A 144,179-nucleotide genomic window follows, 5' to 3' on the forward strand; every position below is an offset into this window, starting at 1 on the left:
GCACAACTCCTCGACGGTATGAGCAGGCTCGGATTGACTCAGATCGTTCACGACTCTACAAACTGCAGGACACAACTTTCACCTCCAGCAATCGCGTCATATACAACCATGTCACAGAACTCACACGGACTGATCACTCCATCGTACACTTCAGTATCTCCAGCCCTTGGACCGCTACCCCCAAGATACCGATACCAAAGGGGATGATGGACGGAGTGCTTGAGCAAATCAAACACTCACCCCAGTCAACTGATCTGGGTATAATCCATCATCATTCTTTAGCTCACTCCACCACCCCAGTTTAGACATGGGCATATGCAAATCAGTCTGACCCTGTGCCTCATGGGAACAGTCCAGCCCAAACAGCCAAGCCATGTCTTCCCTGGACCGGAAACAAGCATCCTGGGACCGGTTTCGTCCATCATTCTCTTAGGTATCGCTTTGTTCGCCCTGAGTTGGCAGGGTATGCCCAGACGTGGGTCCCTTGCTCACTCTACCACTGGATTCAAGATAGCCTGGCTGATGAGGATTATGAATCCGAAACCGGCCCAAGGAAGCTTGTTTCCAGTCCAGGGAAGACATGGCTTGGCAGTTCGGGCTGGACTGTTCCCAGGAGGCATAGGGTCTGATTGATTTGCATATGGCCATGTCTGAACTAGGGTGGTGGAGTGAGCTAAAGAATGATGATGGATTAAACCCAGATAAGTTGACTGGGGGTGAGTGTTTGATTTGCTCAAACGCTCCTTCCATAATCCCCTTGGGTATCACCCCCAAGATACCAACACCTTACACCGGAGGTGGAATAAAATCTCAGAGACCAGCTGGGCTAAAACACCCTCATCACCTCCAACCCTGCTACTGCCACCTACCTAGAACAGGTAGGTAAAAATGTCAATGCCTGGATCACCAATTGCGTAGACAGCATTCAGTAGTGACTCTTCTTTGTTCGAGTCAGTTCTACCCTGTCGTGCAAGGCGCTGACTTCGCCCTGGGCTGCAATAAATGTAGGTGGCGATTGATTCGCTTCAATTAGCAGTTCACCATCGGCTAAAGACCTCCTGATATTTTCTCTCTAGGCCACAACTCTAGTGCGGATGGCGATGGTTTCACCTATTTTTTAAATGGATCTATGAGGATGATCCCATCTTTTTCGAATTTTGGAACATTGGGTCTCTAAACCGAAACATGAGTAGGAGTTGCTACCCGGGAGCCTTGATCTACGAACACCTTGAAAAGGTTGTCTCCCCTCTGTCCTTTGTCCTGAGGAAGACCCGCCAGCTGAGGAACTAATTACCCTCCATGCTTTTAAGTCTGGTCGAAAAGTCAACGCCTACCCCTCCTAGTATGCCTGTACCACGCGTCCCCATTACCCTGCTCGAGCTACAGATGATATCTCTCTGTGCCGTTTGTAAATTAATTTAATTAATTATTTGAAAATTAATTTATGTTGGACAGGCTTAATGTGACTGGTTTTGTTATCAGTTACGTCTAGAACAACTTTATCGATGGATTTTTGATCCTTTTTTTACTTTCAATTTCCTTTCTTTTACTTTTATTCAATTCACACTTGATCACATTTTCCCTGCACTCCTCCTTTGGAGCAACCTCTCTTCCTTAACAATGAGCATGTTAGAGTGTCTACCATTTCTTGAAATGAATTTGTGAACAATAAATATATATTTTATAAAAACTAACAGATGCCAAGTATGTTTTTAGGCCTGATGCACATCAAAGATTTTTTTGCTTGGATGGAATAACCTTTAGCCGACTGTATGCATGCATTGTTATTTCTAAACTATAAATTTCCCCGTAAAATTGCTTGGTTTGTAAAAAGAAAGGTCCATGAGCAATTGTTTTCTGTACACTCGATACCCAGGTCCAAGGACACTGATTGGGTTACCCCATTACTTCATAATGGCTATTTCCGGTCATGGCTGACCCCCTGAGACCTGCTCATATGCCACACGGCCTGAGTTGGTCTCAGCCAACATTAAGGTATTTGGGGGGTGCTCTTCAGTCGTTTAAATCCAGTGTACATTTTCGGCGTTCCTTGAAATTACCTGTCATGGCCCAGGTACCTATGTCTTAGATGGTCATGTTGATAAATCGTCACATTTCTTTACTAATCTCCCAGTCAAAATTCCCGGCTCCTGGTTTAAACACTCGGATGCCCTGCTTAGGGAACTTGTGTGGGATGGCTGCCACCAGAGAGTGCCATTGGATATTCTCAGGCATCCCCCTGATAAAGGTGGCCTGGGGCCCCCTGATTTCGAGCTCTACTCTACAGCTCAATCAGGAGGAACTAGGTCATGTGAAACTGTCTGCCCATCAAGGTGCTTGGCTGGCGAAGCTCTTGTCCCAGAAAGTTGAGATTCCATGGCCAGGAGTGCTGTGGTCTGTAGCACTAAAGTATTGGAGAAGATGCTTACAAAGAACTTCAGGGACTCCACTGTATGCTCCGGCATTGCCATTGGTGGGACTCCCCCATAGAGATCTGCTCACCTTTTATACAGTCAAACAGATTACGGCATGGACGGACACAGATTTAATTACAATGGGCAACTTTTACAGTTGGGAACATTGATCCCACTGGAGGACCTAATACAATATGACCAACTCCCAGGTCTGTTCCTGACTTATGAAGCATTGACGCGATCATTTGGGGATTTGCGGTCCAGTGGTAGACAGGAACTCGAATCACATGCAATACTTCAGCTCCTGTTGATCTTGGGCACTGCACGGAACCTGGTGGGGGATTTGCTGGGACAAAACCTATAGGACAGAGAGTGTGGTAAGGTACTAGCATATCCCAAATGGGTATCAAGAAATAAGAGGCTCAAATTTACCCAATTTAATTATGTACATATGACCCATTTACCACCGCACAGGATTCAGGTCATTTATGGTGGGCGTAGCTCCTGTGTCCCAGATACACACGTCCAAATGCTGACTTTGGGCATATGACTTGGAACTGTCCCAGATTGAGGCCATTCTTGGAGGGAGTAGTACATGCAATGAACATGGCATTGGGTCGCAGACTTGTCTGCATATTAGACATAGGTCTTCGGGGACGATTCTTTAGACCGAAGGCGAAGAAAGTAGGACCAAGTTCCTAGATTTAGCACTGACCCTAGCAAACAACGTATAGGGCTAGCATGGAAATGGGGCCTAAGATAGAGGTGTGGGTAAAACATGTCACGTTCTTTGTTAGAGCTGAGAAGAGGGCCCTCATTCAGGAAGTTGCTAGGGACATAGGTATGCACCCCATATCGGGATTGTGATCAGAGGTGCTCGGGAATTGGAAAAGCTCAGCTGAAGACACCGAAAGGCATGCAAACTATGGAGGGGGAGTGGCATAGAGGGAGAGGATCCTCTGCAACACACGACGGTTACAGAGGATATGAAACAGAGGAGACTTGGAGCTACTTACCAGGGAGACTGTCCTTGTACCTGGGGTGATAAAAACCACCCCTTCTAGGACCTTGGGGATCTCTCCCACGGACATTGATTCTACACCATGTGTCCCTGGGCACACACCCCTGCGAGGGACATCTCCTTATTGGGGGGGACTGTCAGGGAGACTGAGACATATGCTTTTGAGCCAGACCCCTATATTGACTAGTGGCAACACTTCAAAGACAGTTTGGTTACGTTTAAGTGGTTGTCCTGTGTTTATTTATAATGGCCACTAGAAATGTCCATCTGAAAGCTTTTGACAAGCACTGCGAGTTCAGGAAGAGACCTGCTCGGACTGCAGATACCCAGGGGTAGGACCTGGGAGCAGTAGAGGAAGGTGAAGCTGACTGTGAGGGCATGACGACTGAGCAAGAGGGGTATCTGGGTCGAGATGCAAAATCCATCCAGATAAGTGAACGGGACAATCCAGTAGGGAAGGTCAGGGTGGATATTATGGAATGATTACTTTATTTATAGGGGAATGTAACTTTAACCGCATTGTACACGTGTGCCCCGAATATCGACTCTTCACCAGTTGTTGCAATGTTAGGACCTTGTTGAACCTGATACTGCAAAGTGCGGAGATCATGTCACTGCGTTGTATACTATAAAATGCCACAAGATATGTTAAAAAAAATGAAAGTGTGTGTATGTCTGTGCAGAGGAAAAGCGTTACAGGGGCAGAAGAAAAAACAGTGTTTTCCTATTTTAACTCCTATAGGAAATGTTGCTCAAACCTACATCCAAAATTACTAGATGGATTTACGCCAGATACTTTTTCCTCAAATGTGATTGATAAAGATATTTTTTTTTACCCATTTTGAAAAGCACAATTAAAAAACATTATGCAAATTTCCACTAAATATAAAAAATAAATGAGTAAACAAATGGAGAAAAGTTATGCAGGCAGCCAAAGGGCATGCTAAGCAGGGGCTGGCACTCTGCACCCAACCCTCACTGCACATGGCTGACGCCACAGAGGTTTGTCTCTTATGGTGGTCTAGAGAAAGCACTGCCTCGACAGTTCAGGCCGAGGGTAGGGAGCCAACTCTGGAGCTATGCACCACGTTGGCCAGTATCTTTACCGTCACATTCTTGAAGAGACGTGTGTGAATGAAACTTTGCTTTACTTTTTGTAATCAAACCTATCCTGCCCCTTTGGCGGCTTTTCAGATTCCTTCTCTTTTGTCACCATTTTCACACTTCGAGTTTGATTCTTTGTCTCCTTGCCACCACACCCCCTCCCTCCCCCCCCCCCCCCGTGTCTGAGGCATCCAGACACTCCCATGTCCTGCCCCTCTTGACTAACGTGTCTGATGCCACCTGCTTAGTCAGTCCCTACACTAAATGTACATTTTGGAAATTTACTCCCAAATTTAGAGAACATTTCCGGGGCCAACACTGTAGCGTTCCATGCCATGGTTGGAATTTTCAAACAGCATGCCATAAACTTTGCTTTACATCCATAACAGGCCACCACAGGCTTTTATGATGGTCTGTCACGAAGGTGAAGCATCAAAATGGTGGCAGGCAGGTTAACCTAAATTGGCAGCCAATTCTTAATCTGCTTCAGCAGGTTCCTTTCCTGCATGCATGGCTACAATGGGGATGTAGATGCAGTTTCCAGCATCATATCTGCCATTTTGCCTCACACTCCCAATGAGATGAGGAACAGCGAAAAATAAAACCTTTTTTGGAGGGACAGGAGTGTTGTCCTATGACCGCTCATTTAAATAGGCTCAGTGCATAACTCACAAAGGCTCATGAGAGGTCTGATGCAAGATTATATGTAGATGGGCAAAATGTACAACAGACTGCAAAATCGGGCTGTGGTAAAATATTTGTGGTCATGTGATCTTAATGGACTAGGAGGTCCAGAGAGAATAGGCTCGGGGTGGTTCGGAGCCTACATGGTGCAGGAAAATTACTTTGGATAGCACGTCAGGAACACAATTTGGCCATGGGTAGAGCACAGCTTTGGTATAACGCAGAAGCAGTCTGTCCCACGATTTCTAAAAAGGAACCGGCCTGGAGCTATAGCCAGAGTAAATTTGCACAGCTACTGGGGAGCCAAGCAACAGGCTCATTAACTGCTGTGTTCCTGAGAATTAATGACCAGTACAAACTTAGAGCCTGTTTTGGATGATATTCAACCTGCCCTAGGTTGGAAGTTATACTTGCAATTCAGTCACGGGTTCTCTTGTTGCATGCCTTCACTAACAAATGGGCTGGCACAATTTCTTTAGGTTGCCAGGCATGCAGTATTGCAGAGGAGACCAAACATCACATACTCTTTCTGTGCTGGTTAAAGGAAGGCTAGGCATCGCTGGTTGCTACAGCTATGTAGAAACTTAGGCACACAGCACTGTGCAGAGGAATTCAGACTGCTGAAATACACACACATTTTAAGTCCTTTTTTAATATTTGTATTATGCCACATATTTGTTTTGATTAACATTTAAATTTGTATTTATTGTTGTATAATGTATGGGGCACAGGCACCAAACGACGTTATTTATAAATGTGGTTGTGGGGGTTCGACCCTGTGCTATTAGGATTTGTTTTACTGTATTAATGAAATGTTATTATGCATATGCACTTCAATGTTCTATTGACCAAATAAAGTTCTTTGAATTGAATGATTATAAATATATTACATAATTCACTAAACCAGAGTGCACCTCACATCCACTAGTTAAACCACAGCAAAAGGTATTTTGGATTGTTTATACTCGTAACCCCAGTGAAGACTTGGCACAAACCTCTCATAAGAAGCTATCTGAAACTTAACGGGGCCCAAGAGCAACACAACTCTTGATTTATCAAGCCACCCAAGGCCACCTGTACACTGCTGGCAGGAGTCAAAGAACATCATAAAAAAACACTAAAGAAAACCTCGAATTTAGGGACTTTATGGTTTTGTACTAAGATACTTTACCAATGTATGTTATGTAACTACAAAAAGCTTATACATTTCCTAGATTTAAAAAAACTGTTGCAGTGGTGTTATGGTTATACCTCAAAACTTCAAAAAATATCTGAGGCCAAGCCCTACTTATTCCACAATCAGAACACGGTGGGGTCTTCAGTGTTCAGCAGCATCGGAAATACTAAATATGGGCTTTAGCGAAGTCCTGCCAGTCGCACACAGGGTGTTCCCTACTGCTGTGCTCTGAGAAAGCTAAAAGGGCATACTTCTTCCTTGAGAGGCTGTTAGGTTTTGAGCAATCACTTGCCTGCTCAGTTCACTCAACTATGAAGGACGGAGGCTGAAGTTATAAGCGGACATACATGTATATTTTAACAAAAGTAATTCCAGAATAAATTGATAAATACGCAGCTTTACCAAGTATAAGCATCAGGGGTTAGAATAACATTTTAATGCTGGTGTTCGCATCACCGCACTAAAATGCAAGAGGCAGGCATTTCAGTTCTCTTGTGACTGTGCGCTTTTGAGGCACTACAGGAATAAGCAAAAGGAGCCCGGCTTCACTGTCCTGCAGCCTTCCCTAGTCAATGAATTTACTTGGCCGCTGTGGGCCCGGACTCGTTGCTATGGTGGCTACACCAGTAGTTTGACTGGTAATATATTGTTTCCACAGTAGCGTGCAAACAAATCTACTAACAGACACAGGCTCTCTGGGATGCCTCATCTGGATCCTCGGAGAGGGTTGATCAGTCACTCACAGTGACAGAATTAAGCATTTCTTTGCTCCTTACAGAAGTGCAGCGAGTCTGTCCAGCTTTGGTTTGGTCTAGCTGAGCCCTCCTGTTTTCTGATTAATAATTGGTTGAGGCGGCATCAGACAAGTGGCGCAGTTAACCCCTTAGTGACGTGGTGTGGTGGTCGGAGGAAGCGGTGCGTGGGGCACATTACAGTGCAGAATGTTTACCCTACAGCCTCCTGGGAATTACATTTTGTCACCCCAATTAAACCAACAACAATAGCACTGCCACATGTGCGCCATGAGAGGGCATCCCTCGGGTGCTCTGTCTATTCAGGGAAAGCGCCCTCAGTGCCGGCCTTCTCAGGCATGAAGTACGCATCATAGACTGGCACAATGCACTGAGTCCCGGCTATCCCAGGCCAAAGTAGTGGACGACCAGCTGCAGAAGAATAGAACGATCACAAAGGTGCTGATTGAGGCCCACAGCAGAAGAATAGAACGATCACAAAGGTGTTGATTGAGGCCCACAGCAGAAGAATGGAAGGATCACAAAGGTGCTGATTAAGGCCCACAGCAGAAGAATAGAAGGATCACAAAGGTACTGATTGAGGCCCACAGCAGAAGAATAGAAGGATCACAAAGGTGCAGATTAAGGCCCACAGCAGAAGATTAGAAGGATCACAAAGGTGCTGATTGAGGCCCACAGCAGAAGAATAAAAGGATGACAAAGGTGCTGATTGATGCCCACAGCAGAAGAATGGAAGGATCACAAAGGTGTTGATTAAGGCCCACAGCAGAAAAATGGAAGGATCACAAAGGTGCAGATTAAGGCCCACAGCAGAAGAATAGAAGGATCACAAAGGTGTTGATTGAGGCCCACAGCAGAAGAATAGAAGGATTACAAAGGTGCTGATTGAGGCCCACAGCAGAAGAATAGAAGGATCACAAAGGTGCTGATTGATGCCCACAGCAGAAGAATGGAAGGATCACAAAGGTGCCGATTTAGGCCCACCGCAGAAGAATAGAAGGATCACAAAGGTGCTAATTGAGGCCCACAGCAGAAGAATGGAAGGATCACAAAGGTGCAGATTAAGGTCCACTGCAGAAGAATAGAAGGATCACAAAGGTGCAGATTAAGGCCCACAGCAGAAAAATGGAAATCTCACAAAGGTGCCGATTAAGGCCCACTGCAGAAGAATGGAAGGATCACAAAGGTGCTGATTAAGGCCCACTGCAAATAAAGATTCATCATCAGCTGCAGGTCGTACCTAACGAGCTATAATCACTGCCCTGGTCTGCTGCTTGTAAAAAGTGGGCATTACAATTTGCATTTAATGATTGTAAATTATTTTAATTGCGACAAATGATCATCTGTGTGGCAGTTTCAAGCCCTATGCAGTTGTAAAAGTCAAGTCTTTTGACATCATGAAATACTGCTTGGATGCCGTCCCTGTATCTATTGTCTTAGAAAGGGGCAGTAGGTCAGTCACTTTACAATGAACCAGTTCTGCAGCAGTTTGGATCTTTTATAGCTTCTTATTGGCCAAAAGGGCCTTATTTCTGATATTTCGCTCTTTCCATAGACTTAAATGCTTGGTTTTATACGTGAGAAAGTGACACTCTTATTTGGCAGTTGAATGTCACCCATAAGTACACTGAAGCAATGGAAATGTCACACAAATGCAATCTGAAAATTTGGCAGCTATGAATACGTGCATCCATCTCAATGCTTATTGTATGCGTTTGTTTTTAAATTAAAAAAACTAAATACAAATCTCACACACAAATAATACCTTCTTCCACTAGGCCAATAAACTGTGCTCTGTGAAACCAATATATTGTCCTGGAATTAATCACTGTACATGACCGAGATGTCTAACGTAGCAACAGCGAACCACTGCACAATGTAGGACTTCTGAGTTATTGCTTACAATTCATGACTTCTGCCACTGTGTTCCGTTTCTGTGTATAGTACATACATCATCGATTAACTAGAAGATAAGGACAGACGCATAGGTACGCCGCCGGTTTCCTCAGATACAGTCACTGCGAGGCATATAATCTTCATACCTAGAGGACCAGAACATATCGTGTTCATCAGAGGAGGAGTCCCTCATTATTATTATTTTTTTAAAACAACTTGCCCTATTTGGAGCCAACCAAGGAGGCCTAAAGTAGCATTATTACGAGATTTGTTATGTACTTACGCAGTCTTTACGGATGAGCAGAAATCTGTCAAGATCTACTATACGTATTCATAAAACGTGCCTACCATGTCTTTGAATTATTGGCTGGGAACTGGATCATTGCAGAAGCTTCCTAAGTAGACATACTACCACTGAAAGTGGCTTTTGAATGTGTTTGATCCGAGAGCATATCCAGTATAGTCTTGATAAAGATGGTCGAAACAACATAACCATCGAAACGTGTCGAAGCCTGTCTTCCATTAATCCGTCAAATTGATGTTTCCCTAGATGCTGATTGTTTGTTTAGGATCAAGGTTCATCTGAACAATCTGTATAGACGGATATGGTCTGTGATGACAAAGATTAATGTTTTTTTTTTAACTCTCGTCATGTGCTTTTAATTCTTTTTTCATTATATGAATTTTGTGCAAACTTTATGATTATAGTCTGCAATGTTTTTTACTTTGTAAACAACTTTTTAATAAATTGAGTTGTTATATATTGAACCGTTTAAGTTTTTGTGCTGATATTTTGAGTTAGTTGGACCTAACAGTAATAATTGTGGCAGGTTGTTTGCTGGATGAGACTGTATTGGGTGAGTGGTGACGTCTGGGTTAATAGGTCTCTATTAGTATCACCAAAATACACACCTTGTGCTCTCATACATGTATGTATACAGTACCCATTATTGTCGTTGGATTACACTTATTCGGTCTCAGTTTTGACTGATTCATTATCATCTTTTCAAGGAAAAACGATCGCAAACCTGAAATCGTTACATACCTATGTCCAAACTAACACGACTTTTAGGTTAGTTTATCACATAACGTTAAAGTAAGATGCAGAAAACAAAAGCAATCTATAATCTAATGTGATACTGTATAGTTTCATGTCTGAAGAGACCTGTGTAAGATGCCAAATACTACTCTGCCCATAGCACCAAAATAGGTTTTAAAGTCCTTTCCATAGAGGATTTCCAAAAATTCAAGATAGGGTGCCACAAGCACAGAGTGACATGCTTCACCATTATTCCGGAGATTTAAAGATGTGATCAAGTCACAAGACATGCAGCTTCCCGCAAAGTGATCTTGGTGAATGAACTTTGAGCTTTTTTGATGGCCCCCATGAATGGGCATTGCATAAATTCAGAGTCTTGAGAGGCCACTCGGTTTGTGAACTGATATTTCTAGAGGGAAAGCCGTGCTGTGAAGCAACAGATAGTAAAAGCACAAAAAAGATGTTGGATCATGTACTTAAGCAAACAACAATAAAGGCAGGTAAGAGTAGAGGGGAAGGAGGAGCCAAGCCTGCATCCGAGATGGCCGCATAGTCGCTCGGCTCCGTGAATCCTCTCACCCCCCACATACATCCTGGTACTTATCCTGAGTTGAGTTGGCGTATTTAATTAGGCGAAGGAGAACCTTTACTCACCGTTTGCTCCTGGGGCTCCTACGTGCTGCAGATCCGGTGATATGTCCCCGACAGTTCTGCGGCCCACACGGCGTTGAGACCGGGGTGTCGAGTGCTGAGAGCAACCGGCCGGGACTGCAACAACAGCGGCCACTGGTGGAGGCGCGGGGCCGGCTGGAAGGCGTCGGAGGTCAGATGGGCCGGTGGTGAGGGCGACGACTCAGTCCACCCCGCGCAGTGCCTCGAGGAGAAGCGCAGCAAGGCGAGATCGAGGGGTGCTCATGATAACGGGCCCCCCTTTCTGGCTGCACGGCTGGACATAATCAGCGGCTCCCCGAGAATCGGCGAGCGGCTCCAGGGGAGCGACAGGGATTTTGTTTAGCCTTTTGGTGACTCTTCGCTGGGGGGCCGCCTTGACTCTCTGGGCCCGCGCCGGTGCTCCTGCTGCGCCCTGGTGTGGGGCCCGGTCCCGAAGCGAGGTCTAGAAGGACAGGGCCGGATCAGCTAAAATGGCGGCTGCCGCCTTCATGCGCGGACCACAACTGGATGGAAATGTGGCCGTGAGGGAGAGTCCTGGGGTCTGGCGGCATGAGAGAGAGCCCACATCCCAAGATATAATGGCTGCTCTAACGACTCTACAAGCGACCCTGATCTGTAACGCCCGGGACCTGGGGAAAAGAATAGCCGCCATTGTTGTCCCGTCGTTCCACACGGACACAGTTCGGTTTCAAGGTGGCGCCGACGTGTCTGCTGGTGTGTTGTTGAAGACTACCCCAGCTACACCAAATTTTGTTGGAACGCCGGAAGTCCCAGCTCCTACGATTGCCTTATATGGAACCGAAACACATGTGAGTGACTCGTTGGGGCACATCTCTGCTCGGCGGACGGGGAAACGAAGTCGATCTATGTCCTGGACTGCCGCGGCGGCGTCTCAGCGATTGCCGCATGGTGTGACTCTCTCTCCTTGGAATATGAGACTGTGTTCGTGCTCGAGGATGTATTTGGAGTTGATACTGACATCGATAGACTTCCGCCGTACGTACTCGGCTAGGTTTTGGTTGGTGAAGTCTCATGGTGCGATAACACGGCCCGGTCCGCCTGGATCGCTTGTACTCTCCACGCCGCTCTGTAAGCTGTCTGATAAGTGGGCGTATGTTGGTACTGCCGACAGAAAAGGCCTGGGGTGATACCGCCTGTGATCCGGTGGACTTATTGATGGCGGACGGTGACTTGGGGGACACTCGGTGGGGATTTATTGATGGTGCTATAGGTGATGGGTGTTTCCAAGGCGAATTGGTTTTGCTGTTAAGATGTTTTCTGTGGGTGGGGGGGGGGCCGGGTGGCGAGATCGAAGGCCCTTCTCCGCTTTTCTCTACTTTAATTCTTTCTTCTTTGCTTCTATATTTCGGGTCTCTACTTAGGGCGACAGGCACGCGGCTGGGGGGTGGTAGGCCATGGCCTTCTGCGGGCGTGCAAGGTGGGGGGGAGGGGGATGGGGACTATCCATTTGTCCGTTATTTGTTTCTATGGCCCTTTTGTTTTTCTTCCTTTTGATGCCGTCGTTTTCATGTTCCCTGCAGTCTTTTCGTTTTGAGGGGGGGACGCAGCTTCACCACGTAATGATTTGGTTTCACGTTTATCCTGAATCGTATACCTTACCCCTAATGCTTTAATTGTACTTGCATTATCTGCGGATCTTCTGACTCATGTTTGTCATCATGGAACTAGGTATGACTGTACGGCATTGATCCTTATTTTTCCTTATTGTAAAATGAACCTTCATTAATCCTGAAATTGGGCCAGTACGCTTGGATGCAAGTCATATCCTGTACAATTGTTAGATCACGGTTTTCGGGCCGCTATAAATTTTTACTCTGATTGCTGTATTTACAACTTGACTAGCGGCCAGCCGGGATGGTTGTAGGCCCATACTTGTATTTGCTTGACGTAATAATAAAGGTTAAAAAAAAAAAAAAAAAAAAAAAAAAAAAAAAAAAGAGTAGAGGGGAAACTGAGGAGCTGGAGTCATTTCTAGTGGTGGATGTGGAGGCTCCAGCATTAAAAGTAGTCGGGTAACACACACTCCTAGCAGTAGAGTATGAGGCAGGCGCTCTTCTATTGTGGTGACATACAAACCATATAAAAAAACTCAGACTAACAGGACCCATAAGCAGACGTACAACTATTACCTAAAGCTGGTGTCCACACGTTGCATCAGTCTCAAGGTGCACTACTATCGCTGTTATGAATCTCCAAAACATCACATGTTGGAGAAACATTTGTCATGGTTTACGTGAATGTAAAAAATAGCATCACCATGTTTCTAATGAAATATTGACGATTAAAACTCGGATGAGTATGGATTAAACTGATTTACATTGGACTGCTTTTCTCTATGTGCACACGTAGTGCATCTTGGGAGTGATGCACCCTATGGGCACCAGCTTTAGGTACATATTTAGCATGTCTTGGATAGAAAATGCACCAGGGTCGTACACTAAAAAACGTTGCCATTGAGCATTAGTAAAGTATTAACTATTTGAACTGATGGTGTGCTTTCTATCATTCATATATCAATAAGGACTGCTATTACTACATCTGTAACCATTTACAGGGTAAATACCAGGCTTGTTGACCCACAGAACAGTAATACACAGTCACGTCTTCAGGAAATCCACAATGAATTTGTGCAATACAAATTTACACGCAATGAACTTTCAGAAGAGACTGTGTATGTGGCGACCATCCCAAGATCGCAACTAAATTGAATTTCTGAATGAGTAGAAGGAGGTTCAAGCATCATTTGTGTATACCTATTCCAGGCAGCAGAAATCAGGAACCTGCACCATAGATTTAATCCGCTGTCAAACATCAATTTAGCGTATTTAACAGTCTGTCACATTCTTATTTTAAACTACGTTAATATTGCCCTTCATCTAAATAATGGGTAACAACAATTATTGTCGAAACAGTAAATTTCCTACTTAATTTACCATAGTTCCATCATCTAGTCCTTTGCACAGGAGTGACCATTAAATAGGTCATGATTTATCATTAAGTAATTGCCAATAACATGCAATTCTTGCTCTATGTGCTTTGGTTTCTTCACATTTAGCAGAGATGCTACTTGGATTGGAAGAGCCACTAATTAAGTGGAGTCAGTAGTGCAAGGCTCAACCTAAGATTTCGCTGGCAAAAGAAAAAGCTTGCATCTGGGAATATCTCACAAAGTTTCTGAATGCTCAGCTAACAAGTGTGCAATGAAAGAATATAAGTGAGGCAAAACAGCATAAAAAGGAGACAGAGAAAAAAAGTCGAGGAAGAAAAGTGTGCAAGAGAAGATTGTTAAAGATGTAAAGAAAACAAAAGATAAAACAAAGGCAAACCGAACTACAGCTAGGTAGACATAAATTAAATTTAAAAAAATGGGAAAAACGAAAGGTTGAGTACAGGCACTAAAAGTGATTAACATTTAAAATTGCATTTTTGTATATTGATAACTAAGGAGGACACACTTTCACCATCCCTTGATGCTGGAATGTATCAAATACAAAGTCCTTTCGATGAAACAGGAAGAACCATTACTTGGCTGCACTGGATTTGTTGTAAACCAGGAAGTCCGAGACATCGTGCCACACGTTGCTATCGTCATACAGGTATGTCATGGAGGACTGCAGCGAGGGCTGCAGCGTCTGTCGGTGGTGCTCAAAAAGCCACAGGACGATGCCCCATACAGCAGCCGAAAAGATGGGAAAGGGGTCATGCTTAGGCTCGGGGATGTAGCCCTTCTGCACTGCCAGCCGGGACAAACCAAACAAGATACGAGACAGCAGGTACATGTTTATCTGGAAGAGGAGAGACAGATGGATTATGCAAGAATGTGCAAGCACAATACAAACAAGAAAATAGGAAAGTTGTAAATCCATTCGGTATAACCCAAGTCAAAGGAGACACACAAAAAAGAGAACATCAAAGTTGTAAAAATGTATACAATGAAGAGGAGTAAAGGGGAAAAAAGTGGGGTTGGAAAAGAAGGGAGGGAGCGTGGAGCACGGCTACGGCGAGTGGAAGATGTTCAGATATCCCAGTTGGCTTGATACATTTTAAAGCATATATACAAAGTACCTGTGTGAACCCATCAGGCGTTTCCCCTGGTCCGTAAAGTTACAGAAACAACTAAGCAATATTTGATGTAAAGTTGCAGGTGCTCCCTAATGACTAGAAAGATGAGCACTGATAGTTGCAATGGAAGGTTGGCTTCCATGCATCCTGCTGAAATTTGAGACCATGTGTAGTATAACACATTTGCAAACATTGAGAACTGCTTTGAAAATTAAATAAACGCAAACTTTGTGTAATGTAATTGGTGCTCATATAAAGCGCTGCAAAGCCTTCTGCTTCAGTCCACGATGTATAAAACTGCAAAAAAGAAGAACACAATGTAACAAAACCTAATTGAAGAGAAATACAAGACCAACGTGTTAAAATCGAGAGCATCTGTGGCCACTTAAGAGATATTTACGCAGGAACTAAATGTGTCTCCTGGGTTATGTTTCCTAATGCCTTTGAAGTTGAATATATTCCATGCCAAGAGTACTAGTGCTATTGGGTCAATACTTCCATTTCTAAAAGGTATAAGAGACAGGTCTTACTACTCAAAGGAGATAGCCAAGGCTATGATATATGGGGGACATTGGGGTGTCGACCCACAGGCACACACAAGAATATCTGAACCTTCTACAAGACAAGGTCATGGGACTCTCTAAATGTGTCTCTAGTACACTTTTTTCATGCCACTACGGGTGGTTATGGGCCTGTTTTCAAAGCTGCGCCAAATGCAGGCTATCAGGTGCTCAGAAAGGGTGCAGAGGTTAAGCTGGTCCCCACAAAGGTGGACAATCAAAACAAGGACAACAAAGGGGAAAGAGTACTCAGCAGAAGAGTTATTGCTGACTTACTTGAATTTACACATGGATTTTCAGACGCCATACCCAATCTCTGTTAAGCAGTAGAGAGGGCATGCGGTCATTCTAGGTCACCATTTATGGGCCCTCTGAGCTGGCCAGGGACTTCCACATCGCCAAGTCAGCAACAGCATGGCAGGCCAGCAGAGCATCAGGCTTAGTAGTCTCAGCTTTCAGGAAGCTCAGGTCACTCCGGTTAAGATTCAGGAATCATTGTAGCAAGGTCCTGTTTAGTCTGTGTATAAGTAGGGCTTCAAAGTGCTGAGTGGGACCCCATCTTGTATTGACATCAGTTTAGACGCATTTTCACAGTTTAAAAAAAAAGATTCAAGTAGTCTGGTAATGCTAGGTGTTCCTTCTTCAAAGAGAGTGCTGAATAAAGCATGCAAACCCTGCTCTCGGGATGCACTGTTGATATTTATTTGATGCAGCACAAAAGGATGGCCTAAGGGGTGGATCCAATTGGAAAATTAGTTTCTTACCGGTCGGTGTAGTTTTGCAGCTTGAGTAATGTTTAGAATCACATGCTGTGCATTATTCCACCATCTAGTGGTTGGGTCTGGAATTTTTTTTTTTTTTAAACGTATGTCCTTCTCTTTTAAGGTCTTGCCTAGGCAGCAATTGCGCGGTCTCTTCAAGACATGCTGTATTCAGGTATGGACTTGAAGCTCCGCCCACATTTTCCATTGGTTTGAGACATTGTGCATTGTAAATGTTGCTTTCTGATTTATTAATAGGCTTATTAGTCCCTCCTTAGTACCTCCCTGTCTTCTGTTGTTAACTCCCATGAGGACTGGCCCTTTTACATGTGTCCTAACACAGGAGCTTTCATTAGCAGTTCAGATAACTATTTACTTATTAATATTCACAGCACTCATGGGAAGCCATTGCAGTGGCTGCTTCCTAAGACTTTACACTTGTATTTCTTGGTTTCATACTCATCAGCATTACAAGGGCATATGTCGTGCACTTCCGCCTCCCGTGTTATGTTTACTTTGTGGCCGGCTTGTTTACTTTGAATTGCTCAGGCATGATTCTCTGCACTATTTTTTTCAGATGCTACAGTGCGTGGCCGTCTCTACCGTGTTTTTTTTTTTTTCATTTGTCTCTCCCCACCCCTTGAACCGCCCCTCTGAGATCGCAGTTTATTTATTTATTTTTCATTAATAGATCCATGCAGTGATTTGCTAATAATTACAGTGGACGCCGAGGCTCGAACCCTGTTCCCCAGCTCTAAGGTCAGCAGATTTGGATGCTACGTCACCTCCTGGCTTAAAGACAATATGCTTTTTTTAGGGGGTTTATCTCTGTTTCCCTCACCAAGTCACCCTTCTACCATGCACCCACCTTCAACCCCTTCCTCCCTTTTGCTTCCGAGCTCCCCCTGAGGAAATTTGAAGTGTGGTCCCTTCATTACATAGAAGTGTACAACAAGTGCTTTCACTTTACATTTAAAGAGCCTTAGATCCATAGTCTCTCTTCCTGACTGAGCCCCTCCATGCCAGCCCTAACAACATCCACACATCACGCATTAGATGAGGTAAATTTTAGTTGATTTCTACCGAGCCCATGTTTTGGGAATTGCTTTTGTTCGGTTTTAACTGGGCCACACACTTTGAACGAAACCACTTTAAAGGACTTTAATATATTTTGCGATTGCAAAATGCAAGCCAAACATCATGACCCACAAGTTCTGTGAGTCTGGGCTTCCTTCCTGCCCCATGTGCCTGGTTCCTGCTCATACTCCTACAGGTGAATTAAAAAAAAGGATTTAAAGGCCAATGAAGGCCCCACTGTGAAAGCACCGGAAGATGAAATACCCTGCAGGAGAGCACGTTACTGTAACTTCAAATAGTGATCCTTAATACAAAAAAAATGAAGGGCAGGATGTCGGACTTAAAGATCTTTAAGTTCCTGGCCTCTTTGCAGAGACCGGTGGCAGGGAAAGATATTGTTTTACTCAGACACACATTTCTCAGGGGTATCTAAAAATGTGAATGCGTCTTCTAGCAGGCCTGGGCCAAATTTTGGCTACAGGCAGCAAGCACTGTTTTCTAGCCTGTTTCAGCTGTAAGAGCTTCTGCCAGCTTTTTGTTACAACAGCTAGCTTGTTAGATAGCATACGGGGTTAATGTACTCCCTGGCAAGATTTCTCAGTAGTTTGAAAGCCTATTGTGTCGCATAAAACTAGGGCTGCCTCCGCTTTTCATCCTTCTGATGGCGGGAAGCTAACCATAACAGAGATGGGAAATAACAATACATGTGATTTGGAGAGCTACTCGATGACTGCATTGATAATAGCAAGCTTTATTAAAAATGCAAGTAAATATTAGTGATACAGCACCTTTTGTTTCATCAGTCATGAGTAACAATGATTCGGTCTTCACCATCTGCTCCCACACATTTTCAAAGAGGAATAACCTGTAGTATGTTTAAGGGAGTAAGAGACTATTATTTAATTAACATGGGTGTAGCTGAGCATTACTTCAAGAGGAGCAACAATTTATACTATATTAATTCTGTGCCATCTGGGCTGCTGCTGAAGATTTAATGCCCATGCCAACACGTGAACTTGTGTGACATCCTTTCTCACACTTGAAAAAAAACATTGAGCACATTACCAACGCACTTTTATTACCATGTTACTTTAAATAATAAAATAAAAGGCATTTCTTTTCTGTCATACTTCTCCATATAGTCAAACTTTCATTTGGATAAATTAGTTTTAACTCGTAATGATTCAAGCTGATTGTATTTCTCAATCTTTCTTTCACACAAACCACTTAATATCATGAGCATACTACATAGATTTTTTTTGTTCTTAGTTGGAACTTGCCCTCTCTCGCATTTACAATCTGCCTTCTAAGAACGTGTACTAATTTTGCTGTCTAAAACCTAACATCTGATACATCTGTGTAATCCAGCACTAAGGACAAGACACACTATGCTGCTGGGCTAGTTTGCAAGAATTGCTATGAATAGTGTAGTTTTCATATAGTCTCTATGAGGCAATAGCTGCGTCTCTCCCAGCTGCTATAGCTTTGGAGAGGACGGTCCGTGCCTCCTCCGGACAGTACCTGCACAACCCTATCCCACACAGAGGGAGAATAACGGCCCAGGAGCCATACGGTGTTCACCGACTGTAGCCCCAAGCGGCAGATGAAAACAGCTTCTTGCCAAGCTGCTCCAGCTTCTTAGATTCCCTATCAAGAGGTGCGGAAGGGAAAGCAGAGGCTTGGGCAATCAAGCTCTCTGGAGTGGGGTGATGGGAGAGAAAGAGGGGGTCACCGAGAGCCGGGGTCAGGACACGTTCTTGTCCACAGGAGCCCCTGTTTTGGGCTTGGACTAAGTGCCCAAAAGAACGTCCGAAAATGCGTCTTTAAAAGGCAGCAAGGGCTCCGAAGAGGTTGCCACTGACTGAAGCACTTCTTTCAGGAGGTTAGTCCAGACAGCCACTTTAGGGAGTTCGAGGTGGAGGGGGTCGGCCGCCATACGCAACACCACTGCGTAACAGGCTCCCTCCTCCGTAGCCACAGTAGGAGGAGACAGCATGCTAAGGTCTGGTGAGGTGTCAAGACCACTGGCATCTCCCAAATCCTCTGCCCAGTCTGGATCATAATCACACTGTTGTGTTTCGTGGGGGTCCTCAGACCTCTCCCAGTCCTCCCCTTCCTCTGAAGTCTGGGAAACAGGCTGAAAATAAGGAGGACAGACAGTGGTAAAAAGGCCCAGTCTGAGTCAAGCGAACCCGATCCGGCGCCGTGTCTGGGCTGAAACTGGGGCCGATGTCGGCGGTGGCACCGGACGACGACGACGAAGGTGGTGCCGGAGGAGGGGTCAACACCAGTGGCGGTGATATGAGGTCAGCCTGTGTCGCCCGGGATCCTCTCCCGGATCCAGGAGGGTCCGGCGGCGTGGGGTTAAAGCCTCAGGAAGGCAGAACCCCCCAGTCAGGTGCGCGGGGTCCGGAGGTGCACCGGCGGGCCAGGCGGCCCAAAGAGTCGGGCCTTGGCAGCAAGAAATTCTTGCGCCTAAGCAGGCGTCGCCGACGGACCCTGAAAGGGTGGGTAGGCCATCGGCGACATCGCAGGCTCCGCCAGAGCCGCGAGGGTCGCACCACCTGCACCTTCAGCCGCGTAACAGGCGAGGGCAAGTCGACGAGCGACGACGCTTCTTCGACTTCTTGGAATGCTTCGCCTTACCTGACCACAAGTGCGAAGACTTCGATCAAGAGGAATGATGATGACCAGTCCGCAACCGGTTCCTCAACCTCCCACAGAACTGGGACCTCGAGCGGCGCGGAGCAGACTGCCGGACTTCCAGCAACTTTCGGGACCACTCCCGCATAGTCTTCGGGCCATGGCCCGGCAGTCGGGGCACGACTTGGAGTCGTGGTCGTGCCCCAAGCAGCAGAGACACACGCGGTGTGGGTCCGTCAACGACATCATGTGGTGACAGTCCTCACAGTTCCTAAAGCCGGGCATCCCTATGACATTAGGAGTCGATCGACTCGAAAGAATAGAGACAAAAGGCCTCAAAAAAGTCAGTCAAAAAGTGACTAGGGGTGCTTGCTGGTGCGGAAAAATAAAGAACTGACGCCAGCGTGTCAAAGTAGCTCCAGCGACGTCACCTTGTTGACGACGACTCACGCGGAGCCGCATGATGACGCCTACCGACGCACAGGGGTATTGCTGACAAAAACTTCCCGGATCCAGTCTGACCCCTTTGATGTATTTCTAAGGTAAAGAATCTATCACTAAGTTTTTCATAATATGTATATGCGGTCTGAGGTACGTGGGTAGTACTATTCATCCAGCCCATATTAAGATCTTACAAAACATGAGGGCTATACGTAATGCTGATAAGTCATATCCGGAAGCCCGCCATTTTGAGGCCCAGCATAATAAAGATGTGACAGGGCTCAACTACTTTGTTATTGACTGTATCCCACATAGTATCCGGGGTAGGGACAGAGAGAAAAAACTGAGACGCCTTGAATCTCACTATATTTTGGAGCTTAACACTAGAGCCCCAGCAGGGCTAAATCTGGAAGAGAATCTGAGCACCCATATCTAGAGGTTCGCAGTACCAATAATCATGTAAGAGAAGGTTATCTGATTCAAAGATGTAAAGAGACAGCTTACGTATGGATTTTATAGGTGTTATGTATTAATTGGATTTTTGCACTTTTTGAAGCACTGTTTAGGGGTTTATGTTTTATAAGAAGGGTGCTGCATTTTATACTTGGATGAAATAATGCCCACTTGGGCGCTAATTCTACGTAGGGCTGGGTAAACCATTGATGGGTTTGTAGATAACCAGCCCGCTAGTCCACAAGGTGAAAGATGGGCAATGGGGACAAAATTGTAAAATATACACCTGAATAATATGGTGTTGTATAAAAGCTGCATCTTAGAGACAGACAGCGTCTATTTATCCCACTGTGGCTATATAATTATGTAACTGCAGTTAAAATAAACATGTTTAAGTACCACTACAGTAGTACAACCAACACGTAACAGGTGGGTTAAAATGACCGTAGACATGCACTCAATAGTGTTTTCTACCAGGCAGTAAGAAGCGGTATTAATAAAGTTCTCGATACAAAGTAGTTAAAAACTTTACTTGCCTGTAATCAGACCGGACGCGTAAATTGAGCCAAGTCTGCACAATATGTAATTTGTGTCAACTATACCATGGATAACGCTGAAATTAGTTTTTAACATGTTTTATTAATACGTTTTACGAAAGTGTAAATATATTTCTACATTGAGGTAATTGGTTAACTATTCGAACTACGAGTCTGTCCTCACTGAAAATTCTTTTTGTAGTTTATGTCACGTTATTATTTGCATTGTGCACAGCGGTTAAATGTCCATTGCAAATGCGTAAAGTTTCGGTGAACAAGCATGCGGGTCAGGCGAAACGCATCCGAAGGGCTAAATTACTTTGGCCCAAAAAAAAAAAAGCGAAGGGCTGACTTAAAATAAATTACTTTCGCCAGCACTTGGGGTTGTCAACTCGTGGTGATTTGCTACATGGGAGAGGTGGAATATATATATATGACGTGAACAAGGGCTTTTGGCTCCAAACGCGTCGTGTGTGAGGTTGTTTTCCTATTGAATAAAACATCCTGCCTGATGTCCTGTGGGGTCCGAGTCTCCTTCTTCGCCGCCACCGCCACCGTGTGGGGTTGGAAGTTGCGAGAGCAGAACATTGTGGGTGGATATATATCTATATATATATATATAGATATATATACATACAAGCATCAGCATAGCAATTAGGTCTCGCCTTTGGAAGCAAATAGGTCTCGCCTTTCGGAAGCATTTAGCGGTGCAGCACATCATCCTGGGTTCTGTGCTGCCAGGGATTGAAGAGCTATACAATTACTACACACTAAAACATCATGGGCACAGGTCAAATTCAGAGCACCTACTCATGTATATTTACAGGAGTAGATTAAGTCAAACAAGTTCTAGCATACTTGTGATAAAAGGCACTGAACATACAAAAGCGATTGTTTTTGTTTGCCTTGTAAATTGCTGGAATGCAAAAGCCTTTTGATAAATATCTGCTGCGAATTAAAAAGCATGTCCACCCCAGGTCATCGGGCAGTCTAACTTGGCGTAGGAACAGAGCTGTATTAGCCTCACAATAATAAAGCATTACTCACTGGTTAGAGGCGGCAGACCCGAGAGCAGAGGACGGCCCGGGACCAGGGTTCGATTCCCGGCGCGGCAGGTTTCTGGACCAGGGTCAGCGGACTCGATAATTCTCTCGCCTCGGTGCCCACTCTGATCAGCGATCACACTCGGCAACTCTGGGCATTAGCTTGCCTCATCTTCACTAACGGCCCCACCAGACCGCCGGGGATGCCTGGTCTCACCCTGGAGATACCCATTAAGGGACCATCTCTCAGGGAAGCCAGGAAGGGTTTCGCAGCGGTCGAAGCGCCTTGGGACCCTACGGGTAAGTAGTGCGCTATATAAATGCCAATACATTTACATTTACATACATTTACATTACATAAAAATAAAATTATTTTTCCAGTCCTTTATAATATCGGTCTGTTTGTTTCTAGCACACCAAATGTGTGATGTCAAATTTAAACCTCATTAGGTAGATTTATTGCCTAAGAATGAGTAAGCCGAAGCAGAGATGAAGTGCATGTGGCCCAATGACCAGTAGGAAGTAATTTGTAGAAAAAAGAAGAATAAAATTAGTGTAATAGGGCGCATCGTTTTTCAGTCCCTGCTACTCCAAGTCCAACTTGTGCTTCACAACTCACTTAAAAAATACATTATACATAGAGATTTATTAGTTTAACCTTTTTGGTCACCTCCAAAATTTTATTTAGGAAGTTGTTTGTCAAAGAGACAAATATATTGAGAAGTTTTGAACATCCCTTTAAATCGACTTTGAAGTGGTCAATAGAAGGAACGTGTCCGTAATATTCACAGGAACCTTCCTAGGTATAAGGCCACTATAACCCACATGCATTAGTCTCCTCCAGGAAGCAGACAAACCGGGGAGGGCATGTAAGGATTACAGGGAGGGAGAAGGTAATTACGAGCAGTAGTGTTCCGGCCCAAAAATAAATGTTAAACAAAACACAAGCGCAACACAAAGGAAATGGCCTGAAGCGAAATTACCCATCTAAGAGGGTCAGTCGCCAAGGGCGTGACAAAAAACACCCAAAAGAGGGACAAATGGCACCGTTCACCACACAAAGTAAAGCAGTTCCAAAGGCACAGGAAGGACCCAATTAGAAGTGGTGGGCGTGGCCATACTCCTCGCATGGAGCACAGCAGCACATGCACGTGGACTCTAGGCTCGACCTAAAAAATGTTTATGTTTTGGTTCTGTTCAGGAATTATCTGCCCTGCAAACCTTTACCCATTCTGCAAACTTTACTTCCATATGCCTGCAGCCTTAATCTCCTTCTAATAACGCCCCTCCCCTTTTGAGTGGTATGTTTCAACAGACACAAAGAATATACAATTAATTCACGAAATTATTTCATCAGAAGTTTTGGAGAACATGGGTATTTCGGATTGGCTATCCCAGATAAATGTTCCGGAGCTGGCTGAAGAGGGTGCTATTTTTCCAGAGCTGTACAAGACAGGCGCCAATGTGCAAATGGTTATACACAAATCAAGCAGGCGAGAGAATTGGCACAACACTTTGCCCAGAATGGAAGGAGGGACTGGAAAGCAATTACCATTAATGGAAATGATATGCTTCACATTCTGCAATAGGTCTTGTGGAAATATAAGCTACTTTTTAGTGGTCTCATTATATAATGGGACATCGTCACCAGAAGCATCAGAAATCTTAATATGTGGCTACTCCTCAACACATTTCTCCATAACGATGCTAGACTGAAAGTGATTTTCTCAGTCATCTTCTCAAGACAAAACTTCGGAATGAGCACAGTTAAAATCCTAGAAACGAATCCAGCTGCAGAGCTAAAAAAAAAGGCAATAAATAGCAGCAAACCAAGTACCACAGTAGAAAAAATAAACAAGCATTTGCAATGCAATAGGGCTCATGTTTGCAAGTGTTAGACAGTTAAAGCTATTGGCACTGTAAATGACAGTGTCTTTACCTATATGTCTTAGTTTGGGGTGTATGTGAATTGGAGAGGAACTATGTGGGTTATATTGGAACTGTTCGTTGTGAAACTGTGTGGAGTGGAATTTTGTGGTGTGGAGTATATTTGTGTAGAGCAATTATGTGGCATGTTGAATAGATAGGGGTGAGGGCTGCACACAATGCTGCAATAAAATTCAAGCAGCTACTTGCCGCTTAGGATGAACATGCAACGAAAGCTCGACCTAAAAACTACGGAAAGCCAACATTTGTATAAAGACAAATATCGCGGAATGCAAGATGAGCTAAAATATGTGTTCTGTAAACAGAGACTCCACTGCAGTCATGGATTGCTGTATGAGTGTTCACAGTTTAGAAATCAATCCTGGTTTTCCATATAAAATTAGAACTCAAATAAAGTGCCCGTTTCATGCTCGGTCTGACTTCATTGAATCAAGATGGAGGGGGGGGGGAGCAGTAAGGGGCTTTTGGGGGTACCACAGGGAAGGATTGTGGGAACATGCAGCATTATTTAAATACAACAGAGTACTTCTTGTCTCCCTGTTTGGTAATCATAATGTTGATAATCTGACACTTATTTGTGATTATGTTGTCAGCTAGCCTAATATATCTGTAAAGAATCTTGCAGGCCCTTGCTGCTGAAACAATTTCTGTAGTGTTTCAGTTGAGACTTAAAAGTTCAGGGAATGGTGATCCGGGCAGTGGATATTCCGCCCCCTCTACTGGCCTGTAACGCATACATCTACTCCTGGGTTCCAAATCTTACACAACATTGACAACGTTGTTCGAAATACCATGAGTGTTGTTACACTTTTGAAGGCAGAAGGCTGATTGTTTATTTAAAATCAATTCCTGTGTGAATCATAGCAATTTTCCTTTTTTATAGCAAGTCCCCGGGGGAAGCATTGAAGATTTCAAACACTTGGTAGTAGGGCCGATTAATGCTCATTTCTTTGACATCTACCGAAGGAGAAGGCCATCAGGGATCGGGTCTTACACAGTCAAGGATTTGATTTTAAATAAACATTCAGCCTGCTGCCTTCAAATATTCAGATTAGATTTGCGGAAATAACACAGGGTCTTTGGTTCACAACATAGAAATCTCGTCCTGAAGATGGTCTAAAAGATGAGAACAAACAGACCGAAACGTCGCCAAGCTCACCTAATCCCATTTACAAATAAATTGTGTAACACTCATGGTATTTTGAACAAAGCTGTCCATGTTGTCTAAGATTTGGATTAAGTGTTGACTAAAGTGTCAATGAGAAATCGATTAGTGTATAGTGAAATTAGTTCAATTTTCTAATTTCACTTTTGATTACTTATATTTTTCTGAAAAAAGTATACACCCGCCTTGTTTTGAGTTCTATTCCGGTTGATAACATATGTTTAATTAAAATTGTTGGTTGGAAGTGACATTTTTGAACTTTATAAATATAGGAGAACATCAAAAACTAGAGGTAAAAATAATCCCTTGTTGGCACATTTACTCATTACAGTAATTCCTCCAAGCGTTTATTGGGTAGCTCAATTTTGTTATAATGATGAGAATTTGAGAGAGGCTGGACAGCAGAGTGACAGTGATAGGGAGATTAAATATGTAGCAGCTTTTGTAGAACGCCACAGTAGCGCGGGGCTCTAGAAAGTTGTGTCATATGCCATGGTAGACTGGATTTTCAGACACAAAGGCCGCGCTGTCGATCCTGTTTTTGGTCCGAGGAGGACCTGGTTTGGCAGTTCTGGCCGGAATGTTCCATTGAGGTACAGGGTCAAGACTGATTTGCAAATAGCTGGGTACAAACTGGGGTGGCGAGGTGAGCAAAAGAACAATGGATTAAACCCAGATCTATGTATTGGCGGTGAATGTTTGCATTGTTCAGCATTCAATCCATCATTTGTTCCTTTTGCTTTTATACAGTGCTGTGCATCGTTGGAGGAATCGCCCCATAATATGATGCAGTAACATGCTGTGCCATCAAAGAAAAACTGCACCCGTAGAGACAGCGTTTGAACAAATACAGCATGAACCAAGGGACAACATGCCCGGAGAATACAAAGCCGGGGCCGCGGGATCCGGGAGAGACATTCAGGATAAAGTGCTGTCACTGTGATGAAAAGCAGCGGCCCTGAAGCGGGCACCACACTTATCGCTGTGTGAAGTGTTCTTTGTTTTGAATTTTGTCATATCAACATTCCCAATGCGGACGGGTGACTATCAGAACAGGAGCCAAGGCAAGAAAATATATATATATATTTTTAAAAATGTAAAAAAAATAAAGTTCTCCCCAACAAAAGATAAATAAAAACATAAGGGAACTTTATGTAGCCTGTGCTCCTCAGCCAAGAAGGGAAGTGACGTATGGGCTCTGAGAACCAGTTAGGCGACTGCAAAGAAGAGCGACTCTGGAGTGAAACTATGATAAGCAGCAGGCAGGATTGAAGCCTTTTTTTTACTGAATACAACAGGTCTTGCAGAGAGCATGTGCATTGCCTAGGCTCCACCTAAAAAAAAAAAGTTTTAGATTTATGTATATAAATGTGGGGCGAGCGCTCACCAAACAGTACTTCGCTGAGCGGGATTTGAAATAATATGCAAGGCCTTCAGGTCAGATACTGAAACCCAGTGCATAAAAACAAAACTACCCAAAAAAGGAGGGTGATGACCTACGAATTTAACGCGGTCTCTAAAATTACTATAAGTTCAATTTGAGGTTCCCCAGCCTGGTAAGGATTTGAATTACATGAATGCAGAAGAAGTGCACTTCACTGGTCAGCTGTCTTGCAAGCAAATTGTAGTGGCAGCAGGTGACGGTGGGCATAATATCTGAGGCAGAAACCAGATTTTGTATGTCTTCTGAGAAAACAAAATTAACACAATGTTGAAAGTAAAATGCCAAGATTTACACACTAAAAATAGAATTTCTGCTGTACGAGCGACTCAGTGGTTTGTTTGTTTTTTGCAATTTTTTATATAGCACGGACTGGACTTGAAGGTACTGAAGCGCTTTGCTTGAGCATCACTTACATTACACAAGGACACATTTATTTTTGTTAGGAATGGAGAGATGAAAGAATCAGAATGTTGAGCTAATGCGGAGACTGGATCCTGCTACCCCAGCTCCAAAGTCAGCAGCTCTGGCCGTTATAGCACATGCTCTCCACAATTTATGGAGTTGTGCAGACAGCTACAAGTTTCACTTACCTGACTGTTGATCTGATTGTTCTCTCCAAACACTAACCAGCCACCTACACAGGCCGCCAGAAATGAGTGAATCTGTAGCCGCTCCCCCTGCAAATACTTCTGAAATGCAAGAAGTCCCTTGTAGGTGAAGACAAAATAAGCCAGGTTTCTAGAATGGGTATATGTGGCCAGAGCAATGGCTTTCAGTTTGTCTTGCAAACTAGAAAGAGAAAAAGACAAAAAAGGAAATTGCAGTGCATGCTTACACCATTCCACTTCAGAAACATAATTGTAAATACTAGGGAGGTATTCGAGAGGTAACCTAGTATTTGCACATCACATGGTACCTGTATATCAATGGGGTATTGCCATCTGTAGACAGTGTAGACTAATGACAGTAAATACTCTTGAAATGCTTATTTCTCTCTATTGAAAAAAGGCATTTAATTGAAAACATCACAATGCATATTCAGAAAATATAATATCATAACAAAAGGCATTACTGCTGAAAGTACATTTCATGTCTATGAAGTTGCCTCTACCTCACGACTTACGCCTTCATGCCCAATGTTATTTTTTAACGAGAACAGACTTCTGGGCTGTATATTTGTCCGATCAATACATAATGCCTAAGAAATATTTACATGGGAACTCCACTAGATAAAGCGACAAGGCACTGTTTTATGCACTCCGTGAATTAAGGGTAAGAAGGCAGCACTTTGGCTCCTTGCTAGTGTAACTTTTTTACAGGCTTATATTTTTGTGCATTATTCACAATGAACAGAATATTTATTTAACACTTGATTTTACATGTATACACTGATGTAGTGCTATTGCTTTTAAGGGAAAAGAGTACTTACCTTTTAAGCATCTGTTTGTGGAATGAAGTGCTGTAGATTTACATGCTGTGCATACTCCTGCCATCTAATGTTGGACATGGACGTGTACTACTTGTTTTTGTTCGAAGAGGTCTTCGAGTCATGAGGTATACTGACTCCACCCATCTCTGGTACTGCGCATGGCCATTGGACCCATTGTTAGATTGTTTTTTCTGCACGAAGGGGGAGGATGAAGATGAAGCATTGAGGTACAGAAGAGACCTTGCAAAGTAAAGGTAAAAAGATAACACCATCTGCAAAAGTCTCAGGCGACTGGGGAGGAGAGTGGGTACATGTGAATCTACAGCACTTCATGCCACAAACAGATGCTTACAGGGTACCATTTACCGTTTGTGACATGTGTAGCTGTAGATACACATGACCATGTAGGTTTGTAGATGTCAGCTAAAGGAATGCTACCAAGAAAAGCCATGGACTTCCCTTTCCCTAAGAAAGTGGAGTAGGGTTTGGGAGGAACAGGCAGGGGTCTTTTGGCTTTGGCATAATAAGTCTGTAAGCACCTGAAAAAACAGCGTATAACACCTGCTTTAGAAAGAGCATGGCCTTGTGTGGTTTGGAGAAAGACAAAAAGAGCAATTTTGTCTTACGGAAGGGTTTTGATTTGTCAGTTTGTTACTTTTTTGACATACTAAGTATGCAATGTGTGTTCCGCTATGGATTGTGGATGTGGAAACAATAAAAGTTCTATTGATTGGTTGTGATGAAAGCTAGAGACTACCTAAGGCAGATGCGCCTGGAAGAAAGGTTCTTCCAAGGTAAGAGTGCATTTCAACGACACAATGGAGGGAAGTTAGGGCTACAAGGAAAGCCACCTTTCAAGAAAGGAACCTGAATGGGTAAAAGTGAAGAGATTCAAAAGGAGGGCCCATTAGTCTAGTGAGTACTATGTTGAGGTTCCACACAAGAGCAGGAGGCATCCGTGGTGGGATAACCCAATTGAGGCACTCTATGAAACCCTTAATGTCTGGGATTCTGAAAAGTGAAGTGTGTTGTCAATTTTGTAGGTAAGCAGCCACAGCAGCTAAATAGTCTGACAGATGTATAGGCAAGGCTCGTCTTCTCTAGGTGAAGAAGGTAACAGACAATGTCCTGAACAGAGGCTGTGAGAGGGTCAATACGTCTCAGGAGATAGTCGGGTACAAATAGTTTGCACTTGGCCGCACAGCAGGATTTAGTTGTGGGCCTGTGTGCTTCCTTCAGAACGGTCCTGCGCTCTACAGGGAGGTTAAGGTAGCCAAATTCTAAGACCCTAGGAGCCAATCGCAAGACTGAGCTGTTGGGATTGGGATGTTGAGTACCTTGGGTTTGAGAAGGACGGTCCGGCCAGTAGAGGAGCTTCTCCTGAGGGACTAGAGTTTGAGCAGGGTGGTGAACCAGGGCTGGTGTGCCCAGGTTGGAGCTACTAGAATGAGAGTGAGGGATGTCTGCCTCAGTTTCCAAACCACAAATGAGAGGAGGAGTGGGAGAGGAGGAGAAGCATAAGCAAAGATTCCCTCACCAATTCATCCATTGTGCGTTGCCCATGGACCGTGGGTATGGGAGGCTGGAGGCAAAGCGCTGACATTTTGCGTTTTGCAGTGGGGAACAGGTCCATCTGCAGAAACCTCCAACAATGGGAGTAGGGCCTGGGAGTGGTGTTCCCGTTCGAGGACCTGTTGAAGCATCTTGCTGAGGTGGTATGCAAGTCATTGTTTATTCCCGGAATGTACTGAATGAGCAGATGTACCCTTTGATGCATTGCACGTCACCAAACGCTCTGGGCTAAAGCAGACAACAGGAGTGAGTGTGTGCCCCCCGCCCCTGCTTTTGAGGGTAAAACAGAGAAGTCATGTTGTCCGACTGGACCCCAACTAACTACTGCTGGATGAGGGGTAGGAACGCCCTGAGGACCAGCTGTACAAGTAGGAGCTATATGCGGTTGATGTGGAGACTCTGCTGGGCAGGTGTCCACACCTCTTGGATTTTGTGGCCCTGTAGGTGCGCCCCCTAGCCAGTGAGTGAGGCATCCATGGTGATGATCTCCTGTGGAACCGGAACGAGAAAGCCGTCCCTGCAATGGTTCATTTGCATTGCGCCACTGCAGCTAGCAAGGAGTTAGTTCCCAATCAACAATAGACCTTTCCAATGATACTCTGCTTGAGACGACTGCGCTGCTAGGCACCGCTGTAACGGACGCGTTTGTGTATTCTGGCATGAGAAACTATGCAGGATGCCATCATGCCAAGCATCCACACAACAGTCCTAATGGTTACCTGATGATCAGGGTAAAAAAAGAGTCAGCATCGTTTGGAATGCTTGCACCCCTGCTGAACTGGGATAAGAGTTTCCCTATGCATGAGTTGAGAATGGCCCGAGTAAGGATTAGTCGGTCAGTCAAATACTCTTAATTGTTTTTTTCATAACCATAAAAGAGTACATTGAACATAAAAATAAAATAGATACCATAGATAATAAAAACCAGTCACAATACAGTTAAAACGAGTCAAGAAGCAAAGTGGCAACATGCCAACGTTCAAGCATTCATAAATTTCAATAAGGCACACCACAGATGTCTACTAAATATTACTAATATAATTCAAGTTCAGTTAAGTACATTCAGTCTCAATAAAATCTATAAAAAAGGAGCAGTATATAATATATATATACATTTCATTAGACCCACCAGGTATTGCCAATAGTAGATAATCGTACGTGTTCAGAAAAGATGCACTTAAACCACAAAGTTAGGGATAAAGTGCATTGTGCAGACTAAGAAAATTAAGACTAACTTGTTCGAGCTGCCTTTTGATGTAACTGAGCCCCAGTATTTTATGCATATTGTCTAAGCTCAAGCGTAAAAGAAGAGGCCCCCTACTATATGGGTGAGATTCCTTAAGGTAGGGAAAAATCAATCAATGTAAAGAATTAAGGCAACCATACTAAAGTTGATGATAAACAAAATTATATAAACATTACTAAATGGAAAGAACCAAGGCAGCAACAACTATGTATCAAAAATACAAAATATCATTTATTTAATTCTCAACAATTAAACTATCTATAATGTGCATACACTAACTTTCATGTACGTCAATCACACTTTCATACACTCTCAAAACAGTTTAAAAACATTGTTGAAATAGAGACATGTTCCACATAATTGATAGACACAATATATCGGGGAGCGATTACAATGGAACACAGTGGCACAAATTCAAATGACTGGTATTGTTCTAAGTGCGTTTCGGCACACACGTGTGCCTTCATCAGGAAGAAGGCTGCGGTTGGAACATAAGAAGATTCTGAATAAAAATGTGTTGCCTTGTGAAAGTTGCTAGATTTTTTACAAGATACAGAAAGGAAACTAATAATATTGATAGTCAATAAGAGTTGTTTGCATTGAAATTAAAGAAGATGAGAAGGTAAAGAAAGCAATGCATAATGTGCTTAATAACGGAAATGTAGTGTGACAAGGTTTGTGATGAACATTTGAACTTAGATGAATAACTGATAGAAGTGGAACAGAATGGGAATAGGGTAGTGAAACCATGGATGAAAACCAATGGAAACCTACTTGAAACAAGATCCCATATTTGAAAATGGGATACCCTAGCACACGTGATAATCAAGGTACAATCTTTTCAGAAATTAGTAAGAATACACAACACAATTGATGGATTATATCAATTCTTTTCTTCTCTTTAATCAGTCTTCCCGAACTTTGGGTTTCACGTTTTTCCAAACCAAGCCAACACGTGTTTCGTCGCTTCTTGCACAATTTAGAACATGCGACTTGTTCACGGCTAGGTTTTAAACATATATAACACATTATGAGATTTTCATAATATCCAAATAGACTTAGAAGCACAATTTGTGAGTAAAATAAATGTGCGCCCCAGGGAAACATTCCCAGTGTTCACATATTGCATGCAATGCAACATAGTATGATAACATGCATTAATCTGTCATCATTTAGCAAGTGCTCGTGAGTTCCAGGTTGGTTATGTGTTTTGTCAAAATCGATATATGTATTCCTGCCTATCGTATCACCAAAATGATTAATTAGTCACCCAGAAATGAGAAAATTTAGTATAGAGTGAGTAAGAACACTCCTTAACTCCCTATTCTTCGTTTAAGTCACCAAAGCAAGTGAAGCAAGTGTACAATAACTAAAAGGACAGAGCCATACACTGGCCTGTACGTATAATCATTCACAACGTCTGAAAATACAAAAAATGTAAATTGTATCTCAGTAAGTTCCAGTTCCTCAAGAGAACATTTTACAAACGATCATGAAATCCAAAAAAGGCAATTACCTCTCATATGGCGATAATTCCAGGCCACATGCTCCCGTGGCGTGAGCTTAAGATTTCAAAAGACTCAAATACGTGCAGGTAATATTAATCAAATGGCCAGTAACCAGGTTTCCAAAATCTAAATATGAAAATCAAATGCCCAGTCCCAAATCGTGTAATGTCACTAATCGCACAGGTATACATACGTAAGCAATTGCAGTCTTAATTATTATAATGTAAGAAAATAGTGCACATGGAAAGTAAGCACAATCATAATAATGATGTGCTACCTAAATTACCAGTATATATTTTCGTTACGGGCTATCGGGCTATGCAAGAAACAACAGCGGGGGCAGTCTCCGTGATAACGTGCCCTTACTAAGTTGAGGCATCAGTTGTCACTGAACTTAACAGTGCGATGCATGGTACCAGTATCTACCGCCCACTAGTTGAACTTCGTGAAGCAAGCAAGCAAAAGGTAATGCACGGCTTTTAAAAAAACAACAACAGCAGGTATTGCCCCATAACCACGCTAGTCAGTCGTCAGTGCCATTTATATGAACCGCATACTGTTTATTAACCGAGCGGAATGCTATCTAACCGGAGTGCTGTTAACCCAAAGCGCGTGCTTTATTTCGGCTTAGTCAACGAAGTGCAGTGTATCGGCTGGACCTCATATACTTACCTTCATTAAATGATGACAGGCGCCTGTCTCGCATCCTCGGTCCTCACGCCGTATGCTTGAGAGCGAGTATCGGCACTCGCTCCATTGTTTGGAAGTAACTACTTCCCTAGAAAAACACGTGACCATGTGAAGCGTGATCACGTGTGCAACCTAATGCGGCGCCATCTTAAAATGGTGATCATGGTATACTCCTGTTACTGAAACAGTGTACTAGTCGATATTTGTTCCGGTTTGGGCATTTATTCACATTCATTCATTATTGAAAATCCAAAATTAGGGAATTAAAATCGCCATAACTATCAATAAATATTTAGAAAGGCTTAAAAGGTGATATCTCCTTTTAAAGATCGGTGCCAAAAGGGATAATGATACATCCTGACTTTTGTTAATGTTCCTATAATAATAACCAGCTCTGGTAGCAGAAAAGTACAGCACCTTGCTCTTAAATATTTAGCTGTGTGTATGCTTTGTCCAAAAGGAAAAAAAACAAAAATAAAAAATCTAAACAAATCATCAGTGACTATGTAGTGTAAGTGACAATCTCATCAGTGCATTTCAACAGTCTTTGTCAAACGGTACATTGTTCATAGTTCAAAATACTGTAGCATCAAGATTGTGCTAAATATTTCAGTTTACACTTAACAGTATTAAAAAACCATTGTATGTACGTTCAGAATTAAGTATGTTATCTACCTAGAAAAGAATGCATCTTGTGATCAACATTCATCCCTAGTTCAGTCGCTTGTAATTTCAAAATCCAAGAAGCCTCATTTCTACGTAATTGTAGTTCCCTATTAGCCCCCCTTGGGTGTCTGGGAGTATGCTCAAACCCAAAGAAAGAGAAGTCCTTATGTGGCCCCTTTGCCTGACAGTCCGCAATGTGTGTTGAGATCGGGTATCTAGGGTCAGATTGTTTAACTGCCCTCATATGTTCCCTAATTCTGTCACGTAAAGGTCTAATGGTACTACCCACATATATTTTGTTGCATCTACATACTATTATATAGACTACAAAGTTCGTGCTGCAGTTGATATTTGTTGTGATTGAGTACCGTTTCCCTTCGGGCCATTAAACTCCAGTTTTTTGTTTAGGGCCCATCTGCACATTGAGCAGCAACCACACTTAAAAAAGCCAGTCAAGAGATTTGTCAGCCAATTGGTATTCGTTCTTGGTGTGGGGTAACTAGGACTAAGGATGTTCCTCAGGCACATTCCTCTCCTATATGTTATCTCCGGTCTGTTACCAATCGCCTCAGTCAGTGTGCTGTCCATTTTCAGAATGTACCAGTGTCTATTCATACTTCTGCTAAGAACACTTGACAGGTCGTTGTAATTTGTGATCATTCTGATTTTTGTGTCTGTTTGTCTTTTTCTAGTGTGCTCACTTAGGGTACCTTTTCTATCTGTTAGTTTGATCCTCTTCAGTGCTTTATCTAGAGTACTTCTAGCATAGCCTCGTTGTTTTAAACGTTGTGTCATTGAGTCTGTGCAGGCTTTTAAAATCAGGTTCAGAGCTGCAGTTTCATCTAGCTCGTACGTACTCTCCAAAGGGGATCGCGTTTATTTGATGTTTGGGGTGGACACTTGAGGCGTGTAAGATAGCATTGCTAGCCGTATTCTTACGGTATAGTCTGCTGTGAATTTGGTCATCTTTGACATATAGTTCTATGTCAAGAAAAGTTATCTTTTCTTTGCTATACTCGTAAGTAAACCTGATGTTAGAAGTATTACTATTAAGGTGATTGACAAAGTCTGTTAGTTTTGTAGTGTCTCCTGTCCAGATCATCAGGCAATCGTCGATGTATCTGTCCCAGAATAAAATGGAGTCAGACAATCTTGAGCCATGTGGGCCCCAGATCCACCTCACCTCGAGCCAACCCATGAAAAGGTTGGCGTACGAGGGAGAGAATCTGGAACCCATGGCCACACCCTGTTTTTGTATATACCATCTGTCTTTAACCCCTTGCATGCTGGTGACGGATCCCGTCCGTCATGGCACACAGTGCTCGAGTGCTGATGACGGCCGGGAGCCGTCACACCCGCGATTGGAATGTGCCGCACAGGAGCGGAATTCCGACCACAGGCTAGGGGTTAAACAAAAAAACATTGTTATCAAGAATCAATTCTATCATTGATATAGGCATCTCAGTATGTTCCCAAGTGCTCGCTGATTGTGTATTCAATATCTTTCTTATAGCTGTCAAGCCACAGTCCCTTCTGATGCTAGTATAAAGGGCTATTACGTCCAAAGTTACTAGTGTCATGTCTTTGTCCCAAGAAATGTCAGAGAGGAGACCCAGAACGTGTTTAGTGTCGCCTATGAATGATGGTAAGTTACACACTAAAGGTTTCAACAGGCTGGTGAGTGGTATGCGATGTGCGCACACCATGATGAGAGAGGAAAGCCATATGGCGCCTCTGCTCGCCATGGTGCACGTAACCGCACGCTCGAGGCCAGCCAGCTTTTGGTAGGACATCTAAAAGCCTATATACTAAATGTCTCGCAGAGCATGCACTGGCTCAAGCGAGACCTAAAAACTGTTTATAATGAGTGAACATAGCAAAAGCCACATTTTAACCAGTGCGAGATATACCGGTACTAAGGGCAATAAGTAAAAGTCCGATTTTGAAAGATGACTAAACAACTATGGGACGAGTATGTAATTCTCGAGCTCTGAAATGTAATTCAATTATGAGCAACTCATTTGTGCCTCAAATGTGATGCGCGAGTACAGTCGTATCGATTTCAGGTAATGTATGCTAAATTTGCAACAAACTGGCTGTTGAATAACCTTGAGTAGGCAGCTTTGAAAAGTTAAATAAACACTGCTGTAATCTTATGTATACGGATATGTCGACAAGAATCGCTGAGTAAAGTAACAATACCAAACATTATGGCTGGCTGTCTGTTTTGACAACGTGGAGATTCCGGATATGGGGTTTCTGTGCACGGTAGCTCTCAGTGTAGGCTAACGTAACAAACCATGAAGGTCCCTTTTTAACATTTAAACGGATATCACGTGATGTATGCGGCTAATCACACGCCGAGTTTGAATGTCCTGTGTTGTCAGTCGGCCCGTCAAACTCCCTCAGTAAAACTTTATTGAAACAATGTCGCAGATACCAGAGATGCAGTGTAGGGGCTATTATGGAGGATTCATGTGACGTGAGAAGATGTTATTATCACAGGACAACGGTAATTCCCATTACACGAAGCTGGCAAAGATGAACGATATGACCAAGATTATGTTTACTCTATGAATTAAATTAATTATATTTTTGATACATTGTTGTTGCTGCCTTGGTTCTTTCCATTTAGTAATGTTTATATAATTTTGTTAATTATTAACATGGTATGGTTGCCTTAATTCTTTACATGTATTGTCTAAGCCCCTACAGTCCAATATTATTGCACGATTAAGCACAGGCTCTTCTTTTACCCATAATGAGTGTCACAACATTATTGGTACAGTTTTTATGTGATGAATTAAAGGAGTGAGGCCTAATTCCACGTAGCATAGTGTGATCAGCAAGCTAGTGGGGACGTCTGAGAAAAAACTTTCTGCAGCCCGTAGGCATGTTGGATTTCAAAAGCCCCACACTCCCACCCTGTATAAGGTAACAGAGCAAGAGTGTGCCTTATAGATATTAAATCAACATATCAATTGGTCTAGAACCCAGCTTCTTCACAAACCGAAATTGTGCCTCCAAATTTTGATCCCAACAACTTTTCCTAATATCAACAAGATGTTGCCATATTACTTTCTGATCAAAAGGAATGCCTAAATAGGAGAAGGTTGGGACATAAAGCAGCTTATCACCATTGATAAAATTGGGTTTTAGGAGGTGAGGGGTGTTCCCAACCACCATAGCATAAGGCTTGGCCGTATCGGCCTTAAATCCAAGGTCACACATAAAATAATGAAATCTACTTAGAAGCATTTGCAGACCCACGCCAGTTCTAGACATCAACACAACATTATCAGCATAGAGCAAGGCTGGGTGATTTCTGGTACCCACCCTTGGGTCATCAGCCTGCCCCAGATTAAGATAGCTCTCTAGATTATTAGTATTTAAACATTTTTTTTAAAAGGGGCTAGCACACACCCTTGATAAACTCCACAATTAATGTTGAAGGGTTGGGACAGTTTGCAATCTGCTCCATATCAGACCCTTCCACTAACATCTTGATGCATCTTTTCTAAGAAGTGAACTAGGGATGCATCTATTCCCATGTCTAACATTTTCCGCCACAGTTTCCCTGTATTCACGCTTTCAAAATCAGATGTTAAATTCATAAATCCCAAGTAGAGGGATCCATTCTTGGCTAGCGTGTACTTGCTTATAAGCAAGTAAAGATAAAGGCTCTGTTCGACAGCGCTCAAACCTCTTCTCTAACAGGATGTCAGAGTTTCCCTCTTTCGGCTACTTAAGATTGTAAGTGATCCGATATAACACTGCCAATTAACTTGCATGTGCAGTCAATCAACGAAATTTGGCTGTAGCATTTGGGGTCTGCCTTATCTACTTTTTTTTAAATTGGTACTATCAGGGCTGGACTGGCCATAGCGGGCACCGGACGTTTCCCCGCTGGGCCGCTAGGATGGCCCCCTCCCCGGGGACTGGACAAGCAGTTTGGCAGGGCCGGTATCGGGTTCCAGTCCGGCCCTGGGTACAATTATCACGTTGGACCAGGATTAGAGCGGGCCCATAAGTGCTACACAGCTTAAAATATTAGTTAATACTGGACTCCTAAGATCAGGATTGGCCAGGAAGAGATTGGTAGGATCACAATCTGGTCCAGGTGCTTTGTTTCTGATGGTTTTAATCAACGCTTTTGTGACTTCCTCATAAGTAGGAGGCGCCTGCTTCACCATAGTTACAGCTAAATAATCACCAGCAAATTCTGGGGACCAAGAAGACTCCCCCCTTACTCCTATATAACATTGAGAAAAGCTTGACCCCTTTCCCAGGAGTACTTACAACATCAATACTGCCATTATGGCTCTCTTGGAATAAAGGGACATTAGCAGTATTCCAGAAAAGAATGGGATCCTTGTTAACGCTAGCTTCTTGGAGTTTCTCCCAGACATCTTAATAGTCATCTTACGAGTCAGGAGTACCTGTTTGTATTGATGTCGACAAGATCTCACCAATAGGTTATCCCTGGGCTTTTGTTTCAGAGCCATTATGAGATTATTGTGAGTCAGAGAGCAGTTATTGTTGAACCACTTTAAAAGGTCTTCGGGGTGTTAGTCTTTTGCCCCCTGTAATGCTTTTTTTGAGTTATATCAGCACAAGCTGCAAACATACATTTTGGATCAATAAGGCTCTTTAAGCACTCCTGAATGTGTGCCCTGTTAGTGCTGATTAATTGTTCCAATAAAATATCCGGGTTTACAGTAGACCATTTCCATAGTATACCCTTATTATTGTGATAATATATGGAGTGTAGTTTTATTTTCCCACTAGTTTTGCTGTTAAGGGTTTAAAAAAAATGGATAATGGAAAGTGATCGCTAAAACATTCTTTAAGGGTAGAAAAACTCACTGATTGTGGTTTATAACAATCAGAGAGAGCAATACAATCGATGAGACTTCCTTGGCCTCTAATCTGGTCTGGCGAAGATTGCAATGAAAAGTCAACTGTCAAGAAAAGGGAAAATTTGGAAAGAATGGAGTTAAAAATTTCCCTAAAGGAATTGTGTTCAAAATGGCACTTTTCTTCCTTACCCCCGGCTCCAAGCTAGAAGTAGACAACTTGGATAAAGGGTATCATCTAAAATTAAAATCTCTTGCCCAGAGGAGAATATAATCAGTATTAAGGTCACTTATATGTTCACGAAGGGAATGTTTGAGCTTCTCAGCTATTTCTATGTTTGTATGAACAAAATTTTGACAATAAAAATTTTAAACCACCTATGTGACACTGTGCTCAAACATATTAATAATTTGCAAATGTGGACAGTCGAGGTGTGTCTTGCAGAACTTATTTCCTAAAGTGGTCGCTATTAGAGTAAGCAGGCCCCCCTGTGATGATCCCCTAGTGCCTGACTGGCCGCAGTATGGATAGAGACATACCCCTCAACATAAACAACTTTCCTGGACCAGGTTTCTTGGAGACAAATAACGTTGTAACCAGTCACTTGCTCAAGCCAATCGTCATTCTGCACTTTGTTCGATAGACCTGCCACATTCCAAAACAACCAGAACCAATAACAAGCATTAGAAATGCAATAGGTCTCGCAGCATTAGAGTTAGTGCTTTTAGAATTGTTAATAGGTTTTTTGTTGTAAATCTTTTGCATTTTATTTTTTTGTAGGCAATGCAAAAGAATTACAAATCCAAAAAGCAATAAGCAAATGTAAAAGCTTTAACTAAAAATCCTGCGAGACCTATAGCACTGTGTGAGGGTGAGGGGTTGAGGGTGAGTGAGGGTGGGGGTGAGTGAGGAGTTGAGTGTGAGTGAGGTGTTGAGGGTGAGTGAGGTGTTGAGGGTGAGTGTGAGTGAGAGTGAGTGAGGGTGAGGATGAGAGAGTGTTATTGTGAGTTAGGGTGAGGGGTTGAGGGTGGATGAGGGTGAGGGTGAGGTGTTGAGGATGAGTGAGGATGAGTGAGGGTGAGTGTGGGGTCGAGGGTGAGTGAGGGTGAGTGAGGGTGACTGAGTGTGAGTTATTGTGAGTGAGGATGAGTGAGGATGAGTGAGGGTGAGTGAGGGTGAGGGTGAGTCAGAGTGAGTGAGGGTGAGGTGTTGTGGGTGAGGTGTTGAGGGTGAGGTGTTGAGGGTGAGGTGTTGAGGGTGAGGTGTTGAGGGTGAGGTGTTGAGGGTGAGGTGTTGAGGGTGAGGTGTTGAGGGTGAGGTGTTGAGGGTGAGGTGTTGAGGGTGAGGTGTTGCGGGTTATTGAGTGTGAGTGAGTGAGGGTGAGGTGTTGAGGGTGAGTGAGTGACGGTGAGGTGTTGAGAGTGAGTGAGGTTGAGGTGTTGAGGGTGAGGATTTGAGGGTGAGGGTGTGAGGTGTTGAGGGTGAGTGTTTGAGGGTGAGGGCGAGTGATGTTGAGGGGGTGAGGTGTTGAGGGGGTGAGGGTGAGGTGTTGAGGGTGTGTCATTGAGCGTGAGGCTGAGGTGTAGAGTGTGAGTGAGAGTAAGAGTGAGGGTGATTGAGTGTTTTAGTGTTAGTGAGGGTGAGGTATTGAGGGTGAGTGAGGGGAAGGGTGATTGTGGTATTGAGAGTTAGTGAGGGTGAGGTGTTGAGTGTTAGTGATGGTGAGGTGTTGAGGGTGAGTGAGGGTGAGGGTGAGTGAGGGGGACGGTGAGGCGTTGAGGATGAGTGAGGTGTTTAGGGTGAAGTGTTGAGGGTGTGGGTGAGGAATTGAGGGTGAGGGAGGGTGAGTGTGGGTGAATGTTTGAGGGTGAGTGATTGAGGGTGAGGTGTTGAGGCTGATGTTTTGTGGGTGAGTGAGGGTGAGATGTTGATGGTGATTGAAGGTGAGGTGTTGGGTGAGGCGTTGAGGGTGAGTGAAGTTGAGGGTTGTTGAGTGAGGATGAGTGAGAGTGAGGGTGAGTGAGTAGTTGCGGGTGAGGTGTTGAGGGTAACTGAGGGTGAGGGTGGATGAGGTGTTGAGGGTGAGGTGTTGAGTGTGAGTGAGGGGTTGAGGGTGACTGAGGGTGAGTGAGGGTGTGCAGTTGAAGGGGAGGCGTTGAAGGTGAGTGAGGGTGAGTGAGTGAGGGTAAGGTGTTGAGGGTGAGTGAGTGATGGTGAGGCGTTGAGGGTGGGTGAGTGAGGTTGAGTTTTTGAGTGTGAGGCATTGAGCGTGAGTGAGTGAGGGTGGGGTGTTGACGGTGAGGTGTTGAGGGTGAGGTGTTGAGGTTGAGCTGTTGAGGGTGAGTGTTGTTGCTAGTTGTTGAGTGCGGATGATTGAGAGTGAGTGTGAGTGAGGTGTTGAGGGTGAGGTGTTGAAGGTGAGGTGTTGAGGGTGAGCTGTTGAGGGTGTACTGATACACTTGTAATTTGTGGCCGAGCCTGTTTGCACGGCCCGGAGGAGGAGGGGGGCACTCGTGTGCTGGTGGTTTTACTGGCCCTGAGCCAGGCTTCTATACGCAGTAGAGCGATGGGCTCTGCGGCGCCACGATAACGCATAGGTGGGAGCTGAGCTGCAGAGCAAGAATAGCTAGGAATGTTACTGAGCTGCAGGTTCTCGGGTGCGTGCAGGGGAGCAGCTTCCGTTGGTGCAGCAGGTGCAGTGGCACCGGGGCCCGGAAGGCTCCACTGAACCCTGGTTATTGCTGTTAATTCACAGTTAAAACAGCAGCTAGGGGCCAGTGTCCGTCCCTGAACTAGACACCAGGGCACACGGGCTAAGCCACTGGGTGCGCGCAATTTTCGTGCACATATAAATGAGTGTGTAGGCGTCAGCTAAGCCGGTTTGTGAATGAAAGATGGGAACATCAAGAGGGTATGAGCTGTGGAGGGCACAGAGACGAAAAGAAAGAGATAGTAGTTGAGATAGGAGAGTGGACAAGCGAAAGAGAGCGAGAGAAGGGTGAGCATGAACAGAGAGGAAGGACGAGGGAGGTAAACAGGTGGATGGAGAGAACACGGGGTGACGTTGAAAACGGGGGGCAAAGCAGGAGATGTAAACATTGGATACACGGGATGACGAGGAGAGCGATATAGGGTGGAGTGGATGAAATGAGAACACTGGAAAGACTAGAGATATATAGATAGGGATGGAAGCGACTATATGGGGACAGGATGAAACTGGAGAGAGACACGGGAGGGAATAGAAGAAGGAAACGGGGCTGAGAAGGCAGCGCTGCAGATGGGGGAGGGGGAAAGCAAGGAGCCGAAATGGCCAGGGAAAAAGAACTACAACATGTACGATGAAATAAATTACAAAAAGAAAATAAACTGACGTCACATGTCATGGAACCCACTTGCAAGAACACGTGTTCGGGTTTAAAGCCCCCTCCTTTCCTCCATTCCCAACACTGAGCTCTGTCTGGCGGGCTTGAACAGCTGTGAGGAGGCCGACCCCTCCAGGAGACCCCGTCCCCCGCTAAAGTGTCACCGAGCTGGGTGATGCATGACGCCTGAGAAAGCAAATTAACCTCAGCCCCCTCTGGGAGTGGTGGGGGGGAGGGGGAGGGTATAGAGAGGGAGAGGAGGAGAGACAGGACAGGGGGAAGCAGCAGAGACACGGCGGGTAAAATAAACAAACAAGCCTTTCACCGTAACACGGCGGGCAGGGGAGGGGGCGGAGAGGGGAGAGGAGAAGTGCGACAGGGGAAATGCGAGACGGCGGGAAGGGGAGGGGGCGGAGCGGGTCTGTGCAGGGGAAGCTGCCTCGGGCTGGGGGTGCTAGGAGAGGAGGAGGGGGGAGGAGAGTAGGGGAGGCACGGCGTTCTAGCAGTGCAGGAAGAGCGGAGCTGCTGAGAGATGCTGGGACTGGTGCTGGGAAACATTTGTGCAGAGCAAGGCTGGCCCATGATGTCCGGGGGCGAGGCGATCCAGGCAGGCAGGGGAGGAGAGGAGGAGGGGGGAGGAGAAGTGCGACAGGGGAAATGCGAGACGGCGGGAAGGGGAGGGGGCGGAGCGGGTCTGTGCAGGGGAAGCTGCCTCGGGCTGGGGGTGCTAGGAGAGGAGGAGGGGGGAGGAGAGTAGGGGAGGCACGGCGTTCTAGCAGTGCAGGAAGAGCGGAGCTGCTGAGAGATGCTGGGACTGGTGCTGGGAAACATTTGTGCAGAGCAAGGCTGGCCCATGATGTCCGGGGGCGAGGCGATCCAGGCAGGCAGGGGAGGAGAGGAGGAGGGGGGAGGAGAAGTGCGACAGGGGAAATGCGAGACGGCGGGAAGGGGAGGGGGCGGAGCGGGTCTGTGCAGGGGAAGCTGCCTCGGGCTGGGGGTGCTAGGAGAGGAGGAGGGGAGACTGCAAGTGAATGAGAGAAGGATTGGAAGAAAAGGGAAAGTAAGCACCAAGGTGGAGATGAGGGTGAGCGAGGAGGGGACGGGGGGCGGGGACTTTCACATCGAAGGGCGGTGGGGCCAGGGAGACGAGAAAGGAGCAGCGAGGGACGGGGGGCGGGGACTTTCACATCGAAGGGCGGTGGGGCCAGGGAGACGAGAAAGGAGCAGCGAATGGAAACTAGCGGCAGGCAGGCAGGGGAGGAGAGGAGGAGGGGGGAGGAGAGTAGGGGAGGCACGGCCTAGCGGCCGTGCAATCAAGTAGTGAGGGGGCGGAGCTGGGGAGCGGGTAAACAAAGACTGACATGCACGCGCCCGTGACTTTTAAGGTCAATGCGCATGCGCATAAGCTTAATGCGCATGCGCATTGACCTTAAAAGTCACGGGCACTGCAAGGAATCGCCACGATTCCTTGCAGTGTTGCCAAAGAGTGGATAACTCGCAATACTCTCGCCTTGCTCGATGCGCATGCGCATCGACAGGCGAGACCTAAAAACATTTATAAGAGATGCAACATATCTGCTGGTAGAATCACTATTTCTAAGGTTACTTTTAGGTCCCAGGGCTGTGTTTAAGTGAAATATATTTACTGCTTTTTCTAGCTAGACCTAATAAAGATATAGTTTCTGGAACCATATTGACAGTACCCACAGGGGGTAAACACACTTTCATTACTTGTGAAATTGCTGTTTCTAAGGATACCGACGGGTCCCGGAGCTCTATTTAAGAGAGAAATATTTGCCATAATTTCCAGCCCTGATAGGGATATGTTTTCTGGAACCACGTTAAAGTTAACCACAGGTGTATACCCACTTTCATTGTTATCTGTCACCATACACCCAGGTAACGATGACTGAAAACAAGCATTGGCATAGCCAATAGTCTCGCCTTAGGGAACTTATAAGTGTTTAGCCATGCAACAGTTGGCAGCAAGCAGCAATAGATTAGAAATGCCACTTCTAGAAAGTGGGAGTTTCTCTGCTATAAAACTCGGTGTGCCTTTTATTTTCATTAAAGTCCACACAGGAGGCTAGGGGAACACATCTGCGCATTCCCCAGAGACAGCTATAAACACTGCACATGCAACTGGAATGACAGACCTCTGCCATTTGACGGACTCATTAAAGGAAGGAGTTTTGACACTTGGCCTCTGGGAAAGAGAGCATGCCCTTAAAGATAAAGATCTGCATTCCACGGCCACATAGTAGACAGGACAGAAATTTAGGGGAGACATCTGTGGTTAAAAGGGAAACCCTCTGAACCACCCCCAATGTCAAAGGCACACTACAGTACAAATACTGCTGCCATACTTCAGCAGAGTAGAGATACACTTGTGCGGACGTTGGACAGGAGAGTATGGAAGTGCGTGGTGTACACTGCCAGGGGAACTTGTTGTGCACAAGGAGAATTACTGCATTTGAAAGGGACCATGCACCCTTCCAGAATAGTGGCTGGACTGGGCTAACTACCTGCTCCTGTATGGCACCCTGAAGTGTGCTCTTGAAGGGCTTGTTGGCTTGCACCCTGTTCTGTTGTGGAGATCTTAGGGACACCAAAGACCTCACGTGAGGGACCCACATCGTCTACCTGTAACACCTGGCGAGCGGTGCCCACATCTTGTGCTGGATCCCAACTGATAACGCGGTGTGAGCGTGGAACTACGTATTATGCCTGGGGACCGGTTAGCCTGGTGCAGAGCCCCAAAAGGACCACCCGCATCTAAGGAGTGTGGCCCCTGCATTATGGGGCCTCGACATGCATATGAGTCATGTTAGTGGTGAGCGGATTCACCGGTTGTGGGACGCCGCATCGCCCCTTCCTTGATCGTGCCACACCTCTCTCATGCAACACACCGACTGCATGCGGTGTCCAAATCACAGGTTTCTAACCTCGGAGGAGAGGAAGTACCAGTAGTAGTGCGTCAATCTACCTAGTGCGGCACTGCTAAACTTGGACACGTGTGTGTGATAAAAATTGTCTGGTGCGACCTGTATCCATGTGCACCAGACATTGTGCCTCATTTCCGGGAGGTAAGGAATTTGCAACTCTTCGTTGTGTGTGACCAGAATTGTCTGATGGGACTCAACTCAATGCATGCCAGATGATGCGCCTCATTTTCCAGGAAGGTACGGAGTATGCGACTTTGCATTGTGTGTGACCCAAACGGTCTGGTGCGACTTGTACCAACACGCACCAGATATTGTGCCTCATTTTCAGGGAGGCGAGAAGGAGCGGATTCATATTCCAAGGTGCCCAGACTGCCTTTGAAGAGGCTCCCCTGCATCATCCCCAATTTATCTATTGCTCCTTTTTGTGCCCTCAGTGCAGCGGACCAACTACCCTCTCCATACCCAGCCCGACAACTTCATGTTGCAAGGTTGTATGCCTGGATCTGGCCTGGGTGGTAAGAGCAATTGACTGGGCTAAAGAATGCTTCCGAGAGCAATCGGAAGCGAGTCAAGATGCTGCGTGAACCCCCGATGTGCTTTGCAGAACTGGGCTGGTGCCGGAAGGCACATTGTGGAATCCTTTGATGCAATGACTATTGCCCTCAGCCTGATTTTGCTCCTCATACCGAGGGGGAACTTCCTGAGTAGTGGCCAAACGCCCATTTGTCGACTACAAACCAATTAGCCCTTCTGCCTACCCCCACCTTCTTCTCTGGGACCCTGACTAAGTGCAACTCCGGCCGTGATCAGCCTAGTATCAGGAGGAAGTTTTTCTTTATCACGAGCATGTGGGTGTAGGGTAGTCGGGGTTATCTGAAGGGTGGAGGAGGGCTTGGGGCCACGGGGCCTGCATGTGCATTATCAACTGACCTACTGGATACAAGTTGCACCATATTACGGTGCAGTATGCGTGCAAGTGTGCTCCATACGGACCGGCCTGATATCTGTAGCACCACGTATTGCAGAGGGGAGTTACTGCCTCTGATTAATTACACCACACAACGCTGTTGCTTTACACGTGGATTCCTTGCCAAAACAAAACTAAGTTTGAGATTGTGTTTTACTCTTGTGGCTTTGGCCCACAGTGCTGTTTAAAAAGGTTCTAATTATATGTGTGTACACATTTTTGATATCGTTGTGATCTGGGGTGCACCCTATAACTGTATGATATGGATTTATAATAATTGCCAGGGTGGGTCTCCTTATAATAACGTTTCACACCGCAGAAGGGTGCGGGATGGGATATTTCTCAAGGGTTCATATTATTGATGTCATGTTAACATGGTTGAGCCTAGAAATACAGGATGTTTATGTTGTATTAGTTAATGTGTGTGTGGAATACAAACTTTTACATACACCAAGTGTGAAGTGTCTTTTGTGACACTCAGTGTATTGTGTGAGATTGCTGTGCCAATGCTTTACACATTGCCTCTGTGATATGCCGAACTAATCAGTGCCAAGATACTCAAGGGTAAGCGCAGGTTATACAGTGAGTGTAATCACCCACCTCTGATGGGAGTGGTAGGTTCTGCGTGGCTATGGCCTCGCCTCTGCCGTAGAGCGTGCCAATTCCAACAACATTCTTCAGAACAGGGATAAAGATGGGATCAGTGTGGGATCTGCAGGTAGATGTGTATCCACTAGAAAGATTATTATAGAAGGTAAGTAACTTTTTGTGCGGATGGATCCTTCTACCTGAGAAATCCCTCAGCTGTTTAATAGATTCTAAAGCAGTACTTTCCCCTAGCAGTGGGTCTGAAGGAATAGTAAGATGAGTAAAACTTGATGCCCAGAGTGTTAAAAAAGACCATCCATTTTCACCTCAGCATCCAAGCAATAGTACTTAGTGAAGGGATACACGCTACATAGCATGGTAGATCCCAGCCATGGGAATACCGCTGACAAGTGCAGATTTCAAAGATTTTGCTGTCGTATAGTGAGCAGGGATTCCCTCCGGCAGTACCTTCTTGACAAGGACACAACATTTCTTTATGCAGAGTGTTATTCAGCAATAGAAGATTGTCTTTGGAAGATGTCCCGCCTTTTTGGCTACCTGCATACCCATGAATAACTCAGACCTAATCTCTTTAGTGCAGTAAATATAGAACACTGACAGCCCACTTGGGGTCCAGGCAGCTGAACAATCCTATTTATACGGACCAAGCGGGGTTTATCTCAGAGAGGAGCACTGCTCATAACTTGCGCCGACTGGCGAATGTTTGACATGCCCTGGACTTGTTGGAAGACTGTGCGCTTGCACGGTTAGATATAGAACAGGCTTTTGATTCCGTAGATTGGCATTACATGTGGCAGGTGCTGGAAAGGGTCCGAGTGGGAGCAGGTTTCTTGGTTGGGTACGGCTGTAATATGCGAACCCAGTGGCTAGATCAAAATCAGCAGGGTGGTATCCAAACAACTTTCTCTGTGTCGAGGCACCCGTCCGGGATTCCCTTTGTGTGTTAGCAATAGTTATGGAAATTCTGACAATCGCTCTTCGGGAAACATTGGGTCCATGGAGAATTCGGCTGGGGGGGGGGGAAGACTAATCACATTGTCTCCCTCTATTCCGATGACACCGGAATATTCGGTTCCGGAGCTCCTTGGAGTGATGTGCTGATTTGGAGAGATCTCTTGATATAAATCCCAGGAAATCTAAACTGATTCCCATTTTGACGCCTGGCATGGGTAAAGCAAGCGAAGGGGAAGGGAATGTGGTACCTGGGGATCAGACTGGAAAAAACTGCCTCTACAAATCTGGATTTTAACATCGTGAGCGTGATTGAGGGTATTAAAGGCTCTGTATGGTTTTGGAAGGAGCTACAGTTTTCCCTAATTGGCCGAATTGCAGTAGCAAAAATTATGATCATACCCAGTTGCCTGTATGCGTTGCAGAACTACATATTTTTGATACCTCTATTTTAAAACATCAGATGCTGTAGAGACAGACCTCCTATGGTGGCACTAAATGGAGAAGAGTGAAACTAATGTCAAAGCAATTAGGGGTGCCCTGCCTTGAATTTTATTACATGGCTTCCCAATTGCAGCACAAAATTCATTGGTTAGACAGTGATGATAATTGAGAAAGAAGGCTGCTGTTTGATACACATCAGAGCCACTCACTACCAGAGTTATTGATGCTTTGAAGGGGCGCTCTCAACACCCCCCCCCCCCTCCCCGCAGCCTCATATATAGGACGTCATGTGGCCATGGTGTGGGACACAGTAGTGCGAAGTTTGATTTTTTATTTTAAACATTCGCACAGGATATGCCTGTATGGGCACTGCGTTCTTTTGCATGTGTAGCTGATTCTATGTCCATACACAGGTGGAAAGATGGGGAGTGCCTCACACTAGGTGATTTGTATACAGAGGGTAGATTTATTACATGAGCCGAAGCAGAAGACACTTTCAATTTGGGGAACGGCCAGCTCCTGCAATATGAGAAAATTTCAAGTGTGGCAAGGGAAATCTGGCCAACATTTCCTGAAGAACCCCCTAGCACTAAGACAGGATCAATAATGCGATCTATGGCACAAGGCAGAGAACTGATATCATACCTTTAAAAGGCTATAAGAGAGGATCTCCCGGTAGGAGAGTTTCAGGTCAATATAAAATGGGCAAGGGTATTAGAGGAACCCTTGACAGACAAGGAGGGTGCCGCTCGTCGAGGAGCCCTTGGATCCTTTGTTTGCTGCTGCTGCCAGGAGCCCCGTAGGGCATTGCTTCCGTGTGCCAGGAGCCCCGCTGGGCATTGTTAATCACGAGGGGAGCTGCTCTCTAAGAGAACGGGACTGCGAGGGCCAGCAGGCTGTGCGTGTTCCAGCCAGCACACCTGCCGCCTCTTCCCGTGTCTCCGCCCCCTGCCTGACTGCTTGAAAACTCCTCGCGGCCCCCGCTTCGCGGGAGCCGCTCGTCGAGGAACCCTTGGATCCTTTGTTTGCTGCTGCTGCCAGGAGCCCCGTAGGGCATTGCTTCCGTGTGCCAGGAGCCCCGCTGGGCATTGTTAATCACGAGGGGAGCTGCTCTCTAAGAGAACGGGACTGCGAGGGCCAGCAGGCTGTGCGTGTTCCAGCCAGCACACCTGCCGCCTCTTCCCGTGTCTCCGCCCCCTGCCTGACTGCTTGAAAACTCCTCGCGGCCCCCGCTTCGCGGGAGCCGCTCGTCGAGGAGCCCTTGGATCCTTTGTTTGCTGCTGCTGCCAGGAGCCCCGTAGGGCATTGCTTCCGTGTGCCAGGAGCCCCGCTGGGCATTGTTAATCACGAGGGGAGCTGCTCTCTAAGAGAACGGGACTGCGAGGGCCAGCAGGCTGTGCGTGTTCCAGCCAGCACACCTGCCGCCTCTTCCCGTGTCTCCGCCCCCTGCCTGACTGCTTGAAAACTCCTCGCGGCCCCCGCTTCGCGGGAGCCGCTCGTCGAGGAGCCCTTGGATCCTTTGTTTGCTGCTGCTGCCAGGAGCCCCGTAGGGCATTGCTTCCGTGTGCCAGGAGCCCCGCTGGGCATTGTTAATCACGAGGGGAGCTGCTCTCTAAGAGAACGGGACTGCGAGGGCCAGCAGGCTGTGCGTGTTCCAGCCAGCACACCTGCCGCCTCTTCCCGTGACTCCGCCCCCTCTATCCTCATTTGGCTTAAAACCTGAAGTCAATACGCGTCAGCGGGACACGTGCGGGACATCACCCGGGACAAAGCCCGGACTAAGGGCGGACCCTCTTAGGCCCTCATAGGCCAGATTAGGCCGGGCCGGGCTTACTTTCCTGTTCATTTGTTTTTTGGTACTGGTTTCTACTTAGCCCTTGTTGTCCAAGACATTCCTTTTACCTATCATGCCTTCACCAGCCCTGGACAAATCCATAGTGAAGCTGGGGGGGGGGGGTCCAAGATTAGAACCCTGGATACATATTTTCCACGCTCTTTGGCGGAGGAAGAGGGAGATTTGGATACTGCCCTTGCAGAACGCAGGGTTGAGCGCCGACGCTCTATTGAAAATCTGAAACGTAGACCCCTGGTAGATATTGTAGACGGTGGCTCATCGCTGATGTTAGTGAGGAATCTCTTTCACATGAAGGAGTCCCTCTTTTGTTGAGGGAATGTACTGTTAGTCCCAGTCAGGCACCGATGCCCACCCCTTCCCCTAGCCTCTGTTGTACGGCTATTGATCTTATATCCCAACCTACCCTTACCTCTAAATCAAGGAAAGCTAAGCCCAAATTAGTTACTGTGGCCGAGCTGCACGGCCCTCCCCCTAATAAGCGTAGAAGGAAGACGAGGGCAGGTAAGGGTAAATCCAAACTTTCCCATACCGATTTTGGAAAACCTACCAAGTCTGTTACTGTTCCCGGTAAGTCTAATGAAGATACGGGTACTGTTCCTCTCCTTACAAATAGCCTGCCTACTTTACTGCCCCCAGTTGTCCCCCAGGGGAACCTAGAATTCTTACTCAGATCTCTGCTGCAGCCTATCACCGAGAGTATTAAGAGAGTGGAGATCCGTTTAACTATTCTTGAGGCTACATTAAGTAATTTGAACTCGCAGGTCAATACCCTTGGAAGACCCCCTGAGACTATGTCCCCTCCCACCCTACCCCCCACCTCACAACCTCCTCCAGCTATTTCAGAACCAACTGTGGTGACCTCTGCCACCCCTATTTTGCAACCCCTCATGGCCAAACCAGTTCCTCCATGCCATAGTAAAACTATCATTCCCCCACTACTACCAGCAGGTATTACTCCCCCTGTTATAAATCCCAATGGGGCTGTAAATGGTGACGGTATTCCACCCCCTTTACCAGAGAAACCTGCCCCTAGAGTTCGGAGACCCGACCTTCCCCCCGAAGCTAACGATCTTATGGTAGTTATGGCCGGGGTTCCTCCCCTGGAGATGGGGGAAGGTGAGAATTTTTTCTCACTAAAAAATCAAGTAATTAAATGGTTGAACTGGAATAGACCTCTTCCTGCATATTTTAATAATGAAATTGTGATGGTAAGGAGGGTACCCTGGTTGGGCAAGACCAGGAAGTCAATAGTAGGGGACTGTATTTTGGTGAGCTTTAGAGACCCAAGGACTGTTCATTACATCTGCTCGGGGTCGAATAGATCATCTGAATCCACCATCCGGACCTGCCTGTATCTTTTTTCTTCCCCCCTGTACAAATGCATCGTGATCAAGCTCAGGACAAATGGACAAGGGTTGATCGGAGGGGTAGATTTTGTGGGTATCCAGCCCAACCTGTTTTTCAACCACCTATGACACCCTTTCATAATTATAATCGTTTTAATTGTCTGAGTGGCCTCAATGGTGTTGATTGACTGCCCACTGCTGTAGACCCCACTATTTCTTCTGATAAAGAGCCTACGGTATTGCCCGACAGTAGCCCTATTTCTATTCAAGATCTTGCAATGTCCCAAACTGCCCCGATAATCCCCGTGGCTTATCCAGTATTATTGGACCCTCTACCTGTCAATAATGCTTTAATCACCACGGTACCAGTGCCTATTCAACCCCCCACTTGTTCCCCTGGGCTGAAGTTTGTTACCTGGAATGTTGCAGGGTGGAGCAGGCAATCGGCCTCTCTGGGGTGGAAAGAGATCCTCTCGGACTTTGATATTTTATGCTTACAAGAGACCTGGGCAACTGCTGATATTGAACTCGAGGGGTTTGTGTCTTATAACAACCAGGCAATAAGGACAGGTATGGGTAGGGCTAAAGGGGGGTTAGTGATTTTTACATCAGTCAAACTTCCACTATGTTTGATTTCCTACCTCCCTGTGGGACACCACTCCCAAATTTTAATACTAGAACATCCTAAGGGCCATGTTTTAGTGGTGGTCAACCACTATAACAATCTGTTTAATGCCTCAGATACCTCGGTGGCAGAGGAGCTGGGTCCTATTTTGAGGAACTTACGAAACGATGTCAGTAAACCAATTGACATCATTTGGGGTGGGGATTTTAACCTCCGTACTTGCCCATATTCCTTTACTAGAATTTGTGGATTTGATGGAGACAACGGGGAAAACAGAGCACATTTTGTACATTCTCCTCATGGTGACTCCTTTAATTCCCTCGTGCTGAACCTGGATCTTATGATCCACTCCCCGGCCCGAGATGCGGATGGTAAGCCTGTTCCAACTTTTGTAGGACCCAGCTCGTCTTCTGCCATTGATCACTTACTGGTTTCTACGCATTTTACTCCTCATTGTACGGTTCCCGTCGTTACTGATCTTGGAGGTAGTGATCACCAAGCAATCACCATGCTTATTTCTGCATGGGGGCCTAGTGCTAAGAACGATTATTTGGTATTAGAAGATGTTACCCCATGTAGACAGAATGGTTTCCGTATAAAGTGGAATTTGGATAACTCCGAAATATTGCAAGCTAGAATTATTAAAGAGGGGTTCGCTGAAATTTATAGTTGCCTTAATCCTGAGGCCCCTAACGGGTGCATTATAACTAATTTTGTGGCACTCTGTGATGCTGTAAAAAGGTGCCTTACCATTACTAAAGCCCGAATCAGGAACCAAAACGTGGGCTGGTTTGATAGCCTATGTACTCAATCCCTGCGGGAACTCAAGTTGGCCTTAACAAAACACCCGAGAGATAGGGAGGCCGTCAAATTACTTAGGCTTACCTATAAAAGTAATCTTGTACGTAGGAAGCAGGAACTCAGGGAACTTGCCTGGGATGCCCTGAACCAAGCATCGGTACTACGGGACAGTAGGCTGTTTTGGTCTACGGTTAACAGCCCTTTCCTTGCCAATGAAGAGTTTCCCAAACTGTCAGCGCAGGTCAGCGAAGCCAATTGGGTCTCCCATTTTTCTGGTATTTTTAACCCACCCGGGGGAGACTCTGACGGTCCTACTATCCCGATGTCGGACACTAGGATACCTTTGGATATTACCCTATCAGAGGTGGTTATCTCCCTAAGCCAGAGCAAAGGCGGAAAGGCACCGGGACCCGATGGGGTACCGGTAGATCTGTACAAATCTAACCCCAGTCTTTGGTGCCCACTCCTGACCCAGGTGTTTAATGCATCAGTCCTGGAGAACACCCCTCCTACTTGGAGTGAATCCCTAATTCTACCTATTTACAAGAAGGGAGATAGAGGCGAGGCAAAGAACTATCGCCCTATCTCCCTTCTTGATTCCTCCCTGAAGATTATGAGTAGGGTTCTCCTTATAAGGCTTGAGGAGTGAGTTGAAGAAAATAATATCATGGCTGAATCCCAATTTGGTTTTCGCAAAGGCTTAGGGACTACGGAGCAGTGCCTTAACCTTGACCTCCTTATAGGGAAATATACGAGAGCGAAACAAGGGTCCCTATTTTTCTGTTTTGCCGATCTTTCGAGCGCCTTTGACCTTGTGGACCATGAACTCTTGTGGTGCACTTTATTGGCCATGGGCGCCCCCCCGGCAATCATTCACTTTCTGGCTCGTCTCTATAATAAGCTGTCGGCCCAGATACGTTTTGGTCCGTCGGGTGAATGTACTGAGAAAATCAGGGTTAAGTCAGGCATAAGGCAGGGCTGTGTACTGGCCCCCCTGCTATTTTCCCTCTTTATCAATTCCATTGAATCTGAACTCAAAAAGGTCCAGGCGGATTCCCCTCAAGTCGGTGGACTTCCCGTACCAGTTCTGCTTTATGCCGACGATACGGTGCTTCTTTCGCGTACTCCAAATGGGCTACAGAAACTTATGAATACTTTTTATGATTTTATTAATGCGAGGAAATTGAAAATAAATAACACCAAGACCTTTATTATGGCCTGTGGTAAACGGATGAAGTCTGTTATGCCGTTCCATTTTAACAATCATAATATTGAGGTAGTGGATAGGTTCTGCTACCTCGGTGTTACCTTTAACAACAAGGGGACATGGTCCCAGGAGATCTCAAATGTTAATGGTAGAATGGCCAAAAGCTCATCTGGTATTTTTCGATTCGCTGCAAAGCTAGGAAGCCGCCGTATACCTGATATGGTAGACATTTACAGGCATAGATGTGCGTCTATTGCTCTGTACGGCTCTGGTATTTGGGGCTATAGTCAGCATAGGACACTGCAAAATACCGAGAATGGGTTCCTTAGAAGATTGCTTTGCCTACCTCCCTCGGCACCTACTGTACTGTGCCATAGCGAAGTCTGTTTAAACTATTTGACTGATCTTATGGGATTAAGACCCCTCATGGTATGGAGGTCAATATGGGCTAAAGAAGAGACTACTTTTTCTAAGAAGATTATCACCGATTGTTTGAAGTTGGACAAAGTCCTTAAGATTCCCTGGCTAAGCTATGTCTCTTATACTTATGGCAAGGTATTTAATTTTGACATCATTAAGGATCCCTATTGTGCCGTTACTGTATCGAAAAAGGAACTTAAAGATGTTTTCATCCAAACTAAGTCTGATATGCGTAGGGTAAAGTGTACTACCATGTCTACCTATGTATTTTATCACACCACTAAACCTGAAGGAAAGGGCATGCCTATGTACTTAAAATTCATAACCAAGCAGTCCCATCAGTTTGTTCTGACACGTCTCAGACTTGGTATAGTACATAATTTAGTTGCCTTCCCTGAGATGAAACTTCCTAGCCATTCCCCCTGTCCTTGTGATGGTCAGACTAGGCAAAGTACTCGGCACTTCATGCTTATTTGTCCACTCTATATGCATCTTCGCCGTCTCTATCTCAGACCTATGTTTTTAAGATTATCAGTGTATACTATTACCCAAGCCATGGAATTATTATTTGCACTTGACTCTGCAGACACCTGTTTTTTTACTGCTACTTTTTTACTCAAAGCCATTTCTCATAGGAAAAGTCTGGTGTTTTAAATCTTCCGAAATTTTTCATTTCTGAGCTATTGTTTTATTATAATGTTTGTATTGTGTTTTATTGTACGCTTTTGTGATTGTTTTTAATAGTCGAATAAAGCTTGAAAATTGAATTGACAAGGAATGGGAAAAATACATGTGCTGGTATGAACAGTGAGTTCTAACTCACGTTTCAAGCTCCTACAATACAATTTAGTACATCAGACATACCTCAGTCGGGGGCGTGGCTTAGCGGCTGAAGATGGCAGACGTGTGAGCAAAGAACGCCACACCGGACTGCCATAAATCCACATCAATCCCATGTGGAATACCCAGCCTGGCTGCACGGAGTTAGATTCTCTACCTGATGGTGGTACCAGAGACGGATCCCTCGAGCTGACTGGCCCAATGTGGTGAGGTTGCGGTCGGGTGCCTCCAGCCGCATCAGGCCCACGTGGGAGCGGCGCTGGTTAGAGGAGTGCCAGCCTGCGGTTATTTCCCCCGGAATGCCCAAGACAGCGGCGTGAGTCCTATGCTCCCTGCCTGGCTGGAGCCAGGCAGGCCTGGCTGCTTGAGTTACTGTCAGCTGTGACATGGCCCTGGGCAGTGTCATGGGGCATGGGTCCTGGGGCGTGGAGAGCTGTATGCAGACGGCGACGAGTGGTGCACAGCAGGGACGGAGCGTAGGCGGTGGGGGGGAGGGGGCGTTCGCCCTGCTGCCGATTCCCAGGGGCCCCTGAGGCAGCGAAGGGAGTCCTGGGCTCCCTGCCTGGCTGAAACTGGTCAGGCCAGGCTGCTTGATGGGAGTGCCGATGGTGGCTAGGCCCTGGGTGGCATCGCAGCCTGCAAGTGGGGCTGATCCTGTGACCAGACCACGGGACGTGGAGCCCTGAGAGCAGAGGGCAGTGAGCAGTGCCCAGCGGGGATCGAGCGGAGGTGGGAGCAGGCTATGCGCCCACGGGGTGCAGATGGGAGCCTAGAGTAGAGAGCAGCAGCGGACCCTCAGATCCTGATGATCCTCGTGGCCTGGGCACAGACGGAGTAACAGTGAGCGCTCTGGAGGGTTCTCGGGACCTGGGTCGCGGCCCGGTGGAGGGGGAAAGAGGTGGGGGGGGGCCTGTTGGGTCCTCTGCCGGAGAATCTGTTGGGGTTCAGATCGGAGTTTGGATTTACAGCTGAGGTGGGCCGGCAGGTCCCCCAGGGCCTGGGTCAGGGCTGGTGGAAGTGCGGGGGGCAGGATGGAAGCCCTCAGCCTCGATCAACCGCTGAGGACATAGGACACAGTGGGATCGCCTTGACTACGGAGTACCTCCAACTGCTCTTGGGGCTATACGGAGGTCAGCTGCGATGGAATCTGGGGATGAGAGGCCCTATTTGGAGGTGATATCGGGGACCAGCGGAGCCACCTAGGACACCCAATAGTTCGGGAATGACCCCTGGCGTTCCACAACATTGAGACCTGGCTGAGGATGTGAAACCTCCGCGAGGAGGAACCCCCCCCTAGTGACCCACGGCTAAGGGTAGGACACGAGGCTCGAAGGTGGGGGCGCCCAGTGCGACGGTTAATGCACTTGAGGGGGTGCACCCACCCGCGGTCCCCCGAAAAGGAGACTTGCCGGCTGTTGGGGAGATCCAATAAGACCACCCTGTTGAGCCAGTCGCTGACCGGCGCACTGCGCTTTCCAGGAATGGGATCGGGACTCTTGGGGGGTGGGGGCGGAGCGCCGGCACACTGACAGACCATGCATCGCAGGCCAGGGGGGCCGGGCCCTGGTCTCCCCGAGAAGACGGGCAAGCCTCAATCGAAATAAACCGGGGCGATCCCAGAGCAGGATTAAACCTCGCAGGACAAGGTACAGACCAGCCTGAAGGCGCAACTTTAGGCGGATGACATCCAACAACAGCTATCTAGGATCCTAGAGGCAATCTCAGATACCAAGACCACACACCACCGTTGTTATCAGCACGGTGTCGTGGGCCTGGGACTCCTCCGGGCGGAGCATCAGAAGCTAAACGAGAGGGTGAAGGTGGTAGAGACAGGCCTTGAGGAACTGACCTCCGCGCAGACGGCCCTGACCAAACAGGTGGCGGACCCTGGAGTGTAGAGCTGAAGATGGGGAAGGCCGTAGCCAACGGAACACTATCCTGATTGTGGGGCTCCCAGAGGGCTTTGAAAATGGAAATATGGTGGCATACTTGGAACCGTGGCTCCATGAGGTAGTGGCACCGGGGCCCCTGATGCAGTTCTTTACTCTTAAGAGGGCTCACCAGGTGCCGGCACGCCTGCCGGTGCTGGTCATCCCCCGCGACCGGTGGTTGTTCGCCTTCTACACTGCAGGGACATTTTACTACAAAATGGCCCCTATACAGTGAATAATAGCAGGGTCTCAATGTTCCCCGATTATAACCTTGAGGTAGAGCGGCAGGGGGCCTTGTTCCTGGCAGTCAAGAAAGTCTTACGGGAGGAGGGCCTTCAGTACTCCCTCATGTTCCATGCACGCCTCTGTGTGACTCATAATGGCAAGACAATTCTGTGAGGACCCTAGGGAGGATTGGGACTGGATTGAGGCATATCGAACGAGACCCCCTGGAGCATGTGGGATTAGCCTCCCACGACCGAAGGCTGTAAAACCAGGAAGAGACCAAAACGGCGGTCAGAACGCAGCCACAGAGTCCATTTCAGAACGACCGGTAGCGATAAGTGGTCCTACAGACAGTCACTGAGATTGTCCGAGCCGATGACCCCTCATCGGAAGCTGGGTTACCATCTCTCAAGGGATCTGGGGGCTCGGACCTGGACACCTCTGAAGAGGTCAGCATTGACCTCCCCACAGTGATGGCCAAAACTGCGGATGAGATTTAGCTTGAGGTCTAGAACCTCCCAAACCCCAGATGTTCAAGTGGGACCACTAACTGTTTCAGTAAATGGTGCAGCTGTAAGGCTGGAGGAATATTGGGGCCGGTGCACTGCAGGCACCACACCAAGAAACATCACTTTGTGTGTTTGAGCACATTCTCCTTTGCAACCACGACCCCCCTGCTAATGACCTGAAAGGGAACACCTAGCTGCACTCGTATTAGTGTCCCCCTAGCAAAGGCCGAAAAAGTAGTATAGACTCCATGTCCCTGCCATCTCTTACATAGGGCCAACCCTCCCATGCATTCAAGTGAGTTTACTGCAATAACACTATATGGACTCCACACTACCATAGATGTGGCAGCACTTTATAGCGCTTAGTCATTTTATTCAGTTTGCGCACAATACAGGAGATTGTTTGTAGGCTTCACTGTTACTCCCCAAAATCCATGGTCACCCCCAACCATATTATGCAAAAAAACACCAGGTCCCATTCCAGCAGGATCCAAATGTAAGGTAGACACCCACATGGTTGCAAAAACAAACACACCAGGACAGCAAGGCAACATAACTCCCGTCCAAACAACAAAGCAAACCAGTAGGCCATGGCAACCACCTACTTCACAACAGATGGGGGTAACAGGAAAAAGACACCGTTCCCATAAACAGGGGGAGCCCCAGAATAGCATTTGACCATGGTTCCAGTAGAAAAATGTGTTCACACGTTTGCAGAGTTTAACAATATGAGACTACGTATAATGCTACCAAAATGTTTTCTGATTTGATGCAAATATTTGCAGAAGCTTGAAAGCAAGATTGATGATTCTTCACTTTCAAAATAAAATGTTCACAAAAAATGACACTAGCAAATAGTGTTTTGCTAAACAACTGTGAAATTTGATGTGCTGTTTCTTTGAAGAATGATTTATTAAAATGTGCTGATGCATGCTAATAATTACAAAAAATATTAATAGAAAGAAAAAAAAGTGTAACCGTTTTAACAAGATTATGGGAAACATGAAAAAAAGAAGCATTGGCAAAGCCAAATAGGCCTGACACTAGTGGTCAGCCTTTTGGTTTTGTCAGTGTGTGTCTTGTTTTGACATGGTTTTTGTAAAGCTTTATTGTGGGAGCTGCCACAATCAAACCATTACAACAAAGATTGGCAAAAAACAGAATTCAAATAGCACCCATTGCCACAGTGGTCACTGGCAATGAACAAAACTGCTTAGTGTGCAGACATGCTCTTTGTGAAAGAGAAGAATGCTCTCAACCACAATGAAAGCGGCCGATAGAGACATACAATTTTAATATACAGAAGTTTTTTGTTAACGCCAGATCTAATTAGGGACCCAATTCTTTAAGAAAGTCTCAAATAAAACGCACCATTGGGATATGTCCTTGTATTAATGCAGATTTATGGCTTTCATGAATTGCCAAGTATTTACAAAAGTAGGCCAGTAAATTATACTCCTAGAAAATATTGGTGAACTGCATTTTAGCAAGAGGAGATGTGTGTAGAGTTGCTCATGCAAAAATCTGCTGAACGTATCCAAGTTAATTTCCCCTCCATTCACTTTTTCCTAACTTTTGGAAGAAGTTTCACTTCTGCCCTAGTCAGGAGTAAATTTCCAACCTCTCAGTATTGGAAAATATTAGAAAAGAGCTGGTGAAAATCCCTAAAACATGCACGGTAGTAGGTTTGCACAGACTCACAAGGGCATTCCAACCCTGGAACTATTGCTTATCCATACCTCCAGACCCAGTATGTAGATCTGCGGAAAAGTGACAAAATAAGGGAATTGCTAGTTTTCAATCCCAGAACAAATCAGATCAACTATAATCAGAGCTCTTACATATAACGAGATTGTTACCATAATCTGCTATTGCACTAAATGGCACCAAAAGGACAAGGGATTTTTTGTTGTTTTTTTCAACACGACAGGCAGATTTATGAAGTAACCTGTCTCACTGACAAGCAGAAGTTTTACGAAATTCCACATCCCTGTGAAGGCCAAAATACTGGAAAAACTTAATGTGGTGACAATCAGTCTTATGCTAGACAACTGGATGGTGTCATTATAGTTGAAGTTTAAAGAAGCAATGGCCACATTTTTACAACTCTGTGAGACAGAGCATTCAACAGAAATCTGAAACAATAGTGTAAAATGATAAAATCTAAATGAATTACACCAATTATTCAGCTACAGGCTCACATAGAGCATCTCTTAAATCTATAGGCCTTTATTGCAAAAATAACCAAACTTGCACAATTCCAGTTGCACCTACTAATCAAACCAATGATCATGTGAAATACTTTATATGGGTTATTACAGTGCTAGTTCTGTCTCACCATTGTACTGAGATTTCGATCCTGACCGGTCTGCCCCAAAAGCGTCAGTTTTTAATTTAATGCTACCCTACATGTAGTAACCAGATTATCAGCAGGGTCCATACGGATTGTTTCACACTGATGCCACTAGAAGCAAGAATCTACTTTGTATATAACCCTCAAGCAACCTACTTTCCTGCTTAACAACTGACTATTTTAGGAGGTGCAATATGAAGACCAAGTTGCAGATTACTGCATGGATTACTAAAACAGAGAGCACATCTTCCTGCCCAACAAACCAGCCACTAAACTAAAAGTGGTTCAAACTCATTTAACCTGCCTTCTATTTAGACCTAATTAAAATGACCACTTCATTCCTGCCTTGAAAGCAGTCAACTGGCTTTACAACAAACAAAAAAAGTAAATATCTAGTTGTTTTGCATCATTCATAAGGCCACTCATGTAACAACCACTTGTCTACTACATTTGCCCTATACTATCCACCTAGAAGTCTAAAATCCAGTAAGCGGAACATACTCTTGATTCGCTCATTCTACCTCAAGATGATTGAAAGATGATTGAAAGCAACTCCTTAACACACATGGATCATCAACATTTATTTTTTTATATAGCGCAAATTAGATCCCAAAGGTTTCAGAGCGCTTTTCGTGAGCACCAGTTGCGTTTCAGATGGACACATTCATTTTTTGTTAGGCATGGGGAGAGTACGTGATTTGACCAGAATCACAGGACGCTGAGCGTCCCTGCCGGTACTCGAACCCGGTTACCCAGCTTCGAGGTCTCCTTTTTTGCAATTGGGCCACCTCCTCTCCTATCCTGCCTTACAAAAATGAATGTGCCCACATGTAAGGCAACTAGTGCTAAGTAAAGAGCTCTGATACCCGATTTGGATCAAGTTTGCGCAATATAAAACTTTGTAAAATAAAAAAATAAAAAATAAAAAAATCTCAAAGAATGGCAGGCAGTATGTTGAGATTCAGAAAGCTTTTAAAATACTAAGAGCTATGTTGGAGGCTGCATAACATCCCAGACAATTAGCCACCTGACATTTGTGACTTGAGTTACTGGTTATAAACCTAAAACCAGTCATCCCACCCGAGGTCCATATGCTGGCTTCACAAAGCTTTTTACACATTCTACCTTAGATATCTTGGTTCAACGCTACCCTTGCCATTGACACATTTTTGTTCACTTTCGAAGCCACCCCAGGGGTTTGTAGTGTTTTACTAAAACCCTAAATCAATAAAAATCCTTCTGCTATTAATGTAAGTTAACTTTATATTGCACTATATTCTTCATAATTCAGTCATTTCACAAAAACGCCTAAAAACTTGATAAAAATAATTAGTTCACTGAACAGACGGTATGAACTAAAAGCATATGCAGTAGTGCAGAGCCCAAAGCAGACACAAAGGGTCAAAGTCAGAAAGATTTTTGGGTGGTGAGCAGGTGTTAGTTACTCCTGAATTTCGAGGAGCAAGTCACAAGTACCAGTGGAAAACAGCTTTGTGAATGGGCCCAAAGTACTGGACAGAAGATATTCAATCGAAATAAAGAAAAGTACTGTACCTTCCACTTTTAAACAGGAATGTCATAACCAGGGCATGGGGTGCACGAATTTTTGCTCCATACCTAGAACAAAAATATTTTCAGTTAATAGCATCAAGTAATATTACTCTTAAGAAAAAGGGTAAATAAAGTGCTAGGTTTTCATTCTTGCTTAAGCTTACGATAAAACAAACTGGATAGACCTGGTTGTGCAGCTCTCACTGTATTAAATCTGTAACAAACTAAAGACTCAAGAGAAAAAAAAGGAGCAAATATAAATTTTCGAAACCTACCCATAGCAAAACGGAACTATCATACAAATGAGAAAAAAAACATCTATATGTTGATACCTATTCAATTCAATGAAAATAATCTTTATTCGGATAAGAGTATCCATAAAAGCACAGTTCATCACCACCAGCAGGAGAAATACAATACAAATTAAAACATGTAAATTCGCATTAAAATCCTATGCAACTGCAGTGCTTACAGCAATAAATTTACAAATAAGATGATAAGATAACATTTAAAAACAGTTAGACGGGCATACAAAAGCAGTAACGTATTGTTAATAAAGTGCAATGAATATAGCAGCATTAATAACACAGTGCAAATATGATTCATTATAGCTGCCCATTCCGGGCCATGCTATTAGTAACAGCATCATAATGAATAAAGTGCTTTGATTATGGGCAGTATTAGCAGCATCAGGGTAGAATTACTTTATATGTAGACTTTCGTCCCTATAAGAAATAAACAAAAGAAAAAATCGTTGTGCATTTGACAATGGCATCATATTTAATATGATGCAAAAAGTTGTAAACAGTAACCAGAGCATATCACAGATTTAATTGATTATATCTAGCTCGTACACCTTAAGGAGTTATGTCTTGAGTCATCTTCAACACAGAAGGCGATAATAGATATGCTTCTCTAGGCGTTATTAAGTGCATTTATCACATTAGAAGTCGCTCATGGAGGCACGTGAGCGTACTGCTACTTGTAACAACGTACTTACACGGCAAATCAAGTCATCACTTCCGAGCTGTAAAATTTCAAAGTGGGCTATTTAAAATCAAAGATGGCCGATGCTTTAAAATACGGAATCAGGTACGGTTTTGTGTATTTTACATAAAACTGACAAAAAAATAAAAAGTGTGTCACTGTTTGTTTGCTACCAATACCGAACGAGCAATACATCTGCTCAAGGTTAATATTAAATCCTAAAGGGAAACAAGGTGAATATTTTATACTGCCATCCCTAAGGCAGCGGAGTAAACTCCTTTTCCATCGCCCAATGCTCTTCAAAAGGTATTTGCGGAGCATGTGATGTTGAATGCCCGGTGCCTCCAAAAGGGGCATGTACCTGGCAACTAATGGTTTTAAGCGCTCATTGGTGTATATTTCTTTGTTATACAGTTCATACAGTGCCCCCCTAAGTGATTTTGTGCTCATACCCTCTAGGGCTAAGGTATGGGAGAAAATGTGTTCCAACTTCACGCTAGCTAGACTTTTTCTGACCGCAGAATGCCAAGGTATGGAACTGCCCTTGTCGCACTAAAGGCAATCTACAATTATCTCTTGTTAAAATTGCAGATTGCTGCGGGGTTCTGCCATATATTTAGCCAGAATATAGCTGGGCGGGACCTAATGAAATCCTCTACATAGCACAAATTCAGTTCCCTATGACACACATAGGTTGGAGAAGAGATTTAGGCCCCCAACATTTTTTTACAGAATCTATTTTCTTCCATTTGGATTACGCTGCAGTTTGTAAATCCCCAAACGTCCGCGCCATATGTGGCCGTTGGAATACATTGCAGTTCATAAATCTTCGTTATGGGTAAGACCACCTCTGCTTGTTTTGGCTGCCGGAGACTCCGAATAGATTTAATTGCTTTTGAGAATTTACTTCTGCCATGGGCCGCATGAGCTTGCCAGGATCCTGTCTCTGAAAAAACTAGGTCCAAATAGGGAAAAGTGCTTGCGCGTGTTAGGGATTCACTACCAGAAGTTATGTAATTAATACAATGTTTTTTCGGGCCTCAAGTCATAATATATAATTTCTTAAAATTGGTGCAGAGCTCCAGGTCGGCCATAAAGTTCACAAAACCCATAACTAAAGTGAGGAGTGCATTGGGCGTGCCGCCCATGAGGACCGCATCGTCTGCGTATAAAAGCGCGGGGAGTGGGTTGCCGTTAATTTTGGGGACATCGTAGGTCAGTTTTGACAGGGTGTTAATTAGTTCATTTATATAGAGGATAAAAAGGAGAGGGGCAAGAACACATACCCGTCTAACCCCTCTAACGATATCCCCTGAGACCTCCACGTCATTACTAATCGTCATCCGCGTCTTTAAATCCCTGTGCAAATGTGCCAAAAAATAAACCAAAGCCTCGTCCAACCCATAATTTAAAAGGACCGCCCACAAGCGAGATCTATTAACAAAATCAAATGCTGATGTGAGGTCCATAAAACCCAAGTAGACTGGTGACTTTTGTGCGATCGTGTATTTACCCAAAATGAGATTTAAATTCAAACACTGTTCAATAGTTCCAAGATTGCTTCTAAAACCCAGATGACAGTTGTTTAAAATTTGGTTGTCTTCGGCCCAGGTCCTGATCTTGTTGAAGACAACCCTTCTTAAAGTGTTGTCTATCAAAGAAATTGGGCAGTAACAGCTGGGATTAGATCGATCTCCTTTTTTTAAAATGGGCACGATAATGCTAGTCGACCAGGTACTCGCGATAGCTGTGTTAGTCAAATTATTAAAAACGTTGCATAGGAGGGGTGCCCAAAAATCCGGTTCATGTTTTATAAGATCAATGGGGAGCCCGTCCGGTCCTGTGGCTTTGTTCCCTATTCTTTGGTGTATGGCATCCTCAACTTCTGTCACAGATATAAATACCTTGTTGACTGATGGGCTAATATTGATATTGGGGTTCTTTGAAGGTACTGTGTAGATTCTAGCAAAGCGCGCTTCCCATGATTCGTTCGTTATGTTACAGCTTATGGGAGTAATGTCTAAGCCAATAGATCTCATGGCTTTCATGCTTTCCAAAATCCAGTTCCGTCATTAAGTGAGGCGGTACTAGCAAGATTAGCCCAACGTTCTTTTAAGATCTCGTCTGTACGCGACCTGGTCGCTTTCTTGTAACAAGTTCTTAACGATCTGACTAAAATAGAGTCCCTGGGTGTAGCCGCTAAAGCTACACGCAGTTCTCTATTAGCACGCAAACATATACCATCAAACCATTTGGATTTCTTGCTAGTGTTTATGGCTGGTCTTGAAATAAGGTGTTTACTGCCAGCACATAAGCTACTAAACGCCTCAATAATCCCTACGTCAGAGGTGCTACCTGACAAAGATGTTTCTATAAATAGTGGATACTGTTTTATCATGTTTTCAAGTAATACTTAGTTATCTATGCCCTTCCAGATCACTCTAAGTTTATCACTAGATGCCACTAAGTGTTTAGCCCCGACTTCTTTTAGGGTGCCAGGTTTGGGGGAAAATCTAATGATTGTAGAAATAGGGTTATGATCGCCTAGGGTGGTGCATAAAACCTCCGCCTTTACTAAGAGGTTTGCCAATGAAGACGATATAAAAACATAGTCTATTATAGAGGAACAACCACATCCCCTACAGGTAGGCAATGGGCAATTGTTATTTGGATGTACTCAAACCTTTTCCATTACGTTAAATTATGCGTGGATCAGTGATCCAAAAGTTCAACCCCTCTTTTGCATGTGGGCTCCCTGACCGGAGTAATGGTGGTTATGTCAGTGTCGCTAAGAAGCCGTGCGTTAAAATCGCCACCTAGGCAAATTCCATCAAGTTTATCGTGCACGTACTGATGTTCTAAATTAGCGATAAACTCGAACAAGTTGATACAATTCCTGTTTGGTAGTGTTGTGAAATCATTATTATAAAAGTTAATAAAACAAATCGATACCCCCCATGTATAAATCGTGGCTTGGAAATTCTCGTTATTTGTCACAAGTGGTTTTATACTACCCCCGACTGAAATATTTATCCACGTCGAAAGACCACCGGAAGGGCGGCCTGCTTTAGGACTGGGTACAATGCTATTAACACACACAACACCTCCTAAAAATAATTCCTTTGTGCACCACGTCTCTTGAAACATTAAAATATCTTATTTTTGGACTAAGTCAACCCACTCCGTAAAATTTAGAATTGGCTGCTAGTCCTGCGGCATTCCAGCTAAGCACACCTAAATTAGGATCTTGGGGTCTAGGATCAACAGCAATGGGACAATCTGTTGGAAGCTCCTTAGTCTCAGGTGCAACTGGTGATGATTGGTTCGATAGTCAGTCTAGACTCTAGACTTGACAGAACAGAGAACCGATTCTGTGAGGTGTGAGTAGGGATAATGGGGCATGGGGCCGGTGGAGGTTTGTAGAAAAAGGCCAGGGGTAACGAATGGACGAGAGTTGGGAAATTGTTATAAAATACCTGTTCTTGCAATAGCCATTTTACCAGCAGAGGGCATCTAAAATTTACAACAATACAATCCCCTGTGATGTTCTTTTGAGAAGATCCAACCCATCCCACCCGGCGGACCATTAATATCTCACCGACATTTGCCATCCCTAGGCCTTTGTGTTTAGATAGTCAATCAACACTCTTGTTCCGAACTTGCTCCCAAGACTCAATTTGGTCTTTCTTTAGGGGAGGGACGCCTGCTAGAACTACAACATAAGGGCATGCTTCAGGTGGTAAATGAAGGACGTCTGTGGACGTCTTATTATCAGAATTATCCACAGTAGAAAGGGCATTGGGACCTTTACAATATTTGAGGGTATAGGGTCCAGGGGCATGGGGTTAGCCGATACAAGATTACAAGGCAAATTATTGCTAATAGTGTTGTGACCAGATACTGTGCGTGACGGAAGTATCGCACTAAGGGGTGGTTTAAAATATGGATTAATTTTATGGTTACCACACGTTTCACAAGCGGTATTGGGAGGGGAAGACAGAGTCAACAATCTGCCGAGGTATACTTTGACTAACTATTCTCAGTGACTGAGTGCTGCTCCCACCCGGTTTTACCAACAACATTAAATGTACTTTTGTGGGTATCCGATTTCTTTACCAGATTTTCAAGCCTGTCCAAACGTTTCAGTAGAGCATTAAAATGTTTCTCAACCAAGTTTTTCATGCGTTCATAAACTGAATCCGCTATAGTGTCAATTGAGATATCGGCAGGCCTAACACGAGTACTTGGAGCAATTGTATGCTCAGTTTGGGTGTGGATAGAGTAGGCTGTGGCTTCTGGTGTGGTCAAGTGAACAGTAATGTTATTTGTTGGCTCAATGGGTCCCAAGTTCTATATAATAAACAGGGGTTTTGCCCAAATTACCCTCCCATACCTGGGCAAGGAGCATCATAAAGATGAACAAGTAGAAAAAATGGTACTGAGGAATCAATAATGGGCCCCAAGGGCACAGCAATAGTGCCTAGCATCCAAGAACTCAGAGCTGTGGATTGAGGTTTAGAGGGAGGTGGCTATTTTCTCTTGCTACTAATAGATTTTGGTGCAGTTCTTTTGCTTTTGGCCCCTGTAACTTTGGGGTCTGGGACAGCGTTTTCAGCAATGACTTAAGCATGAGTCAGGGGTTGACAATCCGTAAGGTCTTCATCTGCCTCATTATTCTCGGTGTCCAACAACTCGGGACCATCTGACTGTGTTTCTTGATGACGAGCAGTGCTAAGTTTCACAGAGGGTATCAAAGAAGGCAGGGCACTGAAGTTGCCCCAATCAACTCCTTCAGGCAGATTCAATTAGGGTGCAGGTAGTCCCAAGGATAATCTCCTCTCTGTTAGATCAATCTCAGATGAGACAATACTAACAGCTCTTTCGAGCATGCTGTCTATAGTGGTAGTAGGCCTTAGTCCTGGTGTTGCTGTGCGTCTACCCATATTGCTATTTCTTTTTGCCACTCACCTTACAAATAATGGACCTCTCAGAGGGGTGGCCCAGCCCATCGCCCTCCGATCTCTGACAGCTTAAGACGGCCCGCCCTTGTCCCGAGCTTCTCCCGCACGCGCCCCGCGTAACGTGGGCCCCTGCCTCAACTTATGCGCCTCCTGTCGCGATGTCTGGCGTCAGTGGTGGGCGCGGCGCTCTGGGTGCTGGGAGTTGTGGTTTCACCCCCGCACCGGAGCCAGGACCCGCCCGCAACAACAAGACCCCGCCGGGGCCGTGGAGCAAAGTGGTTGTACCGGACAGCAGGAAGGTTTCGTTTGTTCCTCCCCGGGTGCAGGCCCGCCTCAACTTATGCGCCTCCTGGCCCGATGTCTGGCGTCAGTGGTGGGCACGGCACTCTGGGTGCTGGGAGTTGTGGTTTCACCCCTGCACCGGAGCCGGGACCTGCCCGCAACAGCAAGCCCCTGCAGGGGCCGTGGAGCAAGGTGGCGGTACCGGGCAGCAGGCAGGTTTGTTTGTTCCCCCGGGTGCAGGCCCCCGCCTCAACTTACGCGCCTCCTGGCGTGATGTCTGGAGTCAGTGGTGGGCGCATCGCTCTGGGTGCTGGGAGTTGTGGTTTCACCCCCGCACCAGAGCCGCGACCAGCCCGCAACAACAGCAAGCAGCAGCAAACGTCCGCCGGGGCCGTGGAGCAAGGTGGCGGTACCGGGCAGCAGGTAGGTTTGTTTTTTCCCCGGGTGTAGGCCCCCGCCTCAACTTATGCGCCTCCTGGCGCGATGTCTGGCGTCAGTGGTGGGCGTGGCGCTCTGGGTGCTGGGAGTTGTGGTTTTACCCCCGCAGCAGAGTCGGGACCTGCCTGCAACACAGCAAGCAGCAGCAAGCCCCCGCCGGGGCCGTGGGGCAAGGTGGCGGTACCGGGCAGCAGGTAGGTTTGTTTATTCCCCTATGCTCTTTATTGATTGTGTGGTGTTATCAAGCATGTATCTGCTAGGTATCCTTGTTGCTAGGGAATGATTCAGTCATCTAGAATGCAGGCATCATCAAGGATAGAAGCATGGTAGTTGGTTGTAGCTGCTTGGTGGGTGAAGTTTCTAATATATACTGTACAATAAATGTACATTTGGGACCTTCACATTTCTGAGGATGCCTGTTGGTCTCATTTCTGAGGTTTATCAAGACGTTGTCCTGGTTTATGGGGTCAATCTCAAGAAACCTGATGAGAGATTTCCCGCAGTGTTGGGAAAGCTGCTTGATTCTGGTCTCACTAGGAGGGTGGACAAGTGCAAATTTGATGGAAGATAATGGAGTATTTAGGGCACTTATTCTCGGGGTCAGGAATCAAGCTTAGTAAGCTTTCGTTGATGAATGCTCTTTTCAATCTGAATTCTATCAGAAATATGGATGAATTAGTAAAGGTTTTGGGAATGGTGCAATTCTACAATGAATTTTCCCAAATATGCACAGAAAACGGAATGCATGCGTAGGTTGTTAAAAAAGGGCTGCGAGTTTGAATGCGGACAAGCATGCAGTGAAGAGTTCGAAATAATTAAACATTTGAATGATGCCCCAAGTTTGGCAAGTTTTGATCCCTCCAAGGTCTCATATGTTATGACTGATGAGAGTTCAAAGGGGTTAGGTGCTGTATTACTATAAAAAGTGGATGGCTCAGAGAAAACCATGTTGTTATATCCAGACATTTGAGAAGAGCTGAATGCAATTGCTCAGTGGTGAGACAGAAGCGCTCGGTGTTTACTGGGCAGTGTGCAAACTTTAAAATGTTTTGTGAGGTAAGTGCTTTGGGGTAATTTCTTACCACAAGCCATTGAAAGAAGTTTTCGCAAAGAAAGGAGTTGATTTTGTATCTCATTGGATAAGAAAGTGGGTGGTAGCCTTGCAAGAATTTGAGTTTAAGGTTTCATATTTACCCGGTTCTGAGAACATCTTGGTGGATTGTCTATCCAGACTGTAGGGTATTGCAAAGGGTCCTGGCTTACCCGAGGACTGTGATCTCGTTGCTAGAAAGGAGTCTGAAGAGGAGGTAAATGTCTGTGTGATTAGTGAAGGTTTCGTTTCAGAAGTTTTGTGGAGAGAAAGTCTAGAGTACTATCAAACAGGTGATAGCTAAGGTACAATGAGGCTGGAGTGAAAAACAGGATTGTGAGGAGGATCTCAAAGGATTTTGGCATGTCAAAGATGATTTGGCTGTGATAAGGGGATTGCTGATACGTAGCATCAAGTTGGTGGTCCCTGGTTGTTGGAGAAACAAACTAGTGGCTAATGTACGTGCGAGTCCTTTGGGTATTGCTAAAATCAAAGAAAGGGTTAGAGAAGCGTAGTGGTGGCCGGTAGCGAAGTGGTGGCCGGCTATGGATGTGCACACAGAGAGTTGTTCAATATTGCTCTCAATGTGTATGTAGTGATAAAATTCTGATGGTGATCAGAGGGCAATTTAGTAGCCCAAAGGTGGACATAGCAGTGGACATTTTAGGTCCGGCCTAGTTGAAGTCTCAGGACCACTAGGTTTTAGTCTGTCTTGATATATTCTCGGGATGACCTGAGCTAAAGATAGTCAACTCAATTGAATCTGGAGCAGTTATTAGCTTTCTGGAAGATCTTTTTGAAGGTGAAGAATTTCCTGCGTCTATTTCATCTGACAACTGGGTCAAGTTTACTTCTCGGGTTGTGGAGGATTTTTTTTATAAGAGAGGGATCAAGCATAAGAAAGCTGCATGTATCATCCCAAATGCAATGGTGTAGTGGAAAGGTTTGTTAAGGTGCTTAAGGAAGTAATGCAACTGGTTGTGGTCTCTGGTAATAACCAAGAAGAGGCAGTTAAAAAAGAAAATGCGAGAGTACAGATTTACCCCACATTCTTCCAAAGGGCTGGCTCCCTTCAGTTGTTCAAATGGAGAGTAGCCAGTACTGAGGTGATTAAATTGTGGGTTGCTACTAGAAGGAAGGAAGCTGATTATGGCGTGGATGGTACAGAGGGAGAGGAAGAGAATGGAAAAGAGGGGTATGATGTGAGGAAAGCGGTGAAGAGGACTGTTGTAGTTGATGATGACTGGGTCAAAGTCAAGATACCAACAAGCATTTGCAATGCAATAGGTCTCGCATTAGGAAAGTTTGAGCTATTGGTATTCTAAATGACAATTTTTTTATTTATGTGTTGGTTTTGAAAATAGCGAAATTAATAGCTTTGTCATTTACAATGCCAATAGTTATAACTTTCGCAAATGTGACACCTATAGCATTTGTAATGCAATCTGTGTTGTATTTACGTGACTTAGATGTATTGATATTACAAATAACAATGGCTTTTAATATTTTTTAATAACTAATACTTAAATAAAAGTTATTGTAATTTATAATGGCAATAGCTTAAACTTTTGTAAATAACTTTTGTGAAGATTATGTTCAGTGTATTTTATTGTGACGAAAATCCAAGAACAGAAGTCAAATATTAACATCTTTTTGTGTCATTTGTAATAAAGCTTGAAAGATTGAGAAAACATATTTGAACCAGTTGTCGTTGAATGGTTGCACAGATTGATGCTGGGGTGGCGCTGACTGATGTTGTGGTGGCGACGAGTGATGCTGTGGCATTCAGTGATGCTATGGTAGCACATAGTGATGTTGTGGTGCCCCGAATGGTGGTGCTGTGGTGATGCGATAGATAGATAGAGGGAGGGCGATAGATAGAGGGAGGGCGATAGATAGAGTGAGGAGAGATCAGATAGTAAAAAAACTTTGCGTATTCATGTTTGTGGTAGCACAGGCGTGTTAATGTTATGCATGCGCACAATACGTCCCACCAACTGGCTGTGTACCTCTAACGTATATCATTTTATTTGCGCATGCTCAATTACAATTACTATATGCCCAATCACAGCTCTCACACCCAGGGAGATCATGATCAACCAATCATCCTTCTGCAAAGCATTTCTAACCTTCAAACCTTCTCGAACTTTTCCTATTCCGCAGTCACAGCCCTGCCGATAGTGTTCACTTCTTGCCTCGCGTCGCTGAACTCAAACTTTTCCTATTCCGCAGTCACAGCTATTGATAGTGTTCTTATCCACTTCTTCGTAGGTGAGCACTTTATTTAAGGGTAATTAAGTTAACTAATCTGAACAAACTTTAAGTACCGCGTAAATGCAATTTTTTCTTCGATTTGGCAATGTTGTTTTTAAGCACACTTTCCTGCTTTTTTAGATCGTTAAAGTTGACTTCGTAAGCTTTGTTTCTATGCAAATCACTTAATCCTGCTGCGTTTCTTTAATTTGCCAATCGCCACGTGGCCGTTCCCGCAGCAGCGTGCCACGTGTTCAAGTTAATCCAATGTAGTTTTTCTCGTGTAAGTAGTGCGTCACGTGCCCCATGCATTGCAAAAGTAATGTTTTCGGCAATAGTGTATTTTAGCACGGTTTCCAGCTTTTGTACGTCGAATAACTTGCCTTGGTAGGCTATGTTTCTGGGCAAATCACTTAATCCTGCCGCCTTTCATTATTTAAATAGTGCGCCACGTGCTGCTTCCTCCCCATGCACTGCACATGTAATCGATTGGCCAATGTTGTATTTTAGCATGCTCTTTATGTTTTTTAATAACATTAAACTTGATTTGCTATCCTTTCTTCTGTGCAAATCACCTAATCCAGCTGCGTTTCTTTAATTTGCCAAGTGCCACGTGGCCGTTCTTGAAGCAGTGTATTTTAGCACGGTTTCCTGCTTCTTTAACTTGTCTTGGTTTAGAATCTCAAGATAACCGTTGCTGCCTTCATCTTAAATATATGGAACGTCATTGAGTATTTGAAGGGGCTATGTTCTGTGCTACATTTGGGAAGAAAGGTAGCTTGAAAGGTATTTAATATTTTGAAGTTGGAAAGTTGGTGTAGTATTTCTGTACAAACATCTTTCCTAGGAATTAAAGCTTGGTAAGTAGTCGAATGTTCTGAAACTTCGACGAGAGGGGTGAGAGGCGCTGCTCCTGTTCCCTGTGGCTTATTGGTAAGTGCAGCGCAAGAGTGACAAGGTTTTGTGGTCCCCATTTGTAGGACAGGTTTTATTCAAGGCTTAGAGTACTAGTGGTAATCATTGATACACAATTGACAAGTTAGTCAGCACGTTCTGGTACCACCAACTTGAGATAACCCCAGTGCGTAGGGCCGACCATTTTACAAACAGAGTCCAACCTGTGTGTTTGCAAATCACTTAATCTCTTCGTGGCACTTAATCTCTCCCACGCTGATTGTAAAGCACTGCACCACGTGGCCATCCCACGCACAGGCCTAGTTGCTGAAGCGGCTTCTTTTCACTAAGTTACAGCTAGGCATCTTCATCAAAGTGGCCATTCCTTTGGGGCTTCCTTGTGGCCTCTGTTTCTGGGTATTTACAGCAACCACTTATTCTCGCCGGCCCTGAATGTGAGGCGACATGATTGTGATGTGCTGCACCACGTGACCGTCCCTCCTTTAAACTTTGTGAGCAGAGTGAGGGGTCAGGGGTGGGCAGTTGTTATATTATTGGTGTATTCACTCACATATTTAATTATTTATGGTATTGTAATGTACTGTGAGCATGTGATGATATTCTCCTAACCTTGTGTTTATGTTTATCCTCATTTTAAATAGAAATGGATGCCAGTAAGTACCAAGAGCTTTTTCATTAAGAGACACAATGTGTATGCTGAAGATTTCACTAAAGTCCAAAAGCATGGATTACATAGACTGTCTAAAAAATTCACAATTGACAGTACTATAATTTTTTAATTCATGTTTTTTCCTTGTAATGTTTTAAGGCTGGTTGAGAAAAGGCATGGTCTCATTTCATGTAATTCTTTTTGACATGCATAGTTACTGTAACATTTTTCTTTTCTCTTTTTTTAATTGATGGTAGCTTGTTCTACAGTGGTAAAGAAAAGAAAACTAAAGTTGTCATTGGTGCTGAAGCAGCCCAAAACGTTTTTTTGAATTCCATTTGTCTCTTATTAGTGGGCATTCTGGTATCAACAAACGAGAAAAAAAAGCATGTCCTCCCGATTTTATTGGCCAAATATGTCATTGAAATTGAACAATGTGCGAGTTATAATTTTTCTTCCTTCTAGAAATATTTTTATAAAATGTAAAATCTCCATTGTGATAGTCTTATAGACGTTTGTTTCTGAAACCCATATGTTTCTCATTTAAATGCTTGTTACACGTTTTCTGCCTGCATTTGAGATAAAAAAATTCAAAACAACATTTTCACTTTGTATTTGAACACATGTCTTTCAATTTTATTTGATGTTTATTTCTCAATTTCTAGATCATGGAAGTCCAAAAAGGGTTCCATCAGATCAAGGCCAGGAGTTTGTGAATGAAGTGAGTGACCAATCTCGGCCTAACATTTGTATAATGCAATGCTATTTCCTATTTTGCTTGCCAAATAAAATTATACCTATTTGTTTTAGGTTAATTGAGAGTTATCTAAGCTTTTACAAATAGAACGTTCTGTAAGTGCAACCTGTCACCCACAGACATATGGTTTATGTGAGCATACTAATATATAAACTGTACACCTTCAGAGAAGGAGTGTTAGTACTTCTGACAAATTGCAAGCGACCAACAAAGAAGACATTTTGGAGCATAAGTTTACTGGACCGTACCATATTGCCAATATGCAAGAAAAGCTTGTAAAATTAGTCAACAATGCTACCAAGATGCCTTTACGTACAACTTATAATCGACATGTTGAATCAAAACGAAATATTTACAAAGCCATTCGTATGTCTCTAAAAGGTTTTCCTACAGATATTGAAGCGTCCCAAATATGACCAATGGCAGGTAGTGATAGAATCTAACCAAAAATAACAGGACAGCTACAATTGTTGTTTTTTGCATGCTGTTAATGATACTTCCATTATGTTTTTTTTAAACATTAATGTGTTGAAGATACATTACTTTATGTTATTTTAGGTTAATAACTGTTTTCGGTAGAATAATTGTTAATAGGAAAGAGGGCTTTTAGGGATGAGACTTGTGAACACCTACTGAGCGCGTCCATAGTGCCCATCGGAAGCATATTGGTATTCGCATATGATTTTGTCTAACCACTAGTATGGTCCTAATGCGGTTGGTTTGAAACCTCTGATGATTGCTTTTCAACCCCAATCCTATTGAGAACAATTGTTTTCATGTACATTAAAATTAAGCTTGGACATTTGTACAACATATACATTTTTAACTCTTTTTTTCACTTTGCAGAATGTTACATACGTCAGCAGCCAATTGCCAAGATTGAAGAAAGTATATCCCCCTATTCTAGCTCATTATACCGATGTCTCAAACATGGGACATACTAGTCGTGACAAGCTCAATGAAAATTGCAATGGACCTAATGGAGTCATCAGGTTTGACTTTCACATTTCATGATAGAAATTGTATAATACCCTAGTGGTGTCATAAACTTCGGATTACTTGGTACTTTGTTTTGTCTTTGAATTTTTTTATAAAAAGGCACAGCTTAAATTTTGAACAGGGTATAGTAAGATATTTCCATTATGTTTGTGAATTTAAAATTATGTTTCTTATCCTGCCATTACAAATTGTTTTGAACTATTGTGACTGTCCTATGCACTCAATTGGTAAACACCTGGAAACATGTAGAAAATATTGCAAATTAGATACTATAATTTTTTTTTATATTTCTTTTTATTAAAACAAACATCAGCATGAAAAAAGACATTACAGTGGGTCTGAGCCTGTGGCTGAGCAAACTTCCCGGGATGACAGGATTTACAATATTCAAGAACAGTGACGGAACTTCACAGGGAAGGGGAATCCTCGGATAGAGCCTCAAGGGGCGGCGTACACATTTCTCCCCTGTAGCTATTCCAGGGTCCCCAGATCTTTAACCATTTTCGGGGGCGCCCCCTGGTCACATATGTAGTTTTCTCCCTAAATGTTGGGGCCCGCTAGCTCCCCATAGTTGTGCGATGTTCCGTTTGGCAATCATATAGCCCAAGGTGACCCACAGCGTCTGTATATTATTTAAATCAGTAGGTTCCCATATATTAAGTAAGCATCTCCTAGCCTCTGGGGAGAGGGAAATCCCAAACATCTCCCTAATTGTGTCATGAATATGCACCAATGGATTCACACTCCCAGATAATGTGCATAAAGGTACCCACTAAGCCACAGTTCCGTTTACAAAGCTCCAATTCTGAAAGACCCATATGTACCATTCTAGGACCCGTGAGGTAAACTCTGTAGTATTTTTAACTGCACCAGACGGAGGCGAGCTGAAATCGCAACTTCTCTAGGCGATGATACTGCTAACTGCCAGTCTTCATCATCCAGATCAAGTCCGTCCCTCACCCATTTGTCCCTCAGTGCCCCGAGAGCGTCAGCCCTATGATTAATCAGTTTCTTATATATGAGAGAAATCGTCCTATCAGGCAGGGGACCGTCGAATATTCTATCTTCCAAAGGGAAGGGCTCTGAAGGCACCGGGCAATAGTGACAAGAGTGACAAGAGAATGCCGAACCTTTCTAAAATATTCAGAGGGTGCAAGCTTATATTCCTTCTGCATCACGTCAAATGACTTAATCTCACCCTTCCCCCAAATATCCCTTACTAAGGAGATACCGATAAGTTCCCACCTATCAAAACCTTTGGTCTTCCAAAGTTTACCAAGGCTCTCAGTGTACCTCAGCGGGGTGGCCATAGTCAGCCTACCTTTCCAACCCAAGGAGTCCGTTGCCCCATGCCACACATGTACTGAATGTTTAGTAGGCCCCGTCAATTGCACACTATTAGGTCTAGAGTACGGGGCTCTGTTATAGCCACTACCGGGGAGCAACCACTTATCCATGGCATAACTGGGGTCATCAATCCGACCATACGTACAATGATTAATTGCAGCCAAGTGGGTCGCCCAATATCGCTTAACATCCGGGAGGGCAATACCCCCATCGTTCCATGAAAGTCAACTTATGCAGTGCAATACGCTGCCGCCCCTCCCACAATAAACCTCGCTGTGGACTCTCTATTTCCCGGAAATAACTTGCGGGCACCACGTCAAAAGAGTTTTGTAGGGCGTAGAGGAAAAGTGGGAGGGCCATCATTTTAAACAATGTCGCTCTACCCAATAATGAGAGAGGGAGCTTCTTCCAATTGGATATATCACTCCTGAGCCGACACGGGGGGGGGGGGGGGGGGAGAAGGTTACGAGAGAACCTAACCGACGGATCCAAAGATACAAATATCCCAAAATATTTAAATCCTTCTACACAAACCTGTATAGGACAATTACCCGGAGGCACCGGCGGATCGCCCATCAACACAAACAAGACCGACTTGGACCAATTAATAGAGAGGCCAGAGTTACGGCCAAAAGAAGCAAGGACATCACAGACTACAATAAGAGACTTAAGCGGTGAGGTGAAATACAACAAAATATTCGCATACAGGGAGATGCGGTCCTCCCATTCAGGGGACCACTGCAGCCCCCTAATCGAGGGCTCCCATCGCACCCATGCAGCCAGAGGCTCTATAGCCAGCGCGAAGAGAAGAGGGGAAAGTGGGCAGCCCTGCCGGGTGCCACGTCCCAACAGAAAGGGGGCCGAGACCTTATTTACCACCACTTGAGCCAAAGGCTCCAAGTACAGGAGACTAACCCAGCCAATGAAGCCAGGGCCGGGTACTGCAATTTTTACCATTGCTGTTATGATGCGCGAATGTACTTCTTTTTACATTTAGAGTCTTTCTCTACTGAATGCAGCCAGACAGATTCACAAATTTTAACGGATAACATTAAGGTAAAAACTCTCAATATGACTAGTCGACGAAGTTAAAAAGTAACGTATGTAAGTTCTTGAGGGGTTTTTGGTGGCAGATAATCTCCAATTCACACTTATACGGATGGGTCTGATACAGGCTGGATCTCTGTATAACTAATGGATGATTAGGTATTAGGATGGCATACAGAGCTCCCAACCTTCTTACTTTTTCTCTTACCGGGTTCCAAATTGGGAACGAATATTAGGTTGTGCAGTAGAGGTTGACGGTGTTGCTCCACTGGTACTTTCTCCTTCTGATGATGCAGGAGTAGCCTCTCTCAATCTCCCTAACTCTTCCCTTGCAAAGTTGACCGGATGCTTGGTCTGCAAGTGCTTCCGCATACTTGCAGTTCCACACAAGTACTCTTTATTGGGGTCTCCTCTTGAAAGCAGTCTTGCATATGCAGCAAGTAACTTTTCTTGCATTCACCTTTTTAAGGCTTGTGGAAATTATTTTCAAAACATTCAATAAATATTTGCAATAAATACGGTGTCACTATGCATTGTGTCAAGTGCTTTATTAAAAATATGCAGAAAAATGGTCCCTTTTATTGTCGTGGCGCACAAAGCCAGACAAGAATGGACATTGCAACTGAAGTGCATTACAGAAAGGTAGCAAGCATGTAATTAGATGATTGGGTATTAGCATGGCATACAGAGCTCATATATAAAGTGGTTTCCCAGCCTTCTTACTTTTTCTCTTGAAGGCTTGATAAGGTATGTCCAAGAGAATTTGAAAGGAGAAAGTAGGAGATGAAGAACAGAGGTAGGACGTTATATCCTAAAGTGCAAAAATGGATAAAAAGGGTGGACCAAAGTCTGCATGTACAATGGCCAGTGGAAGCGTTTTGAGAGCGAGTACACCCAAGGTCAAGTGAAGAGATTTGATTGATAAGGCATAGCAAAGGAGGTGGCAACAACGAGGAGGAAGGTCCATGGGTGGGGGAGGCTGGTTTTGTAAATCTGCTCCATCTATAACTTTCTCTCTCTCACAGTTTAAATGTCGTTTTCTCTCTCTCTCACAACGTTTCTCTTGCTCTTTTAAAGTTATGGACGCTGCTGTCCACTTTGCTGTGTAGAACCAAAGCTGAGCTCAAGTTGTGAAATCTGCTGGTCACAGTGTTTACACAAAGTAAGCAGAGCGGCCTAGTTATACAATGCCTCTGATTGAATGCATTAGAAATAAAAGTTTATTTACAAGCCTCTTGCACCACTATCAACATGAGAAAAGTAACACAAAAGTGGCGCAAGAGTTTTGTAAATAAGCCCTAAAGAATATTGTCCTGCATAATGACTTGATCGCTTACCTAATTTTGTCTCATCTCTGAATCATTTTGAAGACCAGTTGATCTGTAATATAAATCTGACGCAGTAGGCACTTCCATACAGACACCGCTTGAACGCGGGCCTATAAGACAAGTGAAATGTATAAGGCACACTGCACACGTTAAAAGAAGGAAATATCGTCAAGGGTTACTTTGACTTGTAATGTTTGACCTCATTTAGTCTCATCGATCTAGTTTTAAACACTAATTTTCTTTTTTGTTTTGCAGATTACCTACCGTACTTCTTTTGGAGTCCATATCACATGCTGTTTATTATATTGTTTTGTTAAAGTTATGTTTCTAGTTATTTATTGTATTGTTATCTTTAAGTTACATTTCCAGTTTTTTATAGTTTTAAAAAAAGTTTATTTAAAAAAAGTATATACGTCTTTTAGGGGGGGAGGGGGTAGCGGTCCCCAATAGAAATTATATTTATAATTTGAAGTATAATTCTGAGGCTAACTCTTTACCAGAGTTTATAGCTATGACTAATGGTTCATATGGAAAAGTTTTAAGACTACAACACAGTAACTTTTTCCTTTAGCAACATAGTATGGTTAACTTCTTACCTCTGTGTTCCAAATGACAAATTTCAACCCTACCCCAATCTGCCTTCTGCCTGTTACGATAAAAAACACTTCATGAAACACTTAACTGAGCACACAGGTCAAAAGTTCATCCCACAATGTTGCTAATAAAAACAGCAAGTGTGCTTTACTTCTCAATATACCAGTTTATCCTACGTAGTGTTCTTTTTAATCACTTTCTGATAACCAGTAAGAATCATGCTTTTAAAAAACAGAAACATGCACCCTAGTTTTCAGTGTAGAATGTTTTCAACACTGCATCTTATCCACCATTTTAGAAAAATCTTAGTTTTCAAACTGCCATTTCATTTACAGAGTCCATCTGAGTGCATCCAGACCTCCTTTCAAGATGCTTAGTGTGTGGATTGTGGGACACATCTATATTTTCTGGAGCCAAAGGTATGCAGAACACAAAGGAAATCACAAAGACCTAGGTTTACCAAATGTAGACATTAAATGGATTGGACAGAGGGTTAAAGTGGCACCAATTTATGCCATTGGTGAAATCCTTTTTGCATCTCCAACACCCTGACCTCATAATTGTGCACTGTGGTGGCAATGACCTAGGCACTTTGACTGGGGTAGGTCTGGAAATGCTAATGAAGGTCACCTTTGGAGAATTGATGTCACTCTTCCCTCAAACTGCCTTTGTCTATTCTAACATATGCCACAGGCAGAAATGGAACTGGTCCAATCAATTTTATCCACAGATTGAGAAAACTGGGAAACATGTGAATAAATCGGTTTCTGCTTTTCTCCGAGACTATAGAATGGGGTCCATATACCACAACAATCTGCGTTTCAATATGCATGGCATTATAGGAGAGATGGTGTACACTTTACAGATGAAGGGAACATAGTCTTCCTCATGAACCTTAGACTCTGCATCTAAAATCTCTCAATAAACACAAGGGCTATTTTAGAGCCACCCAAAACCTAAACACATAAGCTTGATGTATATCTCAAAAATACATGCTTCATGTTTTTCGGTGGCGAAATATGCGGATCCTACGTGCATCCGGCGATTAAAAAAATATATATATATTTTCTTATTTTTTTGCCCTACGGGTCCTTATGGGACCCCTTGAGCAGGCTTAGGGGGTCAGGGTGTGTCTACCCTGCCCCCTTTTCACGTTTTGCACACATATTTCACAGGCTTCTCCAGCCTCGCTTATACCGAGGAATAAAATGGCTGCCAACAGTTCCTGGTTTCAAATGTTTACAACCGCTTGACAGCCAATTAGCATTGAGCGTGTGATCGGGACGTTGCGCTTATGCTACGATGCCAATCCTCGCACAACCTGCGGATCCACCGCGCCCATAGATATATAAATGAATTTAACCGTAATTTTCTCAGGAACTACTGTTGGAACTGAGGGCTACCTCTCTGCCAAATTTGGTGTAATTTCGTTCAGCCGTTCGGGCTGTAGCCGTGGCTAAAGGTCCTATGGGAAATTACATTCTGGAAAACACGTTTTGGGACCCCCTTTTATCTCGGCCCCAACTTGACCAATCACCCCCGAACTTTCAGGGAAGGAGCGGAACTGAGCTGGCCAAATGTTTAGAAAATTTCATGAAGATTCATCAATCAACGCCAAAGTTATTGCCAATAGAATGTTGCGGTTTTCCTATGGATAACAGGTCCTAACTATAACTACCTACTGGCGACCGCCAGTTGCGTGCAAAAAAACCCATCAATTATGCAGATAACTGGGCCATGGCAGGGTGCATTCCCAAGATAATGCCCCATACTGAAGCTGGGGTAGGGGGTTAAGGAGGCCGCGATGGTAATTTTAAGCCTATGGTTTACCCAACTGTACAAGGAGGACGGGTGAGAAGACCAATAGTTCCCTCTCCCGAGCTAAGGAAGGTGCCCTGGATTGGTTTCATTCTGGTGCGGAGGAAGGAAGCTGTTGTATTTGTTTATTAGAACAATATACATGGTGATGGTTAAATATAGAGAATACATATTTCTTTAATACAGAATGTTGCATCACTCATGTTCAAGGGTGATGCTGCAGTAGGACAGTGGTGGATTCCTTCTTGAGTCAGTTGTCTGCTGGCTGGAGATGGATCACCAACTGCAGTTATTTAGGTGTCCATTAAACTTGTGTGTTTGAATCTACACCATCCCATAAGCTTCAGATTAACAGAGGAGCCCGGCAATTGAGGGCCATTTGGGGACCCTCTCTCCCACATTAGTGGAACTGTTGTCTCTACTCCAGTTTTGTATTGAGCAAGAAACTGCTATTAGAGTTATGATACTGATCTGACATGGTAAATATGGATGTCACTGAGGGAGAACATTGCCGACAGCACAGACAAAACAATTAGCAACAAAGCAAGCAAAATATCCTCTTTTCACGAGGACCTAACTAAAATAAGCTGAGAAGACATTTCTGGGTGGCGAGCTCCACCTATGAATAAAACATCAAACAACCATTTCAGAGTGTCACCCTCAGGTACAGATTTTATCTGATAGTGATGCAATACTTTCAATATGGGACAGTAAAGGATAAGAAAGCAACAAAATGCAGACTGTACAGCAAATCGAAATAATCCAGCTTCATATTTTATGCACCTGTAAATCTTAATTAACAGAAAGAAGGGTCCTGCTAAGGCCAAGATTTCTTGCTGCTTACATCGGATGTTGGCAAGAGGCTGTGCATGTTTGCTTAACAGGCGGGGACCCTAGACTAACAGGATGCTTTTTTAAAATATATGCAAAAGCACGTCCACAATTTAAGTCTCAATCGCTGAAGATAGAGCATCAGAAGAACCAAGTTGGAAATAACCTTTCATTTGACAAAGTGACTATTTAAAACAAGCATTGAAAATGCAATAGGTCTCGCCATTTTTGCTTTGCTATACAATACCATTAGCAAAGCAAATGGCTTTAACTTAATCAAAGGCGAGACCTATTGCATTTTCAAAGCTTTTCGGTACCGGGGCCGGCAAAACCGCCCCCCTGTAACAAAATCGGCAGAAACCAGCCTTAGCAAACTGCTCCGCCGTACACCCCTCTCTCCCCCAGGGGGTGGCGGCCGTGCTGTTTGCCAGGGTTGGTTTCGGTTTCCAGTTCGGCCCTGTGAGGAATGCATCATAGTCAATACTGAGCGCCTCCTATGTCCTTTGCTTTTAACCTTTTATAAGCAGGGCCACTGGAAATATGCAATTGTGCGGTAGGGAGGATTATAGATATGCCGCAACTGCCACATAATTCATCAACTGCCTTATAATCAACAGATTTTATCAACAACAAAAAATGTGTTTCTAGCTCAAACGGATCAAAAGTTACTAAAATGTGTTTGTTTTGCTGTGGAGTGGAAGGCCCTTTGCACTGCTGGACTCCACACCTTTCCATGGGTTATTGCTAAATTTGGAGGATAAGCTGGTACAAACAATGTCCAGACAGTCTTACCAAGTTAAAACAAACATTTACAATGCAAAAGGTCTTGCATTTATGCGAGTTAGAGCTACTGACATTGTAAATGATAATGCCTTTCATTTTTATTTTCGTTTTTAAAACATAAATAAAAGGCATATTCATTTACAATGCCAATAGCTTAAAGTTGCGTAATTGCGAGACCTATTGCATTGCAAATGCTTGTTGAGTCTGGCTCGACATCGCCACCCTCTGCAAAGCCCACTGTCAACTGTTCACTACCGCAGACTTTTAAATACTCTAGTCGGGACTCATAATGCAAGGGCAAATCAAATCAAATCAAAAGAGACTTTATTTCGGTGATATTTCAAACCATAAAAGTACACGTATACACAACAGTTTAAAAACATTACACACATTATTGCCATATATTAAAATCGTTATACAAGACATGTTTCCTTTGTCCCAATTTCGATATACAGACAGGATAGTTATAAAGTGCAAACAGTGCTTAATAGAATGCAAAAGGCGTAATTAAAAAGGTCCAATAAGTTTGCCAGTTAGACAGATAAAGTTTATAGGGTCATTGGTCCAGACAGGTACTCATTCTGACGGCTAGTTTTAACAAGCATTTGCAATGCAATAGGTCTCGCATTATTTAAGTTTGAGCTATTAGCATTGTAAATGGCAATGTTTTCATTTATGCGTTATTGTTTTTTTCTTTGCATAAAAAGGTACATATAAAATATGTGTTGTACAAAAGTTATTTATGCAGTATTTTGAAAATAGCTAAATTAATAGCTTTGTCATTTACAATGCCAATCGTTATAACTTTCGCAAATGTGACACCTATAGCATTTGTAATGCAACGTTTTGTATTAACGTGACTTAGCTGTATTATATTACAAATTACAATGGCTTTTAATTTTTTTAAATAAGTAATACTTAAATAAAAGGGATTTTAATTTATAATGGCAATAGCTTAAACTTTTTTAAGTAACTTTTGTGAAGATTATGTTCAGAGTATTTTATTGTGACGAAAATCCAAGAACAGAAGTGAAATATTAACATCTTTTTGTGACATTTGTAATAAAGTTTGAAACATTGAGAGAACATATTTGAACCAGTTGTTGTTGAATGGTTGCGCAGATTGATGCTGGGGTGGAAATGTACTATAAAAACACGCTCAGAGCATGCCATAATATAACACACTTTGTGATGTGCTGTAGTGTAGGTGTGCTGCGTGTCTGCTTGCGGTTGCATGTGTGTGTTGCAGCATAGATAAATAGCAACCGTTGCTGTTTATCTATGGAATCATATGTCTGTATTTTGTGTTTGCTCTGTTTGTGTCTTTGTTGTTTGCGCGCGAGTGCTTTTGTGCTTGTGTACACGTTATGTCAATTGTTGCATGTATCTGTCTGTCTTTGCTTTATTTTTTTTTATATCTGTACATGTCTGAATTAGCTCATATGTGCGTGAGTGCTTGTGCGGTCATATATGTAACAGTAATGAATGTAACTGCATGAACGTGTGGGTTTGTGCTTGTGTGTGTGCGCGTATTGGGGTAACTGTGCATGGTGTGGATTGCATGTTAGCATCTGTATGACTGTATGTATTTATAATTGCCTGTGTGTGACAAGTCGTTGTGGGTGCATGCATTTTACTTGTCTGTGTGTGTTCCCTGATGTGTTTTTACAGTGGGAAACTGAACATTAAAATATTTTCTGGGATGGTACAGATTTCTCTGAGGAAAAATGTTTCATCTGTGGAGAGAAAGTGTATTAGAAAAAGGAAATGTGGCCAGCACTATATTCCTTAAACCTAAACCAAACAGGCTAGCTATTCCCCTGGCATAGGTGTATGAAAGGAGGCTTATGTAACTCTTTTGGATTTTGTGAGTTCCAATGTGAAACTAAATCTAGAACAACTTTCGACGTGTTTATTTGCTCAGCCCAAAATGTCTTCTGAAACAGCTGTTAACATGGTAAATGTATCTGTTCTTTTTTGTTTTGCACGCCACATCTTGAATAATGCTGTTTTAAGTAGCTACTTTATGCAATCATAAACTTACTCGGTAAACCAAACGTTTGTGCCCAACAAACTATGGCTTTTTACTGTAAACACAAAGTCAAAGCAATAGGCTTTGGCAATGCGTGTAATAGAATGAGTGTCCCAGTGTTTGTAGTTTATGTTGCAGTGTGCATAATGGAATGCAAGGGGGCGCTGTTATCAGGCCCGAGTAATAGTAGCTATGTGTGTACAGACCGACGGTTTACCCATTAACAAAGAGATTTTGTTCCTGAGTTCTCTTGTGCGTGCCTTTGTCTCTAAACAGTTTATTTCTTCACACTGTCTAATTAGCTTTATTTACATCTACGTACTTTTTTTTCTTTAGTCTTGATTTATAGATCTTTGCGTTTTTGATTTCTGTGCACTTTGGTTATGAACTAGTTTTATGCACCTGTAAAAATTGAGATTCAGCTGCCTGTTTTTTTTTCTCCTCGTGGTCGTTCCGTTTTCTTCCCCAACGTCTCGTGCGATTTTTTTTCAATGAAATAATTTGCTGGCTTTAGTATTACCCTTGATGAATTACTAAATGATGTCGTCCGTATTCGGCAATATTGTGAGCGCCATTAATAGTGGAAAGTTCATAGGTTTTGACCATCACTGCACAACAAATTGCAGCTTGACTCATTTGTTTTAAGTCCATCAACATTTAACACATGGTTTGGTTATTTTGCCAGTGCGTGTTGCCAGGCAGGAAGCCAGGCAACGGGAGAGAAGACGTAGGCCGGGCCAGAAGAAAGAAGGAAGTCCCGCCTGCTGCTGGGCTATGATTGGCTGCCCGCCGGGATGAAGCAAAGAAGCCGAGTCCTCCCGCGGCCCGGGGCTCCCGTGAGCTACGAAGAGCCCCGGGGCCGCCCCAGAGAAGAGAAATCCTGCGTAGCCGGTGAGTGGGGTCCGGTGCTGGTGTGTGTGTATGTGTACGATTGCGGGGGGAGGGGGTTCTTTGTATGTGTGCGTGCGTGTGTGTATGCGGGGGGATTGTCTGTGCGTGTACTCTTGTGTGTGGGCGGCGGCGCGGGGGAGGGGGGCTGGGGAGGTGTAGTGTGTGTCTGTATGTGTGCGCTCGTGTGTGTGTCGTGTCTGCCTGCATGTGTTGTGAACAGCCTGCTCTCTGTGTGTGTGTGTAGGTGCGGCGACGGGGGGGGGGGGGGGCGAGGGGGGAGGGTGTTGTCTGTCTGTGTGCCTGCGTGTCTGTGTAAGTGTAAATGCGTGTGCGCGTTTGTGTGCATGCATGCGCGTTAGGCTGGGAGTATGGGAGGGAAGTGCACGGCGCGGCGCAGGACAGAACGTGCGCGTTCGCGCACCCAAATCTGCGCTCGTGACAGTTTCTTGTCCCTCATTCCCCGGCATCGGATAGCTATAAGTCTCCGCCCTGGACGCATCCTTCGGATGCGAATTCCAGGGCGAGACCTAAAAACGATATTATTTGGCGAACACTCTCCTGGTGCAGAAGCTGTAGGTAAATGAGAGCTGGTCTGATTTGATTAAAATCAAGTTTTCTTAGTAGGGCAACAAGATAACGACGGCGGGGATATTCATAAAACCTACATAAAAACATAAAATGCAGCATATCCTGTGGAGACTTCCCATCGCAGCCACAGGGAGCTGCACACTAGCTAAAAATGTCCGACCTGGGTCTGATTAAAAGATGATGAAAGATGTTGAATCTGAACCTCGACAACAGAAATTTTTCATGTGAACTGAATGATCCTGCCAGGTAGGGCTCTATGCTATCACATGTCTTTAACATGACATATTTCCTAACACTTGGCTTCAACAGTTCCACACTTTCTCTATCGGCCAGCTGATACTTACAAAATGCATTTTTAATTGCTATTACATCCCCCTTTACAATCCCGCTAGGGCGGGTAAACAGATCTAAGCGCCCCAGCCTTTCAAAACAGGATTTCAAGTATTTTAGTCAGGGGATGCACATAGAGTTATCCTGAGATACAAGATCTCTCACAATCTGGTTGGTAAGAGGTATATCCTCATTTAACCACAGATTAACCCAACAAGTCAATGGCCTTAGAGCAAAGTTGTCACATAGGTACTGTGTCCCTAGTTCCTCATGGACTGCAAGATATGGGGTACTGGGGGGGGACACATAGAAGACGTTTGAGGAAAGTATTTTCAGAGACCTGTAACTCTTCTCCTGATACATAGCCCCATAGTTCACTACCATACACTGCAGTAGCAACTGATTTGGCGTTGTACAGTTTAACCATTGCACGGACTGGTTTCTTCCCCAGTTTTGTTGCAAGATTAAAAATAGATGCGTTGACCCTCAACAATGTTTCTGTAACCGGGATAGGCACCTCATCAAGTTTAAAAACAAAGTTCCTTTTTGGCTGCCGGCCAACATGCATAATATATGATTTAGAATTGTTGACCAGTAGGTCCCTGTCGGTCATAAAAGCATTAAAAGCATTTAAAAGCAACTGGAGCCCCTTCTCCGTCCTTGAAATTAAAACCGCATCGTCTGCGTATAAAAGGACAGGAATACCCCGCCTGCCCACTCTCGGACAGTCTGACTGTACCTTCTGTAAGACAGCATCCAGTTCATTTATGTAGAAGTTAAAAAGAAAAGGGGCAAGAATACATCCCTGGCGTACTCCCTTCTTTATGGCAAACTTATTAGTGGTGTCACCATTCGAAGTGTATCTAACATTAGCGCTGGTGTGATTGTGCATGTCCACCAGAAAGTCAACGATCCCTGTGTCAACTCCCCTCATGTACTGCCACAGCCTTCCCCTGTTAACACAGCCGAAGGCTGATGACAGATCCATGAAGGCGAGATGAACCGTTCCCTTCTGCGCCACCGTATATTTACTAAGAATGAGAAACAAATTAAGACACTGGGTTGTGGTGGAACGCCCCACACAGAACCCATACTGGGAGATAGACAAGATGTTATTATCATTCGCCCAGCATGTAATTCTCCACAGAAGAATTCTCCCCATGATTTTGACCATCGAATCAATTAATGAAATTGGCCGATAACAGTGGGGGCTACCCCTATCTCCCTTTTTAAATACCGGCACAATAGTCGACAGTCCCCAGGCCACAGGGCAGCCTGCATTGGCAGCAGCATTAAAGACTGCCACTAAAATGGGTGCCCAGAAAATCGGCTTTGACTTAAACAGGTCTGGGGGAATCCCATCCGGGCCTGGTGCCTTGTTTGCTGTCAATCCTTCTATGGCCTCAATCACCTCCCTGTTGTCAAACTTGATAGTTCCTCCACTATCACCAGTGGCTAACCCCACACTTACGGTATCCTCTGAACAATACAATGTTTTAAAATGCCGCTCCCAATCCTCTTTAACTATGCAGCACTCGAGCCCGTCCCCTGGCTCTTCCGCCAGAAACGTTTTTTTAACTAGCGCCCAAAATCTGGAGCTGCAATTAAGGGTGGATGGATCTAATATCTCACACCATGCCTCTTCTCTCAAAGACTCCTTATGAGTTTTAAGGACACACTTATAATTTATACGGCAAGCTCTAATATTCTCCTGAATTCTCGGAGAAGCTGACAATGCTAGCCTAAGATTACGAGCAGCTTTGGAGCAATCGTGGTTAAACCACCTTGGTCCACATTTCTCCAAACTATTTTTAACTGGAACCGTCAACAGCTCTGACACCTTCCCCGACAGGTCTTGGTAGGCAGTTAGCACCTCCCGCAGATCTGCTCCCTTCCTAGTACAATTAGTAATTTCTTCTGAAAAATTGTCCTCAATATTCTTATACAGAAGATCCGAGGGTTACCATTGACCATTTAAGTCGCCTCCTCCCATCTGTAGTGCTCAGCCTTCCTTCACTACGGGTTTGCTTTCCTTTAGTGATCCCAAATCCCTTTAGATGAATCACAAGAGGGTTGTTGTCACTAAACTCACTTTTATCAATATCAAAAGATTCTAGGAAGGGCAACATGGTTTGTGAAAATAACATGTGGTCAATGAAAGTGCCCCTGCCATGCCCCTTGAATGTAGGAATATCAAAACTTCTTTGCAGGTCCCTGATTGTGATACCCATAGAGAGATCCAAATTATCTAGTAGGGTATTGCACAATTCCCCATCTACTGTGTGTTCCAGGTGTAAGCCATTAATTCGTTCACACTGCAAATCCCCTATACATTTCTTCAACGGGTCGCCACACAGATGCACATTAAAATCTCCCATAATCATTAAATTGTGACTGTAATCCTTCATAGAAGTGGTAATAAAAGCATGAAGTACAGATAATTGATTAGATGCTGTGGTACCATTAGTAGCATTATAAAAATTCACCAGACCAACCCTATTGTTCTTTCCCTTTAGTACTACACCCTGCACACAGGTTTGATATACATCAATACTATGGATTGTTGAAGTGACCAGAATGGAAACAAATATCACCAAGCCACCCTTTGGCCTGCCTCTGATTGATGGTGTGGCCGGTACATAAAAAGCCTTGTAACCTTCTAAAAACAAGTCACACTCTACAACCCATGTTTCTTGGAGACAGATAACCTTGAATTGCTTGTTTTCGTCTGCCATCTTTGCAGCCAGCCCCGCAACATTCCATGAGACAACATTCCTATATCCACTTCTATCCTGTGAGTTAGTAGTGGGTATTAAATCTTCAATGATTGTCATACCCTGACCCACAGGTATTTCATGTCAGTCACACATTTCCAGACCAGATAAAAGCTCATACCTGTTGTGTGTGTTGACATTAAAGCCCTGCTGATGTTGACCACTGTAGTTGAGTCTATTTTGCGTGTTAACAACATTTCCCGCTCCACCTGAATTAACAAATTTGTACATAAATCGCATGTCATTAGTCGGGGTCTGGGTATCGTACAGAGGTGTCACAAGTCTTTGTTGGGGGGGATTATTACACAAGTGGGCATAAAAATACCCTAATGGGCGTACACATATGCTGTCCTCATTATATACTAGAGAAGATGCTCTCAGGAGGACAGTGGCCACATGTTGTGGGTGTTTAAAGTTCACCATGATGCAATCCCCGCTACCTACTTTTTTAGATGGACCCACCCAGTTCACCCTCCTAACCGCCATTACCTGGTCTGAATACCCAATAGGAAAGCCACAGTTTTTATTTAACCACGACACTGTTTTGTTTTTAAGTGAGGTGTGTGACTCTCCATATGGTGAAGCAGGATGGGTACCAACCGGTGGGACATTAGTCAGAACCACCACAAAAGGCGCGCAATCTGGTGGTAGATTAAGATAGTGGTTACTTCTATGGGATCTAGAAACAACTTTATTGCTTATAGTTGGATTTGATTGCAACTGCAAGTTTGAGGTTTTAGGCTGGGATGAATAACTGGTGGTGTTTGAGGCCTACTGCTCACGGTGCTAGATACTACATCAGCTTTACTGGTATTCTGCTGCTTTTTGCCTTGTGCTACCGCTACCTCCCTAACTTCCTCCGGTTGGGCCCTCAGACCTGCCCTAGCCCTTTGTTGGGGGGAGACCAGACCACCAAGCCTGTCCACTTCCTTGACCAGGGTATCTATTCTGGCCACCAAAGGTCTAAGTGCCTCCTCTAACTTTGTCTCCAGTTTAGACTCCAAGTTTTTAATAAGAGTAGTAAACTGTTCAATATTAATGCTTAAGTAAGGGCTGCCTTCCTTATCCCCCGTAAACACAAAGGGGTTAGTTCCTGGGCCAATATTAATTTTGGGATTAATGGCACCTCCAGTACTAATCTGCTTCCCCCCTTTTTTGTCAGTATTTTCCCCCACATCCTTACCAGCCTTGTAACGGGAGGAACCTCCTCCCTCTCTTTACTAGATATATCATGTTGCTCTCTATGTTCTGAGTGTACCTCTGCCCTGACCACAGTGGTTATTGGGAGCTCTATACTGATTAAACTATCACTGTTAGCTACCATCACAGCATCCCCTGCAGCCGGCGGCTGGTCAGCCAAGCAAGGTGTTGTGCTTCCTTTCCCTAGGGAAGCCCTACGTTCACTGTTGATCTGGGAAACCTTTTTGACCATATAGTTATCAATGACACTTTGACCAGTAACAGTTTTATCATTTTTTCATTTAGACATCCTGTGTCTCTGAAAGGACCTAGGTCTATCTCTATATGGCAATAAAAACACAAAAACGTCAAGTATTAAAATGTCTTACTTTTGATGTTTAGAATGAAAAATGGGGGTCAGTTCGATTGGACTAAAGACTCTGGCCCAGTCCAGTCTCTTCAGGCCTCTGAGGACCACAGAGGGCCCGCCCTTTGCCCGGGCTTAGCCCCGGGCGCTCCCGCGGGCGCGACTCGCGGGGCGAGAGGGAGCGAGCTGTTAAGTAGCGCCTCCTGGCGCTCTGCACCAGTCACTGGTGCACCGCCGCCCCCGAGGCTGCTGGGGGATGTAGTGCCGTTCCCCTCACGGCTGCCCGATGGCGTAGAGGCAACCCGCAACCGGGTCGGAGTTCAGGGAGTCTCCCGGCGCTCCCTCTCTGCCTGATTCACCGCTGTTCCCCTCACGGCTGCCGGATGGCGTGGCGAGTCTCTGCCTGCTGCCCCCACAGTGCTCGCTGCCGCGGGCTGTTAAGTAGCGCCTCCTGGCGCTCTGCACCCGTCACTGGTGCGCCGCCGCCCCCGAGGCTGCTGGGGGATGTAGTGCCGTTCTCCTCACGGCTGCCCGATGGCGTAGAGGTAACCCGCAACCGGGTCGGAGTTCAGGGAGTCTCCCGGCGCTCCCTCTCTGCCTGATTCACCGCCGTTCCCCTCACGGCTTCCCGATGGCATGGTGAGTCTCTGCCTGCTGCCCCCACAGTGCTTGCTGCCGCGGGCTAAGTAGCGCCTCCTGGCGCTTTGCACCCGTCACTGGTGCGCCGCCGCCCCCGAGGCTGCTGGGGGATGTAGTGCTGTTCCCCTCACGGCTGCCCGATGGCGTAGAGGCAACCCGCAACCGGGTCGGAGTTCCTGGGAGTCTCCCGGCGCTCCCTCTCTGCCTGATTCACTGCCGTTCCCCACACGGCTGCCCGATGGCGTGGTGAGTCTCTGCCTGCTGCCCCCACAGTGCTCGCTGCCCCGGGCTGTTAAGTAGCGCCTCCTGGCGCTCTGCACCCGTCACTGGTGCGCCGCCGCCGCCCCCGAGGCTGCTGGGAGATGTAGTGCCGTTCCCCTCACGGCTGCCCGATGGCGTAGAGGCAACCAGCAACCGGGTCGGAGTTCAGGGAGTCTCCCGGCGCTCCCTCTCTGCCTGATCACCGCCGTTCCCCTCACGGCTGCCCAATGGCGTGGTGAGTCTCTGCCTGCTGCCCCCACAGTGCTCGCTGCCGCGGGCTAAGTAGCGCCTCCTGGCGCTCTGCACCCGTCACTGGTGCGCCGCCGCCCCCGAGGCTGCTGGGGGATGTAGTGCCGTTCCCCTCACGGCTGCCCAATGGCGTAGAGGCAACCCGCAACCGGGTCGGAGTTCAGGGAGTCTCCCGGCCCTCCCTCTCTGCCTGATTCACCGCCGTTCCCCTCACGGCTGCCCAATGGCGTGGTAAGTCTCTGCCTGCTGCCCCCACAGTGCTCGCTGCCGCGGGCTGTTAAGTAGCGCCTCCTGGGGCTTTGCACCCGTCACTGGTGCGCCGCCGCCCCCGAGGCTGCTGGGGGATGTAGTGCCGTTACCCTCACGGCTGCCCGATGGCGTAGAGGCAACCCGCAACCGGGTCGGAGTTCAGGGAGTCTCCTCGCGCTCCCTCTCTGCCTGATTCACCGCCGTTCCCCTCACGGCTGCCCGATGGCGTAGTGAGTCTCTGCCTGCTGCCCCCACAAGGGCAGATGTCATGGTTTCGCCAATGCTTGTTCGCCTACAGGAAAGTCCCCCTTAGTGGCAACTTCCATCATTAAAATGCCAAATGACCAATACTTGGACGATTGCACTACAGACTTTTGAAGCAATTAATCTCAGACTTCAGTGAGACCTAACCTCCAAACGCAACCATGCTTGGGTAGATATATAATGTGTGTAAGATTGCAGAAAACCAAAGTAAAATGTAAAAATATAAAATAAAAATCGACATAAAAAGTTACGTCTTTGCAGAAAAACAGTAAAAACAAGAAAGGAAGGCTCTCTGAGGCTGTAAACTACCACATACCTGCATGAAACATGAATATCGTGAAACACTTTCAACCACCTAGCTTTTTCAAAACTCTTCTGAGCCGGGGAGAAAATGTGCGTTTTACACCTCAGATTATGTTACCTTCCTACCTACACTCCTGAGACCCAGGTCACCACCATGGACATTAGATATTTTCAGTCTACTCCGGTGGCAGATCTAGTTTGAAGGGCAACCCAACACCAGGTCACAGTCCAATCAGAATCCACTCATGTGTGGAGAATTCTTCCAGTGTCTACTGAAATGTGGTCAGGCATTCTGGCCGACATTGTGACTACACATTATGGCAACAATAATTTCCCTGTTGTTCAGAATTCCTACTTTGTTTCTTCCACTTCTCCTTAACAAGGAAATTGGTATTTCTGTTAGCTATCCATTGTGTTTTGTGGGCAACGTCAGGGTATGACAAAGATGGGCTCAAGTTCTTAATTCTCCAATATCAGAGCGCTTAAAGTGGCCTCCCCCTAAATATATATCAGTTCAGAAATCCAAAAGGCACTTCCAAACCTTCAGTAGTTTGTTGAGGAGGAGATTGAAGCCATTATGGTTATTACAGTAATTTGAAAAGCAGGAATTGGGCAAACTTCCAGTGTTGTAATCCTCAAACCACTGGACAAGACTAAGGAAGCTCACCACTCCATATGAGCAGTGAGACTAATGTGTAGATTCCAAATTTCACTTTATTAACCCTCCGCTCTAAGCGAGTTTCCAGGTCAGAAGAACAATTAAACAAACTTACAAAACACTCTATAGAATATAAAAGGTTTTACATTAAACCCCGCTCATTGCACAATGACCAAAGCAAGGCTCTTAAAACTATCCTGATGGTCCAACGTGAAGCAATCAAGGTAGACCAAACAATCTTCTGGATCCCAACGTGGAGAGAAGAAAAACATTCAGGAAACGTAAATATATGGGAGCCCGGGTCTTGGCTATGCGGCTCTCCCAGAACATAAAAGCAATTTCTCTTCCATGCTGTAAAATTGTCTTTTACTGAACACCAAAATGTCACTGATTGTCTCTCGATCTCTTCCATTTCCACACCGACATCTTCACCTAACATCCAGTAAAGTGTTTTTGATCCTTGAATTCCCAGTCTGTACTCCTTTCATCTAAATGATCAGCTTCGAGAGGAATCAGTAGTTTTGTAGCCTCATTGATGCCAGCGATTTTGACTCTTAACCAATACTTTCCTCGGTAATGGGTGATGTCCTGGTGCAGCAAAACATTGTCGCTTGAGAGTTGCCACAGACATCCTACACTAAGGATCCAGAAGATCCTTCAACATTTACTTACTTAGCCTCGGGTCCCTCAATCAGCATTACTTCTCTCTCTTTAACTCTGAAAACATGAAATTTAGCAAGACGTTCCTTACATTGCTTGTTACCTTTGCTTGACCCTTCCCCCTCCCTTTACTTTACCTACACACAAACCTTTTCCAGTCACGCCACTGGGTCTTCACACCTAGGATGGAGTAGAAAAAGCCCATGATGAATGGCTCATTGTCCTTACACCTTGTCCCCATCTCGCAGCCAGGTTTTTTTATTCAGGCGTCTCTTCAGGAGCAGTTAAGTTCCTTGCAAGTGGTAACTACTGAGCAGATTGAGTCTAACAAGTTCTCAGGACTATCATAACTCGTTCTACTCAGATTACACCTAGTCAATACAGGACTAACACGTTTCCACTGTATCATCAATTACATACATAACATTCTTGATGCCTTCAATCACTGTGGGTTAAGCCATGAACCTTCCATCGAGTGCATAAAAGGCATTAAGTAGGCCCAACCACTTCTATGTGCCTTATGATAGATTTTGTTCACAACTTTCACAGTCCAACCTACTGCCCTCCCAATGTAGATGTCATGGCAGACAGAATCTGTGCAAGCCCCAATGGAGCACTAGCCTCTCATAAAAGCTGGATTCCACGCCGACAAAGCTCTGCCTGATGATCGTGTCGTCAGGCAGGAAGCTTCATGCTCCGGTAGCAGTCTATCTAGGTCAGTGCAGTGCCAAAAACCGACCAAGCTCCCCATCCCTCAGACAGGTAGTGCAATACCTAGGGAACCAACACAACATGGGCAGCAGTCTCTGAAAAGATGTTTAGCAGGTTGTCTGGAGCACACCCTGCCACACAGAACTTAACCACAATCCTGATTCTGCTCTCTTGACTAATGGCTTTTTCAAGCAATACTAATTATTTATTTTGGAACTTCTAGTTCTGAGGGATTTATTATGGGTTTGAGCTTGAAACTGTAAGCTTGTGTTGTAATCTTGACTTAAAAACTCTACTAGACAAGTGCACCACACTTGTGAGAACCTTTTCAAGTTGTGCAATTCTTTGCATTCTGATTCTTATAGGTTTGCTTTTCATACAACAAAACAGGATTGCAAATTAGATAAAGCAAACCCAAAATAGCAGGACAAGATTAGCTGTCCAAGCCTGAAATGGGAAGATGTAAGATTCATGTGAACTCTGCAAAGTAAATGATTTTGCAAAGTCCTTGCTGTTCTAGTAAATTACAATATGGTCTGCCCACAACATATGCAAAGCATGTGTTGCACCCCTTTTTAATTAACCATACAAACCAGTACTATTCAGATCGATGTATGCGACTCTATATGTAAAATGTGTACAGCAGTACCTCGTCTGAAAACAAATTTTCACTTCGTGTTGATTTTGTGCATCTTCTTCCAAAACAGTGCAAGTAAGCTAAAACAAACTTTTCATTCCCCTCTTAAAATAGCTAATCATGCTCACCAAAATAAAAGTAGTTAAACAACATGTATAAACAGCCAATCTGTATGTTAACTTCACTTGCATTTAGCAGTGAGCACATGAACATGGAAGGCTTGAAAAATCCCCGATAGCAGAAAAATATTATTCCTAAAGGATAATGACACATGGGTCATGGAAACAAGTATTTCCAAAATTTAAATAACACGAAAATTCAGGTGCTTTGATTGCGCCAAGTATCAATCCAAGGGAGGGATTGCTCGGAAGAGTGAAACAAACACACCGGGATCAAAATTCTACTAAAACAGATCATCAACTAGAGAATCCCAGATTGCCATTCACTGTCACCATTATAGCTCTTATAAACCATACAATCAATAAGTATCCAAGCTCTGCATAACAAGTTGAACAAATTACGCTTTTAGGATTTTCTTGCAGGACAAAAAAAGGCCACAGTATACATCTATATTAAGAGCAGGTAATGTTTGCCACTAAAATGTAAACTCCTGCACAGGATAGACAGACAGATTGATTTTAAGGTAGGCTGGGAGGTACCTAATAAGATAAATGGAGTTGCTTAGCGTCTTCCAGGTGTCGGAGAGCTGGGTCTGGGCATGCAAAATAGTCTTGTATGAGAATGAACTGCATTAGCTACCTAGTGCTGAGGTTGTGCCTACTAATTTTAACTCGGTCTTTCTGAGGGTTTGTACCTGTGCACTTTATCTCTTGTTCTCTATCCAACTCCCCCACCTTTTTTCTCCACCTCAGCCTGCTCTCCTATTCGTCAATCCCTCAGTTTTCTTCAGCCTCACCCTCTTCTCTCCACCTCACACTCCTCTCTCTTTCTCAACGTTATCTTTCTCTCAACTCACCCTCCTCTTTCCACCTCACCAGCCTATCACTGTATTTAATTATCCTTTGTATAAAAAAACTCTTCTCCAACCTCACCCATCCCTCTCCAACTTACCTATCTGTCTCCAATTCACCCTCTGTCTCGCCGTCCTAGTCTCCACCTCACTGTCCTCCCACAGTATTTGTCGCTATTCACCCTCGCTGCATCATCATCATCTTCCCTCCCCCGCATACTCTTCTACCTATTGCCCTCGCCACCTCTCAGCTTCACCTTACCTAACTCTTCATCTCACTTTTTTCTGTGAGCATCACCTTTAATGCTGCTGCCTACAGGGTAGCAATTTTGTCTATGTAATGGAAGCTTGAACTACTACCTTACAGGTAGCTGTGCTACTGTGGGTGCGTAAAATCGGATCTTGCACTACGATGCCCTATACCTATTTTCACTGGTGGCTCCAAACATTTTGTATATGCAAGGTAACACTCCCAGGCATACACCTAAAGTAATGGCACAATAGACTAAGCAAACAAACTAGTTCAGTTTAGAAAATATACATTTTTAATTTGATTAAAAAAGAATAAAAATCAGTACATTGATCAAAATTAATAAAATGACATTATATTGATACATGTGTATTCACAAAAGGTTAAAAAGAGATTAGATGGTATCCTGTCGACGCGTTTCGACATAAAGACTATGCCTTCATCAGGACTTTTACCATCGAGTTTCTGTAAAAAAGATCGTAAAATATTTTACTTATTTAGTTTCCTCATCGTGAAACAATGTAACAGAACTAGCTGCAGTTCAATGATCCATATATAAGGGCGATTTCTATTGGTTTAACGGACAGCCTAATTTCTTAAAGATAAATACCCTATTTTCAAGTAACATGCTTTTAAGGGAAGGACAACCATTTACTTATTTCCGTGTAGCAACCTAAATTCTTAAAGAGAAATACCCTATTTTTAAGTAACACGCTTTTAAGGGAAGGACAACCATTTACTTATTTCCGTGTTACAGATCTATCGATGTTTTGCTGTTTATATTTAGGAAATGAATCAAGGATTCATATTTTTCATGTAAATCCTATTTTATATTTTATTTCTAGATAAAACAAACTTATTATTTATAAGTGGCATCTTACTAAATTTTAATTCAGATATTTTAGGTTACCTCATGAAATGGTCAAAAATAAGATATGGGTTTTTCGCAAATGAAATATTGGATGATTTAGAAATTCACACGTTGTTCTTTGGAATAAGTACATAATCAACAGAGAAATTGAAAATTAAACACGCGTTTTCAAGTGGACTATAGAGGTACTATAATCTTTCTAAAAAACGGTCATTAGCGAATAAATTTATAAAGTATCAGAAGGGTAATCTCAATACTATCTCCTTTTTCTTTCTATTTTTCTACTTTTCTTATCTCAATTAATCTCTTGTAGGTTTTACGTTAGAACATGATGAAATACTTTAAACTTTTAAACTTATAAGCTAATGTTGTAATTCAAGTCATGATGATCTATGGTTAATGATGAAAGTATGTAATAAGAAAAATAAGAAATAACCTCTGTACCGAATAATACAACTGGTAATATGACCATGAAAGTATTCTTTGTCTATGGCAATATATATAAAAAAGGTTTTTTATGCAACTGACAAAAAGAAGATGAAGGAAATTCATGTTGTTTTTTGGTAACATAAAGAAGTTTATTGCATCGTATTTTATTTCCTGTAAATGCAAAACACAGATTATTATGTTCTTATCTGTATCAGTGTTTTTGACTATAATATACATAGGTGTCTGACATAAGTTTTCTAAATATAAAGCGGTATATCATGTTTCTGATAATTAATTGGCAATAGAATGTTGTGGCAAACACTAAACTAGTTCTGTTACATTGTTTCACGATGAGGAAACTAAATAAGTAAAATATTTTACGATCTTTTTTACAGAAACTCGATGGTAAAAGTCCTGATGAAGGCATAGTCTTTATGTCGAAACGCGTCGACAGGATACCATCTAATCTCTTTTTAACCTTTTGTGAATACACATGTATCAATATAATGTCATTTTATCAATTTTGATCAATGTACTGATTTTTATTATTCTTTTTTAATCAAATTAAAAATGTATATTTTCTAAACTGAACTAGTTTGTTTGCTTAGTCTATTGTGCCATTACTTTATGTGTATGCCTGGGAGTGTTACCTTGCATATATTATTTACCCTGTCCCAGGATATTGATCCATATCAGGGGGTCCTTGTTGTTAACACAGCGGGCTCCAAACATTTTGGACAGCGGCAGCACCAAGGTTTGGATTATACAGTATACTCATGAGCACACACTAGATATAAAAGGCATTGGTGGCATGCACATTCTAAAGAGTGATTAGGAAGTTGTACAACTTTCTAAACTGGTTGACAGTGCCTCCTATTGCATATTTAGCCCTAGTAGGGCAGTTGCAAGAGTAATCAAAGTGTGTAACCCCAGCAGAATGAACAAAATACCAAATGTGGCCTATTTATGCCCTTAGCTGCCCAGTTTTCCAATAGTACACCTTCAAAGATTGACAACTCGACTTCTAATTCATTGGCTAGTCTCTCAACCAATATTTAGCGGTCAGTTCCTTGAGATGGATGTATTTAAGGGCAACAAAAATACAGCCTAAGTGAGTGCGCCCAAACTGGACTCTCCTAAATTGTGGCTGGTGTGTTTTCTTCTTTTTCCCACTCTCCCAGTAGCCTCTCCTAGTCCCAATCACCATTACGATCCCTGCCCATCACTCTTTGTGCTCTTCTGTTCTACCTCTCTCCTTTAGACTCTTCAAACTCCGATAGCCCATCCACACCACTTATGATTTGGCCCTCACCCTCCTTTCCTACTATCTTTCTTTATCATGATCCTCCACCCTTACCTACTCCTCTACCACTACATACCTCTGTTGCTCCCTCTACGGACAATCCTACCACTCGCCATACTTCCATCACCCACTTTGACCATCCTTTTCCGTCATCCTACTTTCTCAGACTACTTTCACCCACTTCACACACCATCTTCATCATGTTCTCGATAACGACAACCATCACCCTACTAATGCGAATAGTCATATTTATTCTTGTCTTTTCCGTTCACTCTTTTACTCTCGTTTTAGCCACCTTTCCTTAACATTCTTTTACCTTATCCTTCTTTTTCATCTTCCTTTCCCTCATCCTTTTTTATCTTCATGCTCTTATCTAAACACCCTTAATTTTTCATCTCTGTACCCCATCCCTATTTTCTCGTTAATATAGACTTTTCTTTATTATTTTCGTTGCCCTTTAGAGCCACTGTTGTGAAAATTGTGGATGTGGGTGTTTGAGAACTTCTAATACAAAAAGACCACTACACGCACAGTTACAAGTGCAAATTAAAGTGAGTAATGCATTTCACCTTTCAACATGGTCCAAACCTCACACAGACCTGAAGTTCAAATAAAGTTTTCTATCCAGATCATGGACACCTAGCAGCTCAAAGTTATTCCAATGAATTGCAGGACATGAAAGTTTTTTTATAGCATTTGCAGTCCCACTCATGTCGGAAACAAAAGGCTGATATACAAAATTTGAGCCTGCGAAGCCACAGACTGAAGCGGGGGCGCAGCAGCAAGGGCACTAGCCTGCTAGGTTATCAGTTTAGGACAATAGGGAACGCACAGCTCTATAATCTATTTATCTACTCATGTAACATCAAGAGAGAATTTGTTGGGCGACTAAATGCACTGCAACCAGGGCCCCAAAGGGTGGTGTCTGTGCTTTAAGATTTTGGTGAGGACGCATATCTACAGATTTGCAAGGACGCCAGAGTTGTATGCCCCTGAGAACAGACACAGGAGTGTGCCTCTTTATCAAGAAGCTTAGCAAGACATCCTCTTTTTTTATGGTGATTCGGCCTAATTTTGAGACTATTAGCCGGTGATTCACTAGTTACCATTGGCATGGCGAGTCTTTACCTTGCTCATGAATTGAAAAAAATACTGTGTCTGCTTTTGATTGCGACTGTGTGGATTATGACTGAACTATTTAGCAGTGTTAAGGTGGCACAACATCCACATATTTCCAAAAGCATAGCTCTGCCACAGGGGGTCCCTCAGGGCTCCATTTTGAGCCCCACTCTTTTTTTATCTGTATGTCGCACCCCTGGCAAAGACAGGGCATCACCATTGTGCCATATGCAGACGTCACGCAATTGGTGGGGTCATTGTCACATAGCTCTGACGGAGCAACCATGAAGTTCTCCTCGTGCCTGAAGGACTTGGCCTCCTGGATGCCATAAAACGAATGGCAGTAAAACAGATTCTGATGGTGGGGAAATCCCCCTCCATTTGGTCATTGGCATGGTTGCCACAGATATTGGGCCCTACTCCTACGCCAAATAAACAAGTTGATACCTAGGAATGTGGCTGAACTCCAATCTGTCGCTTGAGGCACAGACCGGCAAGGTGGCAGGGAAGTGCTTCGGAATTCTGAGAATGCTACGAAAAACTCTGGACGTTCTTCCTACCCCAGCTAGGAAAACCCTGGTCCATGCCTTGTTAACATCTCAACTGGACTATGGAAACGCTCTTTACTTAGTAGTAATTAAAAAATGCCTTCACAGACTACAATGTATCCAGAATGTGGCAGCCCGCCTAGTTCGGAAGATGCCTAGGAGAGCATCTACAGGGAAGTCTCTTGATGACCTGGACTGGTTGCCAGTTGCAAAAAGAGTCCTTTTCTAAGCTCTATGCACTAGTCACCGTAGCTTACAGGGCAACGGTCTGAGTTATCTGCATGGCTTACTCAATCTGTATAATCCTACACGCCATCTCAGATCAACTGGGACCTATCTGGTCAGGGTCCCTAAAGTACAAAAAGCTAGAATGGGTATGCGCTCATTCAGCAATTTGGCAGCCAAAAATTGGAACGCCCTTCCTCTTTCCCTCCGCTCGAAATCTTCAGAGGCTCTCTTCCGGAAGAAACTGAAAACATAGCTGTTCCAGGTATAGGTCCCTTACTCTGTCCTCTTTCCCTGTAGAGTTTTGTCTTAGCACGGGGACACACCAGTTGGTGTAACCATGCGCTTTATAAGTGCTATTATTTTATCGCTGTATCCCCTGGCTACCCTTGATAAAAACCTATTACCCTTTGTGGGGCTTAGTTTTATTTAGCTCGCCTGAAGAAGGTTGAGCTCGGAGAGAGGTCTCTACCGAAACGCGTGTCAGCGCTTTAAGGACCAGGATATTTGGACATCTGACAACTTTTGATTACGCAGAATAATTTGTCATCACTTCATTGTCTTTTTCTGGTCCTTTGGCAAATAACTATTGTTGCTATGTGAAGTCGGTCAGGCTTGTATGATTTGAGTGAATGGTAGTTTGAGTGATTTCATTTAGGGGTTATTGTGCTTCCGGGGGTTCTTTGAGAACTGTGTGCAAATTAATGGTTTCTCTGTGTATAAATTGCATTAAAAAAAAATATGATTAAAATCTACTACGTTACTCAAAAAAATGAATGAATAATAAAAAAAAATGGCAAACTATCCTAGGGGAATTTTTTTTTAACTTTTGGCTGTTTTTGTGACGCTTTGCACATTTACACTTATCATCCAATATATTCTATGATTGTGTTACCGGGCAGGTTTTTGGTCTGTTTTTGTTGACTGGTATTTTTCCTGTAACCCTGCTGGTATATCGGATTACAGGGGCCTCCAGGCTAACCCTTCTGCAAGCAACTCAAGAGACTAGGAGAAGGAGGAACCGTGGTAGCTGCCCAGAGAGATTCCAGTGCTGCCTTATGTATCGTGGGAACTTTCGATGCCCCTGTCCCAGTATCGTTGTTGAAACTTGCCACCTATCTTTTCACTTCAGAGATGTCAAAAAAGTGTGGCACTTAGTGCATGTTGTGCACCACATTTATGACTAGCATTCCTGCAGAAACACAATAAAACAAACCTCTACTAAGGTATATATTCTGTTTGAATGGCTTTTCATTTACTTTTCTTGAGATGGCAAAATCAGATGTTTCTGCGATATGTCCTCTCTCACGCGCTGTATAATGGGAGCAGAAGGCTGCTTGACATATAGCGTCATCAACCCTGCCAAGTGGCGCACAAGGGTTAAACCAAAGCTTTTCAGTGCTTCTCCCTGCATAGCCGCACTGAAATCCATTAGTCACGCGTTTAAAAGTCCTCCCTCTGTGGCTTCACTGGAGGCTTTTAGAGTGCTGTTGTACATTTATTACCAAAAACTACAGTTGATGGACAGAATGCAGAACAATGTCATACATTCACCCCAGTACAGAGATCTGGGCCTAAATCCATCGTTTTTTTGCACTTCACACCACCCCAGTTCAGACATGGCCATCCATATGCAAATCAGTCTGACCCTGTGCCTCATGGGAACAGTCCAGCCCGAACTGCCAAGCCATGCCTTCCCTGGACCGGAAAAAAGCTTCCGAGGACCGGTTTCTGGCATTCCAGCCGTCTTCAGCCCTGCTTGCTTCAATCCAGTGGTGTGGAGAGCAGTCGACTCACGTCTGAGCATACCCATCCGACTCGGGGTGACAAATGCAAAAACCACAGTTGATGGACAGACTGTTATCTCTCCCTTTTGTATCGCTTTGTTCGCCCTAAGTTGGCAGGGTATGCTCAGACGCGAGTCCCTTGCTCACTTGGCCACTGGATTCAAGATAGCTTGGCTGATGAGGATTATGAATCCGAAACCGGTCCCCGGAAGCTTGTTTCCTTCCCAGTATAAGAAATGGCTTGGTAGTTTGGTTTGCCCTGTTCCCATCATGCACTGGGACAGGAACAGACTAATTTGCATGTAGCCAGGTTCTGAGCTGGGATGGTGCAGTGAGCTAAAAAACGGTGATGGATCAAGCCCTGATCTCTTGACTGGGTAGGAGTATTCTGCATCATTCAGAAACTCTGTCCATCACCACCCCCTTTTCCAAAATCTGGTGATGGATTAAACCCAGATCAGTTGACTGGGGGTGAGTGTTTGATTTGCTCAAACGCTCCGTCCATCTCCCCCTTTTGTATCGCTTTGTTCGCCATAAGTTGGCAGGGTATGCTCAGACGTGAGTCCCTTGCTCACTTGGCCACTGGATTCAAGATAGCTTGGCTGATGAGGATTATGACTCCGAAACCGGTCCCAGGATGCTTGTTTCCGGTCCAGGGAAGACATGGCTTGGCAGCTGGGGCTGGACTGTTCCCATGAGGCACAGGGTTAGACTGATGTGCATATGGCCATGTCTGAACTGGGGTGGCTGAGTGAGCTAAAGAATGGTGATGGATTAAACCCAGATCAGATGACTGTGGGTGAGTGTTTGATTTGCTCAAACGCTCCGTCCATCTCCCCGTTTTGTATCGCTTTGTTCGCCTTAAGTTGGCAGGGTATGCTCAGACGTGAGTCCCTTGCTCACTTGGCCACTGGATTCAAGATAGCTTGGCTGATGAGGATTATGACTCCGAAACCGGTCCCAGGATGCTTGTTTCCGGTCCAGGGAAGACATGGCTTGGCAGCTGGGGCTGGACTGTTCCCATGAGGCACAGGGTTAGACTGATGTGCATATGGCCATGTCTGAACTGGGGTGGCTGAGTGAGCTAAAGAATGGTGATGGATTAAACCCAGATCAGATGACTGTGGGTGAGTGTTTGATTTGCTCAAACGCTCCGTCCATCTCCCCCTTTTGTATCGCTTTGTTCGCCCTAAGTTGGCAGGGTATGCTCAGACGTGAGTCCCTTGCTCACTTGGCCACTGGATTCAAAATAGCTTGGCTGATGAGTATTATGAATCCGAAACCGGTCCCAGGATGCTTGTTTCCGGTCCAGGGAAGACATGGCTTGGCAGTTTGGGTTGGACTGTTCCCATGAGGCACAGGGTAAGACTGATTTGCATATGGCCATGTCTGAACTGGGGTGGCTGAGTGAGCTAAAGAATGGTGATGGATTAAACCCAGATCAGTTGACTGGGGGTGAGTGTTTGATTTTATCAAACGCTCCGTCCATCTCCCCCTTTTGTATCGCTTTGTACATTTATTACCGGCATGAGAAAACGTGGGTCTAGCTTGATTATAACAGTAGTCACTTTAACACTAACAGTCCCTAAAATAATACACCAAAATAAACAGACTTTTTTCCCAAATGTATTCCGGTCCTAAACCAGCTATGTTCTTGGTCTGAACTTAGTTTTTCAAAACTAATAAGAGTAAAAGATACCAAACGCTTCTTTCTAAGTCACAATAGTTATTTTTTTACAAATAAATATTTGTGCAAACAAGTAATATGTATGAAGTAAAATGGATTGAAATTCATAGAGCAAATGAGTAACGCTCTGTCCAAATGTTTGTCATATGATGTTAGCTGCCAACAAAGAAGGGAGACGAGAAAGAGAAATGAAGCGCGAGCGATGAGAGAGGGGTGAGGAAAAGAAAGACAATAGGGGAGCTGAATAGAGGAGAGAGGGAGGCGCCAACCAAAGGAAAGAGGAAAGAGGATAAGAGATTCCAAGGAAAGGGAGACAGTAAAGGGGTAGATTGAAATTCGAACACAGAGGGAGAAACAAAAGGGCCATGGATGGGGAGAGACAAGGCAGAGTGAGTTGGAAGAATGAAGGGAGAAAGAGCAAAGAAAAAAAAGAAAAGTGGAGGAAGGATACAGTTGAAAGTCTGTTGGATGATGCACACCAGATGCCCGCCATACAAATTAGATCCCAGAACACACATTCTCTTCAGGGGAGCACCCCTTCCCCCCACTGAGAGATTAGCTCGAAAGGATCCCCCGAGCGTCGTAGAAAACGTCCAAAATCTGACCCGCCGGCCATAGGCCCAAACCTACGCAGCTTCATGCACTTTCATACGTAGAGCCCCGTTGGCCAAGTTAAAGTTCAATAAGTAAGGGGTCACATTGATCAGTTTAAGCAATTAGAGATGTAAAATATGTTCCATGTAATCCGTAAGTGATGGAGATTATCTCAACATTACGAAGATATAAACCCGAATAAAGATTCACTTGAAGAAAATAAGCATTTGCAATGCAATAGGTCTAGCATTTACGAGAGTATGAGCTATTGGCATTGTAAATGACAATGCCTTTTATTTATGTTATTTTTAAAACAAACAAATAAAAGATTGTCATTTACAATGCCAATAGCTCATACTCTCGCAAATGCAAGACCAATTGCATTGTAAATGCTTTCACGCCCATGCTATAAAACTTTTTATAAAGCGTTGGAAGACAGCGTTGCAGGCAGGACAAAGCTATTTGAGAAAATAGTGCTCGGAGACTGTAATTAAAGCCTACCGAGTAACAACAACACACGTAACAGGGTGTCACCATATGAGGTTACAAAATTAGACAAGGTGGTACTGAAGATGGACTGTAAAGCCTACTGACCAATGAACAGACACAGTTTACATTGGACAACGGCACAAGCCAATGAAAAATATGGGCAGAGTGTGGGCGGAGCTTCAAGTCCTACCTGGATATAGCATGCCTCGCAGAGCAGTGCATACACTGCCCAGGCTCGATCGAAAAAAGGAAATAGATGAGGAGGAAAGAGATTGAGAGGGGTGCAATGGAAGAAAAGTATAGCTTCAAAAAGATAAGCTGAGAGAAGGACAGCAGAAAAAGGTTGGAAAGATGAAAGGGAGGCGAGATAGAGACAAGCACATTGATGTCGAAAGGAAGAAAAGAGGGAAAATGAGCAAAAAACTAGAGTGAAAAGATTGGGGTAAGTGGAAACATGGCATAAGTGAGGAAGGGAGAAAGTAAATGGAGGATGGTGAAAAGCGCAAGTGGGGGAGGGATGTTTAAAGGACAATGAAGAGAAAAGGGGGAAATATATTATCAGATCCTTCCTGGTCTGTAACAAGGGAGGGATTGAAAGGGCTTCATACACACAATTGTGTCAATATACATTTCAAGAGAGTCATCTAATCCTATCTTACAACCTTGGTCAAGTCAAACTGCTGCCCAATTAGTCTTGCAGTCCAGCAATCTTGCACCTGGTTGGAAGCTGTGCAGTGGTCATGAATCCTCCAGCTTCTTCTGGAGGTGCTTAATCTGAAGGAATGGAATTTATTTCACCCTAGGGAGCTTATGTTGTGGATGGGTGCAAAGGGCGGATTGGTTCTGGTTTTGTTGCTTCTTCCAGGGTATTTTTTTTAGGTTCAGTTGTAAATCAGGCACTAGGCCTGCCTACATCACGAGCAAAATAATGCCCCATATCTCCAAGGATCACCTTTGAAAGCCTGGGGAGCTTAAGGTACTCATAACACTGACATCAAGCTGCTGAAAGTCCATGGGGGAATAGTGTGCATCTGCACATGCCAGTGCCCACTATAGCAGTCAGTCGTTTACTGCAGATGTGTACGTTTATTTTGCAAATGATGTGACTGATATTCACTATTTTGGTCTTAAGTCTTTCACTAGTGCAGGAGTAACACAGCAGAAAGCACAAATGTTGGTATGGTAGCCGCTATGTGCCATGCACGTGTTAAAAAATGGATTGGTTAGTGGCCTGGTATAGGCACTTTAGTAGAGTTGCAGATTTTCTATGGCAGATGCTAGACAATTACAGTGACAGGCTACTAAAAATCATAAAATGTTACTAGACCTGCAGGTCTAGTGACTTAAATAATCGGTCTGATTATAATGCTCTTGATCCAGAAACTGGTTTCAAATTATATGATCGTGGGCAAACATTTAAATTCACTGAGCCATTTTCTTCTTTAACACTTATGGGAGCACCTTAAAATACATGAGATCAGCATATCTGCTGTACAAAAAACATGTTTGATTTATTATACTAAACTTAACTCATATATACTGCAAATCTAGCCACATACACTATACATATGACCACTGACTTGCATCTTAGTTCATTAACCACCTTGTCATCAGGGCGGGGGCAGGAATGTTTCTCAAATCAGGTTTTAAAACGGTCACTTTTAATACATACCAGAAGCATGAAGTGGTAGCACACTTATTTTCCATCAGCAGATTTTCCATTGAAATGGCCACATTTCCCGCTGATAAAACTATAGCGTGTACAATGTTTGGAATGAGTTTCTACAAATATTTGGCATTTGCACATCACCAAGTAAAGTGTTCTGATTTGTTTTTTGCTCCTACATAAATCTTTGTTTGCATCAGACTTCTGAATTACAAAAATTTTTTTTATCGTAATTCCTGATCATGGCTCGAAAAATCCACTTGTCAAACAAGATTTATTCAGGACAAGCTATTTTTAAGGACTACTCGCCTTTTCTGGCAAGTTGAAAATCCTCCAACTTCAGGTAAGTCAAACTGACTTTTGACCTATGTCTCTAAAAGCAGAGCAAATGTGACAAGATAAGATTTAAAAGCATCTTTATTGCTCACAAAGTGAAAGGGCAATAAAAATGCCATTAAATCTTGTTATCTTGAAACACTTGCTGGCTTTCAGAGACAGAGGTCAAAAGTCAGCTTATCTTATTGCATTTATCTTTCTTTCTGTGACTTAAGTGAAAAGATTTTGTAAAGTGAACCCTGTGACTATTGAACTGTGCAAAGCATGTTAAGTGAAAGGCTGTAAGATGTCAGGGTTTCTACCAATTAACCACACTGCACCAGAGCACACTCGATCACCATATCTATAATCCAATGGCAAAACAGTATGAACTTCTCAGTAGCGAAAATTATGGAAACAACTCCCTTGTAATATGTTTCCAGTGAGTCCTTGATAAACAGTCCCAAGAATAATGCTTCAAAGAATACTTTAGCCACACTCCAAAATCAGGTCATCTAATTTTTATTTCCAAATAAGCGAAGACACAGCAGCAGCCAACGCGCGTTTCGCCCGCAGGGCTTTTTCAAGGCTCAAAGATAATTATCCTTTTGGTGAATAAGATATTTGCTATCAAGAGGATATCCAGTTGGATGAAAAAGAAACTTTTAAAGCAGGGAGAATACACAGTTCACCATGAAGAAACAAGCAGTTTTACGCCAGAATTGGCGACACGGAAATGCATATAATTGCGGGTCTGCGAACGTTTCCTCGCGGCCCACGAAAATTCCAAGTAATGCTGAACGGACCTTGATACATCCGAAAACCTATATTACGACGGTCCCATTTATGGCCGATTCCAAATTGAACGCAAAGGGTTTCTAACAAACACTGAACTAGCTAGGTGAACAGTTCAAACATTTCAAATATATTTCACTAGTTATGAAAACCCATTTTTGTAATTCTGTGGTGAAAAAAATATTTTATAGGATCAAAACTAATTAGAACACGTTTACTTGGTGATGTGTACATTTTAAATATTTTTGCTGAAACCCAATTTCCAAAAATTGTTTATGTGCCATTATCAGGAAAACTACATGTTAGTGGGAAAATGTTATGGCCATTTCAATGGAAAATATGCTATCTGTAAAAGACAATGCAATACCACTTCATGCTTTGGTAATATATTTATTAAAAGTGAGTTTATAAACATGACCTGGGAATCATTACTGCTCCTACCCAGATGGCAATGCTATTAGTGAACTAAGAAACAAGCCAGGAATTGTGTGTACCCTATATATGGGCTTGATTCTTGTTTTACATGGAGCAAAAGATTTTGTCTAGTAAATAAAAAGGGTTTTTTTGTACAGCAGAAATAGTGAACTTGCATATTTGATGGTGCACCCTTATTTGGAAAGAAAGAAAAAGGTGGCTCCACAAGACAAAAAATGTGCCTAAGATCACACATTTTGAGACCAGTTCACTGGTGAAGTGCAATACAGTTAGGTCGAGTAGATTATTGGTTACTAGACCTGCAGGTCTGGTAAAACGTGTAGGATTTTTCAAGCCCTGCTGATACGTTTTGAAATACTTGTAATAGTCATTTACAAGCTGTTTAAATTTTAAGTGTTAGAAAAAACTGACATCTTACAGCCTTTATTTTCACAATGATTGTCAGGCAACTCACTTGACAAAGACCTCCAGCATAAGATAAGAAACAATTAGTAAAAAGAAAATCTGACATTTGACCTCTGTCTTTGAACAGACAGCAAATGTGTTGAGATAAAAATAAGGTCTAAAGACGTCTTTATTGCTCATTCACTTTCAGAATGAACAGAGCACCTGTTCCTTTCTGCTTAAGTTCACTTGCAAGAACAGTGGAGTGAGTGCTAAAAATAGTGTGATCTGATCAAATCTGGCTATCTGACTTGCCATAGCTAGTGGGCAAATAGATTTAAAGGACTGAATGATCTAAAACCAGCTTACAATATGGGTAAATAGGGTAATTTCTGATATGTATATCATTACAGCAACTTAACTTCTTTAATCTACTCACTAATAAAGGGTCACTCAAAGTGTCATACTTAAATTGAAGTGTCTCACATATGCACCCTGAAAACATCAAAATGTCACACATGTGCAAAATGAAAACTTTGCAGCCATGGGTCACCTGTGTTTCACATGTGTATTATAATAGTCACATCCCCTTTGACTTTAACTGATCCCTAGACTTCATGTACCCCAAGGGTTTGGTGTTATTCTTGAAAGTTTAAACAATTAGGGTGAGAAAAATAAATAAGACTATAGGCCCACATAAAACACTAAGAAATAGAAAATAATGTTTTCTTTTTGTAAAGGGGCCTTGGGGAATGGCAAGGGCTACATTGGGGAAAGGATGCCGTTAGGCTTCCCTCTAAATCCAAGTCTGTGCTGGTAATAATGCCCACAATTCTCATGTTTAAAAGAACTGCTGTACTGTGCACTATTTAATTTAGTTAGTTATGTTTTAAAGGGGCGTTTTCAAGTGCTCAGATTAAAAAAGTGACTCTTGCTGCCAAGTGCCAGAATACCTAGACGTTCTAGTAGACTAAGTAGGGTGACCAGATTTTAAAAACCAAAAACCGGGACATTACTCAAAGCGTCAAGAGGCACTACGCTATTACTTCAGCCATGGGGCACTAAAATGACAGTCCACACCAACATAGACACAGACAATGCTCTAAGAAATTAAATTAAAAACACCTTCCAAACGCTGCCTTATAGGTGTTAATTAAAGTGTGTTCTGACAAGAGCTGCTAACTCGTCCTGACTGACCACGTAAAAAGCAACCTCCCTCCGTTTTCCGTCAATCCTCTCTAAAAACAAGAGCTAAATGTGTTAACAGATGGAGGAAAACAGGGAGCGCCCCAGAAAATCGGGGACGCCCAGTCACCTCAAGTGCTGGCAATATATGCAAAGCCGAGATGCAACGCAATGGATGCAGGTCCGTAAAAACGCAGCTCTGGGATGTGTGCTAGACAGGAGTGGATTGGCGACAGTGCGACACAACCTCGGGTAAAATGCAACAATGGGGCAGAAATTCGCAAAACGCAGTATTTTCTGTGACTGGGGACAGTGAGCACCTGGAACCATAAGCAGACTAAAGTGGGATCTCTGGGGCTGAAAACCGGATGCTGTGCTCAATTCTAGTCAGAATTCATTGCAGTGTCAGACGGGGTGTGTAGTGGTGGGCGAGGGAGTTGTGCTCAGGCGGGTGTGTGGTGTTGGGCGAAGAAGTTGGGAGGGCGCAGAACAAACTGAAAGGATCAAATTGTAATCGATATTGAATGCAGCGCTGGGGTACAGAGCAGTGCTGAAACACAGCACTGTTTCAAGGGGTATAAAGTTCAGTGCTGAGGCAGCAGGAAAAGGAAAGACACTTGCTTAATCCTTCGCTCTCCACTCCCTCCGTTCTTACACTGCTCCGTTGCGGAACCCCTTGATCACAGCAAGTGCCGCTTGGTATTTCTTCTGCTGCAGCAGCGTGTTCAGTGTGTACAGACATGTGCTCCACAGCTGCCGCAGAGACATGACTTCTCCGCTGCAAATCGGTCCGGAACGAAGCTGTTTACATAGGCTGCGCGCGCATACTAGAAGAGACTTTAAAGGAGCAGGTTACTATGGACATAGAGGATGGACTATAATCGTACATCGTAGACAAAGAAAACAGACTGACATTACACATTAGTGGCATATAGAAAACGTCCAATTGAAATAAGAGTTGTTTATCAACTTCAACTAAGATGTGGACAGGTCTCTGAAATGAAGCGAGAGCAACAGCCGATCAAATAAACAAGTTGTATTTAAGTGCCAAAGTGAAGGCCCACTAGTGCGGAAGTCACACAAGGTTTGGTGTATAATCTGGGATAGAGGGGGATGAGTGAGAGAGAGGGAGGGTACAGCGGGGAATACAAAATTTTCTAGCTATCGCGACAAGAATTTTAGATTCTATTAAGGACACGGAGGCGAGGATTATGCTTTCTCATTTCTTTACTGCACAAACAGCAGCCAATGAAAGTGAAACTACAAATGTAAAAAAACAGCATTTCCCATGAGGCTTTGAACCACGCCTCTCTTACAGCAACCAATCACAATGGCAATAAGCATATAAAGTATAGAGACACTAATCTGGCCTCCTCTTTCTTTGCGCGAACAGTCTCGTTACAGTGAACAAAAGTCTTAACTCTCAACGGAGAGAAACAGTTCCATCAGCAATTCTCAACGGAGAAATCCAGAACCATAAGGCATCATCCTCCAACAGGAAGGGACGGCAGCCGAATCCCCAGGAGGCAATTAACTCTTGTTGGAGTCTTTTCCTGAAACAGAAAAGAGAGTTTGAGAAAAGACCCACAACCAACATTTCTCAGAGGGTGGGTACAAAGTTTTTAAACAACATCATGTAATAACAACAAAACAGTTACATAACTGTCCCAACGGGTAGGATAATCCTCGCCTCCGTGTCCTTAATAGAATCTAAAATTCTTGTTGCGATAGCTAGAAAATGTTGTATTCTATGGCAGGACCGGAGGCTTCTGATTATGCTGGTTCAAAGCTCAACAATTAAAGCTCATCAATCACAGCATCAGAAACATGAGGAATAGGTTTATAATAAAACACTTTAAACATCGAGTCCGAAGACCAATCAGCCGCTTTTAGGATATCCTCTAAGCGGGAACCCAGTAAATAGGCTTTAGAAGCCATCGGACCTCTAGCTGAATGAGCACCATAAGCAGAAATATCAATGCCGGCTTCCGACATGATCCATCTAACCCATCTGGCTAAAGTAGCTGCAGCGACTGGCTTGAAGGGTTTTTGAACAGAGATCAACAACTGTCCCAAAGGATCAATCCTGTGTGCAATAGTACGCTCTTCATAACATTTGAGACACTGCAAAACACATAGCTTGCTGTTATGTGGAAAGGCTGGGTACTCTACTGAACGTGACATGGTCTTAGTACGCCGTGTAATGACAAAGGAAACACCTTGAGGAGAAAACATCCTACCAGCCAAATTTAAAGCCCTAACATCTGAAACTCTACGACATGAAATGAGGCACAACAGCATAGTGAGCTTGGCAGAGAGCTGTTTTAAAGACAAATCACCATTATTGGGCCAGGATTCCAACAAATTAAGCACCTTTGTAACATCCCACATTGTGGAATACCTGGGCCAAGGAGGGTTGGCCACGCGTACACCTTTAAGCAACTTACAAACCAAGGGATGCATCCCCACAGGCTTACCGTCAATGTGGTCATGACCAGCAGAAATTGCCGACCTGAAATTATTAACCGACCTGTAAGCCAGGCCTGAGGCTGCACGTTCAGATAGAAAATTAAGTACATCTGTCACATTTGATCCCATGGGATCCACCTGCTTTGAAAGGCACCAACCCACCCACTTCTTCCAAGATGCAGAGTATCGTTTCCGGGTGGAAGGAGCCCACGCTTGCTGCATAAAGTTGGAAGCCTCTCGTGAAAGGCCTGCAAGGCATTCATGTCTCCGGATAGCGTCCACACCATCAAAGTCAACTGGTTCTGCAGGACCAATGGATGGCAAGCTCCCACTGGGTCCTGCAGAAGCGTCGGGAAGACTGGGAGCCGGAAGGGGAGATCTACTGATAACTCCAACAGTGTGGGAAACCACAACTGAGTCGACCAGAGTGGGGTCACCAACACTACTGTCGCCATCTGCCGGTGTATCAACGCCGCCACTCTCGGAATCAGCGCAAATGGTGGAAACGCATAATTCCTCTGTTGCCCCCAATGGTGAAGGAAAACGTCCGTCCCCATCGCCATTGGGTCCGGTCTCCAGCTGTAAAAAAGGGGGAGATGGGCATTGAGGCGAGAGGCAAACAGGTCTATCTGGCATGGGCCTCGCATAGTCATGATCTGAGAGAACAGCGATGGATGGAGTCTCCAATCGCTGAAGTCTCTGAGAAATAGGGAATTCCAATCCGCCACCTGATTGAGTTTCCCCGGAAGGTATTCCGCCACCACAGAGATCGTGCGATCCAGGCAGAAGTGCCAAAATTCCTTCGCAATGCGGACCAGCATACGGGACTTCGTCCCCCCTAGTCGATTGATGTATCTCACTGCGGAGACATTGTCCATCCGAAGGAGTATACAACAATTGCTCTTCAGCGGTGAGACAGATTTGATGGCAAAAGACCCTGCCAACAACTCTAGACAGTTGATGTGAAGTGAGAGTTCGTCGGCTGACCACCGTCCTCCTGTGGTATATTCTCCACAGCGAGCGCCCCAGCCCCACTGGCTGGCGTCCGATTCGACTACCACATCTGGGGCTGCGCCGAAGATGGCTCGGCCATTCCAGGCTGACATGTGATCCAGCCACCACTGAAGTTCCTCCCGAGCCTCGGGGGAAAGAGGGATTAAGTGATCGTAGTGAAAATTCCTCTGAAGATAAAAGATTTTCAGTCTCTGCAGGGCCCTGTAGTGCAAGGGACCGGCAAAGATGGCTTGGATCAATAAGGGCCAGAAGGCCCACAATCCGCGCCAAAACCCACAAGGAAATCTTCTCCTTGGTCAAGGTGGACTTTATCTCTCTCTTGATGGACCTGATCTTGTGAAGGGGAAGGAGCAGTTGTGCTGAAACAGAGTCTATCAGGAAGCCCAAGAACTCCATCTGCGGATTTGGTATCATCACCGATTTCTTGGTATTGATCTCGAATCGCAGATTTTGCAGCAAGGACGTCGTCCACTCCAGGTGAGTGAGAAGGAGGGACCAGTCCTGGGCTAGGAGGAGCATGTCGTCTAGGTAGACAATAAGACGCACTCCCATCTCTCGAAGTCGAGAGATCACAGGTTTGAGAAGCTTGGTGAACACCCAAGGGGCTGAGGACAGGCCGAAGGGAAGCACTTTGTAGCTAAACCAACGCCCTTTCCAAGGGAATTGCAAAAATCTTTGATGAGATGGGCAGATGGGGACTGTCAGATAGGCATCTTTTAGGTCTAGTCGGACCATCCAGTCGTTCTCCAACAGGAGGTCTCGTAAAAGATGGATACCCTCCATCTTGAAGTGGCGATAAGTAACAAAGGGGTTGAAATCTCTCAGATTCAAGACAAGGCGTTGACCGCCTCCCTTCTTTTGCACAAGAAAGACGTTGCCGCAGAAGCCCTCTGGAATTAAGGGTCCTACAGCAATGGCCTGTTTTGTCAAAAGTTCGTCCAGCTCTGAGTCTATAAAACTCTGTTCGAGACGGGAAAAAAGGAGAGGATGCGGGGGAAAAGGTTGCAAGGGGCAGTCCACCATCTCTATCTCGTAGCCCTGGACGGTCTGAAGGACCCAAGCATCTGCAGTGAGATTTGTCCAGTTTGTGACAAAATGACGCAACCTTCCCCCTAGAGGGACCAACGGAAACAATTGACTTACCAGAGGACTGATTATCGAAGTTTTTGTAGCCTCTGTTGACCCCTCGATTATAGCGGCCCCTGAAGCAGCGGGATCTTGACGGGTAAAAACCGGCCTGGTCCGGTTCCTGCGTGTACCCTCTGCCACGTCTAGGGGCGTACCCTCTTTGAGGACTGGAATTTGAATAGCGGCCGGTCGAGCGTCCTCTGCCACGTCCGGCCCTATTAGAGACCTGATGTAACACCCTCTTCAAGGAGGCTTGAGATTCATCCAGGGATGCAAACGTGTTGACAAATTTTGCTATGTCCTTCACAAAGTTGTCCCCAAACAACTGTCCCTCCGCCAAGGGACCCGGCTCTGAGGAAGCCAACTCTACTAACTGAGGGTCGATCCGCAGAAGGACCGATTTCCGTCTCTCCGAGGCAAGAGCGCAATTTGCGTTTCCCAGCATGCAAATAGCTCGTTGAGCCCAACCCGCTAGGACTTCCGGGTGGATGGCATCCCCAGTCTCTTGGGCCTGAAGGGCCAACTCCAGGATCTTGGCCAAAGGTCCTGAAAGGTCGAGGACCTTATCTTGGCACGTTCTGAGTGCGCGATCAATCCCTTTTTCGGGGTCCTTCTTGTATTTCTTTAAAAAGGTGGTCATGGAGGGGTCGATGTCCGGGGTAACTGCCACCTTGTGAGGTAAATCGGGACGGGGGCATTCGGACTTAAGGCGAGATCTTACTTCTTTATCAAACCCTTTACGGAGGTGGGCCTCCAGATATTCCGCCACAGCAGGGGGGTGGGACCCAATCTGAGGACCTAGGGTGGACAATGTCTGTTGGGTCAAAAGAGAAGGGAGAGGGAGTGACCGGAGAAGTATGCTTACGCTTCCTAGTGCGTTTGCGGGGAGCGGCATCCGAAGAATCAGTATCGGTGCCAGTATCAGTAGTGGTGTCATTAGGAGGGGGGGAGGGAGGGGGGCGAGAGGTTAGAGCTTTGTCAGCAGAGGACTCTTTAGATTTATAAATCTTTTCATAAGACTGGGCATGGGGCCAGGCCGGATCAAGTGCCGCCTTCTTAAGTGGGGGGCGAGAAGAGTCCTTGTTGGGAAGGGAAAGAGGCTTACCAGGGACTAAAAGTTCCAATTTCTTGGCCAAAGGAAGGAGGGCCGAGGAAAGGGCTTTGTCTAATTTAGCGTCCAATTTTTTATCAATAATATCTTCCATGGATTCTTCTTCATAGAATTCCTCATGGCCCTGGTAGTCACACGCAGCACCCTCCTCATCGCAGTATTCATTATCTGCCATCATTACCAGGAATCAGTAATTCCAACTCCAGTCCCCAGAGGGAAGCTCCGATACCAGCCCAAGCGAGGGCGTCGAAATTGGGGAGTGCCAGGCGCAGGAGCCGGTAATACCAAGGTAAAATGAAGGATAAAGTCCAAATCTAGGACTAATGGAGGGAATAACCCTTACTGAAGATCAGAAAGGGTTCCAAAAATTATGGGCTTGCCTCCTCACTCACTGGGAGGCAAAGGGTTAAATGCTGGTAGCTCTGGTGCACAAAGCGATGAAAGAATGCTGCCAAAAGATTTTATAAATCGCCCTCGGCTCCTGGCCAATGCTGCGTAGATCCCCACTTCAGCCGGGGGCAGAGCGCCAAAGCAGGCACCTTCGAGATCTGCACGCGCACATCGACGCGCGCGAGACCTCCGAGACGCACGCAGGGCCTCCCCGGGCTCCGGCGTGCGCCTCCCTCCCCGAGGGGGGGGCTAAACCCCTCGCTAGCGCGGACCGCGATCCAAGCGGCCGCAGGCAGCAGGGACACAGAGGGAGAGAGCGGGGGGCCTACGGGCGCAACACGCGCCTCCACGGAGTCGGGATGCGGAGCAGAGTAGCTCCGATCCTCAGCTAAGGTCAGACGGGGCAAAAGGAAATAAAAATTAACCCGCTAAACAGTCCGCGATCGCGGGAGAGTTTCACGGGCAAATTGAAAACAATGCAGGCAAAGTAAACAAATAGCGTGCGAACAAGCGCGACCAAACAGGCAATCACAGTGCATAGCAAGGCGCCAAGGCGCTACATAAGGCACAGGCCATGAGTCAGTAAGAAAAGTATATAAGGTATAGAGCACTTATCTGGGCTGCGGAGCAGCAAAGAAAGAGGAGGCCAGATTAGTGTCTCTATACTTTATATGCTTATTGCCATTGTGATTGGTTGCTGTAAGAGAGGCGTGGTTCAAAGCCTCATGGGAAATGTTGTTTTTTTACATTTGTAGTTTCACTTTCATTGGCTGCTGTTTGTGCAGTAAAGAAATGAGAAAGCATAATCAGAAGCCTCCGGTCCTGCCATAGAATCTTGAAATAGAAATCTAAGACAAAGATACAGTGGCTGTGTTGCCAGGGTCTTCCAGTGAGGAAGGAGTGATGTAGTATGTTATGAACAACATGCGAAGATGAAGGCGTAGCGGTGGGCAGTGCCAGGCATGGAAAAAGTGTGGGGTCATTACGGAGGGAGATTATCATTCCTAGTGTGCTGTAGAAACTGCGTAATAAGGGTAGCCTATTGAGGGGAGATGGGTCGGTTGCGAAGACCCCAGGCTTTTTCATATCGGAGGGCGTCCTCCTCCACCCACCCGATTTACTGACTGCTCCATGCCAAGCAGCCAGAGGGGGGGTAACCAGGGAGGGCCAATGCAAGGTGAGGGTACGTTTGGCAAGGAGGAGGGAGTGCCACTGGCAGGGAGGTGAAACTGGAGCGTATTTTATGTGGTTTGTGTCGTTTGAAAATGCCAAGCAAGCACACCTCCCACGTGTGAATATCCGTGAGCTCTAGGACCTGGTGTAAAATGTTGTGTATCTTCTCCAAGAAACGGTGCAGGCCTGGGTAGGACTATATCATGTGTCAAAGGTCTGCGCCTGTAGCCTGACAGCACAGGCAGCTTGCGCCTGTATGAGAAAAGAGTCAGTTTATTTGGGCCAGAGTGAGGTATGTGCGATGTAGCATGAAGAGTTGTAGGTTTTTAAAGCGAGAGTTAAAAGATACCTGTTGTGGGAATTCTAAGACAATCCTCCAATCCTTACTGTGCAGTGCACGCCCAAACCCCTTCTCCTATTTATTCACAAAACTCAAAATAAATATGGATACATTCCAATAAGATGGGCAAAATAAATATAGATAAATACAAACAGAAATGTTAAAAAAATAAATACCATAAACCAGGAGCCCTAATCATGGTTTGTTACTAACTGGTCAAACGAGAGAAACTGACCATTGAGGAAAAGAGCCCCAACTGCGAAGACTCAGTGTTCTGTCCAGGGGGCTAGGTTGCGAAATGTAAAGGACCCAGGGAATTCAGGAAGACCAACCCAGGGTAGCGCAGGAGCGTATCCTGGAGATTTTGGGGACACGCGGTGTATTCTTCTCATGCAAGCCCTAACCACTACCATCTGTAGGGGTGGCGAGGAGAGGGGTGCTGTTTTTGGCAGTAGAAGGTGATAGATCACTGGAGAGGGTAGTATGCCGTCCACGTTGCAGGTCTCTCCGACATGATACGTCCCGCGTGATAGCCATTGTAACTGCGCTGCCAGAAAATACGCTTCAAATAACAGGGACGATCCATCGGGAGCTTAATTTACAAAGTGCCACTTGGCATTGTACGTTGCCCAAGATAAGATCTCCCAGCCATGAGTAAAGCTCTTTGAAGAATGAGCAGGGTGGGATTATGTGGAGGTTAGTAAAGTAGTAGAGCAGGCGGGGTGGTACAATAAATTTCGCTAGTGCAATTTTTGTCTATGGGAGCAAGAGGCAATGGGCGCCAGAAATTAAATTCCAAATTAAAGATAATAGCGGGGTGGGCACCCGCTTTTTCAACGAGCACCACTGCGGCTGCAATCGAGGGCTGGGCTCCCGCTCGGCTCCCAGCATTGCATGCACGAACCTGCCCTGTGTTGTGGTTTCTTGTGAGGGTCAGTGAAACCCCCCTGGTGCTGGGGGCTGGGCACGCTGGAAGAACAGGTCAGGCTGGTTTCTCTGATATTCACCAAGTGCAACGTCGCAGCTGTCCTATGGCGCCCATCACTGGCGTCCTGAGACAGGGTATGCACAGATTGAGGATGGATGTATTTTTTTTAATCGTAAATGCATTTTGTTGTCTTTTTAAAATTAAATAACAATTGATCTCTCATATTCGATAAACAATGAGCATGTGATTAATAAGCAAGCCAGTTGCTATTTGTGTCTCGACCACATGCTCTCAAATTATCACAATTAAACAGTTGCTATCATTGTAAGTAATATACTAACTTTAACCCACTCTCCCCTTTTCTCCTCATCTAAATTCTGCCCTTTGCAAGAGTTATACATTACATTTTCCCATTTACCTGGTTTTAGGTAGTCTGAACAATTGGGTAACTTTGACCAACATCTAACTACAGTCAGAATTAGTCAAACGTGTACTGCACTTAATGTCGAAGGGCATGTGACTTCTCTGCAGTATGTGTTCATTCAATTTCGTACCACCTACCAAATAGACAGGAAGTCGTCTTTACCTTTCTCCGTGGCTCTAGTTGCCCCACCAAGACCACTAGTTGTTTCCAAAAACATTAACTATTTTTGCCGAAATCAGAAGTTGGACTTTCAAAGTCCTTTCCTTATTTTGCATAGATTCCCAGATGTATGTTTTTAAGTCCAGCACCATTACTTTTGGGTCTCAGGGGATAAGGAATTGATATTGCTCTTTACTACCAGATGACAAACGTCTGCAAAATTGACTTCTGTTTTTAGGTCTCGCTAGCGACTCGAAGGGAGACAGGAGATGGCACGCGCGGACAGGAAATGTGCATGCGTACGGACAGGAGATGTGCACTCCGTACGCTGCACATCTCCTGTCGGCACGCGAATCGCGCGCTTTCACTTTCCCTCCCCCCCGTCGGCTCCACGGAGTTGTACATGGTGTTGGCTGCCTGGTAAGAGGGTGGCACAGGAGTGGCTGGGCATGTGGAGAAACCATAGGGTGGTAGACTGTGGTGGCAGTCTGTGAACAGGGTGGCACAGGAGTTCATGAGCGTGCAGAGAAAGGATAGGGTGGTACACCGTGATGGCAGCCCTGAAGAGGGTGGCATAGGAGTACCTGGGCGTATGGAGAAAGAATAGGTTGGTAGGTACACCGTGGTGGCAGCCTTGAAGAGGGCGGCTCACCAGTGTGTGAGCTTGTGCTGGCATGGCTGACAGTCTGACAGAGGTTGGCACTCAATGAAAGGAGGGTGAATGGTGCAGCAGGGAGGGCTGCCCGGGCGCAGCGGTGCTTGCTGCTGCGGACTTTCAGCCATTCATTCATGCAGGCAGATGTGAGCGCCGCAGCACTTCGCGCCAGACCACTCTCACCTCAGGAGGCGCCTTGAATGCCCATTAAGCGGATTTCTCCCCTTAATGGCTCCATAACTGGATTACTGTCTTGCAGCTGGAATGGCAGCTGCGGCAGGGGTCTGTTTATCACATTAGCGGGAAGGAAGCATCGTGGGCCCCTGGCACGCACTATCCGTGTGTGTCTGCGTGTGAGGTCTCCGGGCCCTTAAGGGAAGGGGCAGTGCACGAGGAAGATACATATGCTAATCTCTGCGTATGGCAGGAGGTTGTGGGCAATGCCAGCCTAGCCCAGGGCATCCACAGGGCATGAATGACCATGTTAGTGAGGTGTTATGCCCATTCAGTCCTTCGTCACTCTGTGGGGCACACTTGTAGAGACCAGAGAGAGAGGGGCGCATTACCAGGCCCTCTCTCTGGAGGCCCCCTCTGCTTTGAAAGGGTGGGGGCTGGTGCCCCGGGGCTGTCCTCCAGACACCGATGGACAGGGTGTTAGAATCCTCTTTCTCTGGACCTTTGTGCACCGTAGACTTATTCAATCCTCAGGAAAACACTGAAATGTATCCCTTCCGTTGGAGGCTCATTGAGGACGTCTTCTCTGCCTTTAGGTTTCTTGCATGGCGTCTTCACGTTTCAGTTGTCCTTTTCTTCTTCTTGTCGGTTGCTGGGAACCCCCTCTTAAATCCAAGAATACTAAGGGTGGTGGAGCGCTGTATAAAACAAGCATTTGCAATGCAATAGGGTTTGCATTTACGCGAGTTTGAGATTTTGACATTGCAAATAACAACGCCTTTTATTTTCGTTTTCAAAACATAAATAAAACGCATTGTCATTTACAATGCCAATAGCTTCAACTTGTGTAAATGTGAGACCTATGCATTGCAAATGCTTGTTGAAGTAGAGATTCTATCTCACTGGAAATTAAGGTCTGATCTTGAAGGGAAAAAAGCATTGGTCATGGAGGGAGAGTTTGAGAGGGAGTATGGAAGAACTCTATTTTGCAACCCGGCATTGTGTCCAGGATCCATGCATCCTGCGAGATTTTTTGCCAATTGTGGAGAAAATATTTTATCCTGCCCCCAATATCACTTCTGAAAAGGAAATCAAGCTCACCTGAAGATGCTGCATCCTGTTGTCCTCCATAGTTACCTCCATAACACCCTTTCCTGAACTTGTTTCTAGCTCTACGCATTGGATAGAAGGAGGAGGAGGAGTTAGAGTTGGAATCCTGATATCCTCAACGCTGGGATGTATAGCCACGCTGGGCGCCTTGCTGGAAACCACAGCCGAACGACCGCCCACGTATTCGTCAGGCCTGGCCAAAAACCGGGCAAAAAGCCCGCTTGAAGGAACCCTAAGCTTTGTCAAGACCACTGAAGGTGGCAACAAACTTTGTGAGTTCCCTTAGAAAAGGCTGACCGAAAAGCAGACCCCGAGGCAAAGGACCAGATTCAGATGTAGATAGCTCTGCTAATTTCAGGTCGGGCTTCAAAAGAACAGAGCGACAGCGCTCGCAAGACATAGCGCAGTTTGCGTTACCTAATTGACAAAAATGGCCCGTTGAGCCCATCTGATCAGCTCATCTGGATCAATTACGTACCCAGATTCCTTTGCCCTAAAACCCAGCTCCAATATTTTTGTAAGGGGACCTGTCAAATCAAACAACTTATCCTGACAGGACCACCATGCTCGATCAATTCCCTTCTTAGGATCCGTAGAGTACTTTTTAAGATAAGTGAGCATTGAGAGGTCCACCTCCAGTGTGTCTGCCACCTTGTCAGCCAAGTCCGGCCTAGGACATTCAGAACGTAAGCGCGTCCGTAAATCTTTATCAAATGCCTGGCGAATATGGGACTGCACATATTCAGCAACTTCAGAAGGGGGAAGCCATGAGGAGGAAATAGGGTGAACAATCTCCCTGGGGTCAAAGGTGAGTAATCTAGGATGGGAGGGTGCATCCACATATTCCTCCTCATGCAAATTTTTAGAAGGAGGAGGGGAAGCCTCTGCTTCAGAAACAGTACCATAAGAAGTATCACCATCATACCCTTAAGGTGAACCAGAAGGGACGTCCTAGGAAGAAGTACCATATGAGTGGTCCTTAGACAAGGCTTTGGCTAGTCTGGCAAAGTCAGAGGAATGAGGATTTTTTCCACCCTTCCTGCCAGAGGCGGAACCGCTGGAAGAACCTGGTAGCCACCCTTGCTGCGAGGCGTAATTACATAAATGGCGCTTCAAGGGTTCTGAAGTTGTACTGTGGGAGGGATGGGGGGTGTTGCCGATATTGGCACTAATCGCAGTGTGCAGCAGGATGAAGATAGCAGAGGAGGAGGTTAACCTACGAGTCTGGCTACCACGGTTAACCAGTACTACATGAAGATAAGGTAACCTTTAAAACACACGCGGGGTTGCACTGTTCTGAGCACACAACTTGCACGCAAGCAGCTGGTGCATGCTGTGCTGGTACTTGATGTATCTCGATTCTCTCTAGTCTTCTGTTGTGCAGATTCATTGTGTGTGCGTGGTTTGTGCTCTCGCTCACAGCCCCTGTCCCTTCCCTGCAGTGAACTCGGACCAATGTCTCAAATCGAATCCAGGCACAAAGAAATTAGTTCTGAAGACATGGGACTACTTGTAATAGATTGTATTAGATTAAGCATATGAAGCAAATATATAACTCTGCGCCATGCTTTGAAATACGGGTCCTCAACGCTAATTTATTTTATTTTCCTAAAATCAAATTACATTAGGCAAATGCAGCTGCAAATATATAGTAAAAATGTTTATCAGGCTAAGTAAAATTAGTTTAAATGATTGTGAAAATAAAATGTAGATCATTGCTTTTAAGAAGTAATTATTCAATCCATTTTTAACTCAATTGCACCATCTACCGGCAACAGGTAGTGTAGTAGAATAGCTATTTCATGTAGCCAATATTTTACAAGCAAATAGGCTGCATTAATTGAATTTAATTCAAGGAGAATTCAAAATTTGCGAACATAAGTGACAAGAATTTTCATTTCTATTAAGGACACGGAGGCGAGGATTATGCTTCTCATTTTCTTTACTGAAAATTCTCAGCAGCCAATCAAATGAAAGTAAAAACAAATAAACACTACAATACCCATGAACACTCACTGGGTATCACATGACAACCATAGAGTAACCCCTATATAAAGAGTACAAGATAATACCATATCCTCTTTTTTTGTGTGATAAATAAACAGTTAAGTTCATGAAATATAGTCTGACATCTGTGAACCAACTTGAAAGGAGAAATAATTCTACTGAATGAAAACCAGCAGGCCAAAAGGCTGCAAACAGTAGATTTGAAGCTTGCTCTAACAAAACTCTTCGATCATGTAGAGACCATGAAGAATTCTCCAAAGACGAAGATCAGCGAACTTTATTTGAGATCTGAACCTGAAAGGCAAAAACAGAGTCGTAATACCTTACTCCCTCCAAGAGTGTCTTACATCAGAAAGGGAAGGGTAAAAAACAGAAGATATATACAGTATAATAGATATACTCAAGGCAGTTAAGGCAAAGCATAAATCACAATACAGAATAATGGGTGGGATAATCCTCGCCTCTGTGTCCTTAATAGAATTGAAAATTCTTGTCACCTATGCTAGCAAATTTTGAATTCTCTGTCAGTACTGGAGGCTCCGATTATGCTTGTTTAAAGCAGCGCCACCTCAACAGATGCAATATTCACAATAGGTTTATAATAAAAAAACTTAAATGTAGAGTCAGAAGACCAATCAGCTGCATTCATAATATCTAGTAAACTGACCCCCATAGAAAAAGCTTTAGAAGCCATAGCCCCACGAGCTGAATGTGCACCAAATTAACGAAAAATCAATTCCTGCCTCGCCCATGAGCCAGCGCACCCATCTTGCTAAGGTAGTTGAGGTTACTGGGTGAAATGGTTTCTGGGGAGCAATCAATAATTGACTTCCCTTATCCTGCCGAAATTCCTCAGTACTTTCCTCATAATCCAGGATACATTGTACCACACATAGTTTAGGATTATTAGGAAAAACAGGATAAGTAATAGTAGCGGTGTTACATTTAGTGCATCTGGTGATTACGAAAGTAACACCCTCTGGAGAAAATCGACGACCTGCTAGATCTAGCGCGTGGATGTCTGAAACCTGCTTACAAGACACTAGACAAAGTAGCATAGCCAGCTTTGCAGAAAGTTGCTTATGGGACAGAAACGTATTGGAAGGCCAAGCGTCCAAGAACTGTAAGGCAATGGAAACTTCCCATAGCTCAGAATATTTAGGAGAAGGTGGTTTTACCAACCGGATACCTCTGAGCAATTCGCATATCAAAGGATGTTCACCAGACGGTTTGCCATCAACCGCCACGTGACCCGCAGAGAAGGCTGACCGAAAATTATTTATAGTGCCATAGGCAAGACCTGAAGAGGTGATGGACGCAAGAAAATTCACCATCAATGAGACATCCGCTGTAGCGGGATCCTCCTCCCGTTGAGAGCACCAACCACACCATTGTTTCCAGGCTGCAGAATAACGGTTGTGTGTGTTGGGAGAACAAGCCTCGCTGATAAATTGGGTAGCGTCTCGCGAAAGGCCTTGGATTTTCCAGCAATCCCCGAAATTCGCCAACCAACCAGCATGAGTTGCCCTGAGGCTATCAAAGGATGGGGAGATTTGAGAGGGTCCAGCAACAGATTCCACCGTTGGGGTAGAAGGATCGGTACTGCACATAGCATTTCCAGAAGTACTGGGAACCACGCCTGAGCCCTCCAAAGAGGAGTGAGCAGAAGCAATTCTGACTGATAACTTTTGGTCTGGGCCAGGACCCTGGGAATCATTACAAATGGAGGAAAGGCATAACACAGAGTTGACGGCCAAACCTGAAGAAAGGCATCCGTGGCCAGAGCCTCCGGATCCGGACACCAGCTGAAAAATGCTGGAATTTTCTTTTTGAGTTGAGAGGCAAATAGATCGATCTGACAAGGACCCCATATCTGATTCAGCGACCGGAACACTCGAGGGTGGAGTCTTCAGTCGCTGAAATCCCGGAGATGACGAGAATGCCAATCGGCAATCTGGTTGTTGCACACCGGAAGATATTCCGCCACCACAAACAGCTTGTTTTGAAGCAAAAGTGCCAGAAATCTTTGGCAATTTCCGCTAGAATCTGGGACCTCGTCCCACCCAACTTGTTCACATAATGAACCGCTGACACATTGTCCATGCCGAGAAAAATGCAATAATTCGTCTGGCGGGGCGATAGGCAGCAAATCCCAAAGGAGCCCACCAGAAGTTCCAGGCAATTTATGTGGAGATTCAGTTCCTCTTGAGACCAACGTCCGCCAGTAGATATCTGACCGCTACGAACTCCCCAACCCCACCGACTGGCATCGGAATCTATCATTACTTCCGGAGTGGATCCGAAGAGGGCTCGGCCATTCCAAGACTCCATGTGCTCTAGCCACCACAACATCTCCCACCTCGCCTCCTTCGTATGATGAATCTGATCTGAATATTTGAGGCCTTTCTGGAGATGTCGGATCTTGAGCCTTTGAAGCTCTCGGTAATGTAGGGGACCCGGGAAGAACGCTTGGATGGAGGAAGCTAACAAGCCGACGATCCGGGCTACAGATCTCAAAGATACAATCTGCTTGTGCAAAATCAATCTCAACTCTCTCGATAGATCTGATTCTCTGATTGGGTAAGAGGAGCTGACAAGTGAGGGAGTTGATCAGAAACCCCAAGAATTCGATTGATTGAGTTGGAATCAAGACAGACTTCTGCGTATTGACCAGAAAACCTAGACTCTGCAAAAGATCTATGGTCCAAGCTAGATGTTGCATTACCAGGCGAGGGCAATGACCCATGATGAGAATGTCGTCCAAGTAAATAATGAGACGAACGCCCTGGGCTCGAAGAGATTCTAAAACAGGCCTCAGAAGTTTCGTGAAGCACCAAGGTGCTGACGAGAGGCCGAAGGGAAGGACTTTGTACTCTTACCAGACTACCTGCCATTGGAATTGAAGAAAATGACAATGAGGTTTGTAAATGGGCACAGACAGATACGCATCTTTCAGATCGAGGCGGACCATCCAGTCCCCCTCCTGAAGAAGATTGCAAAGAAGATGGATCCCCTCCATCTTGAAGTGTCGATATACAACCCATCCATTGAACTCCTTGAGATTTCAAACTAGCCCGGATCCACCCCCTTTTTCTGTACAAGAAAGATGTTGCTGATGAAACCCTGGGGGTGACGCGACGTCCGCACTATGGCCCCTTTTTAGGTCTCGCCTGGCGAATGCAGCGTAAAAAGCGCTTTCGTCATCAAGATCTATTGTTGCTGACTTGGGACAGGAGATGGGCACGCCCACGGCTTTTGGCGATTGGAGCCTGTGTACGCCCACGTGAACACGCACGTTCACACACGCGATGTGCACATCACCTGTCCCCCTTCCGTCTTTTTAATGCAGGGTGAGACAGTGGCACACAGGGAATAGACATAGTGTTTAAATGTCCCCCTCACTCACCGGGCTGACTCAGGACTCCCCCGCTGCTCTCCAGGCAGGTCTTTCATCCTCAGGTCTGCCGGTAACTCCGCTCTGCAGGCACCCTCCAGTGGAGTTTCCTTTAGGGACTCGCTGGTCTCCTCTGTGGTGCTCCTGACTCCCGCCAGGCCTCGAGGAGTCCCTGCTCACGGGGCTCTCCCCTCGTCAGGTCAGGCTCGGTAGCAGGCAGGGCTCTCCACAAGCACAGGAGCCCCGCTGGCTCACACGCTCGCTTCCGGCTGGCTTCACAGGCACAGGAGCGCGGGGTAGGCTCCCGTCTGCTACCTGTCTTCTTGCGGCCCCATCCCAACACAGGTTGCCTGGCTTCCTGTACGAGCCGGGCTGCGGCAGCGATTTCGATAATACGGTGAATGCAATAAGGGGTAGGCTCCCTTTCCAAATTAAAGATAATAGCGGGGTGGGCACCCGCTTTGTTAACGAGCATCACTGCGGCTGCAATCGAGGGCTGGGCTCCCGCTCTGCTCCCAGTATTGCATGCACAAACCTGCCCTGTGTTGTGGTTTCTTTTGAGGGTCAGTGAAACCCCCCCTGGTGTTGGGGGCTGGGCTCGCTGGAAGAACAGGTCAGGCTGTTTTTCTCTGATATTCACCAAGTGCAACGTCGCAGCTGTCCTATGGCGCCCATCACTGGCATCCTGAGACAGGGTATGCATAGATTGAGGTTGGATGTATTTTTTTTAATCGTAAATACATTTTATTGTCTTTTTAAAATTAAATAACAATTGATCTTTCATATTCGATAAACAATGAGCATGTGATTAATAAGCAAGCCAGGTGCTATTTGTGGCTCGACCACATGCTCTCAAATTATCACAATTAAACAGTTGCTATCATTGTAAGTAATATACTAACTTTAACCCACTCTCCCCTTTTCTCCTCATCTAAATTCTGCCCTTTGCAAGAGTTATACATTACATTCTCCCATTTACCTGGTTTTAGGTAGTCTGAACAATTGGGTAACTTTGACCAACATCTAACTACAGTCAGAATTAGTCAAACGTGTACTGCACTTAATGTCGAAGGGCATGTGACTTCTCTGCAGTATGTGTTCATTCAATTTCGTACCACCTACCAAATAGACAGGAAGTCGTCTTTACCTTTCTCCGTGGCTCTAGTTGCCCCACCAAGACCACTAGTTGTTTCCAAAAACATTAACTATTTTTGCCGAAATCAGAAGTTGGACTTTCAAAGTCCTTTCCTTATTTTGCATAGATTCCCACATTTATGTTTTTAAGTCCAGCACCATTACTTTTGGGTCTCAGGGGATAAGGAATTGATATTGTTCTTTACTACCAGATGACAAACGTTTGCAAAATTGACTTCTGTTTTTAGGTCTCGCTAGCGACTCGAAGGGAGACAGGAGATGGCACGCGCGGACAGGAGATGTGCATGCGTACGGACAGGAGATGTGCACTTCGTTTGCGTGCACATCTCCTGTCAGCACGCGCATCGCGCGCTTTCACTTTCCCTCCCCCCGTCGGCTCCACTGAGTTGTACATGGTGTTGGCAGCCTGGTAAGAGGGTTGCACAGGAGTGGCTGGGCATGTGGAGAAACCATAGGGTGGTAGACTGTGGTGGCAGTCTGTGAACAGGGTAGCACAGGAGTTCATGAGCGTGCAGCGAAAGGATAGGGTGGTACACCGTGATGGCAGCCCTGAAGAGGGTGGCACAGGAGTACCTGGGCGTGTGGAGAAAGAATAGGGTGGTACACCATGGTGACAGCTTTGAAGAGGGGGGCTCACCAGTGTGTGAGCTTGTGCTGGCACGGCTGCCAGTCTGGCAGAGGTTGGCACTCAATGAAAGGAGGGTGAATGGTGCAGCAGGGAGGGCTGCCCGGGCGCAGCGGTGCTTGCTGCTGCAGACTTTCAGTCATTCATTCATGCAGGCAGATGTGAGCGCCGCAGCACTTGCGCCAGACCACTCTCACCTCAGGAGGCGCCTTGAATGCCCATTAAGCGGATTTATCCCCTTAATGGCTCCATAACTGAATCACTGTCTTGCAGCTGGAGTGGCAGCTGCGGCAGGGGGCTGTTTATCACATTAGCGGGAAGGAAGCATCATGGGCCCCTGGCACGCACTATCCGTGTGTGTCTGCGTGTGAGGTTTCCGGGCCCTTAAGGGAAGGGGCAGTGCATGAGGAAGATACATATGGGAATCTCAGCGTATGGCAGGAGGTTGTGGGCAATGCCAGCCTAGCCCAGGGCACCCACAGGGCTTGACTGATCATGTTAGTGAGGTGTTATGCAAATTCAGTCCTTGGTCACTCTGTGGGGCACACTTGTAGAGACCAGAGAGAGAGGGGCGCATTACCAGGCCCTCTCTCTGGCGGCCCCCTCTGCTTTGAAAGGGTGGGGGCTGGTGCCCCGGGGCTGTCCTCCAGACACCGATGGACAGGGTGTTAGAATCCTCTTTCTCTGGACCTTTGTGCGCCTTAGACTTATTCAATCCTCAGGAAAACACTGAAATGTATCCCTTCCGTTGGAGGCTCATTGAGGACGTCTTCTCTGCCTTTAGGTTTCTTGCATGGCGTCTTCACGTTTCAGTTGTCCTTTTCTTCTTCTTGTCGGTTGCTGGGAACCCCCTCTTAAATCCAAGAATACTAAGGGTGGTGGAGCGCTGTATAAAACAAGCATTTGCAATGCAATAGGGTTCGCATTTATGAGAGTTTGAGATTTTGACATTGCAAACAACAACGCCTTTTATTTTCGTTTTCAAAACATAAATAAAACACAATGTCATTTACAATGCCAATAGCTTCAACTTGTGTAAATGTGAGACCTATGCATTGCAAATGCTTGTTGAAGTAAAGATTCTATCTCACTGGAAATTAAGGTCTGATCTTGAAGGGAAAAAAGCATTGGTCATGGAGGGAGAGTTAGGGAGGGAGTATGGAAGAACTCTATTTTGCAACCCGGCACTGTGTCCAGGATCCATGCATCCTGCGAGGTTTTTTACCAATTGTGGAGAAAATATTTTATCCTGCCCCCCAATATCACTTCTGAAAAGGAAATCAAGCTCACCTCAAGATGCGGCATCCTGTTGTCCTCCCTGGTTACCTCCATAACAGCCTTTCCTGAACTTGTTTCTAGCTCTAGGTGTTGGATAGAAGGAGGAGGAGGAGTTAGAGTTGGAATCCTGATATCCTCCACGCTAGGATGTATAGCCACGCTGGGCGCCCTGCTGGAAACCACAGCCGAACGACCGCCCACGTATTCGTCAGGCCTGGCCAAAAACCAGACGAAAAGCCCGCTTGAGGGAACCCTGCGCTTTGTCAAGACCACTGAAGGTGGCAACAAACTTTGTGAGTTCCCTTAGAAAAGGCTGACCGAAAAGCAGACCCCGAGGCAAAGGACCAGATTCAGATGTAGATAGCTCTGCTAATTTCGGGTCGGGCTTCAAAAGAACAGAGCGACCGCGCTCGCAAGACATAGCTCAGTTTGTGTTACCTAATTGACAAATGGCCCGTTGAGCCCATCCGATCAGCTCATCTGGATCAATTACGTACCAAGATTCCTTTGCCCTAAAACCCAGTTCCAATATTTTAGTAAGGGGACCTGTCAAATCAAGCAACTTATCCTGACAAGACCTCCATGCTCAATCAATTCCCTTCTTAGGATCCTTAAAGTACTTTTTAAGATAAGTGAGCATTGAGAGGTCCACCTCCAGTGTGTCTGCCACCTTGTCCGCCAAGGCTGGCCTAGGACATTCAGAACGTAAGCGCGCCCTTAAATCTTTATCAAATACCTGGCAAAAATGGTACTGCACATATTCAGCAACTTCAGAAGGGGGAAGCCGTGAGGAGGAATTAGGGTGAACAATCTCCCTGGGGTCAAAGGTGAGTAATCTAGGATGGGAGGGTGCATCCACATAATGCTCCTTATGCAATTTTTTAGCAGGAGGAGGGGAAGCCTCCGCTTCAGAAACAGTATCAGAAGAAGTATCACCATCATCCCCTTGAGGTGAACCAGATGGGACGTCCTAGGAAGAAGTACCATATGAGTGGTCCTTAGACAAGGCTTTGGCTAGTCTGGCAAAGTAAGAGGAATGAGGATTTTTTCCACCCTTCCTGCCAGAAGCGGAACGGCTGGAAGAACCTGGTAGCCACCCTTGCTGCGAGGCGTAATTACATAAATGGTGCTTCAAGGGTTAAATAGCTCTGACCAGGGCTTTATTAACGGAGTGCTGAACTCCCATATCAAGAGCTTCGACAAGCTCATGTTCCAGTGACCCAGAGGGGCCCTCATCAATGAACTCCTCATCATAATAATATTCAGACATATTGACACCTGGAAGTGACAGTGATACCCACTGGAGGAGAGGGTGGAACCAACAGTCAATAACTGCGCTGAAACACAGTGCAAACGTAAGACAATGAGTCAATAAGGGGAAGTGGTAAACCCCAGACAAGCTAATGCACCACAAGCACTGAAAGAAACAGTGCGTGCAAAAGAAATAAAATGTGGAGGGAGGGCTTGCCCAGAAAACAAGCATTTGCAATGCAATAGGTCTCGCATTAGGAAAGTGTGAGCAATTGGTATTGTAATTGACATTTTTTTAATATGTGTTGGCTTTGAAAATATATAAATTAATAGCATTGTTATTCACAAAGCCAATAGCTTACACTTTCCTAATGCGAGTCCTATTGGCTATGGCAATGCTTGTTGGTAGCAAGCAAGGACAGTGCTGTTGTGATGCTGAGTGATGCTGTTGTGGTGCTGAGTGATGATGTGGTTGGGCTGAGTCATGTGGTGGTGTATTAGAGTGATGTTTTGATGTCCCAGAGTGATGTGGTGGTGTCCCAGAGTGATGTGGGGGTGTCCCAGAGTGATGTGGTGGTGTCCCAGAGTGATGTGGTGGTGTCCTTGAGTGATGTGGTGGTGTCCTTGAGTGATGTGGTGGTGTCCCTGAATGATGTGGTGGTGCCCCTGAGTGATGTGGTGGTGTCCCAGAGTGATGTGGTGGTGTCCCAGAGTGATGTGGTGGTGCCCCTGAGTGATGTGGTGGTGCCCCTGAGTGATGTGGTGGTGTCCCAAAGTGATGTGGTGGTGTCCTAGAGTGATGTGGTGGTGCCCCTGAGTGATGTGGTGGTTTTGTGTGGCGGTCAGCAGTGTGAGGCGTGCAGCAGTGTACGAGGCGTGCAGCAGTGTGAGGCGTGCAGCAGTGTGAGGCGTGCAGTAGTGTGAGGCGTGCGGCATTGCGGGCGTGCAGCAGTGTGCGGAGTGCAGCAGTGTGCGGCGTGCAGCAGTGTGTGGCGTACAGCAGTGTGTGGCGTGCAGCAGTGTGTGGCGCGCAGCAGTGTGATGCGTGCAGCATTGTGAGGCATGTTAAATATTTGTGTACTTACAGTTGTTTGAAGAAAAGTATATGAGATACTGTAAGCACTTCTGATTTGTCTTGCTAATTTCTTAGGGCAGTTGCTCATAATGGAATATGTGTACGTATTTGCAAGCTGAACACATAGGGAGCAAACAACAGCGTTAGTATTTTTGAAACAACTTCTAATATTAGCAGTAGCAGCATTAGTATTTAGAAAGCAACTTATAATATAAGCAGTAACAAGTGAGCATACGAACTAGGAAACACTAATAATGGTGACTTTTAGAAGCATATGCAAAGAGGAAATGTTTAAAAGAGGTAATTACTGTTGGCGAGTCATGTTTAACACATTTTAACTATTTGCTTTGCTGTACAGAATGTGTAGTAGTGACAAATTAAGCAGCTTTAGTTGCAATGTGTGTCTAAGCAAAGGGTTTTGCTGAGAAAAGCAATGAGATGAAAAGAAGAAATAAAGGAAATATTAAAAGGCAAACTAAACTGCAAGCAAAGTGCAAAGCAGTTGGTGTGTTGTTAGTGTAACATACATATTTGTATGTACCATAAAATAGCAGCCTTAAGTTAAATTTGCATAAAAAAACTATAATTCTGCAGCCAAAGAAGTATACTAGCTAGATAAAAAATGTAGTAAAGTATGAGGTAGTATATAGAGCGTAGTATGTAAAGCAGTAAAAAATGGTGAGGAACGCTAGCGGTAGTTTGTACGTGAAATGCATGTTTGGAGCGAAAGGTTTTTTAAAGCAAAGGAGTATTTCAACGGTAAATAAAGCAACGGTGACAGAAAAACTTAAGGAAACTGAAAACTATCTGTAAAGCTGTGGAATAATACTATCACAAAATGAAGCAAACAGGTAGACAGTAACTTGTTTTTTAAAAGCAAAGTGTTTATATAAAAATGCAACGTCTATAACATTAAGTAAATAACACTTAAAAAAAGCATGCAAAGTACATAATAAACTGTAAATCAAAAAGCTAAGATTGGCAATATATACTAAAACAACAGAAAAGCAAATAAATAAAGTATAAAAAAAATCTTGAAACTTGTCTAAAATAACTTGTAGAGAAGGACATATAACGCTTCAATGCTGCATAGGATAGTGTAGCTGTAAGGTTTGTGGTTGTTTACGGCGTCCCTGTTAAATACAAGTTTCAGAGCAAAGATAGTGATCTTCAGGAGCAATAAAATAATAAAACAAGTGGCACAGGAAATGCATGGTCGTGTGTGAAAATGGCTGAGGGCTAATACTGCGATAAACTTAAATGTAGAAGATGGTGGGTTAAAAAACAAGCATTTGCAATGCAATAGATCTTGCATTAGTAAAAGTTTGAGCTTTTAGCATTGTAAATGAGATTATTTTTTATTTTGTGTATTTGTAAGTGCATTAACACATAAACAAAAATGCGTACTCACAAAGACACATACAGAAATGCATTTACAAAAACGCAAACACACACACAGAGGCAAAGACGCACATATAGTGACAGATAAACACAGAGACCGACGTGCACACACAGAGAAACAGATATGTACACATACAGACACAGATATATAGAAGCACATTGTGGCGCCTCGGGTTCGCCCTTGCTGACTGGCGTTGGTGTGTGCGAGGTCACATTCCCCTCGAATAGACTTACTGACACCGGTATTTTGGGTAACGCAGGTTTTATTGACTTAAAGGTCCTTTTTCGGTGTATGGTTTTCCTGTAGTAGGGCAGGGGGCTTTCTGAATCCTTAGAAAGTCTTTGCTGGCGTTTCTCTGTCGCTTTCCGCCGCTCGTCCCGGTGTCTTCTGGGACTGGTGGTCCGTGCCTCTTCCTCCACGATGTCGTGGCGTCTCGTCCGTGCAGGGAAGAAAGAAAATGGCGTTTTAGATGTCTGTCCTGCTCAACAGCACAGGGGAGGGAGTGAGGGAACACACGTGCACAAGTAGTCGACTAGGGTCCACAGTGCTGGGGTAGTGAGGGAGGGGTAGTGCACGGGATGTGAACTAGGAGCCTTTATGGGGGTTTAACCCACTTAAAACCCGCCCATCCCGAAAGCCTTGATCGTACCTCTGGTAGCCACACTTCCCTTGAAGTGTGGCTGGGCGAAGCGCCTTCCAGTTGGCCTCCTGGCTTGTTGGATTCTGCTCCTCTGGACCTTCCAAGTTCAGCGCTCCTCTCTCCGTCCTCTTCTCTGGCCGTCCCCTCCGTCCTCCGATGTTCTCTCTCCTCCGGTCTCCTCTCGGCCTCCGTCCTCCGATGTTCTCTCTCCTCCGGTCTCCTCTCCGCCTCCGTCCTCCGATGTTCTCTCTCCTCCGGTCTCGTCTCCGCCTCCTGACTCCGCTCCGCTCCGCTTCGTCTCCTCTCCTCAGCTCCCGCCTCTCCTCCGCCGTCGTTTCCAAACTCCGCTCTCCTCCGCACTCTCCCTCCTCTCCACCTCGCCTTCCGTCTCTCTCACCTCCGTCAGCTCCGGGTGTAAAACACACCTGTGTGCATTCCTGGGCGGCCTTTACCTGGGACGAGGGGGTGTGCCCTGTGACGTCGTCCCGTTCCAACTCCGCCCAATTAAAGAAGCAGGGCTCGCCACTCTCTTCCGGTTCTGTGTCGTCTAGGACATCTGTGTCTCTCCAGGCCCCTGTGTGCTGGTTAAAGAGAGGTGAGACAGGTAAGCCTGGCGGACCCGAGTCCTCCCCGTTACACCCCTCCCCCCTTGGATTCTCCCGATCGGGGAGAGGAAAACGGGAGAGGTAGTCAGCGCTAGCGTTGTCCTTCCCTTTTCTGTGCAATACTTGGAAGGAAAAAGGTTGCAATGAAAGGAACCACCGCATCACTCTTGGATTGTTGGATGCATTGCGACTCATCCATTGGAGCGGGGCATGATCAGTATACAGTTTAAATGGGTGTCCCTCCAGGTAATACCGAAGCTTGTCTATTGCCCATTTGATAGCCAGGCATTCTTTTTCAATCGTGGGGTACCTCACCTCCCTAGGAAACAGTTTTCGGCTTATAAACAGAATTGGGTGCTCTATTCCCTCTTCAGATACCTGAGATAACACTGCCCCTATCCTGAAATCTGAGGCGTCTGTGTGGAGAATGAAGGGTTTGGTGAAATCGGGGGATGAGAGCACCGGGCTGGTGGTGATTACTTCTTTTAGGGTCTTGAAGACCCTTCTCATCTCAGGGGTTGGTTTCTGAAACCCGGATTTCGGGGTCTGTTTCTTAAGGGTATCGGTGAGCGGGGCTGCTATGTCGGAGAAGGAGGGTATGAATCTACGATAATACCCCACTAACCCCAAGAAGGCCTGCATGTCCCTGAGGTTTTTGGGAAACGGGGTGTCTGCAATGGCTCGGACCTTTTCGATTTGGGGTTCAATGACTCCATGCCCCAATACGTACCCCAGGTACTTTACTTTTTGAAAGCCGATCCTCGATTTCTTAGCATTGATGTGGAGACCTGCTTTGGTTAACTGTTGCAGGATGGTTTCTAGGTGTCTGAGGTGGGTCTCCCAGTCGGGGCTGAAGATGATGATATCGTCCAGGTAGGCCGAACTATATTTCTGGTGTTCCCGGAGTACCTCATTCATCAGTCGTTGGTACGTCGCGGGGGCCCGTGTAATCCGAATGGGAGTACTGTGAATTCATATAGTCCGTCAGGGGTGGCAAATGCGTTTTTCTTGCGATCTTCTTCTTGCAGAGGCACCTGCCAGTACCCCTTCGTGAGGTCGAGGGTGCTGATGTATCTGGCTTCTCCTAACTTCTCGATCAATTCGTCGATTCTTGGGATGGGATACGCATCGAACGATGAAACCGCATTCAGGGCCCTGAAGTCCATACAGAACCTACTGCTCCCGTATGGTTTGAGCACCATCACGATTGGCAAGGACCATTCGCTTCTAGACGGGCGTATCACTCCTAGGTTGAGCATTTCTCTCACCTCTCGGCTTATGGATTCTCTTTTTGCAGCAGGTATTTGGTACGGTCGCTGTTTCACGATGGTCCCTTTAGGTGTCTCGATTCGATGTTCTGCCAGGTTCGTGGACCCCGGGAGGTCGGAGAAGATGGACGCGCAGCGACGAAGGACTCCCTGTAGCCCTTCTTTTTTTTAATTAAATATATCTTTTATTCAGTGCAAAGGAAAAAAAAACAAGCATATGTCATACAGAGTCTTGATGTACTAAGGTTCAGTAGTTAAAGAAATGCATACATAGATCGTGGAGCAGTTCGTAAAGTACATTGCAGCAGTGCGCAGATAAAATCAACATTTAAACATTGCGTGATCATGCTGTCTCATGCTGTCTCTGTTGTTGTAGCTCGTTTAGTGAACAAAATCAATAAAAGCGTAAGGGGGAACGGATATCGAACTTGGGGTCATGTGGCGTGTGGTGTGACGGGCAGCGGGAACTGCAGTGGGGGGGGGCAAGGAAGGAGAGGGGGGGTCCAGTGGTGGTGTGGTTTGTGTCTGCTCTGGCAAATCCGGGAGCTATAATGGCGATGCTGGAGGGTGGCCGCGGTTGTGGCGTGCTGGTGGGGCAGGGGGGGGGGAAAGAGGGGGAGTCTAGGTGTCAGGTGTGTGGGCGTTATGCCTGTTGTCCGCTGTGTCTGGAGCGTGGTGGTCATCCCTGTGTTCCCCGTCCGGGGGTGTCAGCCTCTCTGGAGTCTCTGGCGTCTGGAGCCCACTATGGAAGGAGCGGAGCATGTCGTCCCAGAGTGTCGCTATGGGGTATTTACGCAGTCCCGCCGTCTCCTCATTATGTAGGGATATGCTCTCCGCTTTCGCCCAGTTGTCTATAAGTGTGCCAGTGTTCCGTCGCAGGTGGTGCCGCCCGCTTCCAGTGCTTTGTGATGAGTCTTTTTGCCGTAATGAGGCCAAGATCCCAGAAGCGGGAAGGCACCTTGTTTAGTTTGGTCCTATGGAAGAGGCCTAGCAGGCATGCTTCCCACGAGGATGGGATCTGCATCGCCGTACAGTGCTTCAGCAGAGTTAGTATCGACTGCCAGTATGCTTGAAGCTGGGGACATTGCCACAGCATATGGAGGAGGTCTGCTCCCACCGTGTCACATCTCGGGCATTTGGCCTCTGTGCCTGGGAAATATGAGTTTATCTTGTCCGGGGATAGGTATGCACGGTGTAGGACATAAAATTGGATCTGTGTGAAGCGTGCATTACGGGGAATGTTGCGGGGACCTGAAAGTATCACCGCCCATTCCTTGTCTGCCCATGCCTTCCCTCTGTCTGCCGCCCATTTATCCCGTAGGGGTTGCAATGTGATTTGTGTATGCGAGAGCAGCGCCTGTGTCAGCCAGTGCACCACATGCGTCCCGTTGCCCATCACGTGCATGCACTGGATTAGCTGGTGCGTGGGCGGTTCGTCAGCGATGGTCCCCCATTTCTGCGAGAGCGTCCTCAGTATTGAGGCATGTTGCAGGAATTGTCCCGCAGGTAGTCCCGTGTCAGCAGCCAGCGTCTCGAAGGAGAGTAGAGCGCCATCTGCGTACAAATCCGTCATTGTTTCTATGCCTGCGCGTGTCCACTGCTCCAGCGCCGCCTCCGTCACTACTGACGTGGCTTTGGGGGTACCCAGGAGTGGCAACGCTGGCGCGTATGGTGTGGTGGTTCTAGTGAGACGTAAACATCTATCATAGCATTTCGTGGCCACAGCGACATGCAGTTGCGAGTGTTTCCTAGGGCTCGTCAGTGGGTGGAATAGGGTAAGTATCTGCAGTGGGGAGAGGATGTCTGTGGCCGTAGCCGTGTCCTCGAGATTCCTGCCCGAGATCCAGGCCACCGCCCATTGCACCTGTGCAGCGAGATAATAGAGCTCCAGGTTCGGGACTGCCATGCCGCCCTCAGTGACCGGGTTGTATAGTTTCGTCAGTGCTACCCTCGGTCTACCTGTGTTCCAGATCAGATCTCTGAGCATGGACTCCAGTTCCCTGAATATACGGACAGGGATGTATAGTGGGAGGTTGGCAAAATAGTACAGGAGCCTGGGGAGTATTATCATTTTCGTTAAGGTTACTCTGCTTGGCACATTGATGGGGAGGGTTTTCCAGAAGGCGATCTGTGTTCTGACAGACGTTATGGCCCGTGTCAGATTGCCGTCCAAAATGTCGGGGGGGGTCCTATACACGTGTATACTCAGGTACTTGAACGTGGTTTGATACCATGGTAGTCGTTCATTATTGATGTAGAGTACAGGGTCCGGGTCGTCAGGAGTGAACGAGTATGCCCCCGATTTGGCCCAGTTGACTTTGAGGCCCGACATTAATTCGAACGTGCGGAAGATGTCCGACAGTTCCAGCGGCACATTATCTAGGTCTTTGATGTACAAAAGCAAATCGTCCGCATATAGCGACACGACATGTGTGCCGTCAGCTAGCGGGATGCCCCATCGTGCTCCACTGATGCGCAGTCATTCAGCCAGGGGCTCGATCGCCAGGGAAAATAATAATGGGGAAAGTGGGCAGCCTTGTCTGGTGCCTCTTCTGACAGCGATGGACTCGGATATCAGTTTCCCAGTGCGCACTCTAACCTCAGGCTTCCCATATAGCAAGCCCACCAGTTCTATAAAGTCATCACCCAGATCAAACTTACGCAGCACTGCCACTAGATAGGGCCATTCGACGGAGTCGAACGCCTTCTCCAGGTCCAGCACTAGGCAACCCGATCTCGGCCACCTCTGGACTGCATACTCCTGTACTCGGAACAGCCTCCGAATGTTGTGGGAGGTGCATCTTGTTGGGACAAACCCATTTTGGTCCTTGTGTACTAGGGCCGGCACCAGGGCCGCCAGTCTGCGGGCCAGTGTTGATGCCAGGATCTTGTAGTCCGTGTTGAGTAGGGCTAGCGGCCTGTATGACCCGAGGAGTGTCTCTTCCCTACCTGGTTTGAGAAGCGATACCAACATTGCTTCGTTCATGGATGCTGGTAAGGATGAGCTGTCTAGAGCCGCCGAATACGTTCTGAGCAGCTCAGGGATGAGGATGTCTGAGTATGCTTTGTAATATTCTGCAGGCAGCCCGTCCGGGCCAGGGGTTTTCCCATTTGAGAGGGCAAATATGGCATCACGCAGTTCTTCCGCCACCAACGGCGATCCAAGATCGTCTCGTTGGTTGTCAGTTGGGGTGGGGAGCGTGATGTCCTCTAGGTATGTTTGGATGTCTGGTTGTGGGTTGCCCATTTGTGACCGGTATAATGTCTTATAGTGTGTCACGAAGGCAGCATGTATGTCCGCCTGGGTGTACACCACTGTGTCAGCGGTCGGGCTTATGGCAGTCACTGGGGTAGAGCGGTCTTCTCGTCGTATCAGCCAGGCCAACAGTTTGCCTGGCTTGTCGCCGTAGCGGTGTGTGCGTGCCGAGTGTGCAGTGAAGTTGACCTGTTTCAGTCTGCCTATCAGTCTGTCGTGTTCCGTCCTCACCTCGAGCAGCCCTACGCTATCCCCTCCTGCCGCTTCTTGTTCTTTTTGCAGCAAATCCCCTTCCAACCGCTTCAGGTCTGCCTCCAGCTGTCGGCGGGCGTGTGCCTGAGTGCCGAGGCATAGCCCCCTTAGTACTACTTTGAACGCGTCCCACTCTAGCTGGGGTGTGGAAGCAGTGTTGCTGTTATCTTCGAAGTGCTGTGCTGTTTGCGCCCCTATCGAGGTTCTGAATGCGCCGTCAAGCAAGAGGTCTGGTTGTAGTCTCCAGGTGGGGATTGGTGGTCTCGGTTGTTCCCAGGCAATTGTCATGAGGTGTGGATTATGGTCCGAATGTGTGCGGCCCAAGTATTGTGTATCTCTGATCGCCGGCAGCAGATCTCTAGAGACCATGTACCTATCTAGGCGTACATGTAAGTCGTGCGCCCCTGAGTGGAAGGAGTAGATCCTGGTGTCTGGGTTGTGGCTGCGCCACGCGTCCTGCAGGTCCCATTGCACGGACCAGTCCAGGAGGGCTCGCGCTGCGTGATGAGCAGGGGAATTGGGCAGTGGAGGACGGGAGCGATCCAGAGAAGGGTCCAGTGTGCAATTATAGTCCCCGCCCAGTACCCACTGTATGCCATGCCATGGTGCCAGGGTGTTAGATAGCTGTGCTAAGAAATCCTGTGTCCCCGTATTGGGTGCATAGATCGAGGCTAACACTATTGGGTTCCCGTCGATCCTGCCTCGGACCGCTACGTGTCTCCTCCCAGGGTCCACCAAGGTGTCCTGTGCTGTCCATGGGGTGCCCGAGCGTATCCACACCAGTGCCCCCCTAGCATAGGAGGAGTGATGTGTGGCATAAAGGTGACCTCTCCATCTGCGGCGTAAAGTGGTGACTTCTGTTTCGCAGAGGTGCGTTTCCTGTAAGAGGGCAACCTGCACGTTGTGGCGTTTGAGGTATGAGTATATTTGGTACCGCCTGGACGGTGTGTGCATCCCTCTCACATTCCATGTACATATATTGATCACAGACATTGCATTATATTAACGGTCTCCCCAGAGCGGCCTTCCCGCCCCACCTCCAGCCCGCCCACTGTTTGTAAGGAATGTTTACTGTCCCGTACGCCATTGTAATACTGTAAAGGGGGAAAATAGGCAATTAACATGGTCAATAAAACAGTTAGCCAATGAACAACGCAAACATGCAAAATACCAAAAGGTCGGTGGGCAAACGTGCTCCCGTCCATGCTCTCTAGGAGAGTAACAAAGTCTAGTTCAGTTCTGGGGGCAGCTGTGCAGTGCTAGCAGCAGCGGCTGGTTAAGTGTTTTTAGAGTCATCATATAGGGGTCGCTCCCCTTCCCGGGGGGTGTATGGAAGCCTAAGCCGGCCTCATTCTCAAGAGTCATGGGTACAAAATAGACTTTTAATGCCATACATTACGTGTCTTGATCAGCGTGCGGCAGGGAAGGTGGCCGCAGGAGTAGGGAGTCGGCTGGTCAGTGTCCGTTGGAGCATCATCAGGGCCAACTGTAGATCACAGTTTTCCAGGGGTCTCGCCGAGTCGGGTTGGCTCAGACTGGATCCGCAATCTCCTCGCTGATGGCCTTTCGAGCGCTCGTGTGGGATGCACGGTGAATATGTCCTAGGAGCCAGTTAGCTGATGTAGTCTGATGTTTGGGGTGTGACGTCCGGTCCAGGATCCGTCACAGGAGAGTCCGACATTCCATATATTGCTTCGTCGTCGCTTGGGGGTCTTGTGTACCGCCGCCAGTTGGTTCGCTGGTCGCTGGGGAGTGACTGAGTTCCCGCACAAGTCGTAGGGCTTCTTGTTTTTCTTGCTGTGTAGCGTCCGCAGGGGGAGGCGTCTTCTGTGGCCTGTTCGCGTGTTCCTGCGCCCGTTGCCTTGGCCGGCGCCGTCTCTTGTTCCCGCCAAGTTGGCGTCCGCTTGTGCGGTCCGTCGGCGTTCTGGGGGCCGAGTCTGTGCCGCTGTCCAGCCATGCCTCCACTTCGGCTGGATCTGTAAAGAAATGGGTTCTCTCTCCGGCTATCACTCTTAGTTTCGCAGGGAATAGCAAGGAGTACTGGAGGCCCTGTTGGCGTAGGCGCTTTTTCGCCGCTAAGAAGGATTGTCTCTGCCTCTGTACTTGGATGGTGTAGTCCGGGAAGAACATTACCTTGGTGTTTTCGATTCTCACGTCATCAAGTTTGCGCGCTTCTCTCAATATGGAGTCTCTGTCTCTGTAATTTAGAATGCGGAGAAGCATGGGTCTTGGATTGGAGCCCGTCGCCAAGGGTTTGGTCGGGACTCTGTGGGCGCGTTCCACCACGAAATGAGGCGAGAGTGCGCCCTCAGGCAGGATGGACGTCAGCCATCTTTCCATGTGTTCCTCCGGCTTTCTCCCTTCCCATTTTTCCGGAACGCCGACCAGGCGTACGTTATTTCTTCGCGCCCTGCCTTCCGCGTCCTCGGCCCTGTCTTCTAGGAACTCCACTCGGTTCAGCAAGTCCTGTATGTGGGTATGCGTCTGGCTGGCTTGGGGTTGGAGCTCTTTCACAGATCCCTCCAGTGACGTGGTGCGGTCAGCAAGTTTTCTGTGGTCTGCGCGGAGGTGCGTGAGGTCTATGGCCACACATTCCCCTCGAATAGACTTACTGACACCGGTATTTTGGGTAACGCAGGTTTTATTGACTTAAAGGTCCTTTTTCGGTGTATGGTTTTCCTGTAGTAGGGCAGGGGGCTTTCTGAATCCTTAGAAAGTCTTTGCTGGCGTTTCTCTGTCGCTTTCCGCCGCTCGTCCCGGTGTCTTCTGGGACTGGTGGTCCGTGCCTCTTCCTCCACGATGTCGTGGCGTCTCGTCCGTGCAGGGAAGAAAGAAAATGGCGTTTTAGATGTCTGTCCTGCTCAACAGCACAGGGGAGGGAGTGAGGGAACACACGTGCACAAGTAGTCGACTAGGGTCCACAGTGCTGGGGTAGTGAGGGAGGGGTAGTGCACGGGATGTGAACTAGGAGCCTTTATGGGGGTTTAACCCACTTAAAACCCGCCCATCCCGAAAGCCTTGATCGTACCTCTGGTAGCCACACTTCCCTTGAAGTGTGGCTGGGCGAAGCGCCTTCCAGTTGGCCTCCTGGCTTGTTGGATTCTGCTCCTCTGGACCTTCCAAGTTCAGCGCTCCTCTCTCCGTCCTCTTCTCTGGCCGTCCCCTCCGTCCTCCGATGTTCTCTCTCCTCCGGTCTCCTCTCGGCCTCCGTCCTCCGATGTTCTCTCTCCTCCGGTCTCCTCTCCGCCTCCGTCCTCCGATGTTCTCTCTCCTCCGGTCTCGTCTCCGCCTCCTGACTCCGCTCCGCTCCGCTTCGTCTCCTCTCCTCAGCTCCCGCCTCTCCTCCGCCGTCGTTTCCAAACTCCGCTCTCCTCCGCACTCTCCCTCCTCTCCACCTCGCCTTCCGTCTCTCTCACCTCCGTCAGCTCCGGGTGTAAAACACACCTGTGTGCATTCCTGGGCGGCCTTTACCTGGGACGAGGGGGTGTGCCCTGTGACGTCGTCCCGTTCCAACTCCGCCCAATTAAAGAAGCAGGGCTCGCCACTCTCTTCCGGTTCTGTGTCGTCTAGGACATCTGTGTCTCTCCAGGCCCCTGTGTGCTGGTTAAAGAGAGGTGAGACAGGTAAGCCTGGCGGACCCGAGTCCTCCCCGTTACACCCCTCCCCCCTTGGATTCTCCCGATCGGGGAGAGGAAAACGGGAGAGGTAGTCAGCGCTAGCGTTGTCCTTCCCTTTTCTGTGCAATACTTGGAAGGAAAAAGGTTGCAATGAAAGGAACCACCGCATCACTCTTGGATTGTTGGATGCATTGCGACTCATCCATTGGAGCGGGGCATGATCAGTATACAGTTTAAATGGGTGTCCCTCCAGGTAATACCGAAGCTTGTCTATTGCCCATTTGATAGCCAGGCATTCTTTTTCAATCGTGGGGTACCTCACCTCCCTAGGAAACAGTTTTCGGCTTATAAACAGAATTGGGTGCTCTATTCCCTCTTCAGATACCTGAGATAACACTGCCCCTATCCTGAAATCTGAGGCGTCTGTGTGGAGAATGAAGGGTTTGGTGAAATCGGGGGATGAGAGCACCGGGCTGGTGGTGATTACTTCTTTTAGGGTCTTGAAGACCCTTCTCATCTCAGGGGTTGGTTTCTG

The 144,179-nt window shown here is 45.4% G+C and overlaps 1 protein-coding gene across 2 annotated transcripts; it reads right to left on the bottom strand.

Moving 5' to 3' along the window:
• Positions 1 to 5,855: 5,855 nt before the first annotated feature.
• PXMP4 (peroxisomal membrane protein 4) lies at positions 5,856 to 111,613 on the bottom strand. Of its 2 annotated transcripts, XR_015297610.1 has the most exons (6): positions 111,400 to 111,613; positions 61,825 to 61,887; positions 27,503 to 27,701; positions 12,733 to 14,565; positions 8,299 to 10,617; positions 5,856 to 7,857 (listed from the first exon to the last, which is right to left on the bottom strand). XR_015297610.1 is itself a non-coding variant. In XM_086932383.1 (4 exons), the coding sequence occupies exons 1-4, from the start codon at positions 111,510 to 111,512 to the stop codon at positions 14,302 to 14,304; spliced, it is 639 nt and encodes a 212-aa protein (XP_086788509.1). In that variant the 5' UTR covers positions 111,513 to 111,613; the 3' UTR covers positions 9,766 to 14,301. The 2 variants fall into 2 exon arrangements, 1 of the variants encoding a protein (XP_086788509.1); XM_086932383.1 differs by lacking the exon at positions 5,856 to 7,857 and having other exon boundaries at positions 9,766 to 14,565.
• Positions 111,614 to 144,179: the final 32,566 nt, after the last annotated feature.

The sequence above is a fragment of the Lissotriton vulgaris genome, chromosome 7, assembly GCF_964263255.1.
Source record: "Lissotriton vulgaris chromosome 7, aLisVul1.2, whole genome shotgun sequence".
Taxonomy (NCBI): domain Eukaryota; kingdom Metazoa; phylum Chordata; class Amphibia; order Caudata; family Salamandridae; genus Lissotriton; species Lissotriton vulgaris.

Coding starts and splice junctions, on each gene's coding strand:
- PXMP4 (XM_086932383.1), bottom strand. CDS start 111,512: ATGTCTCTGCGGCAGCTGTGGAGCACATGTCTGTACACACTGAACACG. Junction 61,888..111,399: donor GGGTTCCGCAACGGAGCAGT/GTAAGAACGGAG, acceptor TTTTTGTTCTAG/GTATGGAGCAAAAATTCGTG. Junction 14,566..27,502: donor ACAATCAGATCAACAGTCAG/GTAAGTGAAACT, acceptor CTCCTCTTCCAG/ATAAACATGTACCTGCTGTC.